The following is a 144,179-nucleotide window of genomic DNA, read 5'->3' as shown; positions in this document are numbered from 1 at the left end:
ACCCTAACCAATACCTAAACTGTGTAATGACATTTAACAATGTGCTTCAGAATTGCAGAGAAAATAGTGTGGGTTTCTCTGCAGATTAATTTGCTGGTGCCAGGGACACTGGGTCTCCGAGAAATACATTCTTTAGTTCCTATCAAGTTAAGGAACCCTCCCTCATCCATTCCTTTAAAACAGAACACTCTCTTATGCATTCTTGGTCTGCCACATTCCTTGGATTCCAACTCCTGCTTAATACCCTCCCTGAGCTTCTGCTGCTTTTAACCCAAAGAATCAAAACTTTTTTCTAAACTTTTTACTGATTGTGCTCTCAGCATCGTTCCTAGTGTGGCTTCCTTTAAGTAACTTCAGCCATTTATTTGAGCACAAATGGTAAAGCAGATTGATTGGCAAAATGGAGGAGAAACATAAACGGAAAAGTTATTCGCAAATTTACCTAACTTGTACACAGATCATTCTGTAATGCTGGGTTTCCTTCCTCAGAATCTGGAGGGTTTCGGGAAAGGGACAGGAGACAGTAGGAATCCATTCAATTGCAGGAGGGTGCAACACACTCTGAAGTGTTGGGAAAGCGCAGAGGTCCTGCTGAAACCATCTCTGCATAATACCTGTACATTTTCAATAGTTACACTCTCTGCTTCTTCAGTTTAGTCATTCATGTAGGTTGCACGATATTGCTATTCAATTTGATACCGTTTCACTAATTAATTCAAGGGCATTATGAATCACTCGTGAATCATCTAGTCCTGTGGAACCAGATCCAATGAGTACACTATTCACCTTCACCCATGTAGTATGCTGCCATGTTTGAAGCGGAGATGTACTGCAAATCTGAATTTGATATACCAGCATTTGGTAACTAAGGGTCAGACTGAGTGAGACACCAATCAAACACTTAGCAACTGCATAATTGGCTTTTTAATGGGCGTGGGGGAATCCAAATGAGGATTGTGGCATCTGGCATTGTCCTAGTTTGGACTGGGCCCCATGCACCTTTAGCTTGCATTGGGGGTGGGGGTTCCCATTTGCTCCAATGGCAGAATCCCCCCTTATGCAAATAACCAGTATAGAACGCATAATCTGCATCAGGACCACAGTAGAGTGGCAAAATGTGTGCAGACTCCTTTTGTAAGTTGATCCCTTGTTTATTTGTACTGAGATGAAAAGAGAGGCCTTTTTTATTCTTGCGGAGGTGGAATCAATATAGAAGGTTGGAATCACATGCGTTTGTAGGTAGACTTCTATCTGGAGAGGTCAGGGTCTCTAAAGCAGAGCTGTGATCTGCTTACAGCTCCATGCCATTTCAGTACAGACAATAAATACTGACCACATAATGAACTGGTAGAAGGAGAAGAACAATTTATTAAACACACACAAGCCACACTAAGAACCTGTGCACATTTTCCTATGAACGAAGGACGGTTAGTGTCTCTGAACAAAGGAGAAAGGTAACTAACTTCAACTCTTAATCCCAGGGTGATGGGTTTGAGTTGGGCAAAAAGATTATTGCATCTCAGGGGATTAGACTAGATGCCCCTCAGAGTCCCTTCCAACTCTACAATTATGTGATTATATGGATGGCTGTTTTGCACAATGCAACTTCTGTTCCAAGCTTCCAAATTCAGCAGGATGCTTGTCAATTGAATCTTCAGATGCCTTTTCCTGCCCCCAGCTCATTCACTTACCATGTTTCAGCAAAAATCAGTTCTCTAGTTGCTTGCTTGTCAAACAGTTTAAAGGTAAAGGGACCCCTGACCATTAGGTCCAGTCGTGACCGACTCTGGGGTTGCGGCGCTCATCTCGCTCTATACGCTGAGGGAGCCGGCGTTTGTCCGCAGACAGCTTCCGGGTCATGTGGCCAGCATGACCAAGCCACTTCTGGCAAACCAGAGCAGCACACGGAAACGCCATTTACCTTCCTGCCGGAGCGGTACCTATTTATTTACTTGCACTTTGACATGCTTTCAAACTGCTAGGTTGGCAGGAGCAGGGACCGAGCAACGGGAGCTCACCCTGTTGCAGGTATTCGAACCGCCGACCTTCTGATCAGCAAGTCCTAGGCTATGTGGTTTAACCCATAGCGCCACCCGCGTCCCTTGTCAAACAGTTTAAGCTGCTATTGTTGAATAGTAGTGCTTTAGCTATGGGATTCCTTCCCGATTCTGTCTTTGCTTGAAGTCCTGGAACTGGAAGTGACCATACACACCCTCCACGCTCATCTACCGCAATTTCATTGGCATCTGCTATTTGACTATGTTGAATTTGCTGGTGTGTACCTTGCAGGTGACAGCATTCTGAATTTTCAGAAGACCACCTAATGCAGTGATGGTTGCAACTGCTAGATAACACGCTGCTGCAAATCTACCCCGCATGTCCGCCATTAAAGTGGTTTGTGACTAGGCATATGCTTACTGCATGTATAGAGGCTGAGTCTTTTTTCAAAAATTGTTTGGGATTTTTAGCTTTGGGAAATGCATCACACCTCATTCTGAACAACTTTTTCCAGTTGCCAAATTCCCCAAAGTGCTGATAGTTTGTTTGTTTTTCAAGCAAGCTGCTGCTGCACAGATGGGGCAAAATTCAGTATTTGCACAAGTAACATTTTACCATTGCTGCATCAACAACAGAGAACTGTCTGATCACTTAACAGTTTGAAAATGTTGCCAGTGCCCGGCAACGAGGGATAAAGATAGCAGCTTCATTTGGATTCCTTGGGGTTGGCAGCAGATGCTACCTTTCGCTTGCCCAGGAAAAGAAAGGAATTTTTGTGATTCGTTTTCCTTGGGGACTTGTCTTCTCCACGGCGATCACATCCACAATGTTCCCACTCTCATGCTTGGTGGGTCCAGGCCTTGTTTGACTATGAGATCACATTAGGACCTAATTCCATTTGGTGTGTTACTCTGTCTTGTTCTGGATTCACACTGTGCAATTTTAACTGTGGCTTCAAAACTGTACGAGGATGTGCCAATGTCTCTTAACAATAATAGGGCAGACTGTGTAATCTAACAGCTCCTGCTGAGGCCAAGAATGACGGCAGGGATCGGCCATGACCTATAAACCCTTTTACCTTGAGGTTGTTCCTTGGCCCAAGGCATTAGTGAGGAAGGACTTATCTGCATGGGGGACGCAACCTAGATTTACAGGCATGAGAGGCCACGCAGCGGGGTAGATTCACACAGGCAGCAGGCTACCATCCTCAACTGTAGGCAGGCAGTCAAAACTGCTGCAGGCAACATTCTGTACTACTTCTTTGTATTTGGTTTCCCATATCTTCCCAAACTGAACTTCCATTTAGTAACCTGCCAGGACGATGAGTGCCACCAGTCCACAAGTGCTCAAAAGCATGTCATGAGCTCTGTGGAGAGTTCTTGGCAGGTCTGGTCTGGTCAGAGTGGGAGGAGAATTGGGATGAGAGTGTGGATCAGAGGAGAGGCTTCTGGGGGTGCAGAGGGACTGGGATGAAAGAGAGGGGAATATGGAGTTTGAAGAAAACTGCAGTATCTGGGATTGGAGGATAGGGCAGGAAAGGAAAGGAAAATTCTACTCATTGAGATCTAGCAACTTGGCATATCAACTTGGAATTGTCATCGACAGGTAAATCTAGACCTATACAGTGCATTTTATCATTATTTTAGGGGAGGGAATCTCTCCCAGAAGCTGGGCGCTCATGCACGTTTATGTAGTACTAAGCCCTATTGAACTTTTTGCTAAACATGCCTTTAAGATGAAACGGCTTCACACACATTTTAAGCAGGCAGACATGCTAAAACCATTAGAATCTCTGAGGGAGACAGAGCTATGCTTGGAAAGAAGCATATGTAGATGTTAAAGTCAGATAAATGCATCCAGGAGCCAGAGATTGGGCTCCATATGTGCACACTAAGGAACTCACAATGATATTGGATAAACTGATAGATTGGAAGAGACGGAGGCAAATGTGGGCTGCTGTTTTTTCCGTTTTCCAATCAAAAAGCTTTTTCACGCATCAGCAAAGCTTCCCCAAAATCCTAGGAAAGCAGCAGACACTTAGGCACTTACAGGAAGTGGGATTAGTGGGCTAATAGCACAGATGGTGCGTTTAGTGGAGGCGCTTTGAAGACATTCCTTGCACTGGCATCTCAACACAGCACAAAGGGAAGGTGGCTACTTTCTGTGCCTGTACATTTCATTTGTCGGAGTTATAATTTTTTAATGCATCTGTCTTGCTATCTTCCTCTTTTGTGTCCTGCTGTGGGGAAGAAATGCATTAATAAACTATATTTCAAAGCTGCTGGTGCAAATTTATTTCCTTTGGTGCATATGGCTTTTTGGAATTGAGCTGGGAACCTTTCAGTCACGGTCTTTCAAACTGCTGAATATTGTTCGGCTGTTTTCATTTGTAGCTCTGTCACCTTTAGGCTTCTAAAGGTTTTCTCTTCTTGAAAGAACACTTTCCTTTGCATTGCTAATGTGGTATTTAAAAAGTTGCTAGCCTGGCAAATATTTTTGTGTTTATCCTTTTCCTCCTAACCCAAAATCACGTGACTCATAAATCACAGATGTATTTGAAAGGGAGTATACTGATATAGGGTGTATACTGAGGTCACTATTCCAGCATCCTCTTGATCTGAGGCGTAGAACTGTCCTCATAAGAACATAAGAAGAGACTGCTGGATCAGGCCAATAGCCCATCTAGTCCAGCATCCTGTTCTCACAGTTGCCAACAAGATACCAGCAGGAAGCTCACAAGCAGGGCCTGAACACAACGCCGCTCTCCCCTCCTGTGGTTTTTAGCAACTGACATTCAGAAACATGCTGCCTCCAACTGTGGACATTGATCATAGCCATCTTGTCTATTGATAGCCTAATCCATGAATTTTTCCAACCTCCTTTGAAAGCCATCCAAGTTGGTGGGCGATGCTATGGAGTGATTTCCATAGTTTTAACACTATGTTGTGTGAAGAAGTACAGTGGTACCTCGGGTTACATATGCTTCAGGTTACATACGCTTCAGGTTACAGACTCCGCTAACCCAGAAATAGTGCTTCAGGTTAAGAACTTTGCTTCAGGATGAGAACAGAAATCGTGCTCCGGTGGCACAGCAGCAGGAGGAGGCCCCATTAGCTAAAGTGGTGCTTCAGGTTAAGAACAGTTTCAGGTTAAGTACGGACCTCTGGAATGAATTAAGTACTTAACCTGAGGTACCACTGTACTTTCTTTTTGTCTGCCTGGAATCTTCCAACATTCAGCTTCATTGGTTGTACATGTGAGTTTTTTTTGGGGGGTGGGCGAGGGGAGATTGAGAGGTCAAGGCTGTGTGGGCACAGCAGCAAAATGAATGCCCAAGCAGCCCTACCACTGAGGTGATGCCACTGTTGGGAGAGCAGCTATGCAGCACCACCCCACTGCACCCATTTAAACTCAGGATGAATCTTTTGCATTTCACTATGCTAGGCCAGCCACAATGTCAGGTTTTACTTGTATTGGTGTTGGCAATGTTCAAAGCAGACACACATGCCTGACCAATTGCACAAAGGGTGGCAAAAGATCTGTGGCTTGGGCTTGGGCGACATATTAAGCCAAAGCATGGCTTAAATCACCGCAGTGCAGTAACAGTAGTACCAATGGAGCAACATAGCTACAATTTCTTCTCCAGGCAGAGCCGTCTTTGCCATTGGGCTTAGTGGTGCATTGTGCCAGGGCACAGGAATCTCAGGGGCACCCCAGTGAGTGGGGGAGCTGTGCGGCTTTGCCAGCGGCCTCCCCTTTCTCTGCACCCGCCAGCTGTGCCTCGCCAACCATATGGCTGGCGGGTGTGCAGCTTCCTTCCCAAGCCTCCGCAGGAGGAGAGCAATCCCTGCAGGGGCTTGGGAAAAGGTTGACAACTCTGGGAAATGGGGGGGGGCCACCGGAGGGATCTTTGCACCACGGCACCAGATATGCTTAAGACAACCCTGTCTCCAGGAACCCCTGTATCTGAGCTAAGCTATTATTTGGCTTAGTGTGTCACCTGACCCATGTTTGGCAGCTCAAGCGACAAAAACACCAGTTATTTTCCAGGGTTCTAAAACACGTGAGGAGTTTCCACAAGAGCAGAAGGCTCCCTGATACAGTCACCCTCCAGCTTGTGGAGAACACTGAAAACAAGGATTGAGCATAGCTTTAGCATGCTCATCGCTGCTGCATCTCCCCACTTTGTGTCTTTAGTTAATATGAGATATGAACACCCGAAGAGGGTGATGCACACCCACATACATCCAAAAAACGGTGGACACTCAGATGGTTCTATGGTAGAATTAACATAACTTGCATATGTGACTCCCTGGAGCTGTTTCAGTTCTCAGTTACAGTCCTTCAAACTTCTACCGCAGGGGATGCCAACCTTTGTGGGCCTTTGGGCACATTTGCAAATTGGAGAAATTGTCATAGTGGCCACAGCACACTGCAACCAAGCACACACTGACTGCAACCTACTCTCTTAGCTACTGTAGGACGCTTGTTTCAACTCTAGTATTAGTGGAGGCAAAGGATAGTCAAATTACTCTGACTGCCATCTTGCACAAGGTTCTGGTGAGGAATGGAAAACTGACCCCCAAATTTGTGACTAATAAAGAAACACCAACTGAAATGCATTTCCTCTACTCAAGCGATGTTAAATAAGTGAGTTACAGATAGGTAGCCGTGTTGGTCTGCCATAGTCAAAACAAAAAATTCCTTCCAGTAGCACCTTAAAGACCAACTAAGTTAGTTCTAGGAAAGCTCATACCTAGAACTAACTTAGTTGGTCTTTAAGGTGCTACTGGAAGGAATTTTTTGTTTTAAATAAGTGAATGAGAGTTCATCAATGGTTAGTATCTTATACACTGTATGATCTTATTCTGTTATTCTTTTACGACAACTACAAGCAAGGAAAAAGAAAGTTCAAAATGGGAAAGTCTAGCATATTACTTCCAGGTTTGTAAAACAGATTGCTGGGAGTTTTGTGTCAGTCAGTGTGCAGGAGGGAGGGAGAAAGTGCCCAGGACACTTGACCTGTACAAATCAATTTAGGGGATGTTGTCCCAAAATAGCACAAGCAGAGTCCTACTGGAACAGATCAGTAGCTATTCCAACATCCCGTTCTCACAGATGCCTGTGGGAAGCCCTCAAGAACAATGGCCCTTTCCAGCTGATGAACCCCGGCAAAAGATATCCAGCTGATTATGGGTCCCAAAAGAACAGTAATACTGAATCCAGGAATGATTGAAATCTCAAATAAAACAAGCATACTGCTCCACCTTGTTTCTATCACTATGCTTCCACTTTTGTTTTTTTGAAGTGATGAATCACTTTTCTTTTTCGTACTATTTGCCATTTCCTTTGGGGCACTGAATTGAAAGCCAATAAGTCATTTTAAAAGGTCTGTCAACCAATTAAGAGAACATTTACTTGATTAATCATGTGGGATTTTTCACACTGATTAATTAATCAAATATAAATAAATTTGGATGCTTCCAATGATTCAGAAAGGTGTCCTTAGTCAATCTCTCTTCCCAGGGAAAATGGGAATTATAGCTCTGTGAGGAGAATAGGGGTCTCCTAACAACTCTTGGTACCCAGTACAACAAACTACAGTTCCCAGGATTCTTTGGGGGAAGCCATGACTGTTTAAAGTGGTGTGATACTGTTTAAAATGTATAGTGCAGATGGGTACCTCAGGAAAGATGTTTGCTTTGATGAAAAACCTGCCTGAAAGAATCATCCCTTTAAAATTCCTTCTCTGTGGAGAACAGAAAGTTCTAAAATAGAAGTGAGATCCCATGTGACAGATGACATGCATATAGTCTATATGCAGCCTGAATCATACAGTTTTGTAATCAATCCATAGTTGGTATTACTGCTGGGCTTATAATGTGCAAATGGAGACTCAAGGTCTCATTCCATGGTTGCTAACAGGTGTTAACAACTCAACACTTACTCAAAAGTAGCCTGGAAACATATGTTCACAGAAAAAAAGAAGACTATTCAGTTCTTTTGTGAGAAATTAGGTACCTGACAGGCAAATATCCACAGCCCTGAAGTGAATGGAAAAACTGGAGGAACACAAACCAGACTAGTTTACCCAAGAGAGAGAGAGAGAGAGAGAGAGAGAGAGAGAGAGAGATAGAGGAGGTTTTCTGCTTTTAACAAGATTTTGGGTGAAAACTATAGCTGAGGTATGTACTTTTTCAATTCCTGGAAATTATTCTAAAGCCAAACCAGGAGCACATTATACATTTTTATGCTTTCAGTAAATGGCACGGAAGGAGAAGTATAGACACCCGAAAGGTCAAGCCTACTAGAATCGTTAAACAATCTCAATATTTTTGCAAATTGCATTGCCGCATTAGAACTCTTAAATGGATTTTTCTGTCCTGAACTTTTTTTTGCATGCTATATTCTTTCCTGAGGAAGAGCAAATCTGAGAAATCTGACAGTTGTGATTTGGGCGAGGGCTTTCCATTAAAGGCGTTAATGTGGCTTTTCAAGTGTCTGTCAGCAGGTGACAAAAGATGTTATCTAATGACTGACAGCTTTCACACTGGCTTGTGATGCACAGCTGATCTGCAGAATGTAAGGAAAGAAGGAAAAAATTACTGGCAGCCTGGAAGCATATGGAAGGGTGAAATTGAATGCTGTAGATTGTACCTCCGGAGAATTTAAGCACATATCTTTGTATTATTAACAGCACCTTTCATGATTGAAGACTGACATGTGTATTTTATTATTATTTTTACACCACCGTGCTATGTAGTCCACTAGCTTTCTGTTTGCCCTGCATCCATCATGGACAAGGAACATAACAAGGTACTTTGTGGCTTCCCATAGCAGTAAAATGTTATGAGGACAATGCTACAGGGTTTTGTTTCCTTTGGATGAGAACACTGGAGGCTGACGTTGGCTTTGTAATATTTGCTTTCTTGTTTTTTATGTACATTGAAGTGCAGGATAGTGGAGGCAAGCATACACACACACCCCAAAGCAGATTGCACAAGACTAGTTTCTGCACTCCCTGGAAGAGACCCTGATGTTGGGAAAGATGGAGGGCACAAGGAGAAGGGGACGACAGAGGATGAGATGGTTGGACAGTGTTCTCGAAGCTACAAACATGAGCCTGACCAAACTGCGGGAGGCAGTGGAAGACAGGAGTGCCTGGCGTGCTCTGGTCCATGGGGTCACGAAGAGTCGGACACGACTAAACGACTAAACAACAACAACAACAAGTTTCTGCACCTGGAGAAGGAGCTGGCTCTAAAGGACTGTAGTTCAGCTACGCAACAACTTCATTGCATACAGAAGGCCATTCCCCAGCTTCACCAACTAGGGGTGGGAGTGAACCCTGTTTGAAATCTCAGAGTTGCTACCTTTCAGTGTAGACACCACTGAGCTAATGGTCTGACTTGGTATAATAAAGATTACTATACTATACTATACTATACTATACTATACTATACTATACTATACTATACTATACTATACTATACTATATTGTTGTTTTGTTGTTTAGTTGTGTCCGACTCTTGTCTTCCACTGCCTCCTGCAACTTGGTCAAACTCATGTTGGTAGTTTCGAGAACACTGTCCAACCATCTCGTCCTCTGTCATCCCCTTCTCCTTATGCTCTCCATCTTTCCCAACATCAGGGTCTTTTCCAGGGAGTCTTCTCTTCTCATGAGGTGGCCAAAGTACTGGAGCCTCAGCTTCAGGATCTGTTCTTCCAGTGAGCACTCAGGGCTGATTTCCTTCAGAATGGATAGGTTTGATCTTCTTGCAGTCCATGGGACTCTCAAGAGTCTCCTCCAGCACCATAATTCAAAAGCCTCAATTCTTCAGTGATCAGCCTTCTTTATGGTCCAGCTGTCATTTCCATACATCACTACTGTGAAAACCATAGCTTTAAATATACAGACCTTTGTTGGCAAGGTGATGTCTCTGCTTTTTAAGATGCTGTCTAGGTTTGTCATTGCTTTTCTCCCAAGAAGCAGGAGACTTTTAATTTCGTGACTGCTGTCACCATCTGCAGTGATCAGGGAGCCCAAGAAAGTAAAATCTCTCACTGCCTCCATTTCTTCCCCTTCTATTTGCCAGGAGGTGATGGGATCTTAATTCTGGCTTGGGATTCATCTAGTCTAGCCTTTCGCATGATGAATTCTGCATATAAGTTAAATAAACAGGGAAACAATATACAGCCTTGTCGTACTCCTTTCCCAATTTTAAACCATATCTATATCTAGTTCTAACTGTAGCTTCTTGTCCCACATAGAGATTTCTTAGGAGACAGATGAGGTGATCAGGCACTCCCAATTCTTTAAGAACTTGCCATAGTTTGCTGTGGTTGACACAGTCAAAGGCTTTTGCATAGTCAATGAAGCAGAAGTAGATTTTTTTGGGGAACTCTCTAGCTTTCTCCATTATCCGGCGCATGTTTGCAATTTGGTCTCTGGTTCCTCTGCCCCTTCAAAATCCAGCTTGCACTTCTGGGAGTTCTCAGTCCACATACTGCTTAAGCCTGCCTTATAGAATTTTGAGCATAACCTTGCTAGCGTGTGAAATGAGTGCAATTGTGCAGTAGTTGGAGCATTCTTTGGCACTTCCCTTCTTTGGGATTGGGATGTAGACTGATCTTCTTCAATCCTCTGACCACTGCTGAGTTTTCCAAACTTGCTGGCATACTGAGTGTAGCACCTTAACAGCATCATCTTTTAAACTTTTAAATAGTTCAGCTGGAATACCATCACTTCCACTGGCCTTGTTATTTGCAGTGCTTTCTAAGGCCCATTTGACTTCACTCTCCAGTATGTCTGGCTCAAGGTCAGCAACCACACTACCTGGGGTGTACAAGCCATCCATATCTTTCTGGTATAATTCCTCTGTGTATTCTTGCCACCTCTTCTTGATGTCTTCTGCTTCTGTTAGGTCCTTACCACTTTTGTCCTTTATTATGGTAATCTTTGTATGAAATGTTCCTTTCATATCTCCAATTTTCTTGAACAGATCTCTGGTTCTTCCCATTCTGTTGTTTTCCTCTATTTCTTTGCATTGCACGTTTAAGAAGGCCTTCTTGTCTCTCCTTGCTATTTTTTGGAAATCTGCATTCAATTTCCTGTATCTTTCACTATCTCCCTCGCATTTTGCTTGCCTTCTCTCCCCTGCTATTTGTAAGGCCTCGTTGGACAGCCACTTTGCTTTCTTGCATTTCTTTTTCATTGGGATGGTTTTCGTTGCTGCCTCCTGTATAATGTTGCGAGCCTCCACCCATAGTTCTTCAGGCACTCTGTCCAGCAAATCTAAACCCTTAAACCTGTTCCTCACTTCCACTGTGTATTCATAAGGGATTTGATTCAGATTGTATCTTACCGGCCCAGTGGTTTTTCCTACTTTCTTCAGTTTAAGCTTGAGTTTTGCTATAAGAAGCTGATGATCTGAGCCACAGTCAGCTCCAGGTCTTGTTTTTGCTGACTGTATAGAGCTTCTTCATCTTTGGCTGCAGAGAATATAATCAATCTGATTTCGATGCTGCCCATCTGGTGATGTCCATGTGTAGAGTCGTCTCTTGTGTTGTTGGAAAAGCGTGATGGTGATGACCAGCTTGTTCTCTTGACAGAACTCTATTAGCCTTTGCCCTGCTTCGTTTTGATCTCCAAGGCCAAACTTGCCAGTTGTTCCTTTTATCTCTTGACTCCCTACTTTAGCATTCCAATCCTCTATAATGAGAAGAACATCCTTCTTTGGCGTCATTTCTATAAGGTGTTGTAAGTCTTCATAGAACTGGTCAATTTCAGTTTCTTCAGCACCAATGGTTGGTGCATAAACTTGGATTACTGTGATGTTAAAAGGTCTGCCTTGGATTTGTATCGAGATCATTCTATCATTTTTGAGATTGCATCCCAGTACAGCTTTTGCCACTCTTTTGTTGACTATGAGGGCCACTCCATTTCTTTTATGGGATTCTTGCCCACAGTAGTAGATACAGTGGTACCTCGGGTTAAGTACTTAATTTGCTCCGGAGGTCCATTCTTAACCTGAAACTGTTCTTAACCTGAAGCACCACTTTAGCTAAGGGGGTCTCCTGCTGCCGCTGTGCCACCGGGGCCTGATTTCTGTTCTTATCCTGAAGCAAAGTTCTTAACCTGAAGCACTATTTCTGGGTTAGCGGAGTCTGTAACCTGAAACGTATGTAACCTGAAGCGTATGTAACCCAAGGTACCACTGTATGATGGTCATCCGAGCTGAATTTCCCCATTCCCATCCATTTTAGTTCACTGATGCCCAGGATGTCAAAAATTATTCTTGCCATCTCATTTTTGACCACACCCAGCTTACCAAAGTTCATGGTTCTTACATTCCAGGTTTCTATGCAATATTTTTTCTTTACAGCATTGGACTTTCCTTTCGCTTCCAGGCATATCCGCAACTGAGCGACCTTTCAGCTTTGGCCCAGCCGTTTCATCAGCTCTGAATCTACCGGTACTTGTACTAGTCCTCCGCTCTTCCTCAGTAGCATGTTGGATGCCTTCCGACCTGAGGGGCTCATCTTCCAGCATCATAACTTTTATATGCCTGTTGTCTTTGTCCATGGAGTTTTCTTGTCAGGGATACTGGAGTGGCTTGCCGGTTCCTGCTCCAGGTGGATCACATTTGGTTAAAACTCTCCACTATGACCTGTCCGTCTTGGGTGGCCCTGCACAGCATAGCTCATAGCTTCTCTGAGTTATTCAAGCCCCTTCACCATGACAAGGCAGTGATCCATGAAGGAGATACTATACTATACTGTACATTAAATTCACAGCTTGTCCTCTCTCCAACTCCAGAACTGCTGTTTCTTCAGGGGCTGACTTTGGTATTTTAGATTTCAGCAGAACCCTGCGGCATCCCTACCGATGCCCAGTGTGGGGGAACAAGCCATGCTGCCCTAAATCTGGCTCTGATTTCTTTCCCTGTAACACAGATCAGAACATCCAGTCCTATATGTGAATTACCTATTCCAGAGACCATCCACAGCTATTCACGTCGTAGGGACCATGTGATCTTCCAGCTGTTCTGGTATGACAATTGCAAATGCAATACAAATGTGACTTTTGTTACACATATTAGTGTGTGATGTTAAGCTGAGCCCCCAGTATGGAACTGCTTAATATGTCCAGTTCCACCATCAGCTCCTTTGTCTCCTTCACTACCACACCCAGTGCTTTCTCTGTGGCTAAAAGTACACTTCTAGAAGTATACCTGATGCTCCAGAAACCTTTCTGAAACACCATTTATGGTGATATATTGAGAAAGTGAGAGAAACCATTTTATGATCCATGTGCACATAAGTGTTTGCTTCACTGTTATTTTCCAGAGTACTGGCATTTTAATAGTGATCGTAAGTTTCTTTTCAGTTAACGGCAAGTATCAATATGTTCCTTATCATTTGCAGAATTTATTTTCAGTGCGGGAAGGAATTTGCTCACTGATCACAACAGAAAGCAGATCAGAAAGTTCATCAACATTTAATTGTTTCCGTTAGGACAATACGAGAACAAATACACATTTCCCAATGGATCCCTCTATTCCTTTAGCTGTGACAATATCTACTAATCTTTTCACATTTTCTACATTCACAAATTTTATTGGATTTATTCACATCATCCTGTAAAAGGATGGGGAAATAGACTATAGATAATAATGGTTATTAACGCTAACCCATGCCTTGGATTTCAGGAGTGAATTAATAATAAAAAAGTGATTTCCGCTTAGATAGTAGCACACCTTTTATCCACCGATCTCAAAGGACTTTGAAGAAACTGAACAAAAGTTTGACAGAAGTCCTTCGAAGAAGAAAATTAATGTGCTAATGAAAACAGGAGGCATAGATAATTTATCCCTGTATCAGCTCAAGGAAGCTGATGTTTTTCCTTTGCCCTCTGGAGTTTGTTCTGCACAGCTCAACCTGTGTTGCGGAGGGTTGTGGTGGAGTGCGCAAATTACATGTTGTTCAAGCTAAGCTAATCAGGGGTGACATGCACAATAATTTCAGCCTGTGGTTTGCCACTGAAAAACCACTGCCTGTTCTGATTCTCAGCCATTCCAACCCATAATGTGATGAGTGTGTACATCCGCTGCCATGTGCAAGGCCAGGCCCAGTTGTGCTGGAAATACTCAAAAAGCAACCTTTGCCGTGATTTGGCAGGGCAGGCACACTTCCAGATTTCCAAAGGCTGAAGTGGCCAGGGAGATAGTTGCAAAAAGCAAGAAGCAACTACTGGCAGGAGGAAGGGGGTGGAAGGACAATATTAAGAGGGGAAATGACAACCTGATTGCTACAAGGAGGGCAGTTCTGTGCTTTGCTGCTCGCTTAACGGAAATGAGAAACCAGCCTGGCCAGATTAGCATTTGTCAACCCTGCGTGGCTCAGGGCAACATATTGCTGGGATGGGGGAAGGGGTTTGTTCCACGGTTGTTGTTGTTGCTACTGCTGCTAAGCAGATGGAATGGCTTTCACTTCCTCAGCACTGCCATGGTGCATCACGCTTTTGTTACTAGCAGAAAGCAACCTGAAAAGAGAGAGCCTGGTGCTATCGGTAGATAAGCGGCAGGAGAGGAAACCCAGAAAATGTTAGGGTAGTCCAAGAAAAGTGTCTGATGTAGGATTTAGGTTGGTGAACAGCAGCAGCAGCAGCCCATCAGAACCCATAAATGACCTTCACTTTCCTTCCTGATATCAAAAGGGAAAGGAGTGTTGACTTAAGTGCCACTTCTGAGTAAATGTGTATAAGACGGCTTGTGCCATTGAAACCAATTGCTTTCAATGGAATTAGTCACAGTTAATTTAAGTTCCCTTGCTCTACTGTAACTGAGCCTGTAACTAAACAACCACCTGTTTCTTTCCTGTTCCACCCCCCGCCCCAGCTCCATTGATCTCACCTTCCTTTGTTTCCCCTGCATCGAATATTAAATTGTAAGCTTTTCAGGACAGAGACCTGTCCCCTTGGACTCTGAAAGCACAGGCACACTGGTGGTGCTAAATGAATAAATTTAGCTGCATCAAGCTGCCAATCAATCTATGGGCAGATTTCCCCTTGTGTGGGGGGAATTCCTTTTATGGACAATAAAATCACACACACATTTTACATGAAATTAGCATTTTGAAGATTAGAGGTTTTGCATGTATAGCCTTGCACTGTAAGGCATTATCAGTATGGGAGAATGAAGAAAGATTGGGACTTTCAAAGATATACATGATTTCATATCTAGCATTGCCAACACTTTCCCACGCAATGCTTTTTCTTTTGGTTTGGTCTCCAACACAATGAGGTTATAGAATTTTCGCTAATCAGGATGCCTACCAGTTTGCAAAAGTGCAAATTGCAAATTGCTATTAAAAGGACATAGCAGTATGAAATTAGCCATGTTACTGTTCATATAACACACATTTATGATATTCCCTTAATTTAACTGCAGTAATATGCAGAACTTTAAGATGGCAATTTTGAAAAGAAAATCTTTTATTGGGGCATAAATTTCAGGAAATTAAGAAATTACAAGACAGCAAGACTTTACTCTGGAAGCAGTAAGGCTTCTTGTTTGAAGCTAATCTGCCCCAGCTTTAGCACATAGACTCTATCATTTCACTATCTGTAGCTTAGGAGTTAACTGAGCTCTTGCCAAACTGTGGCTAAATTCACTGGGGCTTGTTTCCATGATAGTTGAATGATGGACAAGTATATGTAGGACCTGAATACACCTTTCAAGATGGCAGGGTAAGTGTCCTTAGAAGCGCACACAGATGTAACTGGACACCAATCCTTTAGTACTGGGAAACTAGAAAACAGTTGGACCTGGTTCTTGCTCATGTGAAGAGACCAATACTGACGTAACAATGCTTGGTACTTACGTAACAGCTTTCCCAAAATATTTAAAGCACTTTGAATACATTCTTTCAGTCATCTTATGGACCACCCCTATTATATACTTAGTCAGGGCCGGCCCACCCATGAGACCAGGTAAGATGGCAGGATCCACCGGGCAGGCAGATGCCAATGTAGATCTTTCTAACCCCTTTGTTCCTGATGTAGATCTTCCATCACCCCTTTTTTCCTGGCAGGGAAGGAGGCGCCATTTTGGAATCCACCTCAGGTGCTAAAATGTATTGGGCCGGCCCTGTACTTGTGGTCATTAAGATCTTTGGTCAGTCACTGTCACTTAGCCTATTTCCAGGGTTGTTGTGGCAATAAAGGTAATGATGAAAAATAAATAAATATGATGACCTATATATTGCAGGTGGGGTAAGGGAGTAAGACAACGAAAGTGACTTGCCTACAACTACAGGCTTTCATAGACAAATTCTCATTAGCGTAACCCTACCAACTATACTATACTGACTTCATATCATCTGGTTAGACACCTAGTACAGCGTACTGCAGAAGCAGGACTCTCTAGATTTGGAAATGATTCTGACAGATTCATATTTATTTATTTTTATTGATTAAATTTGTCTCCTGCCCTTCCTCCCAAAGGATCCCAGGGCAGAAAACACATCTATTGGGGGGGGGACACACACCATATTTAAAACATTCCAAAAAGGTTATGAAATATATTTAAAACGTTTAAAAACTGTTATAACACCTAAAAAACAACATCATCTAAAACATACTCTACAATTGTAATTTACTCTTTTCCAAGCACTTTATGGAAAGAGATCCTACAGCTTCAAATGACATTTTGGGGGAAAAACCAAACCAAAACCAGTCAACTTTTATTACACTACAAAGCATATTTACTAGATAATAAGTCTCATTGAAGCCAGAGGGACTAAATTCTCAATAACGATACTTAGGATGTAACTGTAGAGCCACAGTCCTAGCCACCCTTCCCTTTGAGCATAGGAAACTGACCCATACAGAGTCAAACCATTGGTGCATCTACTGTAGCTCAGGATTGTCCGGCTGGCAGCAATCTCCCAGGGCTTCAATCAGAACTCTCCTAATCCTGCCTAGAGATGTTGGACATGGAAGGTAGAACATTTTGCCTATGAACTGTGGAGTGTAGAACCACTGAGCTGTGGTTCTTCCTGGGATGCATGTTTTATAGAATTAAGAGGGACTCTCTCATTCCTGTCATTTGTGACCTGGTGAACATCTGTTATGTACTGTATTTTAAGAATTATATGCTTCAGATGGTGGTGGTATCATGGGAAGTCTCCAGGCAATAACTTCAAATTCCTGAGTTCGATGATCTTCCTGCTAAGGTCATACCACCCCCACCCCCTTTGCTTTCTAAAAAAGAGTCTATTTACTTGTTTTGTTTGTGGGTATAACACTATATCTGGAGTTAAGCTGCTCTTAATGAAAGCTTCAGTAGTCATCAACATTCATATGCTTCTCACAGAGCAGGTTTGTTCTATCAATACTCATTGGGTGACTGCTGTTAAAAATTCTGCATGACATCTCACCTCAGGGCAATCCATTCTCCCCCTCCTCCTTCGTCAGCTTCCCTCTCTCCAGCACTCCTGGAATCTGAAGTCGTTTCACATTCAGTATTTTGTTTTCCTTTGCTCTGAGTAAAATGGCATGCAAAATAAGTGGGACTATGGCAGCAAAAAAAAAGCAGAGACATCACCTTGCCAACAAAAGTCCGTATAGTAAAAGCTATGGTTTTCCCAGTAGTGATGTATGGAAGTGAGAGCTGGACCATAAAGAAGGCTGATCTCCGTAGAATTGATGCTTTTGAATTATGGTGCTGGAGGAGACTCTTGAGAGTCCCATGGACTGCAAGAAGATCAAACCTATCCATTCTGAAGGAAATCAGCCCTGAGTGCTCACCGGAAGGACCGATCGTGAAGCTGAGGCTCCAGTACTTTGGCCACCTCATGAGAAGAGAAGACTCCCTGGAAAAGACCCTGATGTTGGGAAAGATGGAGAGCATAAGGAGAAGGGGATGACAGAGGACGAGATGGTTGGACAGTGTTCTCGAAGCTACAAACATGAGTTTGACCAAACTGCGGGACCCAGTGGAAGACAGGAGTGCCTGGCGTGCTCTGGTCCATGGGGTCACGAAGAGTCGGACATGACTAAACAACAACAACATGGCAGCAGCAGCAACCACCTGCCTGCCACAAATTTATCAATGCCCTTTGCACAGGTAACTTTTAGCCTTGAGCTTGCAAGCCACATTTGGCCTAGCAAGTTGGTTCAGGAGGCTGTTTTCCCTGGACCAAACCTACATACCCTCCAACATTTTCCCGATGAAAATAGAGATGTCCCATTCCATAATGATAATTTTTACTATTTATACCCCATACATCTTACTGGGCTGTCCCAGCCACTCTGGACGGCTTCCAGCATATAAAAAAAACATAATAAAATATCAAACATTAAAAAACTTCCCTATATAGGATTGCTTTTAGACATCTCCGGGGTAGGATAACTCCAAACCCTCCAACATTTCTCCAATGAAAATAGGGACATCCTAAGGAAAAGTGAGACATTCCGGGATCAAATCAGAAACCAGGATGGCTTCTCTAAATCAGGGATGTCCCTGGAAAATAGGGACACTTGGAGGGTCTGCAAGTACTTGCACCTCACCTGACATCTTATGTGACATCAGATATGAGGCAAGCAGAAATGTGGCTAGGTAACTTGGCCACATAGCTGTTCCTTACAGGAAGCAGTTTTGCCAGGCCTGTGCTCAGTGCTTTACCAAACACAGGGTTGGCAAATCCCCTTGCACCAGACAATCAGCTCATTGCCAAGCACTTGGGAAACACTGCACAAAGTATTTTGAGAAGTGAGCACCTGCCAATCATCTGACATTCCTCTAAACCAGGGTTTCCCAAACTTGGGTCTCCAGCTGCTTTTGGACCACAGTTCTCATCATCCCTGACCACTGGTCCTGCTAGCCAGGGGTGATGGGAGTCGTACTCGAAAAACAAAGTTGGGGAAATGTTGCTCCAAAGGCAAATACAGTGGTACCTTGGTTTTCAAATGTAATCCATTCTGGAAGACCATTCGACTTCTGAAATGTTCAAAAACCGAGGCACAAAGGGTGGTCAGCAAATTCAAGAGAAAATGGGGGGGGGGGACTCAGTGAAGCCATTTGACTTCCGAGGCAAGTTCAAAAATGGAAGCATTTACTTCTGTGTTTTCGGCATTTGAAAAACAAAACATTCAACTTCCAAGACGCTCGAAAACCAAGCTACCACTGTAGCAGTAAAACCACTTCTAAGTCCAGTACAGTGGTGCCCCGCAAGACGAATGCCTCGCTAAACGAAAAACCCGCAAGACGAAAGGGTTTTCCGATTTTTAGCGGCTTCGCAAGACGAATTTCCCTATGGGCTTGCTTCGCAAGACGAAAGCCCATAGGGAAATCTCCGGGGACAGCGGGGAAGCACAGCGCGCCTTCTCCTCTGTTCCCGGACCTGTCCTGAAGGCTTGCGGTGGGAGGTCCGGGAACAGAGGAGAAGGCGCGCAGCGCTTCTCCTCTGTTCCCGGGGCTTGCGGTGGGAGGAGGGTTTTTCCTCCGCACCGCCAACATTCAGAACAGCATTCTGAATGTTGGCGGTGGGGAGGAAAGCCCTCCTCCCACCGCAAGCCTTCAGGACAGGTCCGGGAACAGAGGGGAAGGCGGCAGCGCTTCTCCTCTGTTCCCGGACCTGTCTTGAAGACTTGCGGTTGGAGGAAGGTTTTCCTCCCCACCGCCAACATTCAGAAGGCTGTTCTGAAGGCTGGCGGTGGGAAGAAAAGCCCTTCTCCCCCGCCAGCCTTCAGAAGAGTTCCCCGCAGAAGAGTTCTCCAAGCTGCGGATAGCAGCCTGCTGCCCCTATCCGCAGCTTGGAGAGCCCTGTGGGGAAGTCCTGCAGGGCTCCCCAAGCTGCGAATGTCTGCCCCGCGCGAGGGGCGCTCTGCTTCAGAGCGCCCCTCGCGCCGGGCAGCAGGCTGCTATCCGCAGCCTAGGCAGCCCTGCAGGAACTCTTCTGAAGGCTGGCAGTGGGAGAAGGGCTTTTCTTCCCACCGCCAGCCTTCAGAAGGCTGTTCTGAAGGCTGGCGGTGGGGAGAAAAGTCCTTCTCCCCCCGCCAGCCCTCAGAAGAGGTCCGGGGACAGACTGTCCCCGGACCTGGTCTGAAGGCGGTCTCCCTAGGAACGCATTAATTGATTTTCAATGCATTCCTATGGGAAACCGTGCTTCGCAAGACGAAAAACTCGCAAGAAGAAAAAACTTGCGGAACGAATTAATTTCGTCTTGCGAGGCACCACTGTATTTTATTTTATTTTATAAAATGCAGGATAAAAATGAGTAAATAAGTAAAACAAAACAGCAAAACAATAATCTCCGCTTCCCACAGACACATTTAAAAGGCTGTAGAATATTAATCAGCCCAAGGCCTGGTTGAAAAGGAACGTTTTTGCCTGGTGCCTAAAAAAATATAATGAAGGCACCAGGTGAACCTCATTGGGCAGAGCATTCCACAAATGGGTAACCACTACATAAAAATCCCATTCTTGTGTTGCCACCATCCAGACCTACTTGGAGGAGGCATATGAAGCAGGACCTCAGATGATGAACGCAGAGTCGGGGATGGTTTATAAACTAAAGAGCATGGCGTTTGATCCTTGATTAGGATCTCTTATGCTTTGCTCTCCTTTGCCATTTAATCCTGCTAGGCAGTGCTTTTTTCTGGGGAGCGCAGGGGTACCCATATCCCTAAACATTTTGTGAATCTTTGTACTTTTACTGTATTTATTTTTCCTGATTTGAACTATAAAATGGTGGTTTTCTTGAGTCAAAATGAGAGTACCCCTAAACGTTTTTTTAAAGGAAAAAAAGCACTGCTGCTAGAGCTCCTCAAGTACACATGAGCAGCTTGAACACCCAACACTGCCCCTTTCATGATTCATGGTGACTTTACTGTGAGCCTTTGTGGTGATGAAAGCATTATGCCAACTAATTTATGGGCTGAGGGGGCCACTTAATGTACAGAAAGTTGGCAGAACAGTTGTGTGAAAGTCAAAAGCTGCGAGTGCCAGTTCTCCTTGCTTCTGCGTCAACAGCTTTGTTGTTGTGAGTCTCATTTCTCATAAAGAGCAGCCCCCCCAAACCTGTTAGTTTTATCTCTTTCAGAGAACCCTCTGTAGACCATTTACTACATTATGCATGGTGTTCAATCCCTGTGATAACATACTGCTGTCCATGTGAAGGATTGGTGTCACCTTCACAGACATTTGATCCTTGGCTGGGCCCTCTAAAGTTCACAGGCTGATTGAAAATTCTCCTCAGTTCTTTGAGTGTATCACACAAGCAAATGCTTTGAGGCTTTGAAGGCGGAGAGGGCAGCATTGATTATCTCAACAAAAAGGCTTTCCTGTCATTTGCAAACGGACAGTGATGGCCTCAGACATCTTGGTGCCTGAGGCAATAAAATAAAATAAAATCCAAATGGTGGCCAAAACACAATGTATTAAAACGATTCATGTATTGGTTTGACAAATGTTTGTCAAAAATTGTCGACAATTTGCTCACCTATGATACTATCCCAAAATCTGTCACCACCTCACACTATCCAATAGGTAAGGGTGGGCCTAAAGCTGACAGCATTCAAGTTTACAAGAAGACATTATGGAGGCACATGTTTTTGATGCTCTGACAGAGAGGTATTACAGTACTAAGTTACATTTCACTAGGTCTGAATGACATTTTCCCATCAATGAAAAATGTCAAAAGGGGGTGTGGAATCATATTTTCCCTTTGTGAATCTTCTACTGATAGGTACTTACACTTTGTTTCTGACATTTTAGTTTCCATCAAAACGCTGTTAATGATCTTTAAGGGCTTTTTTCAGAGGATCACTTTGCAGAGGAACAAGTGCACAGGTGGTAGTCATTTGCTATGTGAGATGCATATGACTTCCCCCAAGAAAGTGCTTCAGCTTTGAGATTATTGCTTTCCCCCAGAGTTTAAAATCCACAATATATTCTGAGGGAAAAAAATGTATCTCTTCTACCAGCTAATGGGATATCCAATTTGGAGTGCTGCTGCGTATTGTGGAGTTGTGCGAACGTGCACCTGCTGAATATTATGTAGGGCTAGAGATGGGGAAGTGGCTAGAACTGTGCACCATGTGGTCTACTCCACAGCACCTAAGTCACCTTGCTTCCAGTCTAGTCACACACAAAACATGCAAACATCCATCCATGTGAAAAGAAATCTCCACAAGCAGCAGAACAGATAAAAGTCATTAATGTTTTCCACCTGCATTCCCACATACACATCGCTACACGTGGTGGCAGTGGGATATATTATGGATGAATTGGCCAAGATTTATCATAAGACAAGAGCCCATATAGCATATAATGCAAAGTAGTCCCATTAAGAACCATGAGTAATGAAATACGAGAAGTGTGTTTGTGTGCACACGTAATTTATCTAAGTGTCAGAGTGTACTGAATATTAACACACTTGCTGAATCAGCCTTGGACAAATTATACAATATGTCTGCCCCAGTTTCTCCATCTGTAAACTGGGTTAATGATATTTATCTAAAGGGTATAAGCAGAATTAACTAGGTGATTAAGATGCTGCAAAAAGTCTAAGCATAAGATTACACTGTGTCTTTATTGTCATAAATCTTGGCTATATTGTGTTACTTGCCAGTTCTCATATGTGGAATTTGCTCTTCTCTTTGCAGCTCATGATTATTGCATTACGAGATTAACACAGTGATTTCCAGATGCAAGGCAGATCCCTCTCTGAGGGAGGTACAAGACATCTGGAGGGGATTTTTTTATTTTAATTTTTTTGGCAAGGGAAAGGATCCTGCAAAAGACAGAACCAGAGACACTTTCTTCCCTGGGACGGGAGTTTAACACTGCAGCAATGAAAGCTCCTCTGCTGCTCAGGGAGGCTGCAGAAAGGTTTCTATGGAAGTTTTTGGATGTGACAGATCTTCTCCCTTCTGTCTGCTTCCCTGGCTGGCAACTTTTTAAGGAAGCAGGAGTGAACACACATACAATCTTCCTGTGGCATGTGAAGATGCTATGTGTCAGCTTCCAAAGAGATGGATGCTGGAGGAAAACCCAAACCCATATTTGTAAAATACATCTCAGAACATTCATGAGATTTAGCCAACTTGGGTTGCTGCTGCTTTTTTAAAAGCAACTATCAGAACAGTTCCTAGACCCTAAGTCCTCACAACTAGTACAATTGCTACAACAAGGCCAACAGTGGGCCTTGGCATGAACTCAAAATACCAGCACAGGTCAAAATACCAGGCTCAGAGAAGAAGAAAGTACCTTGGATCCCGAACGCCTTGTGACTCAAACGTTTTGGCTCCTGAACACTGCAAATCCAGAAGTGAGTGTTCCAGTTTGTGAACGTTCTTTGGAACACAAACATCTGACGCAGCTTCCAATTGACTGCAGGAGCTTCCTGCAGCCAATCAGAAGCCGTGTCTTGGTTTCCAAGCCAGTAAGAAGAGGAAGACAAGGGACTCCTGTTCTCACATGCTCCACCCCTATACGCCAAGCCTGGGAATGGTATCATTGCTGAGATGCTCTAGCTCCCTAGCACCTGTCTGAGAGGGTCCAGCAGCCTAGATTTAAGCTGCCATGATGATAAAGCAGGAAGGGCTGGAAAGGGCGAATGGCTCATTTCCTGCTGCAGGATGAGGCCTTCAGCCCCCACAACTCAAAACTATGTTATAACCTCTAAAAGAGGGGTGGAGAACCTCAGGCTCCGGGAGGCCTGTCACAGTCCGGTTCACGGGCGATTGAAGTCCCGGCTGGGGACATCTGGAGCAAGATGGCGGGCAGGAACGGGAGTCCAGAAGCCAGGAGTCAGAAAGCCAAGAGTCTGAGGGTCAGAGAGCTGGGAGTCAAGAAGCCAAAGGTCCAAGGGTGAGGAAGCAAGGAATTACAAAGTCAAGGGTCCAAGGATCAAGAAGCAAGGAGTCAAACGCAGCAAGGCAGGGAAAGTGTTGATGTGGCAAAGAGCTGAAGGGGAAAATGCTGACCTTATATCCCTTCCCGGCTCTTGCCACCAGGTGCTGTGAGTTACCAATCAGCCTCACCTGTGGGCCGCACCTTGCCTCTTCAGAACAAACTTAGGAAGGCCCCAGTTCTGCAGAGTCCTATTGGCCACAGGGCCTGGCTCCTGCACGCACACCTAACAAGGCCTCTCTGTCTGGCTCTTGGGCCTCTCTCCAGGCCAGGCCTCTCCCCAGCCTTGCTTCATAATCCCTCAAGTGTTTTTGCCTGGCTGGAATGAGCCCTTGAACTTTGATAATTCCTGCTTGCCTAGATGGAGGATAGAGAGCAGTGTGGGAGCATGCATTGAAACCAGCCTCATATTGGAAGCTAAAATTTATATATATGGCTCTGCCCACTTTTTTGCCTCTAGCCATGCCTACCACTGGTATGTGGCCCCCAGAAGGTTTCCCAGAAAGGAATGTAAGAAGAAGAGGAGTTTGGATTTGTAACCCTCAGGTTGAAAAAATTCCCCACCCCAGAAGTTCATTGAAAGGAACTACTAAACTATCTGTAACAAATGTACCATTGACAAACACATACCTGCATTTAAAACCAACAAATCATAGTTTTATCATGTTCCAGTGTTGTTTTCACGTGGTTTCTTAGATGTGTTTTTGTAGCTGAAGCAAAAATACAGTTGAACAGTATGAGTTTTCTCTCAAAATTATATTGGACTGAGGGTTTCTGAAGAGCAGCAAAAAAATCAAACCCACCTCAGCAGGCTTTCACTGAAATGGGTTCATTTCATTTCAGATTATCGTTTCCCACTGGTTGCATGATTATTGCTTGCTCCTGAATGCTACTGCTAGAAACGGTAGTTTCCCACTGAAGTTAAATGAATTATTAGGGAATGGATGAAAATCTCAGCTTGGGGGATCAAAGGAAGTCAATAATTTGCAGACTTGGGTGGATAGAATTCTTATATCAAAGCCAAAGGGACACAGAGCAAGACTGAACAAATTAACTTCTTACTGCAAAGAATAGCTTTTCCACACCTGAAGTAAAGGAAGTCTGAGGGTCACTGCTGAAAGAAGGTCTATAGCAGTGCATTAGCACTTGTTTGTTCATAATTCGCTTTTACCTTTAAAAGGAGATAGTCAGATGAAATTGAGGTCAGGATGGCTGAATTTTATTTAACATCAAATGGTTGGGTTCACAAATGTTCTAAAAATTTCACTCATGAAACGGTCCTGTTGTAGATGTAAGCTCATGGATATGAAGTATAGAAAATGCAGGAATTATAGGAGTTTCAAATGTACCTGACAGATTAGAAAGTTTCACCTTAGTTGGATGTCACAATTTCCCAGCTTACATGTTAAGAGTCTTTAGGCAATGCATGCGACTGAAGAAATGACTTCAAAGTGTTCCAAAGAAACATTGAAAGCAGACCTAAGGTTGTGACCGAATGCAATGAGTTGTTAAATAAGCAGTGGTATGGTTTGCGGTACAGAGGAGAGTGCACACTAATTTGGAATAAGTCCCACTGAGGTTGATGGGGCTTACTTCTGAGTAGACATCTTTGGTTCCACAATAGTACCAAGTAGTGTAGTCCCACAACACAAAACAGGAGGATGGGGACAGCATTCTGCCTGGCAAGCTGCAGTGCATGTGCTGATGGAACAATCTCCTCTATGTTGGATTCCTTCCTTAATGTGGAGATAACAGGTCTCCACTGGGATATCAGGTGGGCATAGTTGATCCAAAATGGCCTCACGGGCCAAATTCAGAGGTCTGGTGAGCCTAATCAAGCACACATGGTCTGTTGTGACTGGGCAAACGGTAGATTTCTGTGTTGTTAGCCAGTTGTCCAATGTCCCACATTAACTGAGCAAGTGCTCAAGCAATTGCCCTAGACTCTTCTGCATTGTATCATCCTGACCCCCACAAAGCCAATTTAGGGGGGGGGGAGTAGTGGTAGCAGAAGTCCTTGTGTGGGTTTCTGTTTGTGGGGCCAAATGAACCTGCTTGGGGATTTCAGGGGTTCCTTCGACAGGGGTTCTTCAGAAAATGTTCCATATCTGAAAGTTTGAACATCACCGGCCTAAATGGTAAACCCTGAAAAGGAACCTACCATGCCTTTGCTGAGCATCATCACATTTTTACCAATAATTCCTGGAAAGTATATTTTTATTCTCAGATGTTCACATAATGTGTGTTACAACAAGGGGCAGATGCATTAGAAGGCATGTGACAACAATATATAAGAACAATGTTCCTTTTACGTGAAATCAACTTGGATAAATAGTAAGGATTTCTAAATATGGGTAGATGTCATTGTGTTCTAGTTAGATGATACTGTTTACAATGAAGCAATGTGCAAGAATAATTAGAGAAAATGATGATTAAGGAATAGTTTCATCCCAAATGACAACATAGCTTCAGGAGTTGTTAAATGGCTCTGTCCTTATTCTTTTTTGTCTTTGTGACTGTGCATAAAAGGAGCAATACGGACATGTGAATAAGTCAGCTTAGCCCACAAAATAACTTATTTAGAATATTCTCAGGTAGCAGGATGGAATATTTAGGAGTTAAATCAAACCCTTTCTCTGGCAACTCTGGCAGGTTATGTTCATCCACAGACATGGAACATTAGCGACAGCTGTGACTCTTTCATTCATAACATTTCAGAAATGGATTTATTCAACAAGAGGACATTACATTTTGCTGCCATGCACTCTAATAAGATAAGATATCAGTTAATATGGGAACAGCAGGAAATCAGATAAGGTGATCTTCGGGGACTGCCTGCTAAAATGAAACTGGCCACAAACTCTCACGGCTTGTATTGCATGAAAAAGTTATCTGCTTTACAGTCTCAATATTAAAAATATGATTCCCCACTCCCTTTCTGGAATTTACTCTTTTCATTACTGTGGCAAGGAATGCAAATAGCTTTGTGATTAATCCAACAAACTGGAAATTGTAGTCATTTTTGAATAAAAAGGATAGCTCACTTAACGTACTAAAAGATTCTCTGCAGAAGAGAGTAAGTAAATCTATTTTGTGGAAGCAGGTAAATAGCTTAGTGATGCTATGAGTAAAATTAGCCTACCATTATTTTCAGGGAAAGCATTTAAGTCTATATGCAAAAGCCCAATGAAAATAGTTTCAAAAATTAAAAAACCTGCCACTTCTTCTCCATAATATATCAGTTAAGGGAAATTTTCGGTATCAGAATATTGTCCTAGAACCTATAGCTTATTTCATAATTTCCCCAAAGACATTCAAGTATAGAAACTGCATGGCTGGTTGCTTTTGACGTGCCCAGATTTGGAGTAGGATCATTCCACTGCAGAGAGTCAGGAGGTTGTGAACTCCCCACTCAGAGGTTCTTATGCAGATGTTGGACGTCCATCTGTCATAGATGCTTTAGCTGAGATTCCTGCATTGCAGGGGGTTGGACTAAATCATCCTTGGGGTCCCTTCCAACTCTACACTTCTATGATTCTGTGGTCATACATTTAGAGCACATTTAAAGCACATTTAAAGCACACATGAATCCTGAAACCCCTCACAGAGCTACAATTCGCAGCACCCTTAGCAAGCTACAGTTCCCCGGATCCTTTGTCAGGCATGTGTGCTTAAAATGTATGGTGTGCAATGCATCCTTCTAGCATCACTATTTTATTCATGCATGCTGCTTTGTTACAGCACAGTCGTACCTTGGTTAACAAACGACTTGCAAGTCAAACGTTTTGGCTCCTGAACGCTGCAAACCTGGAAGTAAGTGTTCCGGTTTGCAAACGTTCTTTTGGAACCCGAACGTCTGGCACGGCTTCCGATTGGCCGCAGGAGCTTCCTGCAGCCAGTCGGAAGCCACACCTTGATTTCTGAATGTTTTGGAAGTTGAACGGGTTCGGCTTCCAAGGTACCATTGTATACAAATCAGTGCTCCTGGCTCCCCACCTCCATACCCTGAGAGTACAATTTTAGCCATTTGCACAGTACATGAAAATGTTAGAGATTTCTGCTGCATTCCAGACCCCTCTGTGCTCAATACACAAAACAGGATTTGTACACCAAGATTAAAGTGTTAAGCCAGGACATGGGAGACTCAGATTCGAAATCCCCACTCAGCCATGAAGCTCCCTGGGTGCCCTTGGACCACTCCCTGACTCTCAGTCTAAACTACATCACAGAATTGTGGTGAAGATAAAATGAGGACCACCTTAAGCTCCTAGAAGAAAAAGTGAGATGCAGGTAAAAAAAAAACCTAGTACCTGTACCCAGCTCTACTATTTTTATTTTTATTTAGTCTTACAATTATACATTACATTGTGTGTTGATTCTTATTCTGAAGCATTAAATCCTAACCGACTGCAGTATGGTCTACAGGAAGAATAAGTAAAAAAATAGTAAAATGTATCATGTTCTCTTCCTATTTTCTGTCTTGTCTGATGTGTCTACAGTGTACACTATCATTTGTGTTTTGACCAGTGGCAACAGCATGTGTGTTTGCATACTCTGGACTAGGTGTTTAAATGGATGGTGTTTGGGAAATATCAAAATATGCCTACATGTACTGCCATGTATATTCAAAGGTAGTACAGGGAAAAGTTCAACTCCTACTCTTTGATGCATTATTGGGTTCTTCCCTCCCACTGCCTTCTGTCGCATGAATATATATTTTAAGAAATGTATATTTTTAAAAGTACAGTTTAAAAAAACTTAAAATGGCTTATGTACCTCTAACAGTTTCACACAGCATTACAAACCACAGTAAAACCAAGTTTTGTTCTGAGCAGCTTGTAAAATCTAAATCTAAAATCTAGATCAAGGATTACTAAGGTAGCATCCATGTGCAAAATAGCACCCTTGAGGTATTCTCCCAGTGCTCACAAGGCAAACCATGAGCTATAACCCAAAAACAAACCTTGGCTACAGCTCATGGTTTGCCGATTGACAGAAACCAGTGTCTGGGGTTCAAACCAAGGCTTAGCTCCCAGCATGCTCTACAGGAGGCTGCAAGCTCACACTAAGTCATGGTTTGGATTAGCATTATGTACAAACTGGGCCTGTGTGCAATGGTGAAAGGAACATTAAAAAGAGAGGTAAAGTTGCAAACCAATTAAAATGGCTCTCGGCTGTGCCATTAGGTTTTGAGGCAGAAATCTAAGTCTAAATGTAGATGGAGCTGCCATGCAAAAACCCTACTCATTTCTCACAAACAACTGCAAATGCACCACATTTGAAAAGACGCTTGTTATTTTAGAACATCATAGCCTTAGGAAAACACAATGGGCCTCCTGCATTTCAGAACACTGTAGCTCCATTGAGCAAATGCTGCAGCAGTTAATGCCCGTTGCTTTTTCCTTTTTTAGTATTTTCATCTGGCAACCATACCCCGAGAAATCTGTTATCCTCTTTTGTTCACTTCAAAACATGTTATTTCCGGCAATACAGACAACATATTTTAAAACATTTAGGTACCACAAAAACATCTGTCAGCTTAAGAGTTCAAACAGAGGACTCCTCAGGAATGGCAGAGGCCTGCACTAACACCCAAGAGGGGAAGCATCTTGTAAACCTTTTATGAAGGCTCAGTCCCGCAGCGCCTGCAGCGCAGATACGGCTGGGAAGATATTTCTGTGGAGTGTTAGATAATCATGGCAAGAGGGGAAAGGGTATGAAAATGGCCATATGGGGTTCTTTTAGGCTTTATTTTACTTGCAGACTGCTTGTCATGATGAACCATGTTTTCCAAGCTTCCACAGTAGGCAAACAGGGATGAGAGCTGGTGGGCTACTGCAATTTATCATGCAGTCAAGTGGCAACTTAAGTTTGGAGATGAATGGTGCTTCCTTCACCATCACTGGTCCATTGAGACCAGTAGTAGTAACCAGTTGTTAGGGTCTGTACCAGGAAGAAGCAGTATCTTTCTGTGTGCACTTATAGGTGCTTAACCTTACTAAAGGATGGAAGAAGAGAATGGGCTTATTCCACCATGTTTCTCCAAGAGCTTTTATGATGGACCCTTCATAATTACAACTTCCTGTCATCTGTCTCTGTAAAGGATGGAGAACCTGTGATTCTATAGATGTTGATAGACTCCAGTCTGCATTAGCCTCAGCTAGCATTGCCAATGGTGAGGGATGATGGGAAATGCAGACCAAGAACATCTGGAGAACTAGAGATTTCTCATCCTTGGCGTACAATCTGCTATCTACTCATAAGGAGACTATAGCTTTAAAAAGGCCCAATTCATGTGTTCAACTGAGTTGGTAGATACAACTTACAGAAAAAGGCAGGCTTGTTGAAGCAGGCTTGCCGGTCAAGCACAGTACTTGCATGTGCCAAGAAAGTGGGATTCTCAAGTAGATTCAGAGCAGCAGCAACCAGGGCGCATCAAGATGTAGATGGGATGAGAATAGAGGAGCATAGATATGACACCAATGGAGATGGTTAACACATAGGAACCAATACACATGTATCCAAGAAGTACCTAAGGGAAAGAGCCAGAATATCTGGAAAACAAATGGAAAACAATGGCCAACATAAAGATATCGTACCAGGCAACTTTTGACAAGCTGGACACCAGGGTGTATGAAGATGCGAGTCTTGAATGTATAAGAAGGGTCAACTGGTAGACAAGTTAGCAGTAAACTAAAGACAGTATTATCCAGGTGAGAGCTGGATACCTCAAACCAAAGGCCATCAAGACTAACATGTCTTAGTTAACGGAGATAGTATCAGACCTCCCCTTCAATAGGTCCAATCCATTAGCTACCGTGAGAGCGTAAGGCATAACAGGATGATAGAAGGGAGCTTGGTGACAATGCAGACAATTTTTGGGCTTCAAAGAGCCTTGGTTTATGACCTGCCATCCTTAATATATTCTGGGAGAATGTGTTCATATGATAAGGAAGCTGTCTGTAATAGCCAATGGGTAGAACTGCAAAAGCTATTTTTCACAAGCTATGATAGTAATTGTTGAACTGGCCCTTGAGCTATGGAAGATAAAAGGCAGCAATGTATAAAAGATCAAGATAAATACCCACAAAAAGCTTTTAATAGCCCAATTAAAATCACAATGTTCTTCTTCTAGACCAGATCACTAACTAACTCCTTAACTCACACTCAAAAGGATTGGATGTTTATGGATCATTCCTTGGTCCTTAGAAGGGACGCGGGTGGCGCTGTGGGTTAAACCACAGAGCCTAGGACTTGCCGATCAGGTCGGCAGTTCGAATCCCCGCGACGGGGTGAGCTCCCGTTACTCAGTCCCAGCTGCTGCCCACCTAGCAGTTTGAAAGCATGCCAATGCAAGTAGATAAATAGGTACCGCTCTGGCGGTAAACGGCGTTTCCGTGCGCTGCTCTGGTTCACCAGAAGCGGCTTAGTCATGCTGGCCACATGACCCGGAAGCTGTATGCCGGCTCCCTCGGCCAATAAAGCGAGATGAGCGCTGCAACCCCAGAGTCGGTCACAACTGGACCTAATGGTCAGGGGTCCCTTTACCTTTACCTTACCTTGGTCCTTAACACCCAGTCCTCATCTTCAACCAAAATGAATTCTAATAACATCCAAAAACAAAGTTAAATTTGGGTTTTTTTATTTGCTCACATTTATCTTTTGTAATACATTGCTTCTTCTCTTCATTCTGTTTTCTCCCTCTCATCTAGTTACTAGTGCTTCACCTCTGATGTCTAAACTGTGAGCTCTCTTCCCACCATGTTATACTTTAACACAAGTGGTGGGCAACCTCAGGCCCAGGGACCAAATTCAGCCCTCCAAGCCTCTCTTATCTAGCTTTTGGGACTCTCCCCAGCCATATACTCCTCTCCAGGCCACACGTCTCCTTTGTACCCTCCTTGAATGTTTCTGCCTGGCTGGGACATGTCCTTGAGCTCCAGCAATGCCTCTTACTTGTATGGATGGAGGATAAAGAGAGGTGTGTGTGTGTGTGTGTGTGTAGAAACTAGCATACTGTCGAAGGATAAAATTTACAATTATTGTTTGGCTCACTTTTGCCTCTTCCTAAGTCATCACTGGTGTGCAGATTCATGTAAGGCTAACCAGAAGTGAATGCAACCCTTCAGCTGAGAAGAATTCCCCACTCCTGCTGTAAAGGGAATTGCAACAGTAACAATAACCCTAATGCTGAGATTAAGCAGGCAGTCACAACACTTCCCAATGCGACTCCCATTCATTTTTATAACTTACATACTGCTTAATGTAACATTTACCCCTCATTTCCCTCTACAGCTCATGCAGAAACCATTTTCTTGATCCTTGGACCCACTCTTGGTCTCATCCTCTCAATCTGTTGGAGCCTGTCCTTACATGCAGGGGACCACCTGATCTCACTGAGGGTTTGAGACTCATCAACTACCCTCTCCTGGTTTAGCTGGCCAGTTGAAGCCTTTTCCCAGGGTGTGGTTGCTGTCACATGCTGACAGCTTCTACGAGCCACAGGTGAGAGCCGAGTGCAGGGTGGGGACCCAAGGTGGACAAACTACTCCAGAAGGAGCATGAGGTACTACCCTCCCCTAACAACCCCCTGGAAGGAGTATATCCCCCAAAATGCAATGGCTGAAGAGGCACAAACATAGATTTCATAATAAGTGGCAAATTAAACAACTGCCCAAGTATCTTTGATACTTGTGCATTTCCAGCAGGTGCAATTTTGGCACACCTCTGACTGGCAAATCTGCTTCATGACATATGAGGCACTGTGCAGATGCCAAGTTGTTTTTCCTGAGTTTTGTTTGATTTCCTGATGCTATTGGCTCCGCTGTAACATCAGGGCAAGTCACGCACCAGCAATCGCCATGGGATGTTTTCATGTTCAAGTAATCTGAAGCAGAGCAGAGTTGCTGTAGCAATTTTGCAAACTGTTTGGGCGTTTAATTATGAGCCAAACTAAATTCAGTCAGAGCTGAATCCATTTCTGGCTACCATAAACGGAAATGTTATGATCTCAGATCATATAATGCTGGGTTTGCCATTGAAATTAACTTTCTAGCTATAGAGGGGCTGAAAGGTTGAGCAAAACATGAAGTCATGACTGCCATCTCAGATGTCAATGGACATACTATCTGCCCAACTGGCAACACAACTTGCTATAAACTACCTCTTTGAAACACACTTGCTGATTGAGGCAACAAATCTCCAACAATGTAAACATTTAGAGCCCTTATTGATCAATATATATAGCCCATGCAGAAGTATTATCTATTGCAGCCTTTGCAAATCTGACCACCTCCAAATGTTTTGGACCACAACTCCCACCAGCCTCTGCAAGTGCAGCCGGTGATGGGTGTTGTAATCCAGAACTGGTTGGCAATGGCTGATTTACTGAGTTCAGTGGGTACAACTCTCTGGTAACTGGGCAATAGGACTTACACACTAGCCCTTACTCTGCTACTTGGAAGTAACTCACTGAACTCAGTGACAGAAGGAGTTGTGGGAATGGCCAGTTAACCCTTTCCTCCACCTTTTCAGCCACAGTTCATCTCCTTTGTCTTCTGGAACACAGGCTTGGAAACCGGGCTTTGGGGGCCAGGCGGAAACATTCGTGCTATAGTACTAGCTGCAAACTGAGGCTTAAACAAATCTGCATTAAAAAGAAAAGAAAAAGAAAAACTTCCTTATTGGAATGGCAAATCCTAGTTTTCAAAGCACCCTGAAGCCAAGAAAGAGAACCAGCCAATTTGCTTCTTTCCTTTATCTCCTCTTAGTACAATAGTGGGAAAAAGAAAACATTCTCTCGACTTCAAAGAGCTTCTGCTGATTATTGCCAGACCGGTTATTAGGCTGCTTGAGGCTCCGCTCCCAATGAATACGCCTGGCTTTTCAACCGGGTACAGAAACGCGCGCGCATTTCCCTCCTCCTCACCACAAGAGGAAATCTCTTTTTTTCTTTTCTTTTTCTATATAAAAAAAGAGGCCTTAATGAATCCCATATGAGGATATCCCTTTTCAAACCACCGTGGCTTGGCCGCGCTCGCGATGCGCGCCGCGCAGCCCCTCAAGAGCAGAGGAGCAAAAGCATCGCCGCTTTAAGCGACTCAGGAAGTTAAACACGCGCATGCACAAGCACACTCACACGGGCCCTGCGCTCCAGAAGCGAAATTAGCGCACTTGCTACGGAATAAAGCGGGGGGTGGGGCGGAACCTGTTAACAAACCATAAGATAAAAGGGTGCCCTGGGAGGGATTTTGTTTTGGGTGTGTGTGTGTTAGATCTTGGCCCAAAGTTGTTAAGAAACCGGCAGGAAACAAACAAGGACCCGAAAGAAAGGTGGCTTTTGCAAACGAAAGCAAAACAGCAGCGCAGAGCTCCAAGTCTCCAAGCCTGGACAGTTGTCGCGGGAGGTGAGTGAGCTCCGCTTTGCGGCCCGGGCATCCTGCTCTTCCCCGCCCACTTGCTCCCTTCCAGCGCCGGCCAGCGAAGGGCCTTTCCTGCCTGCGGCCAGCGATGGCTTCCGAGAGGAGAGCGAGCGGCGAGGAGTGCCTCCAAGATGGCACCTGCGACGTGTGCGAGCCCGACGAGGCGCAGAGGGCCGTGCAGGCCTGCGAGGACTGCGGCTTCTCCTTCTGCGGGCCTCACGCCCAGGAGCACAGCCGCAAGTACGCTGCCCATCGGACGGCTGGCGTGGCTGCTGCGGAGCCGCCGGGCAGGGAGGCCGCGGAGCCGGAGCGGGTCGTCGGAGAAGGGGAGCGCAAGGCGGAGCGCAGGAAGTGCGAGGAGCACGGCGAAGACCTCAGCTTGTACTGCAAGGAGCACGAGAAGATCATCTGCGTGCTGTGCGCCGTCTCGGGCTCCCACCAGCAGCACGAGATCATCACGCTCAACGACGCCTACGAAGCCGTCCGGGTAAGGAGTGCGTGGTGCCCGAAAGCCAGCGGCGCTCCTTGGGTTTGGATGCAGGCAGCATGGCACCCCGGAAAGCGCACTTGTTAAAGGGCTGTGGGCGGGGACTACTTCGGAAGGCGCGTTCATAAGCGCACTGGGAAGTTTGGGTGCTGGAAAGGTTGATCGGGTGTTCGTTCTTCTGGGTAGCAGAATTCACCCGTCCCACCCCTCTGACTGCGTGCCGTGGCTGGTGCACCCTTCCCCTGCCGCTTCGCAGAGGCACGGGAGCTTTGGTCCAGCTGCAGAGGAAGGACTGGGGCCAGCGGAAAGGGATGTGGCAGAAGCGAGGGCGGGGCAAGGAAGTCTCTGATGGCCCGTTTCTCCTTTTCAGAAATAGGCTCTAAAAGTGCTTTCCCCAGCCGATCAAGCAGGAAGTGCGTTCAGACTCCTTGTTAGCGACTTTCTGTTTACCACAAGGTTGTTGAATGCATATTTTCTGTGGCACTATGGTCAGAAAGAACTACAGTTAATTGGTTCGTTACCTTTCGCTCCCTGCAGTAAGCAGACTTTATGATTGCAATGGTTCTCCTCAACAAGACCATTGATGGCAAAATGGGAGCCCCGAGGATCATGTCCTGCAGGGATTGAGTGATTATTTAATTTCTATACCACTTAATATATGAAAAAAAATATCCAAGCGGTGTACAAAAAACTGAAACAACAATACAGGCCTTGAGTTGAGCACCGTTGAGTTTAATCCTCAGTCATTATAAAGTAGCTCTGAGGAGTTGACCAGAAGTATGTAGTGGTAGTTTGAGGGAATCTCCATGAGTAAGGAATTTGGGTTAACTTTGTTGTAAAGAACCGTGCCTATAAAGCCAGGTGGAAGCAGTCTGCTAAGGTGACCATCCTTCCTGAAAGAGCCTGTCTGCATTTCACATTGCTATAACAGGAAAAATTAAATGGGAGCAGCTCATCCCATAACTGAATTCTATCTCAGGAGAGGTGCACATGTTGATTTCCTGCCCATCAAACAGCTGAGAAAGGCATGTCAGTTTAAGGGGCGGGGAAGGTGGTTTCGGAATTGGCTTTATGCAGCTGTCACCAGTGGAAATCTGGATTAAAATGTATCCCTTGCTGTTGCTTTCACTGTGTTTGGAACTTGCTTGCTGCCTGACAACCATGTATGTTGCTATTGCAATCCCTGCCCCTTGTTTTTGCCAAATACATTTGGTATTTGGGAATAAGAACATAAGAGCCCTGCGGTACATTTATCCTAGTGTCCCATTTCCTGCAGTGATTATCCTGTTGCCTTCAAACAGGGTGTGAAGGCAATAGTTCTCACTAGCTATTGTTATCTTGGCATCTGCTAAGTGTACACCACCATAGGAACCTTGTGCACATGTGCTAGGTGCTCACATTCAGCTCCCTCCTACGAGCAGGGAAACAAATCAAGAACAAATCAAGAAGCTGGACTTAATCATCATTTCCTTTTACATGCAAACTGGGAACTGTAGTCAATGGCTTCTAAGCAAGCCAGGATTTATAAGCCAATTTTAACACATCACTTCCTTATCCTGGCTTGTTGGCAACATCTGACCTATTGTTTACTGCAGTGTTTCCCAACCTTGGGCCTCCAGCTGTTTTTGAACTACAATTCCCATCATCCCTGACCACTGGTCTTGCTAGCTAGGGATGATGGGAGTTGTAGTCCAAAAACAGCTGGAGGCCCAAGGTTGGGAAACACTGGTTTACTGAATAGAAACAGCTTGCTATTGACTGTGTAGTACATGGATAGGCAAACTAAGGCCTGGGTGCCAAATCCGGCCCAATCCCCTTCTAAATCCGGCCCGTGGGCAGTCCGGGAATCAGCGTGTTTTTGCATGAGAAGAATGTGTCCTTTTATTTAAAATGCATCTCTGGGTTATTTGTGGGGCATAGGAATTCGTTCATCCCCCCCCCAAATATAGTCCGGCCCCCCACAAGGTCTGATGGACAGTGGACTGGCCCCCTGCTGAAACAGTTTGCTGACCCCTGATGTAGTATGTAGCTTTCAGGGCTACCCATTCTCTTGCTGAATGTGTCTATTTCCTCTTGTGCAGGCAGGAAACGGAGACTGAGAGGCCAACATTGCCATAGTCTGCTGCTACAGAATATCCCATGCAAACCAAAGAACAGCTGATACGTCTAATTTTAGGCTTTCTCTCAAACATAAGCAGTTTGTTTTTGGGCGATCCCTAGAAAAAAGTAGCTGTTCACAGAACTGTAGGAGGTGTTTCAATGATGGTGTTAACTTTTCCAGCTGCCAAAATAGATTTCGGGGAGGAGGAGGTATTCTGCAGGCTTGCAACTTCCAGTGAGAAACAGACTCCTCTTGTTCTTTGTATGCTTTTAAAAGGACTCAGTGCATATAGATAGGGGTGGGGGATGTGGGACTTATTTTAACTTCCAGCATATTTACTGTGTGCCTACAGAATACTGTGCCTTACAGTTCATTTTTTAAAACAACAACAACAACTTTTGTTTACTTCTGGATGAAATGTTTCATTTCCCTCAAGATATTCAGGAAGACTGTGGAAAAAGTGGGCATCTAGAGGATTGGTCGGACTGATACTTGTATAACACACAAAACTGATGAACAAGTTTTAAGAAGCATTGCCAGTCTGGTGTTTAAGGAAGGTCTCCTGCGATCATTTTTTCAAAGCTTTGCAGCTTTGCCCATTTCTTCTCCTTTTCCTTATGTGGAAACTGAAGGGGAAAGTAATATGCAAACCATTCCTCAGCACCCTTTGTGGCTGATAAATAAGAGGAGGACTTTGTAGTTGACCATGTGGGCAATTGCATTGCACTTCTCACTGTCATGCTGCAAGTAACAATTTGTGCATTGGCAGTGGCCCTCTTTGTACACATAAGAGTAAGCCACAGTTCCACACAAACTATGGGTTACCACAAACAAATTTTCTTGTGTTTGCTTGAAGAGGAGCAAGCCATGAGTGCTGGCTTGCTTGTAATGCAAAGTTAGTTTGGCTGTTTTCCACCTCATTCATGGTCACACCAGTGATCTATGGCTTAGGCCACTGATACGATGATGTTATATGAAAATAGGCTACTGTGTGTAGGAAGTGGATTTAAATGTGACAAGGCATGCATTGGAAATTTTCACAAGAAATGCCCTTTTGCTTCTTCTCTATAAATTGGCTCCTGGAGAGACACTTTGTGCGTAAATTGGAAAGAAGTAGTGGAATGAAATGTACTTATCATTGTATGTAGGGAGATTATGATGATGATGATTTTTAATTCATCAGTGGGTTGGTAAGACATATGCTTTTATGTAGTAAACTATCAAGAAGAATTTTTCTGTGTTTCAACTCAGTTCTCTGCGCTGTATTGATTTCTATTTGGGAGTTATTTTACACATAGGAACATTTTTTTAAAAAATTGTGATTCTCTACCTGTAGTCTGAAGTGTCACAGCTCATTCCACCATCTTATTTCTGTTCTGCTGCCTCTTAAGAGGTGCTTATCATGCAACATTTAGAAGACATGGGCTACCTTCCACAAGTATGAGAGTATCATGTCTGAGTTCTGTATGCAATAAGTTGTGATGTTCAGACAATAATAAACTGGAAGTGGAACATTAGTTCCTCAAGGCTGGCTGGGGACAAGTTTTGCATGTTATTTAGACAAGAGTTTCTTATATTTGCAGACACATGGAAAACCTACTGACATATAACTCTGCCTAATCTGGATATATATGTTGTATGCTCATATGGTCATGTGACATTGCCATAGTCCTCACTCTTAGTATAGCTCAATCTTGAATTTCCCTCCTGATTATGCAAGCAGATTCAGTGTTAAGCAAATAAAGGGTTGGTTAAGGTAGAAAATAATCATAGAATTGGAAGGGACCACAAGAGGCATCTAGTCTAACTCCCTGAAATGCAGTAATCTTTTCCCCAACAAAGTGATCAAACTCACAATTTTGAGATTAAGAGTCTAATGCTCTACTGACTGAGCTAATGAAGTTTCTCTTGTGTAATACTGAGGTCATCACAATCAAGTTCCCTTGCAAGTTTGAACTTCTTATTTCATTAACTTTGTTTCTCCTCCTCCTCCTCCTCCTCCTCCTCCGCCTCCTCCTTATTCCTTGCTGTGGAAGGGAGGCAATGTTTGAAGTGTTTCACAGACATTATTTCAGTAACCCTTATAAAACCCTGTAAGCCAAGTCAATATTGTTCTGGTATGGCAGATGAGGAGCCTATTAAGAAAATATTTATTAGCCTCAGGCTACCATGACTAAGGTAGGTTTTGAACCAAGAATGACTTGGCACATGCACCTAGACTATATCCTAGAGCAGCTCTCATTTAATCCTTACAATTGGTTTTGGTTTGTACAATCTTTCTTTCCAAGGTGCTCTTTTGGGCCAGAAATGATGTAAGATTACTGAATTTAATTTTTCTAAAACACCTGAACATGTAAGCCTGCACAACCAAATGTTTAGACTTGGATCTTTCCAAATGTTGGACATATGGAGCTGATTTCATTTTTACTGGCTACGATTCATGAGTTAGCCATACATAGGAGAATATTTAAGTATTGCCTCACAGTCACAGGCAGCTAGTTTTTCGAAGCCTTCAGGGGACATGGATGTGGGAGTGATTGCCTTCATTGTTGTTGGAAAATGCTGAGGAAGTATATGCAAATTGTGTATAACTACAGAAAGTGTGTTTCATTGGGAGCTGCCCAGTAAAAATAGATCATTGTTTTGGTGACCGTTTGTCTTGGATGAAGTGCTTACCGTGATGTAGTCAAATTGGAAAGCTGCCAGAATTCAAAACTGGTGACTATCTAGGCACCAAAATAACAGTTTGCAAAAGTGTCCTATTCTTACTGTGTTTGGACATCACAAACCATGGTTTCTCTTGAATGGAACAAGCCTATCCTCTTGAATGTCTGCATGCTCCCCTTTACCCCCCTGGTGTAACTGATGAGGAGTTCAAAAGCTTTTGCTTCTGATTTTGGTTAACAGCAGCCTAATGCAGGGGTGGGGACCTCAGGCCTACAAGTCTGAATGTGGTCCTCCAGGCCTCTCTGTCTAGCCTTTGAGACTCTTTTGAAACCACAACCCTTTACCAGCACTCGTCCACACTCTTCGAGAGTGCTTTTGCCTGGCTGGAAGTGCCCTTGGACTGTGATAACACCTCTTGTTTGCCTGGATGGAAGATAAGGGTGTGTGTGTTTGTGTGTGCAGAACCTCTGGCTTTTGTGTGGCTGGAGTCAGTGTTAGAAACTCATATCTATATTTTTTTTTAAGTAATATTTATTAAGAGTTTAAAGATTACAAAAAGAAAGAAAAAGAATTAAACATGACAATATAATAAAATACAAAAACAAAAACAAAAACACTACATGAAACATTAAATTAACAAAACAAAACAAAAACAATTAAAAACACTTCCAATATTTTCAATCTTAACTTTCATTCACTTGTTTCATTGACTTCCTCACGCCTCCCTTTTTGTATTCCACTTCAATTAACTGTTTCAGCAATTCCTTTCCATCTTCATCTGTTTTCTGTCCTGTAATTAACCTTAACATAGTCTAACCTTATTTTTCCCCTTTAATACATTAACAATCTATCTGTACCTAGTTCCTTATAACATTTCTGCCAAAGCCATATAACTTCATTCCACCATTTTTCTATAGCTCATTAATTTTACAATATTTCTGTAAATAATCTTTAAATTTTTTCCAATCTTCTTCCACCAACTCTTCTCCCTGGTCTCGGATTCTGTCAGTCATTTCTGCCAATTCCATATAGTCCATCAACTTCATCTGCCATTCTTCCCGGGTGGGTAAATCTTGTGTCTTCCAATACTTTGCAATGAGTATTCTTGCTGCTGTTGTTGCATACATAAAGAAAGTTCTGTCCTTCTTTGGCACCAATTGGCCGACCATGCCCAGGAGAAAGGCCTCTGGTTTCTTCAGAAAGGTATATTTAAATACCTTTTTCAATTCATTATAAATCATCTCCCAGAATGTCTTAATCCTTGGGCATGTCCACCAAAGGTGAAAGAATGTACCTTCAGTCTCATTACATTTCCAACATTTATTTCCGGGTAAATGGTAAATTTTTGCAAGCTTGACTGGTGTCATGTACCACCTGTAAATCATTTTCATTAAATTCTCTCTTAGAGCATTATATGCTGTAAATTTCATACCTGTGGTCCATAACTGTTCCCAGTCAGCCATCATTATGTTATGTCCAACATCTTGTGCCCATTTAATCATAGCATGGAAACTCAGATCTATAAGCTAGGTGCCGAATGGCTCCTTAAACCAGGGTTACAGTCCCCAAATAGAATATCTAGTTGTCATTTTGGGGCCAGATAGCTCGAAAATCATATTTTTCAATACAACCTTTTGGTTCCTATAATTCATTATGATTGGGCAGATAAAAGATAACAGATAGAATTCTTCAGGATGGGATATATTAGTGTGTGAAAGATTAAATGCCCCCCAGGAATGCACCTCCAGATGGTGGAGCCATCAGGTGCCACCCTGGCGCCCTGGCAACTTCACTTGGTCTCAGGGGGCCAATAGGTGCAAAATGCACCTTGCACCTGGCTAAATTCAGATGCTGGCTGGAGTGTAACCTTCTGCACAAAGTTAAGAGTCACATCCATTGCTCCAGTCTATTTTGCTTCAAGCCCTGCCCACTTTTGCCTCTCAGCCACTAGCACATTGTCTCCAGAATGTTGCATATGAGGGAAAGCAGCCCTTAGGCTTGAAGAGCTTCCTCACCCTTGGTTTACTGTTAGGCCCAAACCCTAAACTCTGATTGATCTAACTGTGCTTAGTGGAAACAAGCCAGCTTTGTAAGTCGTGGTTTGAAGCTGGCTTGTTTCAACAAACCAGCGTTAAAACTAACTGCAGCTTACCAGAGTCAGACAATGCGGCAGGGTGTGACTAATCGAAAATGGAAGTGAAAGCTTCTGAACAGCTCCTCAGCTGTATTGGAGGGGTGAAGAGGAAACGAGGGGAGGCAACCCTAATCTTGTTCCATCATGATAAAACATTGGTTTAGATAGACACTGAAAAGTCCAAAATATCTTTCAGGAGCTAATGCTGGATCTTTAAGTTTTGGTTGACAAATACTGAGGATAAAATTCAAAATCTCTTTTCAGGCAATCAGAAAAAGGCAATCTAAACCATAAGTCATGTTAGGAAGGACAGAAAAATACTAAATAGTCCAAGTGTGCCTCTCTGAATTGCTTGTTTCACCACTGGGGCCTTCCCCATCCCTTAGCTATGAGCTGCAATTTAGTTTTGGAGAGAGGATAGTTCAAGCAAAAGTAACAAATATTCCCGGGATTCTACAAGTGCTTTGTGCTTTGTGCCTTTCTTGAAGTGTGAACTCTTGATTACTTCCTTAATTAGTTCTTTCCGTCTGCTCCGTCTTACAATTGGAAGCACGGAAGTGCAGGATTAAATTATCGGGCGGTCAATACCAATTACAGAAAATAAATGAAACATGGAGCCAGGTCACCATTGCCTAGCATATTCTCAGCACGGCCTTTACGCTGAAGGGTACTGAGTCACCCCTTGCAGATGGCTGCCTTCTTGACTTCGGTGAGAGGTGAAAAATGCTGAGCATCTAACAGGATTTGAGCCTGCTTGAAGCTGAGCCATGTGACACAAGCAATGAATGATTTGGCCTGTGCAATTGCATTTAATTTTCATTCCAATAGTTTTCCCAGTGCTCTTGGCAGAGACATTTCTTCTTCGTGGAGACCTCTGCTTGCTTAACCTCGGTCCCAGAAGAATGAGTGAATGTATTCAGGGGCTCAGAGCAACTTAGCTAATAGAAAGTGCTGAAAGATTGGTGCTCCCCCTCCTTTTCCCCTTGCAAGCTGTCTTGTGGAAATCCTTGTTGCGTTTGTAGAGTTGAAAAGAGTCTCATGACCGTTGCCCTCTTTGTCTTTCAGAACAGAGAACATGTGGACTTGAAGATGGCCATGCTAGATATGGTGGAAAGGTTAAAGTTCAAGTGCGCAGACCCCAAAGTAAGTTAATAAAGTGCCTGCTGCCTTTTTTTTTTTGTCTTTTCATTCTCCTTGAGAAAAATGCTTGCTAACGACTATCTGCACATTACATTAAGATCTAATTAAGCCTGTCAGTCAATTTTTTTTTTGCCAGCTTCGTATGTGCCTAGAGATAAGTAGTCTCTTTCTCTCTCTTGCCCGCCCGCTTTCATTTTATGGCTTGAAATCCACAATCCGTAATTGTCTTCCCTAAACAGCATATAATTATGGTTATGATTTTTTATATTATTTATTTATCTCATCCGCATACAGCCCTTCCTCCAAGAAGATTTGCATAGCATTTGCAGCTCAAGCCTATTGTAACTTAGGACACCTTTTCAGACCCAGTGCCTACCTTTAACCCAAACACAGATTTGGGGACCAGCTGATTAGCGTTTAAAACCCATATATTTTCGTTGTGATAGCATTGCTTTTGTTACCCACATTAGGCTGCAAATCAGTAGTGGGTCTAGGCCCACCAGTTGAAAATCAATGTCGCGCTGAGGTATGATCACAGAATCATAAGAGTTGGAAGGGATCTTGAGGGTCATCTAGTCCAACTCCCTGCAATGCTGGAATCTCAACTAAAGCATCCATGACAGATGGCCATCCAACCTCTGCTTAAAAATCTCCAAGGAGAGAGAGAGAGAGACCACAACCTCCCGAGGGAAACCGTTCCACTGTCAAACAATAATTGGCCTAAGGTCACCCACCAAACTGAATGGCTAAGGGAGGCTTTGAGCCCAGATCCTTAATTCCAGGCCCAACTCTTGGTCTACTGAGGTATACTGGTTTCATTTCCTTAGGGGCCTATCTACTTTTGGAGTGCAGAATTATCAACCAGCCTGCTGGGGGGAGGAGTGATTGTGCACCAAAACAGTAAACACTGTATTAGGGTACCAAAGATGTTCACTTCAATGAGTTGATGAGGCTGTTGGCTTTCTTGTACAGTAGTCCACATAGACATAATCGAGTGCCCTCTGGACCAAATGTTTATATGTTTATGTATTGAATGTGAGAGCGCATTTTGTTTTACTTTAATGAAAAGCACACCTGGGGGCAAAAAACCCAGATTATTTGCTCTGGGCAAATAACAGGTCATGGAAAGCAATGAGGCTTTCGGGGCCACCACTGAAATAAACCAATGATCTCCCCCCCCCTTTTACATAATTTATATCCTGCACCTTCAACATCGATTTATGTTCCTAAAGCAGCTCGCAAAGGAGTAAGGGACAAAAAGTACAACTTAAAATAACATGAGGCATGCAAACCAATACAGAAAATTTAAAACTACAAATTAAACAGCAACAGCTGCCAGGTGGATGTACTCTTCTGTTCACCCTTCCATACCCTGGAGCTGCCTACGCACTGGCTTATGGTTTTTAGCCCCATCTAGCTACAAACAGAAAGTTGGATACCTGTTGGTTGAAAATTTCAGTCAGTAGAATAATATGATATGAGAGTCATATTCAAATATTTGAAGGGCTGTCTTTTTCCAGAGAGTAGGCTCAAAACCAGCATGTCCAAATTACAAGAAAGAGGATTTTGACTAAATGTTAGGGATAACATCTTGATGATGCAGAATGTTTGGTGAACTCTTCTTCGTTAGAGATTTTGATGTAGGGACTGTGTGGCTACTTACTTATTAGCGGATGCATTGCATTGGCAGCAGGGGTGGACTGATGGCCTTTTTCGGACCTTAGCACCCCTTTGACCTGGTTAGCATGTCATGCTAATAAAACATAGCTTAGCACAGGGGGCTTATCTGTTGTTCGCTCATCATGGTTTGTGAAAATAAGTCATGGTTCATTGTTGCCTTACTGACATCTATAGCTTGAAGTTATGTATGAACATGGCTCCTCTTTTAACAGTAGTTTATATCTATGATTTGTTTCATCACCACCCAAATTGTCCATCAAGCAACAGAAATGCTGGACGAGAGCAACTGGAAAGCTATGCTGCTCTCAATGCTCAGCAGCTCACTGGTGCTCTTCTTGAAGCTGACATCACTGCTAACAGCTTGATAACAGGGCCCTCCACCCCAAATCTGCCACACCCTTCTTTGATTCATAGCTGCATAATGCTCTGGAACTGAAAACTTAAAAGGAATTTCTTTGAGCTGTTGCTTTTGCAGACATTTCCGCTGCTGGGTGCTTGGTTGGTTTGGTTGGCAAATGAACAATTTTGGGGAATGTGCCTCCTTTAAATGTGAGCAGCTTTTCAAGTAAACGTACAGGGGAGAAAATAGGGCTACTTCAAAAATTGTGATGGTGGTTTGGGGAATGAAAAATAGAAAGTGATTGTAGAGTGAAGAAGTGGAAGAAAAGGGTTAAACGATAGGCTGCAAAGAAGTGTGGATGTTTTTTCTGGTGGGAATAGAAGGCACCAGTGACTATTGGGTGATGCTTAAGGGTAATCAGGCACAGAGACAGCTGATGGTGGGAAGTAGGTGTGGTAGAAGCAAATCTATATACAGTCATACCTCGGGTTACAGACTCTTCAGGTTGCACGTTTTTGGGTTGCACACCACGCCGAACCCGAAAGTACCAGAATGGGTTTCAGTGCTTGCACATGCACAGAAGCGCTAAATTGTACTTTGCGCATGCGCAGAAGTGCCGAATCATGACCCGCACGTGCGCAGACGTGGCGCTGCAGGTTGTGAACACTGCGGATTGCAAACGTGCCTCCTGCATGGATCACGTTCGCAACCCGAGCATCCACTGTAATGAAGCAAACCATAGTTTCTTTGATGGTCTGCTTAACATCATTTGGCTTAAGCATGGTTTGTTCAAGAAACCATGGTCTAATGTGTGCAGTCTGAGCCTATATCTGCCTTGGTTCTTAAGCCGTTGCTGATTGCCTCCAACAGGGTGGTGAATTCTTGAGAGTTGTGTCCCCATATGGGAAGTATCCAGGGGTCTGCATACCAGTTGTAAGCGAGACCCAAGGCAGAGTGGGGCCCAGGGCAAAAGTGGGCAGAGCAATGGATGTGGCTTTAACCTCTCTACCATAGGTTACACACAAAAGTCTGATGTTTCTGCATGCACACATGCACTAGGGCCAGAGATTCCCCACGCTGGCTTACAAGGTAGCATGTTTATTATGTTTTATAACAAAGTAGATTAATATTTATCTAGTTCTGAATCTATGCATTGGTGTTCTGCAATTCTTTAACCCGCTTCAGAGAGTGAATTGTTTACTCTTTTTGTCAGCTGTCAAGTGCAGAGTATGTACCTCCAAAACTATCCTCCAATCTGAGTTTTTAAGCACCTGCTTTGTGCTCAGTGTTCTTCCAAAGGGGGACTTTTTGAGTGCCAACATGGGAGCTGTGTGGTTTCCGTAGTCTGCACCCTTCCAATATTATGAAGTGGGCTCTTCACTCTGCTTTCGAAGTCAAAGTGAGAAGTGCTGTCATCAGGGTCAAGAGAACGGTAATTGTGTAATACAGTATCGTAGAGTGTAGTGCAAGATTTATGGGTCACACTCTTGAACTAGGTTGGCCATCTGTACAAAATTAATAAATACAAGTTGCTGTACGGGGGGAGGGGTTGGTATTGTGATTTAGGCCTGCCAACTGATTAAATGTTACTTGATTCATCAGTAAAAAGCAAGGCAGTTAATCCATGACTGTAATACTTCTGTTAAGAGATTAATTTCATTAAGACAGGTATATTTAGTGATGCCTGGGGAACTGGTGTTACCCGTCAAAGGGCTTTCTCAATAATATCACCCAGGTTGTGGAAAAAAATCCCTTGGGAGGTTAGGTTGGTGCCAACATACGTACTATTTGAAAACCTGCCCCCGCCCCAGCTGCTGAAGTTGGTGCGATTGACCATTGTATCTTGTGATAATAGATTATTGCTTTCTTTTTCCTATAACTGCTGTTTCAAATTTGGTGTTTACACATGCTGTACTTAGGCTGAAGGTTGGAATAGAGAATAAAATACTAAATAAAATAGGTGATATTTGAGGAATATTAACAAAGAAGAAAGGACAGTTGTAGAAGAAGAAACCCTCTCAAGTTTATTTATGAAATCTGTATCACACAAGCAGTGCTTTTTTTCTAAGAAATGTTTAGGGGTACTCTCATTTTCCTACTCATATAGAAATACTGCCCCTCAGTGTGGCCAAACTTAGATTCACAAAATGTTTAGGCATGTGCGTCCCCCCAGAAAAAAAGCACTTCATGCAAGCAACATGATGCCATTTTTTGTTTGTGGTAGTGTTTCATAACCATCACTGACTCTGCCAAGAGTGCACAAAAGCATGTCAAATGCCCCCCCCCATGATGTATAAACAGTTGACCGTGGCTTAGGCTTCCTTTTTTTATTCCCAGAATGCATTTGGAGTTGGAAGCTTCAGCATTGACCCTTGTTAAAAAAATTGGGGGGGGGGGGTCTGAGCCAGAAATAAGTTGAGCTGTTATCCACCGAGCTCTCAAAAAATGTTTCTGCTTTGACTCCTTAAAGGTGGTCAACAACATTTGCGAGGTCACAGATCCCTTCATCTGTAGTCAACATGGCCAGTAGTCAGGAATGATGAGAGTGGTAGTCCAGTAGTGTCTGGAATGCTATAAGTTAGCCACCTCCTGGACCTAAGTCATGGGAAATGTAAAAGATGCATGATGAAAAATACAAGCACTGCAACTTGTGTTGATGTTTGGGAAGGCTCAGACCAGAATGCCCCCTTTATGTGCTTAAAGAGGGCACTCTTACAGTGTTTAAGAAGCTCTGTCTCTTATAGATAGCTTTTCTGTTCAACATGGAACTCTGAATATCCAGCATTCTGTATAAGTAAATGAGATTATAACTCCAAGGCGTTAACTATGTTCAGATCTTAACAGTCCACCCCGTTCTGTTCCTTTCTTGCACACATCTAATTGGCTATTATGTGTTTGCGTGAAATTGTCTCCTTTTCTGCTGGCTTTAATTGTCTTGGAAGAGCTATTTAAGAAAGAAACAAGCTGCTTCAATCTCTGGATGCTGCCTCATCCTTGACTTGTACAATCTGGCTCCGAAAATCCTCCAGTGCTGTTGTTCCTGTAGCAAATTTCCCGCTAGCATCACAGGACTTGATTAATCCAAATGCTGATGTCCCACAGGCACTGTAGTTATTTTTAGCATTATGGTTGTGCAAAGGGTGGGTGAAGATTTATGGCTTTGTCTAGTAAAAAATCTAGCTGCCTTTCTCTATATAAGGGACCTGGATGCATTCCAGCAGCTGCATCTGAAACAGCATCTCCTTCATAGTTGCCAGCTCTTAAATAGCCCTTTTTGTTTTTTAATTAAAAGTTCTAAGATCCTGAAAATCTTGAATGAAACTAGTTGGAGACATAAGCAAGGATTCTTATTGTACTATCTGGAGAGAGTGTGATATATCTAGTTCAGTCCTTAAACCCATGTAACTCAATTCCAATGGTCTTGCTCTGGAAAAAAGCAGTTTCTGAACAAGTTGATGAGAAGGGGTGTGTGTGAGTGTGCTCTACTACCACTTCCTCCTTCATATAATCCTTCCTAATTTTCTGGAACATCTATTTCTGACTTCATGAAAACATCCTGTTTTCAATTGAAGTATGCCTTGTGGTTTTTACCCATCAGACTTCCATGTATAAAATTGAGTTTTGCTCCTGAGATTTAAGAACCGTGAGAATCTTAAGTCAGTTTTAAGCTTCTAGAATTGATGTGAGTTAAATAAATAAGAAAATAATGCCACTTGCGAAGATGCTGTATGTGTCCTATGTTTTAATCTCAAAATTGTATTGGATTTAGCTCTGTGACATTTATTTTATTCATTTATTTTTTTAATGATGTCTAAACTACCCTTCATCAAAATAGATCCCAAGGCAGTGTGCAATAATAGCAACAATCAAGAAATGCAATAAAATCTCTGTTCCTTGAGCTAACTTTTTCAGGAATGGAGTCTAAAGAACTGAGGCAAATAATTGTGATGAAAGGCGAAGTTCTAGGCCTAATAGACAAAATAAAAGCTGGTGAATTGCCAGGTCAGGGTGCTATTCACCTAAGAGTTCTCAAATAACCCATATGTAAAATTCTTCATCTTCTAACAAAAATATGTAACTTCTCCCTAAGATCATCCTCCACACCTGAGGACTGGAAAGTAGTCAATATAACACCGATTTTGGGGGGAAAAATGGCTCCTCAAAATTCCAGGCAGTTACCATCTGTCCTGGTGGAAAGTATTGTTAAAGATAAAATAACCAAGCACGTTGAAGAACAAACCTTGCTGAAGCAGAACCAACATGGCTTCTGAAAGGATAAGTCCTGTCTCTCTAAACTATTAGAATGACTTGAGAGTATAAAAAGCATACAGATGTGGTGACTGAGCTGACATAATGTCACTTCAGTTTTCAAAAAACCTTTGTCAAGGTACCTCACCAAAGACTCCTGAGTAAATGAAATAAGAGACAAGGCCCTCTTGTAAATCAGGAACTGGTTAAGTAACAGGAAGCAGAGGGTAGGAATACATGGATAGTTCTCACAATGGAGGGATGTAGAAAATGGTGTTCCCCGTGTGGTAGTGGCCCAAAGGGCCACAATAAATGTGATACTGTGTACCCCTGTAAATCCTTGAGTGTGCTTCAAATAGAGAAGTTATGGTAGCCTGCCACTTTATGAAACTGATTATTTTGCAAGTTGCTGCCCCCCATTGGGGCAGAAATAGATAATATGTGAATCACAAAGATACAGCTCAAAGCTAGAACGTTAAGTTGGTACATGGTGCAAATGGCTACAGGTAACACAGGTTCCCAACATGCACACTAATACAATGTAACAGAACATGGTGGGAATCAGAACTTAATGAGCATAAATTGCGAGTGCTTATTGCACATGTGTATTAAACATGAAATGAGGTAATGATGTATATGATTGGTGAAAATTGAAATGCTTTGTTTGAAATTTTATAAATACCACTGCCTGGACCACTGGGCGGGCTTGCAGTTTTGCAGAACGATCCGACTATAACCTATTGCTTTGCAATAAACAACAATGGACTCCTAACTCCTCACATTTCTGAGTTTTATTGCCATAAAAAAAGGTAAAGGAGCCCTGACAGTTAAGTCCAGTTGCGGACGACTCTGGGGTTGCGGCGCTCATCTCGCTTTACTGGCCAAGGAAGCTGGCATTTGTCCACAGTTAGTTTCCTGGTCATGGGGCCAGCATGACTAAGCCGCTTCTGGTGAAACCAGAGCAGCGCACGAAAATGCCGTTTACCTTTCCATTGGTAAACTATTCATCTACTTGCAGTTTGATGTGCTTTTGAACTGCTAGGTTAGCAGGAGCTGGGACTGAACAACGAGAGCTCATCCCATCACGGGGATTCGAACTGCCGACCTTCTGATCGGCAAGCCCAAGAGGCTCAGTGGTTTAGACCACATCGCCACCCACGTCCCTTTTTATTGGCATAAACTCAGGAGATAAACTATTTTTGGCTTACAACACCCCAAGGATTGATATTGGAACCTATGATTTTTAACTTGTTCATAAATGATTTAGAGTTAGGAGTGAAAGGCAAGGTGGCCAAGTTTGCTGATGATACAAAATTATTTACGGTTGTTAAAAGAAAAAAAAGAATTCTAAAGGGACCATACAGAGTGAATGGGTGGTAAAATGGTAAATATGGTGCAATGCAAGCAAGTTCAAAGTGATCCTTTGGAGGCAAAAATCTTAATTTCACATGTACACTCATGGGAACTGAACTAGCAGCAACTGAACAGGACTGAGACCTTGGGGTCATGGCGATATCCCTATGAAGATGACAACCCATTGTGTGGCAGCTGTGTAAAAGGCAAATTCCATGCTAGGGATCATTAGAAAAGAATTTGAAAATAAATGTTTTAGTATCATAATGCCATTACACAAATCTATGGTGTGACTACATTTGGAATGCTGTATGAGGTTCTAGTTGTCTCACCTGAAAAAAAAAATATGGTAGTTGGAACCTTCACTTTACAGCTTTTGGTGTTAACCTGGCCTTTGACACTTGAGACATGTATTTTCAGGGCCAACCCTATTCCTGTAACTAATTTGTCTTAACATCTGCTGGCTAGTTTGCAAATGGTTTATGTGCCTTTTCCTGTAAGCTTGAAATATTTTGATCCCTGAATATGCTGCCATGAATACATGAATATCTATATAGAAAAGTTTTTCTTGCAGACTCTGTCTCCATCACCCATGATACCTGCCCTGTTTTAGCTACCATGATGAGTATATAGCCAGATCGCCTCACCCAGTTACTATTTTTTGAGGAGAGAAGGTGTTGAACCATTATCTTCTTTATTCTTAGTGATGAAACCTTGAGCTAAACACCATCAAGAAATTTTTTTCAGGCGAAATTGCTTTTTCTTACTCATTTTTTTTTTTAAAAAAACAATTCTTATTCATTCCGTGCTATTTCAAGTCTTCGGCAATATTCGCTGCCAAATGGTGATTCATTTGTGCAAACGGATAATTATGAAGCAAATGCCACTTTTGACAAGCAGAGCAAAGCTGTCAGGCTCTTTCCCCTTGAGCAACGCCACTTTTTGTTTCCAGTGCTAGATTGTATTTGACATTTAATTTAAGTGCCCTTGGTACCTACTCACAGGACTTTGCAATGATAATGGAGATAAAGCAACCGAGAGCTGCTTATGACAGAACCTTTATTCTTCCAATTGTCCCCACACTTCAGATTGCACTGAAATGCCTTATTTGCATTGAGGAAAGTGTCTTAAGCTAGAGGCTCGGGGGAAGAGGAAGAGACCCAGAATGATTTAATAATGAAACTCATTTTTTTTTTTACTCGTGACATAACACACTGATCCACTTGCCACAGAGCAACACCCCCCCTCTCTGTGTTTGTATGCACATGCACATGTATGCAGCAAAAGTAAAGGTAATAGACAGGAGAGCTCTCTCGGCAGCAAAGAGCAGAGCAGTCGAGTAATTCAATTTGCAGTCTTCCCAGCACAATTGGTTCTCCATGTGCATACACATTCCATTGATCTGTAGCGGACTTGGCACAGAGAAAATGCCACTGGTAATATTGGCATAGGCTGTTCTCCCATGAATTGGAAAGCAGATTTTCTCCCCACCCCCCAAACCATCTCACCCCAAATGCCTTAACCTTATGGATATTCATGGCACTGCCATCTCCACGACCTTGTCAGATGCTGAAAGCTAAATAGGGGCGACTTCCAAAAAATAAATAAATGCCATGATTTGAAAATAAATGCAGCTATGCTACAGCTCTCTCTAGGGAGTTGGTATCAGTTGGTGTTTAGTAGATAAGGGGAAATGTTAGCAAGCAGTTGGCACAATGCTTATGAAAACCTAAGGCCAAGAGAGAGTTTATACTTTAAATCATGCTAGCGTACCTGCCTCCCTAATCTTCCCTTAAGTTTTGAGAAAAGATGCATTCATATCAACAGGTGTTTTACAAATCCCCTTGGGACCTGGTTTCTTGGGAGTGTTCCTACATGCATTATGTTTATGAGAATACAGTTTGCCAAAATGTTTATGAAAACAAAGAGGACATAGACATGTTTCTATATGAAGAAGTCATAACTGTTCACATATTATGAGTGATGTACAGATAAGTTTCTTGCTTGTGTTTTGATGTAAAGCAGCGGCAGAGAATTGGATTGTGCCAGAGAGCCATATCCTTAGTTCCCCCTGAGGGCCACCTTTGATGGGTGAGACCAGCCAGCTGTCAGTTACCTGACATTACACTGATGCATGTGACCTGTTTTCTTCTACTTGCAAAGCAAACCATGCAGACACAAGACTTTGCAGGCACCATTAACTGGCAGGGCCTGCGGGGAGCTGTATATTTACTTGCCCTGCACCTGATGTCATATATATGGGATCAGGTATAAAACAGGTGGCCATGGCTGGGCTTGAAACACATTAATTAGGAAACATTAATTAGCCGAGTGCGGCTAATTAATCCCATGGATTGAAAGTTCCCCACCTCTTGTCATAAAGAAGCTTAGTAGAATGAGGAGGGTCAACGTTCTGGCAACACACAGTATATGCTAACTTTATTCTGCAAAATTTCATTTCCTCTTTTTTTAAAAAAATATGATTTTTTAAAATTGTAAATTTATTAAAGAAAGAGGGCAGGAAAGAGAAAACAAAAGGGGAAAACAAAAACAAAATAGTCCCTTAACATTCACAATACAATAAACATCAATACATCCATATTAATTTACACGTACAGATGGATATATGCCACTCAAATGCCTGAATGTTATCCAAACAAAGTAGGTGTTTATAGAATAATGTTCAGATGGAGCAAGGGCATTAAAGTCTTCACACCATTACATAATAGATGCTGAGTATTTATCCTTACAGGCTTGAAGTATGTCTCTTAGCGACCATAGGGTTTTCCTGTTGTAAGTCCCCATGCCACTGGTATATATGTAATTTAAAACATCCACATATATCAGAGGTTTCAGCAATACAGTATTAATATGGACATCAACTTCAAACCAAAAAGGATTCCTCAGTGAGACATTCACAGCATTACACCTCCAGCATTTAGTTGCTTTAAACAATGCTTTATTGTAGAGACTTTGTATAGTCCAGTATACCCGAAATACTTTTTTTTGTTGAATTGGTCTCAATTTTAAATCTAAGCATTCTGTGTAGATCCTAGAGCAGTTTCCCTTGGTTTAGGTATGTTCGTAGCAAACATACCTGGGTATGTTCGTAGCAAACATACCTGGGTATGTTTGTAGCAAACATACCTGGGTATGTTTGTAGCAAAAGGAAGAACAAAGAAACAGTGGGGTCACTCAGAGGAGAAGATGGTGAAATGCAAACAGGGGACACAGAAAGGGTTGAAATCCTCAATGCCTTCTTTGCCTCAGTCTTCTCCGATAAAGAAAACAATGCCCGACCTGAAGAATTTGGAGCAAATGATTCAGCAGAGGAAAGACAGCCCAGAATAACTAAGGAGATAGTACAAGAATACTTGGCTAGTTTAGATGTATTCAAGTCTCCAGGGCCAGATGAACTGCATCCAAGAGTATTAAAAGAACTGGCAGATGTGATCTCAGAACCACTGGCAGTCATCTTTGAGAATTCCTGGAGAACAGGCAAAGTCCCGGCAGACTGGAGGAGGGCAAATGTTGTCCCTATTTTCAAAAAGGGGGAAAGAGAGGACCCAAATAATTACCGTCCAGTCAGTCTGACATCAATACCAGGGAAGATTCTGGAGCAGATCATTAAGCAAACAGTCTGTGAGCACCTAGAAAGGAATACTGTGATCACCAATAGTCAGCATGGATTTCTGAAAAATAAGTCATGTCAGACTAACCTGATCTCGTTTTTTGACAGAATTACAAGCCTGGTAGATGAAGGGAACGCAGTGGATGTAGCCTACCTTGATTTCAGCAAGGCATTTGACAAGGTGCCCCATGATATTCTTGTAAAGAAGCTGGTAAAATGCGGACTTGACTATGCTACCACTCAGTGGATTTGTAACTGGCTGACTGACCGAACCCAAAGGGTGCTCATCAATGGTTCCTCTTCATCCTGGAGAAGAGTGACTAGTGGGGTGCCACAGGGTTCTGTCTTGGGCCCGGTCTTATTCAACATCTTTATCAACGACTTGGATAATGGACTCAAGGGCATCCTGATCAAATTTGCAGATGACACCAAACTGGGAGGGGTGGCTAACACCCCAGAGGACAGGATCACACTTGAAAATGACCTTGACAGATTAGAGAACTGGGCCAAAACAAACAAGATGAATTTTAACAGGGAGAAATGTAAAGTATTGCACTTGGGCAAAAAAAAAAACGAGAGGCACAAATACAAGATGGGTGACACCTGGCTTGAGAGCAGTACATGTGAAAAGGATCTAGGAGTCTTGGTGGACCACAAACTTGACATGAGCCAACAGTGTGACGCGGCAGCTAAAAAAGCCAATGCAATTCTGGGCTGCATCAATAGGAGTATAGCATCTAGATCAAGGGAAGTAATAGTGCCACTGTATTCTGCTCTGCTCAGACCTCACCTGGAGTACTGTGTCCAGTTCTGGGCACCACAGTTCAAGAGGGACACTGACAAACTGGAACGTGTCCAGAGGAGGGCAACCAAAATGGTCAAAGGCCTGGAAACCATGCCTTATGAGGAACGGCTAAGGGAGCTGGGCATGTTTAGCCTGGAGAAGAGGAGGTTAAGGGGTGATATGATAGCCATGTTCAAATATATAAAAGGATGTCACATAGAGGAGGGAGAAAGGTTGTTTTCTGCTGCTCCAGAGAAGCGGACACGGAGCAATGGTTCCAAACTACAAGAAAGAAGATTCCACCTAAACATTAGGAAGAACTTCCTGACAGTAAGAGCTGTTCGACAGTGGAATTTGCTGCCAAGGAGTGTGGTGGAGTCTCCTTCTTTGGAGGTCTTTAAGCAGAGGCTTGACAACCATATGTCAGGAGTGCTCTGATGGTGTTTCCTGCTTGGCAGGGGGTTGGACTTGATGGCCCTTGTGGTCTCTTCCAACTCTATGATTCTATGATTCTAGGTTGTATATAGCATGCAGCAAAACTGCCTCTCTCTGGATGACTTGTGGTGTGGCTACAGAAAATGCAAAAAAGCTGTTGCTGTTGGTGGGGTGGCATAGTTCATGAAGTCAGATGTGACAGCATCTGCAATGCAATACGATGCCTATTCCTCATGTAGCTTTAGTGTTACCTGGAGGCCCTTCTCATGCATGAAGGGAACATATTCACTGAATAAAATTAGTTCTCTGAGACTTCATGCGTGGGGGCTGAGTTATTTTGAAAGCGGAACTGGAAAACGGCAGCACCTGTTCCAGCCTTCAGAACAAGTGGGCACATTCTGGAGCTGTTGGCAGTTCTGTATACCCAGATGTGGCACCTTTATTTTTATTTTTTTCAAAGAACCCTTTTGATGAATCCGTTGTAGTACGTTAACCACATCCATATCTCTGCAAGTTGTCCGGATGCCGCTGATGAGTACCATCAAAAGGCAAATGCACAGCGCACTAATGAGCTTGCTGAGCAGTTGTCAGAAACATCACTCCTAATGGAACAAAATTGCTTTATAAACAGACGGGCCAGGAGGCCGGTGAATGACTAATCTGAAATTCTTTGAATTGGCTTGATTCATGAGCGGAGAATCTAGTTTTAATTGGAGCAGAGGCCTGGCTATGTTTCAAGAGACCAGTGTGGTGGTGCGCTTTCCACCCTGTTGCTGTTTTCCCTCTGTGTTTTGTACCGAAGTTTCAATGAACGTCTTGTGGAGAGAGCGAGAGTGACATATATTGATGGCTGCACCGCTCTGCATCAAGGAAACCCTATCTTCAGAGCCGTTAATGCAAATCACTGTTCCAAAGAATCATTCATAAAATAGTCATTTCCCCTGTGCTCCTTGGCTGAGCTTCTTTCCCCACCCCAACATCCTTCACTTTCCCACCAGCTACCTGCTGTGCTATCCAAGGACACATTGCAGCCATCTGTATAGTAGCAAGAATCAAGTAGCAAGAATCACCACCTGGCGCTGCTTTAAAACCTGGGTATATGGACTCAGTCTTGATTTTGTGCATGTCTGTCCCACACTTTTGCCTTGAACGGTTTAATGAGCCTTTTAAAACAAAAGGAGGGTCAAGTGTATTTTGGGAGGGAGAGTGGGTTACAAACTGCGGGGTGGGGGGTAGGGACAATTTTCTTGGGCACAAGTTCATGTTTAAGAGTGGGTTAAAGGTAAAGGTACCCCTGCCCATACGGGCCAGTCATGTCCGACTCTGGGGTTGTGCGCTCATCTCACTCTAGTGGCCGGGTGCCAGCGCTGTCCGCAGACACTTCCGGGTCACATGGCCAGCGTGACAAGCTGCATCTGGCGAGCCAGTGCAGCACACGGAAACGCCGTTTACCTTCCCGCTAGTAAGCGGTCCCTATTTATCTACTTGCACCCTGGGGTGCTTTCAAACTGCTAGGTTGGCAGGCGCTGGGACCGAACGACGGGAGCGCACCCCGCCGCGGGGATTCGAACCGCCGACCTGACGATCGGCAAGTCCTAGGCGCTGAGGTTTTACCCACAGTGCCACCTGCGTGGGTTGGGGGTAGTTAAATGCTTGCAAGCTTAAAATGGTTCCTCCTTATATGCAATGGGTTGCGTAGGCTTTCAGAATTAGCATGCTGTTTGTTTACAACTTGATGCTTCAGTTTCACAGAATTTGGATGTCTCAAGGTGGGGTGGGGGTGCGGTTTAGGCTAAGCATTATGGAGGTAAAAGGAGGGTTAATGATATGTAACAGGTAATATTAACAGAACTTATAGGGTACCCTATTAGCAAGTTCTCAGGGTGGTTCACAACCATAGGTTTATTGTGAGTTGAGAGAGCCCCATCTTACATTGAAGAACCCCATCTTTCCTTGACACTTTTTTCATTCTGGCTTCCATTCTGGCTTCTCTTAGATAGGAGAGACACTGACCCATATTCCTGTAACTTTCAGGATTGGTTTTTGCAATGTGTTCTATATGACAGTATAGTGGTATCTAGGTTACATACGCTTCAGGTTACATACACTTCAGGTTACAGACTCTGCTAACCCAGAAATAGTGCTTCAGGTTAAGAACTTTGCTTCAGGATGAGAACAGAAATCATGCTCTGGTGGCGCAGCGGCAGCAGGAGGCCCCATTAGCTAAAGTGGTGCTTCAGGTTAAGAACAGTTTCAGGTTAAGAACGGACCTCCGGAACGAATTAAGTACCGGTACTTAACCCGAGGTACCACTGTATGCTCAAAGATGACCTGGAAGCTTTGGTACTAATGGACCATCACCTATTCCCATGGTTCAGCACTGGCTACCACTCTGCTTTTGAGCATAAATCAATGAGGGTTGCTGTTTTTATCATTGCTTAAAACCCACAGCTGCCTTTTGTATGAGCCCTTCTGCCAGTCATGGCCTAGTCATCCGGCACTGCTCTCTAGCCAGTCCTTCTGGGGGACAATGGCTGCAAGAAGCAGGAACCTTATGATCATGGCCCCAATGCCCTGAAATCTCCTTCTGAAAAAGTTAGGAAGTCTGCCTCCCTTTTAGGGTTTTAAAAAAGTTGGACTGCTTTCATTTTTTTAATAGTGATTTAGCCCTTCCAACTAGTAGACTTTTTAAAAATGCTGTAAACTGCTTTAGACTGTTTCTGAGAAAGCGCTTCTCAACAGTTGTAAATAAATAAAGGTACATTCACATGAGTATCCCTAACGATGCTTTTGCTTTGATTTGTGGTTTTAGAACTGTCCTTGAAATTGCACCGTCACTTCAATGCCTCATTGAGAAGCTGAAATGCTGGCTGGCTTTTTACCTGGCAGGATATCTGGCTAATAGGATGAATGTGTCTGAAGCAAGCGAGCTGTTTCAGCATTCTCTTTTTGCTGCTTCCTACCCTTGACCTGTGCATCTCCCCCAGAATGCCTCATGAGCAATTTCCAGGACAACTCCAGCACAATGCCTTGTTTTTCGTCATCATTCAGTGGTGCTAATTTAATAGAGAATGTGGCTTATGCTCCTTGCTGACACCAGAGTCGCTGGAAAAATCCGGTGCTAACTATTGCCATTTTTCAAAAGAAGGCATCTTCTGCCAGTACCTGTAGGTTTTTAAAAAAAATATTACTGTTTTATGTTGCTTTCCCCCCCCCCCCTCACCTACAATTAAAGTGCTGCAAAAATAATGTGGTTGCTCTGCAGGGTCCACACACACACACACACACACACACACAGCCTGCACAATTGCTCCTGTGTTTCAAACAATGCCCACCTGTGATTTGCAGCTTCAGTTTTTATAGGTTACTCGCAGCCAGTTTGCATTCGCATACTTGGCTGCGGGAGTCATACAGGCGTTGGGATAGAACTGGAGGGAATCTTTTGGTTGGTTCAGTGGGAGAACCTTCACTTCTAACACATTCTTAAAACGGGGCTGGTTGTTCTTTGGCAGGTATTCCTGGTGTGCAGGAAACAGACACTCAGCTTCCCTGTTACTAGCATCCCCGGGAGTGTTTGTTTTCTAGCCTACTTGTCCTAGTGAAGTGCACCGTTAAGGCTGCAGTTCTGTACGTATTCACCTGGGAGTAAGTCCATTAAATTTGGTGGAACTTGCATCAGAGTGCACAAGCATTGGGTTGTTGCTGCTTTCTTATGAGTTCCTCATGTGCAGTGGTTTTGACAAATACTTCCAGATGAGCAGGCTATGGTGAAGCCAATGGACACTTGCTACTCAGTCCTATATTATGCATTCAACAGCATGAAATGGTACAGTCCTGAAGTGGTGAAGCGGATTTATCAGTTTAAATGCTTTCCAATTTTGTTGTACAAAAAGTCATTGCTGGAAGACAATTACCTTACGTAGTAGTGCATTCTGCACTCACGTGCTGATCTTACCTCATTCAGCCACCCTCAAGATGCAACATCTGATGTGCAGGTTTTACATTTGCTAAGTCTTTTAAATCACAATAGTATGGCACTTTTTTTTAGGCCAATGGACATGCAGTGAGGAATGTGATTATGAAAGTGCCATGAGACCTTTTTGACGGTGCCTGCGACCTCCACTCGTATCATTTTCTGACTAGTTTAGAAATTGAATATTTTATCTGTACATGTGGGAGATTGAGTATTCTGCAGCATGCCATCTGAGTATTGCACTTTTTAAAAAAGGTGGAAGAAGTAAGTATAGTTATCCTAGTTTATGGTTGAAATTCTGTGACATTGGAGAAAACTTTGCCTTGCATTTATTTCATTAGACCTTTCCAGGCCATACCACCCATTTTTATTTTTATGCTGCTGTGAATATGGTGCCATCTATTTACAAAGAACAGATTTGACTGGTCCCTACCCCAGGGGGGTTATCTAAAATGAATTGTAGAATCATAGAATTGTGGAGTTGGAAGGAATCCCAAGGGTCATCTGGTCTACCCCCTGCACTGCAGGAATGTCAACTTGATCATACATGACAGATTGTCATCCAACCTCTGCTTAAAAACCTCCAAGGAAGGTGAGGCCAGTAGCTTTCATGGGAGTCTGTTCCACTGTCAAACAGCTCTTACTGGTGGACATTTCTTCCTGATGTTTAGTTGGAATCTCCCTTCATGTAATGCAGGATGTACTTTTTGTTGTTGTTAAGTAGAGGTCTTGCTGCCCTGCCTCAGTTGTCATTTGTAGCTGTACACATGGATTTCATGCTGTGTTTTATGTGAAGATTTATTGTGTTGCAGTGTTTCCTACACAGAAAGTATGTCAGATCTGTACAGTGGATGCTCGGGTTGCGAACGTGATCCATGCGGGAAGCACGTTCAGAACCCACAGTGTTCGCAACCTGCAGCGCCACATCTGCGCATGTGCGTGTCGCGATTTGGCACTACTGCGTGTGTGCAAGCGCCAAAACCCGGAAGTAACCCGTTCCGGTACTTCTGGGTTCGGTGCGGTGCACAAGCCAAAATCGCGCAACCCAAAGCGTCTGTAACCCGAGGTATGACTGTACTTCTTCTAAGAATGGGTCTATACGTTCCATTTCTCTCACTTCTACATAACAGGAATCAAAAAGATGAGCCATGAGGCATCTCATTCCTCCATAAAGTATTAGAGGTGTGGTGTGGGAAGAACTTAATTTCCAGAAATTCTCCAGCTTTGCCCCACTGCAGATTGCCGAAGTGCCATTACAGCTGCAATCAGCCTTTCTTGCCTTCACTGTTGCAGTTCTTCTCTCTCTTGCTGCCATGAAACTTCAGGTCTTATGTGTCAATAGATTACAACATTTGGTTCACCCTGTGGAAAGATGACCTGTATTTTTGTACATGCACTACTAGAAGACAAAACGTTTTTTCTCCTCCTCAAGATAGAAGTTGGGAGTGAGGGTGTAAAAAGGATAATTTGAGCGAAGCTCAACTGTTCAGAAATCTAGGACATTTTCTTAATTCTTTAAATAAGCTATCCAATTTAAGAAGCGTGAGTTTGTGGCTCTCGCTTGGAGGAAATCAGATATTCTTCAGGATTAGCAGAAATTTCTCGGGGAGGCGCTAACATTGACTGCTGGCACAGTGGCTGCATTGCTGCTGTCTTCTGGTTTAAGGCTCGTTTTCTCATCTTGAGATGTCTCTTTAAACATTTATTTATTTATTACTTACAAGTTCTTGCGTTGAACCAGACCCTTTACAAGGTGATAATGAGCCATATTCTGCCTTAATTTTTATTTTATTTTAAAATTTTATTGTTCATTTAAGACACAATTTGGACTGTGTAATACTAATACTTAATATTTTCACAACATTTAAAGATGTACTTAAAAACCCCTTACTGTTCATTTAAGACAAGATTCATTTAAGAAATAATACTTGATGTTCTACTGTTTCTAAAAACATATTCTGCCTTAATTCAGATTTGAATTGAGATGAGATTTGCTTGGCAGACTCTACTTCAGAAGTTCACCCTTCAGGGAACTCCCATTCTTCTCTTTGTTGAGAGCAGGGATTTGAAACCTCTGAGCCTCCAGCTGTTGTGGGACTCCAGCTCCCATAAGTCCCAGCCTGCTGACCCAGTGGTCAGTGATGATGGGATTTGTAGTCAAACAATGGCTGGATGGCCAAAGGTTCTTCACCCCAGTTTCAGATAATCCGTTTAAGTCTATGATGGCTGCGGAAGTGGGCAAGGTAGGTATTTGTCCCAGGGGTTTGGATAATAGTGCATGGACTCATTGAACCCCTTCCCTCTCATGAACACTAGGAACGCAGGTGGTGCTGTGGTCTAAACCATTGAGCCTCTTGGGCTTGCCAATCAGAAGATCAACGGTTCAGATCCCCACAATGGGGGGAGCTCCTGTTGCTCTGTCCCAGATCCTGCCAACCTAGCAGTTTGAAAGCATGCCAGTGAAAGTAGATAAATAGGTACTGCTGTGGCAGGAAGATAAACTGTGTTTCCGTGCACTCTGGCTTCTGTCACGATGTTCCATTGTGCCAGAAGCGGTTTAGTCATGCAGGCCACATGACCCGGAAAGCTGTCTGTGGACAAACGCCAGATCCCTCAGCCAGAAATTGAGATGAGTGGTGCAACCCCATAGTCGCCTTTGACTGGTCCCTTAACCTTTTTTTTAACCATGAACACATTTTAGCTCTCCAACAGCTACTCTGCAAAGTCCTGGAAGAATATTAATCCTTGGGTTGTTTATTTAAATGATTCTGCAGCAGCCTATTTATTTATTCAAAGAATTTATAAACTACCCACTGTTTCTGGAAGAAAGACAAGTCCTTTGTTTGCTTGTTTATTCAAATAATTTTGCACCCACGTTTTCATTTATTTATTTATTTTTCAAAAAAAAATCTGCCCATCATTCAAAGATATTGTGGCAGTGTACGAGAGAGAGAGAGAGAGAGAGATTAAAACAAAGCACCAAGTTAAAAACAACAAGAATACCTTATATTCATCTGAAAAACAAGCAAAAACAATGTTCAGCAATCCGGACTTGAAGAAGCTTGGTTGAAGAGGCACCTCAAAGAGCAAATTGTTGGTGGCATCGTAATCTCCATGGTGAGGATATTCCAAAGTGTGGGTGCTGCCCCACAAGAAGTTGTTCCTTGGATGACTTGTTTAAATGAGCATCTGGGATGTATAATATCCACAAGAGAGGCCCACAGTTTACCCGTGCTTAGAATCATAGACTAGTGCCCACCTGATCCTTCAACATTACCAATCAAGTTCTAATACCATTTTAAAACTAGTGAGTTTTAACTAGGTTTTTTTTCAACCTACTGTTTCACTGAAAAGTCCTGAGTGGCACTTCTGATTTTCCCTGATTCAGAAAGTAATACACCTTATATCAGCAAATACAGGCCCTGAAGGCAGGGGGGGGGGTGTCTTGCTGTGCCATCAGTGACTATAGTGTGGTGATGTGGGATTTGGCCTTCCCTATAGTGGCACCCTTTCCCAGGAGGTGTGATGGGATTCTATCACCATATGAAAACATATTTGTTCTACCAGGCTTTTGAAGGGATCTGTTTAGGGTTCCCCCCTGAGTTTGGGATGATTCCACATCGTAATACTATTCCTGCTTAAAAGTGAAGTAAATTAAATGGTCAGAAATTCTCTTTTAAAAAGCCCATTATTCTCTTATACTTCAGGTGACACAGAGTGCCATGAAGCTGTGCATTCAGCAAGAGTTTGACAAAGTACGGTGCCTGGTTTGTGAAGAGGAACACAGAGCTCTCCACTTGGTGGATCTCCAAGAAGCACTGGCCACTGCTCACACGACAGAAGTTCTGGCAGAAATTGATGTTCGCATGGAAAAATTGATGACTGAAATGGCAGAGCTCACAAGGCAGCTGAACACCTTTAATGAGCTAGCCATGCTCAAGCCTGAGGTAAATAAAGTACATGCGAAGCAGTTAACAGCAGAGGGCCGTAAAGCTTTATGATGGATGCAGAGGTTTAGTCTACTTTATTGCTTGTCAGCATTTAAAGATGGCCACAAATCCACTAAACTTCCAAGGGGATATGCAGAGTTGTAAGTAATAACGCATTATGAGTTGTGTGTGGTTATGTTGATACCCAATTGACTGAGGTGGTTTGAAAGGGCAGAAAGCCAACTGCTTCCATCCATTTCAAAGCAAGGCTGCAGTGCTTTGCTGCATGATGTTTGTATCTCAGGACTCATACAGAGTATTTTTCACATTTCTGTTACTCCTTTCAATTCTGCTTTCTATCAAAGTGGAAAGAACGCAGTAGAATGTTGCACTTTGGTTATATTCGATGGCTTCCCTTTCTTCCTTTAAAGGAGGAGCATACTGTGCTTTTTTGTGCTTGAATAGGTCTGTGTTTTTATTACAGCTTTCGGGTTGGCATGAATTTTATATGACAGCTGTTTTAGCCACTTTGGTTTTTTTTTAAATATATATTTTATTAAAGTTTTTAAACATAAATGCAAAGATAGAAAACAGTATAACATATATCATAACATACTTTCGTAACTTCTTTGGACTCCCTCACATCTCCCGCTCCCATTTGCATCATTGTCAATTCTTGCCTGCAATTTATCATCTTGTTTACAATCTTGTGTCACATTCATTTAACTCTAATCTGTTAATTCTCCAATAGGTTTATAATTTTTCCTCAGCTTACTTGTCATCTTAATTCCATCTAGTTTAGTGGTGCACAATTATTTATGATCTAGCATCCTTTCTTAACATTCAACCAAATTACAATGTTTTTTTAAATAAATCTTAAATTTCTTCTAGTCTTCTTCAACCCTCTCCTCTCCCAGGTCTCGGATTCTGCCAGTCATCTCGGCCAATTCCATATAGTCCATGTTTTAGCCACTTTGGGTATACAGTAACTATCTCCCGTATGCCACAATGATGGTCTTATATTTTCAGTTTGGGGTTCAGCAAACCACTCATATAATCCAAATACCTAGCTGTAAAAGTAAGCATGGATTATCTTAGGCATAGGCAAACTCGGCCCTCCAGATGTTTTGGGACTACAACTCCCATCATTCCTGACCGCTGGTCCTGTTAGCTAGGGATGATGGGAGTTGTAGTCCCAAAACATCTGGAGGGCCGAGTTTGCCTATGCCTGGATTATCTCATCCAGCCCCTTGGCCTGAATCACTTTAATAATATAATAGGCCTAAAGCAGACCTACACCATTTGAGATACACTAAGCTTAATTTATTATTATTATTATTATCATCACCACCACCACCATCACCATTATTATTAGATTTATATATCACCCTTCTTCAAAAGATCTCAGGGTGGTTCACAATAATGTTGTAATTAACAAAAAATACCTTCCATCCAATATTTCCCCCCAGTGAATACCAGAAATTAGTTACTCTGATTGGAGACATTTCCACTGAAATGCTTGGATCTACTCTGTGACTTTTCTATTGGTGAATTTTACACCAAATCACCAATAGAGAAATGGTGGTCCCACTTACTCTAGCAGAGATACATCCAAAGTCAGTTAACCAATATCTAGGTGGTACAAAATATATTGTTTCTTTATTGATCCTTGTAGGGCTCAAACTCATGTCCTGTTCTCAGACAGGACAAAGGCTTGCTAGAAGATTCTACTTAATTAAGCACGCTAGAGAACTTAATAATAATGAAGGATCCTCATTTACTGGCACAGAAGGGTTCCTGAATCTTAAACAAGTTTGAATCCCAGTTCAGTGATATCTTTCCATGTGCGTTCCATGGGCATCACTTTGAGCTTGCGCTAAATATCATTTACCATTTTGTTGACCTTAATGCTGTTGGAGAGATCTGTTTGGAGCTCTTAACTGACTGCTTTGGTTTTCACCATCCGGAATCATTTTGTGGCGCTTGCAAACTTGAATGATGGTTTGCTTTGAGCCCGCATTGTTTAAGAATAACATAAACAGGAGATCTATGATAGACCCTGGTACTTTTGTTGTTGTTAGTTGTTTAGTCATGTCCGACTCTTTGTGACCCCATGGACCAGAGCACGCCAGGCACTCGTGTCTTCCACTGCCTCCTGCAGTTTGGTCAAACTCATGCTGGTAGCTTCGAGAACACTGTCCAACCATCTCATCCTCTGTCATCCCCTTCTCCTTGTGCCCTCCATCTTTCCCAACATCAGGGTCTTTTCCAGGGAGTCTTCTCTTCTCATGAGGTGGCCAAAGTATTGGTGCCTCAGCTTTACGATCTGTCCTTCCAGTGAGCACTCAGGGCTGATTTCCTTAAGAATGGAGAGGTTTGATCTTGCAGTCCATGGGACTCTCAAGAGTCTCCTCCAGCACCATAATTCAAAAGCATCAATTCTTTGGCGATCAGCCTTCTTTATGATCCAGCTCTCACTTATTATGTAACCATGTGGTTAAGTACTCATAATACTAGACAAATTAATAAGAAATAAGTTCTTGAATCTTGTACTATTTTATTATATCTTGATTTGTGGCCTGCACATTCATGGCACATGCTTACAGTTAAGATTGTCTTTACTCCCCATCTAAGACTTTATTCCAACTTCTTGAATAAAAATACAAATGTAACCTTGGTGAAACTTTAATTACCGTATTTTTTTGCTCTATAAGACTCACTTTTTCCCTCCTAAAAAGTAAGGGGAAATTTGTGTGCGTCTTATGGAGCGAATGCAGGTTGCGCAGCTATCCCAGAAGCCAGAACAGCAAGAGGGATTGCTGCTTTCACTGTGCAGTGATCCCTCTTGCTGAACTGGCTTCTGAGATTCAGAATATTTTTTTTCTTGTTTTCCTCCTCCAAAAACTAGGTGCGTCTTGTGGTCTGGTGCGTTTTATAGAGCGAAAAATACGGTACTTCCTAGAAGTTGTATCACTGATTTTAAGAAACTAAGTTAAGAAAGAACTTGCACTGATTTTTTTAAAAAAATTGTTATAAGCACAGATTGAGCCTATTCCACACCCTTTGATTCACCTGTCTTAGGAAAGGAACCATAGTTGGGTGGAAAGGTTGTTGATCTCTATAGATCACAGAAATATTTTTACTGTTAGTACCTTGGTATCTTTTGTTCACTTTCTGTTCTGCAGCTTTCCCCCCTCGAGAAGGAAGGGTCTCTGTAGCAGTCATTGAGTAAAGGGATTTTCTCTTCCTTTAGTCTTGTGAGGAACAGGGTTTGTTCACCCACGTCTTTAAAAATTAAATGCCAAGCCCTGTTAGTCAGTGATTTTTCCACATCAACTTTCTTTGTCTTGTCTCTGTTTCTTGCAAACTGTATACCGTGAGCTAGAGGTAAAGGGACCCCTGACCGTTAGGTCCAGTCGTGGACCACTCTGGGGTTGCAGTGCTCATATTGCTTTATTGGCCGAGGGAACCAGTGTACAGCTTCCAGGTCATGTGGCCAGCATGATTAAGCCGCTTCTGACGAACCAGAGCAGCACATGGAAACGCCGTTTACCTTCCCACCGGAGCAGTACCTATTTATCTACTTGCACTTTGACATGCTTTTGAACTGCTAGGTTGGCAGGAGCTGGGACCGAGCAATGGGAGCTTGTCCCTTCGTGGGGATTCAAACCACTGGCCTTCTGATCAGCAAGCCCTAGGCTCTGTGGTTTAGACCACAGTGCCACTCGCATCCCTAGTGGTCCCTAGAGGTGCTCATATGCTAATTATGCCTTGTGTGGGACAATATTTCTCTTTGTCTAAATAGTTATTATACAACTTTTTCTCCTCCCTGCCCTTTAAAAAATAGAAAATACAAAGAAACAGTGAACCTAGAAATAGAACACTTCTGCTGTAGGCTCGGTGCTAGAATAAACATTAGTTTAAACAGCGCTATAATTCAAGAAAGGACTGGATCTGGAAGATGACTGATGAATTCGTAAATGTAGTTTTAAACACGCACTATATCTAAAAACAGTAAATTCTTCATTAGTCTGGATCTGTTAGGTTAATACACGAAAACTGAAATAACATAATAGCCCCATTTTTGTTCTGACTAATTAGCTTTCATGAGAGGAAGGGAGCAGAAAGAGAAATAGGACTGTTCCACCACTACATTCTGAGGCAAAAGTGGGGAATCTGTGTCCTTCTCGGCATTGCTGAATTCCAGCTCCCATCAGCCCCAGCCAGCATAGCCAGGAATGAGGGGAGTTGTAGGCCAGAAACATCTGGAGGGCCAAAGGTTCCCACTCCTGTTCTGAAGACCATGTCTTTGCCAATCTCATGTTGTAGGGGTGGGATATGGAAAGATGCTGGCTTATGTGCTACACACCATATCTTATGAACACAGGAAGTTTCCATGTTCAGAATCATCTCATTAGGGTGCCTAAGCCATTGCTGGCTACGCTGAGTGGCAGTTGCTCTTCAAGGTCTTGGTCTAAGTTTTTTTTTAACTGGAGATGTTTGGAATGGAACTTGGGACATTCAGTATGCAAAGCCTGGCTCTCTGTTTTCCATCTGCTACTAGGCTGCTGATGTAATGTTTGCCCAAGCCTGCCTTTAAAAGCACCAGTTGCTTACCAAATAATTTAAGAAAGCATGGATGAGTTATATGCATTTCTTTAATGTCATGGATATGCTCGCTTGTCTCTTTAAACTAATGTCTATTAAATTTCTCTATTAACTGGAAGTTTATATTTTGCATCTCCTCCTTATCGGACCCTCAAAGTGAGCAGATATCAAAGCTTATTTAATGTTGCCCTTTTCTCAGCAGAAGAGAAAATGTTGCTTGTGTAACTCCACAGTGGTATTTACATAGAACAGATTATTGCAATGCCCTTTCCTCTCTCAGAATGTGATATAAAATGTCCTTAATGCGTCACACTTTAATGAGCATCGAGCCAGCTTCTTTCTTTGCCTCTGCGTATGTGTTGCCTTTAGTTCACACGCCTATGTGAAGGCAAGAAGGAGCCAGCCCAATTTCTATGGGATTGTAGGTACCGTATTTTTCGCTCCATAGGGCGCACCGGACCATAGCGCGCACCTAGTTTTGGGAGGAGGAAAACAAGAAAAAAATATTCTGAATCCCAGAAGCCAGAACAGCAAGAGGGATCTGGCTTCCGGGATACCATGTGGCTGTTCTGGCTTCTGGGATAACAGCGCCAAGCCTCTTCAGGGCAGCAGGATGAATGCTCCCCCTGCCCGAAGAGGCTGCACAGGGCTAAGGCAGAAGCCAGGACAGTCGCGTCACTGAAGGGGCGCTGCCCCTTAAGCGAAGATGGAGAAGGAACAGAAGGAGACCCTTCTGTCCCTCCTCTGGCTTCGCATGGCAGGCGTGTCGCTCAAGGGGCGCTGCGCAGTTCTCTCTCTCTGCGCAGGAGAGGCGCTATGCAGAGAGGGAGAAGGCTCAGTGCCCCTTCAGTGAAGCTGGAGAAGGAACAGAAGGAGACCCTTCTGTTCCTCCTCCGGCTTCCAAGTCAGGCGCGTCGCTGCGAAGCCAAGGAGCCTGCAATTCGCTCCATAGGACGCACACATATTTCTCCTTCATTTTCAGAGGGGAAAATGTGCGTCCTATAGAGAGAAAAATACGGTATTTATCATTTAAGCACCAGGGCATATGGGGGGACCCCATAATGTGAAATGTTAGGTACCATTAGGGCCTTGTGCAATCGTGTGCCATCTGCCATCCCAAGCACTGCATAAGTGTTATCAACTATAATTCGTAGCAGGATGAGGTGGTGTCTTCAGCAATTTTCATCCAGAACTGTTCTCAGCTGGCCAGGATGACCTGAGAATCCAGAGTGAAGGGCTCAAGCGTGCTTAATGGGTGAATGGGGAGATGATCGCTGTTGTTACTGCCGCAGGCCCAGTGTAATAAATGAGCTTTTCTGTGTGCCCTCCTGGTTGCATGTAGCCTGCACCTTGCAATGTAATGATAATGACCTCCATTAGCTGAGTGGAACTTCTCTTTTTATCATTGGACACTAAGCCTTGCATCTGACTGTCATACATGACTTACTCACACTAGTCTAAACATGAAAATCAGTGTTTGCGGGGCTGCTCTCAAGGTTGTTTTATTTTTGTTTGTTTGTGTGTTTTCCTGCAGAGCACAGATGAAGAAAACAGGTGAGTACACTGACTTCTTTCTTTCCAAGTTTATACATTTCACTAGTTTTATACTTTTCACTAATTTTACAATCATTTTAACATTTCAAAACTTGACTTCCCTCTCTTTCTGGAGTTCCTTAAATTTATTTTTAATAACATTTGCATATCCAAATTAACTTAATTTGCGCATTTATTCATCTACTTTAAATATATACTCTTATAAAACTGCAGGTTATTACAATAATCATGCCAATGATTTTATCTGTTTACAATTTATCTGTAAATATTCAATAACCCATTTCCATTCTCTTATAAAAACCTGTTATCTTGATTTCTTATTCTTTCAGTAAGTTTCGCCATTTCTGCATATTCCATAACTTTTTGTATCCATTCTTCTTTTGCTGGGACTTCTGCGTCTTTCCATTTTGTGGCAAGTAACATTCTTGCCACTGTAGTAGCATACATGAATAAGTTTCTATACATTTTAGGTAGTTCTGTCCCTATAATTCCCCAAAGAAAAGCTTCTAGTTTGTTAAACAAAGGTTATTTTAAACATCCTTTTCATTTCATTATCTATCATTTCCCAGTTAGCTTTAACCTTACTACAAGACCACCACATATGATAAAAAGAACCTTCTCTTGCTTTCTCCTTTCTTCCTTCCTTCTACCTAATAAGCATGCAAAATTCCATTGGGGATGAGATAAACATTTTAAAAATGCACTGGAACCGTGTTTGTTTTATGGGAGGGAGTTGTAGAAGTTTGGGTTTTCAACCAAGGCTATAGCTAGTAACACATTGAATCACTTATGTGAAAACTAGACCTGTAAGCAAGGGTTTTGTTGTTCATTTCAGTCTGAACGTATAATTCATTTTGGTAATTGCTACCATGGATCCTCCAGGGTACACCTGTTATCTCCAGTGGTTAGGGGAATCTCTGTGTGGTTCCTGAAAGTCAAGGCATGAAACACTGGGGACAAAGATAAGCAGTCAGCTGTGTTGTGTGATGGTTGATGCTTTGAACTGTAGTCAGGAAGAGAAGCAATAAGCTTTTCTTCCCTGTTGGTATTTTCTGGTAATCCCATGTGTGTGTTTGGGATTGCATTCCTTTTTTACAGCTCCAGATCTGACTTAAGGTTCTGTTCTGTCTTTTGTTTGGGAGGGGGTGAGGCACATTTTTAACACTCTTCCCATCAGCTTTACACAAAGGGATCTAAAAGTGTTTGCCCAATTGCAAGGAAGCATGTACATTAAATAGAGAAAGCAAAATAAAAAAATCCAACTAGTTTGTAAATTTGTTCAAGCAAGCAACACCGAGAGCTGCTAGTATGGCATGAAATGAAATATTTCTCGTCCAACCGCTGATACTAGTTTGAATTCTTTACATTGCATATTTAGCTAACAAAATGCTACCTAATAAGGTGCAGGGATTAACTCACAATGACTTACCATGGCCTAATTGTGCCCCCTCTGGACAATTAATGAGCTGCTGTTATGGTCTAAAGGCATATGAGTTGCAATATTGGTCTATATATAATCTTGTGACAGTGGTTATTGCCAAGTATGGAAACTGAAATCAAACTAATTTCACATGTTATTGTACCCAAAAGTAAGATGTCTTAGATTCCTCCCCCACTTTTTTCTTTTTTAAAAACAGTGTTAATTATTTAGATTTTTAGTGGCCTTATAAATATCACCTCCAAGTTATAAAAATCACCTCCTAGTTATGCACAATATAAAGACAACATCATTACAAAATCACATGTAAAATTCAGAGATTAAAGCACACATACAAAATCTGTTCCAGTGTTTTTACTTGAGAAAAGAAAAGTTTTTGCCTGGTGCTAGAATGATGGCAATGTTGGTGCCAGGTGGGCTGTTTTGGGAAGAGCATTCCATAGAAGGCCCTCCCTCTTGTTGCCCCCCTCCAGAGCGAGGACTTAGAGGAGGGCCTCAGATGATGCCCTTAAAAGACTGGGTAGGTTTGTCTCACGGTAGGGGAAAAAGATAGTTTTCAAAGAGAAACTGGTTTGGAAATTACTAAAAAGGTAAAATATCTGGGGGTGAACTTAACATCTAAGAATGTGAATTTATTTAAAGATAATTATGAGAAATGCTGGGCTGAAGTGAAGAAAGATTTCGATATATGGTCAAGACTGAGACTTTCCTTGTTAGGCCGAATTGCTGTAATTAAGATGAATGTATTGCCGAGATTGTTGTTTTTGTTCCAGACATTGCAAATTTTAGATAAGATGGACTGTTTCAAGAAGTGGCAGAAAGATATATCTAAATTTGTCTGGCAGGGCAAAAAACCCAGAATTAAATTTAAGATTTTGACTGATGCAAAGGATAGAGGGGGCTTTGCCCTGCCGGACTTAAAACTTTATTATGAAGCAGCAGCTTTTTGCTGGCTGAAACCATGGCTACTTCTTGAGAATACAGACATTCTGGACTTGGAAGGTTATGATAATAGTTTTGGTTGGCATGCATATTTATGGTATGACAAGGTAAAGGTACATAGAAATTTTAAAAATCATATTATTAGGAAAGCATTGTATAATGTATGGAATCGATATAAAGATTTGTTTGAAAGTAAAACCCCCAGGTGGCTGTCACCAATGGAAGCTAAGGCGGTAAAAAGATTGAACATGGATACAGACTGGCCAAAATATTGTGAAATTGTAGAATATGATGGTGAAAAGCTGAAACTACAGAGTTTTGAGAAATTGAAACCTAAAGTCCGAGACTGGTTACATTATTACCAGATTAATGAAACTTTTAAGCAGGACAGAAAACTAGGATTTCAGAAGGAGAGGTCAAAGTTAGAAACAGAATTGCTAGAACCCAATACTAAGAATTTGTCTAGAATGTATAATCTGCTGCTAAAATGGAACACACAAGATGAAACGGTTAAATCAGCCATGATTAAGTGGGCACAAGATATTGGTCATGATATTATGTTTGCTGACTGGGAGCAGTTATGGACCACAGGTATTAAATTTACGGCATGTAGTGCCCTGAAAGAGAACATAATGAAAATGATCTATAGGTGGTACATGACCCCAGTCAAGCTTGCAAAGATATATCATTTGCCCAATAACAATTGCTGGAAGTGTAATGAATGTGAAGGAACTTTTTATCACCTTTGGTGGACCTGCCCAAAGATTAAGGCCTACTGGGAAATGATCTATAATGAAATTAAGAAAATCCTTAAGTGGACATTTGTAAAGAAACCGGAGGCTTTTCTCTTGGGCATGGTCGGCCAATTGGTACCAAAGAAAGATAGGACCTTTTTTATGTACGCAACAACAGCAGCAAGAATCCTTTTGGCGAAGTATTGGAAGACTAAAGAACTACCTACTCTGGAAGAATGGCAGACCAAGGTGACTGAATTTATGGGACTGGCAGAGATGACCGGCAGAATCCGTGACCAGAAGAAAGAGACAGTGGAGGAGGACTGGAAAAAATTTAAAATCTATCTTAAAAACTGTTGTAAAATTTCGGAATGTTAAGATGTCAGGGGATTGGACACTAAGAATTACAGCTATAAATCGAAATTTATAAAGCAGAAACTCTTTTTAAAGAGAATTAAATATAAAAATGGGATGAAGAATTGCTAAAAATTTTGAAATTTGGATGCAGTGAAGGGGAGGTTTGGGGAAGTCGCATTATGTTTGTTTTGTTTTTTCTTTATGTTGTAAAATCAATAAAAATTATTATAAAAAAAAAAAAAAAAAAAGACTGGGTAGGTTTGTAGGGGAGAAGATGTTCTTTGGGTGTTGCTGTTCTGAGCCACTGTGAGTTAAAAACAACACTTTGTCCTGGTTTATGAATTTTTTACCTCTTGCTGTGCCCAGTTCTTTGCTCTTTATCTGTTTTATGTGTTTATAGATACACAATCATTTGACTGTTTTTTCTCTCCTCTGTGAATCCCTCTAATCCCTATTTGTGGGAAGGTTGATCCAATATATATTGGGCTTCATCACATTTATTTTCTGTTGCATTTTAAAACACACACACACAACTGCCTGCAGTACCACAGCAGGGAAAGGGGAATTCATTCGGACAATGCCCGCTGCAATCTTTATGAAGTCTATCAATGTGACTTCCACTATTTTGACATTGAGTTTGGTGCAGGCTGACAGGCTGAATAGATTGCTTCTTCCTCTCTTCCCTGTGGGCCTTATTTTTCATAGCCATATACTTTCCTCAGTAGGAGGGGAGACGTGCTCTAATAATACAAGGCAAGCTTGGCATTCCTGATACACATTCCAGATTGCCAGCCAAATGAATGCTCAGGTGAGTACTGCGCATGCCCATCATTTCCAATAAGCATAGGCTGTTCTGCATTGTACTCTGGGAACAATTTTGACTTTGTGGGAGTTGGGAAGTGTCCATTCACAAAGAGAGAAAAGGGAAATGGATTAAGTCAACAAGATGACGACGTGCAGAGCTAGAACACAATTTTTTGTGCCTTTCTGTTGACTGCAGACATGTTGACGCTGTTTTAACACTGATATTAAGAGTACTCAAGGCAATTGGTATGGAATTTTCCAGGCTGAGTTGTTCAACTGAATTTATTGGTGTCTAAGTAGCTTGTTTTATGTTGTTCTTCCATCTCACTACAGACCTTGCAATTTTAATGTATCTATGTTGAGTAGTTCATGGTGCTTTGAAATGGCACATCCGAAAGAAATATCAATAGTAAGACAGCTTCTTTTAAAAGTAAGGAGAAAGGTGACATTGCATCATGTAATTTTCTGGTTCTTGCAGTATGGAGTGGGCTAGAGTTGGCTGCAGAACTGGCAAAAAGCCTTTGTGTATGATATTTTCCCTAATCAGCAAAGGGTGGGTTTGGTGTGAAATGAATAGAGTTCTCCACTATGTGCATTTTTCTTGAAGCTGTCGAGCAGTGAAAATCATATCCACTGTCCCCTTAGAAGGTCAAAAACCATTTTGGGATTCAGGAAAGGTAGCCTCGGATATAGTTAGGAGATGGTTTGCTAAGATCCTTGCAAGAATTTTGCGGGTGGCAGCTAATAAAGAGATGCCTCGATAATTTCTGCAATCTGTTCTATCACCTTTTAAAAAAGATATTGATAATTTTGGCATCCCCAAAGTCTGCTGGGATCTCCTCTCCCAGATTTTTTCAATGAGCCTGTGAAGTTGTTGTGCAAGTTCGGTTCTGCCCACTTTGAAGACTTTGGCGGGTATCCCATCAGGTCCACTGGTTTTGTTGTTTTTCATTTGGTTAATCACAACTCTCCCAGATTTGGAGATACTACAAGCTCATCTCTAGTTTGTTTTTGCAGAATTTGTGAGAGGAACTCAGCAGCTACAGGGGAGTTGCGGTTAAGAAGATGCTGGTAATGTTCTTCCCAATGCAATGCAATAGCTTTTTTATCTTTTAGAAGTGTGGTACCCTCTGTTAAGCATAGGGGGCATATGCCATTATTTATTGGCTGATAGGTGGTTTTTGTGGCTTTAAAGAAATGTTGTGCATCATGAGTGTCGGCTAAGTGCTAGATCTCTTGAGCTTTTTTTAGCCACCAGGTGTTCTTTAGTTCTCTGGTTCTTCTTGAACCTCAGCATTAGCTGAGGTGTTTTTCTTAGTGGCGCAGTTTCTGTCTCTTCGCCAGATCTGAAAGGCTTTCATTTTCTTCTCAATAATGCATTCAATCTCACTGTCATTCTCATCAAACCAGTCCTGGTGTTTCTTGGTTTGGTATCCAATAGTTTGTTCGCAGGCTGCAATAATGAATACACAAAGAAGAAGAAGAAGAAGAAGAAGAAGAAGAAGAAGAAGAAGAGGAAGAGGAAGAGGAAGAGGAGTTTGGATTTGATATCCCGCTTTATCACTACCTGAAGGTGTTTCAAAACAGCTAACATTTTCCTATCCTTTCCTCCCCCACAACAAACACTCTGTGAGGTGAGTGGGGCTGAGAGACTTCAGAGAAGTGTGACTGGCCCAAGGTCACCCAGCAGCTGCATGTGGAGGAGCGGAGACGTGAACCCAGTTCACCAGAGTCTACCACTCTTAACCACTACTCCACACTAGCTCTCCTATATGCAAAGATTTTCCTCTGAGGCTCTCGTCTGGATACCCAGAATGGGGTACAGTGGTACCTCTGGTTACGTACTTAAATCGTTCCGGAGGTCCGTTGTTAACCTGAAACTGTTCTTAACCTGAAACACCACTTTAGCTAATGGGGCCTCATGCTGCAGCCGCACCGCCACCACACGATTTCTGTTCTCATCCTGAAGCAAAGTTCTCAACCCAAGGTACTATTTCTGGGTTAGCGGAGTCTGTAACCTGAAGCATATATAACCTGAAGTGTATGTAACCCGAGGTACCACTGTAGTTGTGGTGACTCCTTTGTGGGATTATTGCCTCATGGAGACTTGCCTGGCACCTAAGATAATATCTTCATTTTCTGAGGCTTTCACCCTCTATCTTCCCAATATCCCACCCCAGTGTGGTTGCTTATTATAGGACTGCTGTTTGCAGTCTTCTTGTTTGTTATTGTAAGCTGACTGGGACATTTTGAATTGAAGAATGTTTTTAAACAAAAACTGTCTTGTATCCACTGCTGTTGCTCTGGGAAGTCTCTGCAGCAAGTCTATTTTCATTGATGGCAGCTTTTCGAGAGCTCTCCCTAATAAGAGTAGCCTGGATTATATTTTCACGCTTGCATTTGTACTGTATTGGAAAAATAACTTCCTTATGTATGCCATATTTTCTTTCTGATGTCATTTCTGTTCCAAAGGATCAAACTTTCTCTCAGTTTAGATGTCAATGGACCATTTGTCCCACATGACAACTCCACTCCATTAGCATATCAAGGTATATAACAGTAGCTGTTCTATTACAAAGGAATTTCAGAAATAGACTGGAAAGAGAAGCTGCTGAATTGCAACTTATCACCAAACTTAAAACTATGGAGAGACCTGGTTTGAATAAAGACATTGGATTCTTATCTCATTATACATGACAAAGCCATTTTTCACCTTCTCACCCCTTGCTTTTTCCTGTTAGACCTATTGCAGTCGTTAAGAGTCGTCAACAGGCTCATCGCAGCTATCTGCCAATCACCCATTCCCACCACCCTTCTGAGTAATACCCCTCCCCACCTTCTCACTATATAGAAAGGTCCGGTGACTTCTGTTTCAGTGTATCTGAAGAAGTGTGCATGCACACGAAAGCTCATACCTAGAACTAACTCAGTTGGTCTTTAAGGTGCTACTGGAAGGAATTTTTTTATTTTGTTTTAACCATGGCAGACCAACACGGCTACCTATCTGTAACTAAATTTCTCAATCTGTATCTGTAACTAAATTTACCAAGAACTGACTTAGTTGGTCTTTAAGGTGCTACTGGAAGGAATTTTTTTGTTTTGACTATGGCAGACCAACACGGCTACCTATCTGTAACTAAATTTCTCACTGTGACAGTAATACATTGTTAACAGGATCCCAGCAGAACCTGAAATTACAAATGGGACCAATCTACTCACCTTACACAGATTGGCTCTGAGTTAATAGCCTGGCTCTCCCACAAGGGAGTAATTGTCCATTGTCTCTCCATCTGTCCTGCCTCTATCTCTATTTGATTAGAACTGGCTGAGGTGAGAGCCATTTGATGTGCATGAAAACTGAGGTTTAACCAGTGCTTAGTCACTCCTTTCTAAAGGCCTTTTTTCCACAGGGAAATTTTTAAACAAGAAAGTTAATTACTCTAGGCAGCCCTTTTCTGTCTTTCCCTTCCTGTTCCTAGATATTTTCCGAAATCCCTTCTGTTTGCTGTTTCCTTTTATTCGTCCCTCTGCGAAGAGCATAAACTAAGCATTCGTAGAAATTTGCCAAGATATAAAATTCTCTTTTCTCATGAAGCAGATGTCATGTATGCCTTTATACATGTGCCAGTCCCCCCCTCCAAAAAAAAGGACATGGAGAAACCACAGTATCCAGAAAGCATATTTTCTGCCTATGTAAAAAGTGACTGCTCTTCTTTAAAAAAGAATAGTTTAACTACTATATGCCAGTAAAGATTGTGATAATGTTTCCTCATGATAGTCACTGTTTCAGGGCAAATGCATACCCAGTACTATGTTCTTAGTGTTCATTAGTGTTCCTTTGCAGCATAACTAGGTGCAGGTCCATTGATGTAGGCACATTAGAAACAACAAGAATAACATCAATCTTCAACCTTTTCAAATCCAGGACCCATCTTCAGCCCAAACATGCATTTGGGCACCCATTACTTAAGGTTTTAACCATACATTTGTATGGTGCTGGAACTGTATGTTGCAACCTACCATATAGCATCCCTCCACCTATGTGGGGGTTATGTTCCAGGTGTCATGTGTCTAAGTGAAAATTGTGTAAGTGGGGAGCACCCTCTGAAAAGCTTCTAGATGCCCATTTCCCCCAACACCACAGCTCTCTCTTATGTCCTTTCTCCACAAAACTCTCTTCAACCAAAGTTGAAGCTCTGTGGCACACTGGGGACAGCGCGGAACAATGGCTGTTGATGCTTCACTGCCACTTGCATCAGCTGCTAGGCAGGGAGGTTGAGCAGCCTAAACAAAGCCCCGCTGTGCCTCTGGTCTCTTTGGGGCTTTCTCCACTCTCACTGAAGTCCTCTTTGGGCTCTGGGGAGAGTCTTCTCATGACCCGCGAGGACTCTCGCAACTCTCTCTTGCCATTTCCTGGTTTGAATCTACTTATTTATTTCCCGGCGCTGCACGTATGCACAGTCGTGCACGAGTCGAAAGCACATAAGTGAGAGATGCCTGTAGTTCATTTGGCAACCCAGTATTGGGTTCCGACCCATCAGTTGCAGACCAGTGATCTATCCTTTCTTGGCAATGCTATATTTCTCCTTTGTGCCACTATAGGTTCATTGCATTTCAGAATTCAGGCGCTAATGGTCTCAAACAACGGGCAAGCAGAACTTTGCGATTAATCATTTAACAACTTGGTGATCCAAAAAAAGGTTTTGTACATTTCAGTATGTTGCCGAGCAAATGCAGTCTAACCTGTAATCACTCCCTCTGTGCTTACTTACATTATATGTTAATTCTGAAAGCCCTCTTCTTCATTGCTTGGGTTTAGAGTACTGCTGCTCTTGACTTTCCTTTCCAATTAAGGATCTTCTAAAAGATTTAAAACAATGAAAGATTGAAGCTGAAAACGGCGAAAGAATGAGCGTGTTCAAATAGTATACTGTTTTACAGTATACTGATTTCCAGAAACAGTATTGCTCTTTTCTCACTGGGAAAAAATGCAAAAAACCTATATTGAGCTTGCATTTAGTTCCACGTGGCATACTCCATCAGTAAATGAAAACTTACATGTTTTTGTTTATCTCATTATGTAGAAATGAACTTCAGCCATACATGTGCCAGATTGAATGAGTAAACAGTGACTGGAGTGAATTAATCCCCACTCCCCTGCAAGAAGAATCAGGATAGTTACAAAGAATGGAGGGAAAGAACACTTCACAGTTACTCAGATGCTTATAATATCTCCACTGCCCCTCTGTAGAAACTGCTTTAGCTTCGGCTGCAGTTGCAATCTGAACTGTATAGCTTTCATGAGATTGTGGTTCCTGTCTACATGGCAGAAGGGGAAACCAGAGGGACTAGTATTGAATCCTCAAACATAACTGCATTACAAAATATAACAAGAACCCTACTGGATCAAGCCAAGAGCCAATTTAATCCATCATACTCTTTCTTTCCTACTTCCCTACAGAAGCCAGTTGCCTTTGGAAAATGCAAGAGCAAGACATGAGCAATGCAGGATTCTGCTGCTGCTCCTCAGACATTGATATTCAAAGCTTGTTCTGCCATCATGACTAGTAGCCAGTGAAATTCTTATCCTTCATGAATTGGTCTAATTCAGCTTGAAAGCCGTTTAAGATGGTGACCATTTGCGGGTCACCATCTGCTAGTGGGATGCCATAGATTTTAAGTAGGCATGGTATGAAGAAGGTGGGTCCTTTTGTCTGTCTTGAGTCTTGACTCTCCCGCCATTCATTGAGTCTAGTATAATGAGAGAGGGAAACAAACTTCTCTCTTTAAATCAAAGCAAGGCACACTTCAGTATGGGCATGTTGGGGCAATAGGTTATATCTAGCTGTGCGTCTCCTCATTGATATAGTAGCAGCTTCTGTGAATGAAAAGGGGAAAAGCTGATTATCACAAATTTGCTTGGACAGCTGGCCACAATTTTTAGAATGTCTGTACTGGGAGGGTTTAGAATTTTATCGTAGCAATGAATGTGACTTTATCTCTCCCTAAAAGGGCTCTGTAAATCCCCTCATGTAACCAGCCCAGTATCTAGGTGATTTGAGAATGGGATTGGTGATCCTTATTATTTCTACAGCACATTTCAGGTGCTCAAATCACTTCCTGTGCATTATCTCAGTAATCCTTGCCACAGCCATCTGAGGCAGGCATCATTATCACCCTCAAATTGCAGACAGAGAAAATATGGATTTGTTGTAATTGAGTATAACATGCAAGTATCTGAAAATAAGAGTTAAAGTGGAAAAGTCCCTGTTTGTTTTAGGACTGAGTATTAAATGGGCTCTTCTATGTGGCCTCATTTTGGTTTCTGAGATGTCTAATTCTGGGCAGTCATTTGTATTGTGTCCCATAGAGCACTGTGCTCAGGAGACTTGAGTAGACACCAGCAGATATCTTTAGAATAGCAACGGAGAAAAAGGTTGTCCTTTGTCAAATTTATCTGTCATCTCAGGGGACACAGCAGCTGGGTGTGCTTGGAATCCACTGAATAGATGGCCTATACTTGCTGTGGAACATAAAGGGACCATGATTCTTAATACATTGCTTCTATCTGAAGCCATGGTAATGCTTTGAAAAGCTTCTTCCGATGTTCATGATGAATCAAAGGACTCATGTTGGTCTTATATATATAGAACAACAACAAATACACAACACGGCTGGTACTACTATGACTGGTAGTAGTAACTGAGTCACTTTGAGAGACAACAGTTGTAAGAAATGTGAAATCAAAATACAGTAAGGTGACAGCAGCTTTAGTATTAATCCAGTACTGTTTAACAATTCAGTTTATGCCCCTGTGAACCCAGGGCAGGTTAAGATAAAAGAACAATAAAACTATCAAATGAAACATATAAAATACAGAATGTAAAAAACAGCAACACCCAAGTATTAACAGCAAGCAATAGCAACTGATATGTGAACTCCATACCTACTCAGGGCATTAACAGCAAGCAATAGCAACTGATATGTGAACTCCATACCTACTCAGGGGCTTGGGCAAAGTGATGTGTCTTCAGCTGCCACCAAAAAGTAAACCATCTCTGCAGCAGACATACTTTGAAGGGGAGCCCATAACTGGAATAGGGTGCCACTACTGAAAAGTCCCTATCCTGTGCCGCTGCCCCAAGTATTTTGCTTGTTATATGAACTAATACAGTCTTACCTTGGTTCTCGAATGCCTTGGTACTCGAACGTTTTTTGGAAGCCAAACGTCGCTTGAGTGCAGGAAGCTCCTGCAGCCAATTGGAAGCTGTGCCTTGGTTTTCAAACATTTTTGGAAGTCGAACGGACTTCCGGAATGGATTCCATTCAAGAACCAAGGTACGGCTGTACTCCAAAGGCTGAAAGTGTGATTTTTTAAATTTTTGAGCTGCACAAATCTGTCTTCAGTTTGGGTATTTACCTGAGCATGTGAAGGTTAAAGGGTCAGGGTGTGCATGCAAGGCCCTCTATCTCCCACATGTCTCAAGCGCTCCTCTTTGGAACTCCTTGTCTTCGGCAAAAAGCTGTGCCAAAGGTTCCTACGTGTGTTGTGATGAACACACTTAGAAATCTCATGTGTTGTCTTATCAGGCTTTTTGATTGCAGGGAGGTTTCTAAGTGTGTTTAGCAGCACTTAGATACCCTCTGCAGACCTTCATGCCAAACAAGCAAAGGTCTAAAGGGCAGCCTGCATTTTCAGGGACGTTTTTATCAATCCCCCTTATTAGCTTTGCATGTTCGGGCAAGGCTATAGATAAATATAGATAAATGCACTTTGTGGGCAGGATTCAGCTAACAAGCAGAAACCTTACACAAGGACTTCTGCACGTGCTATACAGGACTTTCCTCCCTCTCCTCACCCTGAAATGCTTGCGCAGATGAAATGTTTGTCATGGGCTTTTAAAAATACATATTGCTGGACCAACTATTAACTCCTTGCTGGCATGGGGATTCTCAGCAAATCCATGTCCTACTTGGGTAACAAGTTTTTCCAATTTTATCATTCATGGAGATTCTCCAGCAGATCTTTAACTTTGACAAATTTCATATTGGCAGAAGAATTTATACACAGAAATGCTGCTATCGGTAGCTCTCTTTTTAAAAACTAGATATGTATGTAATTTCCACTGTACTCCTTTTGTCACTGGAGCAACTCACAGAACCACAGTTTTGTCCTTGAAGTAACCTGAAGGATTGCTCCTGTAAATAAAACAAGCATTTTGGAGAAGACACAAACAACTGGGTTGTGTTTCTATGGAGCGTGAAAGGGCAGGGAGCAAGGGAAGGGCAGCTATTGCCTCCAGATACATCATCATCACCATCATTATTAACTATGGCTAGGATGAAAGTGGCTGGGAGACCAAGGCCCCAGTTGAGGGAGCGGGGGGGGGGGGGGAGGGAGGTGTTGCACAGGGATGCAAACATGCCTGAAGCACCTGGCACAGGACTGGGAACAGCATCTGCCTCTAGGTCTAAAAGCTCCAGTTTATAACACAGTCACTGTACTTGTAGAAACTCCTCATGCTTGCAGGTAAGCTCAGTTGGACTCTGACGCCTAGTTCATTGGGCAGAAGGTCACTTGTGATGAAGGGAGTGCTGTCTCAGGGTACCCAGAGACTTAAGGTTCCTATCCTAAACTCACTTACTTGGGAGTAAGCCGCACATAAGTTGACGTTACTTTTGAGTGGCTAGGATTGTGCCTTAATATCATACTGGGGGCTTGCCTTCCGAGGAGACACAGTCCCAGCTTTGGTGGGGACGTGTACTCTTGCACCATTGAGCTTCATAGGGCTAGCAGGGAAGCAACAGCATTTGGAAATGAAGGGAAAGACACCACTGCCCCTTGTTAGATTTAAAGTTTACAAACTAAGGCTATTTTATCAGGGCTAGCTCCATGGTGGACCTGAAAGAGGAACACCTGTTCTTCTGAAGTGATGCTTTTACAGCCTACATGACAGCAAGCTTGTCCAGTCCTGCAAAGTGGGGAGGACACCCCCCCCCGCCTTGTCTGACCCTATTCTGCTTATTTCTCACAATATTTTTTTTGAAAACTTATGCAGGATGTACCTTGGGTTTAACCATTGTGTTACAAGGCTGTCTGTGGATCAGAAGGAAAGGAAGAAATTACGTCCCTCCTAAGCTCGGTACAAACTTATTTTTGGGTACGTGTCTTCATTTCACAGTCCCTCGTTTCACTTCCTGTGACTCCTTTTCCTCTCCTGACATTTTACTGCACATGCTTTGCTAATAGGAAGGAAAGTGTTCCCACTGTGGCTATTTCTCTGCCTCCCACCACATACCCTCCCCCACCCCCGCCACCAAAAAAAGTGTCACTGTTCATCTAGCAGCAGGTGCAGGCAAGTTGTTGTTGTCATAGCAACAAGGGAAGAGTGAGAGAAATCGCCTTAATTCCGCAGCTGATCGTTAAGGGGGGACAGGAGAGAGGAGATAATTGCAGGAGAAAGGGGAAGTCAGTAATTATATGAGTGCAGCGCAGATGAAAAGGCAGGGCGCAGATGCTGTTGGTGTGTCATACCCCACGTAGCCATTTAAGTCCCTGCAGTCTGCAAAGTGGTGCGAAATGCAAGATAATGTAGTTTCAAGCAGGGTAAATGAGCTCCTGGGGGGAGGGCTGGGGGGGAGGGATTCACCTTTCGGAAGCGCAGCATGCAAAAAAAATCATTAGAAAAGGGGTAGCGCCTGGAGTGCTGTAGACAACATGGTCCATTTACAAGACAAACACAAAATGCCCCGGTTGGAGGGCACGGAATGCAGATTAGTTGGCACTCTCTCCCCTCCTCTCTCTCACTAACTTACTTACTTGCACACACACACACCTGCCTCACAGTGAGGATGGCACCCCAGTAAATATTTGCACGTACACAGCTGTACAGTGGTACCTTGGTTCTCAATCGCCTTGGTACTCAAACACTTTGGTTCTCAAACGCCAAAAACCTGGAAGTAAGTGTTCCGGTTTTCGAATGTTTTTCGGAAGCCAAACGTCCAATGTGGTTGTTGGCTATTGGTGGCACCTGCCACCAATCAGAAGTTGCGCCTTGGTTTTCGAACATTTCAGAAGTCAAATGGACTTCTGGAATGGATTAAGTTTGCCACTTTTGTTTTTGAGGCTTTTTCGGTTAATTTGGTTTTGTGAGTGTGTGGAACTCAGTTCAGCTACTGATTGCTTGATTGCTTGCTTGCTTGATTGTGTGACTGCAGAAATGGATAAAAGCCCCCCATCCAAACAATGACTATCATCAGTGTGGGCAAGAAAAAGAATTAATTTTAATTTGTATCATCTACAATACATAGTTCAGTACATTGATTATTGCTTTCATTTTATGGATCAACAGTCTCATTAGATAATAAAAATCATGTTAAATTGCTGTTTTAGAGGTTGTTTTTAAAAGTCTGGATCGGATCAATCTGTTTTGCATTACTTTCTATAGGAAAGCGCTCCTTGGTTTTTGAATGCTTTGGTTTTGGAAAGACTTCCAGAATGGATTAAGTTTGAGAACCAAGGTAACACTGTACTTCTGATCTGTCTTAGCAATTGCATATTAAGGCAGGAATATCCAACATGGTGTCCCAACATGGTATTACTCCCTCTGGCCACGGGAGTGGTAGCCTGCATTTGTTGACTAGGAATAAAATTGTAGTGTGCGCTTTTTGGGTATCCTGATGAGGGTTTGATGCTTGCTGCCTTTCTCATAGATACTTGATAAAATAAGTATCCCATATCTTTCAGTGTCCTGGAAATAAACTGAAGCATGGCAATATTTAGTTTGCAGATGGGGAACCTAATTAAGCCCACCAGGTTTCCTCACTTGACCTGAAAGGCGATTTTGGCCAAGCTGCACCCACCCAACATCTGATGCCTTCCTGTCAAACTGGGCATGTGAGAGGTGGGGGAGATAATGATCCACCCTGCCATCTAAACTAGCTCATCTGATTGCTGAAAAGGGGACTAACATAATATAAAAGAATGGAGGAAGGGAGGGATGCTGCTGGTATGGATTGGCATCCATTCTTTGTGTGTTGCTGGCAGGCTTAGGCCAGGAAGACCTGGGGTCAGATTTATGTTTGACCGTGAAGCTCACTGGGGACCTGGAGCAAGGCAGGTGTTTCAGTGAAGGAATCGGACAACCTGTCTACACCTGAACCAGGAAGCCCATCCAGAATCAAGAGCTTGAGAATCAATGAGACCCTAGTCTGCATTGGGTTGAAAGCTGCATCACCACTATCTTGCCACCTGTAGGAGTTTCACTGTAGAAATTTGGACAGTTCTCCGCTTGCAGATTTCTACTGCCAGAACCTTCAGCTTCAGTTCCCAAACTCATCATCACCTCTTAATCTAGCCTCTCTCCCGGCTTTTGTAATGATACAAGGGGATAGACTGTACAAAAGTACTTAAAGCTCCTTGGAGGAACGTTGCAGTGCAAATGAGCTAATCATAACCTTTCAAGTCATCTTGATAGGTGGAATGGCATATAGGCTATTTGCTAAGGTGAGTTTTGTAGCATACTTACCTTCATGAGACACGCATGCGAAAGCCTGTAGAGGTTCCTGAGGAATGGTTTTATGCTGGTAAATGTCGTTTTTGTGAAGGCAGTGACCTAATTCTGCCCAATCTGTTGGTCTGTTTCTTAGACTCCTGCTTCAGACAAAGGGATCTGTGTGACTCAACTAACAAAGCATCACTGTTTGGGACTTCATTTAAAAGTGCAATTAACTTTGCCATAGTCCCTCTATTGCACCCCCTGCTTTTTATTTCCTTGCACCCCCCTCTTCAAAAAAGCCCTTCTTTTTCAGAGGTTTTATTTGCTGCCTGGCAAGCTGTGCTATAATTTGGAGAGAAGCACTGAATGCTGGAATTGAGGTGTTTGAGTGACATAATAATCATACTGGAAAATGTAATTTTCTCTGCGTAGTAGAGATGGGATTATTTCAAGGAGATCTCATTAATGTGCCATTTGCCAACAAAGGGCCTAGTAACCTGTCTCTTAATAAGATTAGCTCAGGGGTCAAAACACAGGAGGCTGTTAGGGTGATGTATTTGTCCTTTTGTTCTAAAGGAATACATTGACTTGGATCCTAATTTTCCTTCCTTGTACAGGACAGAGTTCATTTTTCACACAGCAGAGCTTCCCTGCCTCCTGCTTAACTCTGCAATCCCTTGTCCCCTCACAAAATGCTCTTGGGATGGGAGGACCATGAAAATGGTTTGATATATGGTCGTAGGAGGTGCAGGTGGAGCAGAGATTAGATGGGAATCACCCCTCCCCACCCCTTACGTGAACAGAGGAACAATTTAGGATCCAAGCCATTATCTTCTTACATTCAATTTCACTATTTCATCAGTCAAAAAACCATTTCACATTCTGACCTGTATGAACTATATTTCTGTGTGTCAGGGAATTTAGAGTAGTGGTTATACCTATTGATTAGAAGTAGGTCTTTTTGGATTGTTTTTCTAGGCCAGTTCCTTATTTGCTAAATGACATTGGACATTGGTGTATAAATTGTAAGTATCATTACCCAGATCAGAATTAGCTTTTTCGTTAGAAAGCCTCATCTTCCCAAAGCACATTTTTTGAATAGATTTTGTGGACCATCATCTCTCAGCTCGTCCTGCTGAGTTCTAAGTACCGAAAGGACACAGTAAATGAGCACAAATAGGCTTCAGAAAGCAGAAGAGTGCAAAGAATGACTTTGGTCACTCAACAAAGACAGCCAGGAACAGCCAGGGCTGCTTGCTGCTTGCATTACTCCTCATCATAACCTCAAACACCTAGGCCACCTGTTGGTAAAAATACTTTGTCAAAGAGGCTATTAATAAACATCTTCTGGCACAACTCATTATAAAATAAATCTCACCCCTGGAGGCTCTATGGAAAGCTGGTATAGGCAGCCTGCTGTCAAAGCCTTGGAAATGGGTAGAAACACATTTCTTTTTATGGTGTCTAATCTTATAAAATTAAGATGGAATCATAACCCCTGGTCGGCATCAGAAGGACTTGATGGAACAGCGCAAGCAGTGCCACATTCACAGCCCCAGAACTCATGCTGGCAAGGCCAACAGGTGAATATGGGGCACCACTCCCCGGTTGGTGAAGCATAGAGGCCCAGTTTGGGTGTGTTCTTGTCACATGACAACAGTAGGGTCCTTATCGGATCGAGCACAACCTGCGCCTTCCCAGTCCCACTCCTGAAATGGCCTGTTCAGGGGCTGTTCTGCTGGCTTGCATTGTCGGGGGTGTCCTGAATGGTAGCTTTTGCCTGCCCACCCACCATTTGGGTGGACATAACAGTATGCTCCACACCACTGGGGCTTCCTTGATGATAGCTGAGCTTCCCTGCTGGCAAAGTCTGGCAGAGTTGAGCAGGACTGGGCAGGAAATCACCTCCATTCCACCCCAACCACATCCAGCATGGCAGACTGGTGATTTGGATAGCTCTATCTGTCACTGTTAATCTAAACAAATAGGTATGGTATTTTGAGGCAGAAATTCATTATCCCTCTAGTATCCAAAATAATGTCTCTTATGTTGTATAGAACAGCTGTGCTAGCATAAATAAGGCTGCTTATCTCCACTGAAAGATTTGGATGGATCTGCTGTGAATTGCTTATAAGTATGTAAGCAAAAACAGTATTGAAATTGGTACAAGGTGGAAGCTCACTGTGATCTTTAGATTTGAGAAGACGTTCAGAGTGTGCCAATTTATTTTTTATAAAGGTTTTTTTAAAAAATAAATACTTACCATTTATAATATCAGGGCACCGTAAAACAATAAAACACAAAACATCATTAAAATCAGTACAAAACAATTATAAAATGGTTGTCCAGTCAAAAATGCTTCTAACAGCTACATAGGCCTGTCAGCATAAAAAAAATCTCCAGTAGATGCCTGAAAGTAAAAAGTGAGCATCCCTGCCAGATCTTTGCTGAAAGAGGGTTCCAAATCATGGGACCAGTGGCTCTAAATGCCCAACGTCTAGTTGAGGCCAATTGGGCCTCTGAAACATGGAGGACAACTCTCAGTGTTCTTCCAGATAAATCTCAGTGAACGAGCTGAGATAATAAAGGCTCAGGCAGTTCTTATGGTATCCTGGACTCAAGTTGTTGAGCACATGCAATGTTATTTACTTCCAAACTTAGAACATAGTGCTAATTATCTACGCACATGCCTGCCTCATGTAGAAAAGAACTGCATAATAAATTCTGTCCCATAGCAGCCATTCTTCTTTCTTTTCTTTTCTTTTATGAACAAATAGTATTTCCTGGAAAAGACTATAAAGTGCAAAAACCCCAATCAAAAGAGCCAACTTTTTGTTTTTCTTCTAGTTACCATCAGTCCTCTTTTGCTTCCATTTGGTTTTCAAACTTTGCTTCAGTCTGAAATGCTAACGTTGTGCTATGCCCAGTAAGGCATGCATAAGTGTATGAACCCACCAAGCCAAACACAGTCCATGAGTTAGATATAGCAGCCTACAAGATGCTTTATAGTTCTGGTTTATTGCCGGCCTTGAATTCAGGAATGGAGTGAAAGTCTCAATAGTACATGACTAGGTTTGAGCAATCACAAATTAAGCAGTGAGGTCTAAATGGTGGCCTCACTGTATGCCCTGAAACAGGACTAATTAGAGTGTCTCAGCACCAGACATGTGTAGAAATTGCTCATATACATTGTACAAACTAAAATGCTCTACTTCCTGATGCGTTTCTGTAAAACAAACCAAAATACACACAGAGATAGAAACCAAGTGTGTTCTACTTCAGTGTACTTGCACACTGTCCCCCTTTCTGGTCCTTAATTATTGAAACATTTGTCCTTTTTTATTTCGTGGTGAGTTCATGTGATTGCACACATTTAGCAGAGATGCCTTTGCTAATTTAATTACCCGCTCTGCAGTTAAAAAGAGGGGTGAAGACCGCTGGGCCTCTCAGTTTGTATACTGCAACTAATCTGCACTTGATCCTTCCCTTCTTATTTGTGGCCATTTATTTTTACAGGATATAAACATTTATGTTCAGAGATTCCTGAAACGTCCTTTCATTTATTCGGCATCATGCACAGCCTTCTCTAAACAAATTGATACGTTCCAGACAATATCATCATCTGTTACTCATCCTGATCTTATATTTTTCTTTATGTTATCACACTGGATTCCTGTCTTGCCTTATCATTTTAACACACAGGCACACACGCAATTGTCTAGGCCTCTCACAACCTAGTTTTGTGTTGGTAATTGTCAGCTCCTGTAGGGCAAGAGACCTGTCAACACTGACCTGAGGGCAAGCAGTACTCCAGTTCCCAGTTCTGTCTTCGTACCTTCTAAAACAGGAAATGAGCGGTGGTTCATGCATACAAGCTGATTCCTTTCATTTGCAGCAGCCATATTATTAATGAAATGTAAATATTTTGTCACTGTTGTTTTAGAAGGTTGTTCAATGGTTTCTTGTGCTCCAGAGTGAAGCATACAAAAATATCAAAAAATAAAATAAAAATAAATACTGGGGGTTTTTTTGCAAACACGGGTGCTGCTCATGGGGCACGAAATGCTTCTCTCCCTTGTTTATAGTGGTATTCCATGCTACATGCCACTACGAAGTGCGATAAAAAATGGTAGACTCTTTAGTTATGTGGACCGTAATGTCTTTCCTTATCATACAGTATGGAAAGTGGCTGGTCCTTGAAAGGTTACCTTTTTAAAATCATCATCATCATCACCTACATACATGTGCACCTGGGCAGATAGTTAATGAAGAGAATGATGTCTCTGTCAACTTGTATAGGGAGAGAGACAGAGAGAAAAGCCTGATTCTCAAAAATAGAGAGGGAGAGCTGCGCAGCGCCCCTTCAGCAACGTGCCTGTCCTGGGAAGCCGAAGGAGGAACAGAGAGGCACCTTCTGTTCCTCCTCCCGCTTTGCTAAAGGGGCACTGCGCAGTTCTCCCTCTCAGCGCAGCGCCTTTCCTGCGAAGAAGAGGCGCTGCGCAGAGAGGGAAAGCTGTGCAGTGGCCCTTCAGCGAAGCACCTCTCCTGGGTTCTGCCTGCTCCTGGCTTCTTCGGGCAGGGAAAGCCTTCATCCCGCTACCCGGGAGAGGCTTGGCATGGCTATCCCAGAAGCCAGGACAGCCTCTTCCGGGCTGGGGGAGCCTTCATCCCGCTGCCCTGAAGAGGCTTGGCGCAGCTATCCCAGAAGCCAGAATAGCCAAAGGCTATCCCAGAAGCCAGATCCCTCTTGCTGTTTTGGCTTCTGGGATTCAGAATATTTTTTTTCTTGTTTTCCTCCTCCCAAAACTAGGTGCGCCTTATGGTCTGGTGCGTCTTATGGAGCGAAAAATACGGTAGATCTGAGGGTGGTTCACAACATCAGAATTCAACATAAAACACAAAATGCATAATCAAAACAAGAACAAAACAAATAACCCACTATTAATTAAGCATAGCTACTCATTGATATTGAAAGTAGCCCCAATTAATTGTGATGCCCATCTGTCATTGAGACTGAAATGGAGGGTTGAATTTCATTACTCTAGATCACTCTTACCCCTACCTACCTGCGGGGTGGAAGATAGAGGAGAGGGTGTTGAACTGTCTCTGTAGAATCCAAGCCACTTCAACTGATGAAGGTAACAATAATACCTCAGCTACCTTGTAAGTGGGCAGGGAGCAGCAGGACCTCAGAACCCTCTTATGTGGATTGGGGGAAGCTAGACACATGCTGCATTTCCTATTAATAAAACTTAGTAACCGATAAAGGCACCAGCCAGAAGTTTTGTTCTGTAAGTGCATCTGTAAGTCTTTCATCTCACAAAACTGAACCTCTTTCCTCTAAAATCTCTGCGTTTTAAAGTCAGTGATTGAAAGGGAATGTTTAGGTCCAGTGGCTATAATGCTAGAACAGAGAAGGCCGAGTTTGAAACCTTGGCCAACCATGAATTTCTTGGGTTTGAGTTTAAGACGTCTCTCGTAGAATAAAAATAAGGTGGCATGCCTGTGGAGCTGGGGATCTTCTTCTTCTTCTTTTATACAGAAGTGTAAATATTTATGCAACTTTCCCTGAGCCTTTCTGATAAAACACATTACATATTGAAATAAAGTATGAGCTCTTTGGGACAGGATTTGTTAATGTTGCTGCCTCAAGCAATAGGGCTGAATTTTGATGAGGATTCCTGGATGCCACTGTTATCAGAAATAAAACACCTTGGCTCTTCTTCGCTTATGAAAGTTCGTCATTGCTAAAGAGAGCATTGGGGCCAGTAATGGTAAAAGTTGTGATATCTGGGTGGTTCTGTTTTAAATCACATGGAAAATACTTTTCAACAACAACAAAAATAAACTGCTATATCAAAAACAAACTAACTTCTAAGCAGTTAATAGTTTAAAATACATTTATAAAAATACAGATAGAATCAACAGAATTTAAAAACAAGTATACATGGCAAAACTACATGACTGGGTAGGCTTGCCAAAATGAAGTTTTTAGCAGGTGTCAAAAGCAGTACAATAAAGGGATCTGCCTGACATTAATAGGCAGAGAGTTCTTGAGAATAGGTCCTGCCATCCTAAAAGATTGATTCATTGCAGATGTATCATGAACCATTTTATGGCTCTTGTTAAAGTGCAAATTCCACAGATGAAAGCAGGCATAGGGCATGTATGAGGCAAGATGATCCTTCAAGTAAACTGGTCCCATGGTGCTGAGGGCTTTATATTCTAATGTTGGCCTGGTAACAAATCAGCAGCCAATACAGATCTCTGAGCAGGGTGGAATATGCTAGTAGGTCCTCATGCCTGTCAGCCATCTTGCTGCAGCCTTCTGCATTAACTGCAGCTTCCAAACCAAGTTCAAGGGAAGCTCCACGCAGAGTGCATTCCAGTACTCCAATTTTGAAGTTACCAGTTCCTGGACCACTGCAGTCAAGCTATCCAGGTCCAGGAACCACTTCAGCCGATGTACCAGTTGCAGCTGGTGCAAGGTGCTCTAAGCCACTGAGTTCCACAGTGACAAAATACACAGAGAGAAACCAGACTACACACACAGACTGGATCCAGAAGCACACACAGACTACAGACCTGCTCCTTTAGAGGGAGTATAACTACATCCAGGGCAGGAAGTAAGCACAGGGGAAGGCAAATCATCAAAAATGCATATGTTCCAGGTCTGCTTTTCTAGTTTATAGATTTCTAGAATCATGGTAAAAATACTTACTTACTTACTTACTTACTTAATTCGCCAAACCTTTATTAGGCATTACAAGTATAGGCCACCATAAAACATATATAAAATTTTAAAATATATACAAATAAACAGCCATGTAAAATATATAATAACGGGGATTTTCATTGGGATTTCTTCCCGCTAAATAGTGTCATTCACCACTCTAAGAGATACTATTGACAAAAACTCAGACACCCTTGCAGTTACTTCCGGGTTAATGTCAGACAGATAGAATCTGATATTTTCATTGTGCTGTGATGTTAGACTACCCAAAAAAAGGGGATAGCATGTGTTTGTGTAGCTGGTTGTACAATGGACAGTAGAAGAGAATACATTCTACAGTGTCCAGCGCATGGTAAAAATACTGTGGTTTTCTACTGGATTCAGGATCACTAGGTGAAGGGTTTTTTTGCTGACCTTATGAAGCCCAACTTTAATCAAGGTGAGTTTTGCCAGTAGTAAAATACACTTTGACTCTAGACTGCTCTCAGGAAAATGCATTTTCCCATGCCCTTCTCTCTTGCTGGTGATTTGGTTAATCTCTGACTTTGCATTTGCTATTCCTGAGATGTTTGATCCCGCAAACAAATTAATGTCTTGCTGCTACATGCAGCATTTGGGTTAATCCATGGTACAGCCCAGGCCATCTGTACTGTTTCTCCCTTGTGAAGAAATCCCTCTTGGTTTGCTGTTAATGCACTTGATTTGACCTGAGTAATAAAACAAATCCTTTGTTCTTCAAAAGATATGTCTGTTTTAGCTTCTTAAAATTCTGTCACTTCTTTTATAAGCAGGGCTGAAGCAAAGCTAAGCTGAGTTTTTAGCTCAAATATTGCTTTCTTGGTTCAGCTGGAAACACTTGCATACCATTTTTAATTATCAGCATATTAATTTGTTGTTTTAATATTGTCTATTGAAACTGAGTATTTATTTGAACTGAGTAGTCAGGTAGTGTAATACTAATAATAACAGTTCTTACTGAGGTATAAATGAGTTTTTCTACTGACTGTGGAGTTATTTTGTTCCTGACCCTGTGCACAAATGGCAATATGTCTTTGGAGTAATGTGTCTTTGGAGTGAAAAGTCATATCAGCTTTGATGCACACCAGTTTGGGAATGTCCATTTAGTTGTGTTTTATGCTAGTAGGCAGAAAGGACTCTCAGTGTTCCTGCTTGTTTCCTTTCCTAGTTGCAGTAGTTCCCTCCGCTGCCTCCGCTTCTTCTTTAAAACCTGTAACAAACAATAATTTGAAACTTGAAAGCACAGTAACAGTCCCCCCCAACCATTGCTATGTTTTACTGATAGTAAAGAGTGTGGAAAAATATCTGGACTTCTGGCAGAGCATCCTTGCAGGTGAAGCAAAATGTTGCACACTGCTGAAGCAGAATTCAGGGACCTGGTCCGTATAGCTGAGCTAATGGGACACTAATCAAAAAGAGTGAATAATTCTGATATACACATCAGAGCTACACTTCTTAAATCTCTGCCAAGTATGCCGTGAAGGTTTCTCTTTATAATGAAGGAAGCTATGTGGTTGATTCATGCCTGCTGAAAAATTGCTAACACTTCTGTGTACATGCATGTACAACCCTAAATATGGATATAGCTGGGAAATGAGGTGGTTCTGCACACTGTTGAAGTCCTAATATGGACCGGTCTTTCATGAATGATCTACTCTACTGGATGGAGTGTAAATTAGATACTTTGCTAGTTTGAGCATAGAAATGGACTTGATTGCAAAAGTCATATCCTCCCAACCTTACTGTAGTTCCCATTTACAAAACTGAAATATCTCATTGTGTTGTGTTGTCATGAAGACAAGCAAGGACAAGAGCGCTCTGGCAACCTATGGCTATAGGCTCCAAATGTAATCAATATATAGGAAACTACAAAATCTGGGATCATCAAACTGTACGCATTAGTCTTCTGAGTGCTACAGTCCCTCACCAATTAAAAGGTTTTCAATCAATATTGATAACAGCCGGAAGAGTTCATGTAGCCAGGTTTGTGAGCAAAATCCATTTTTTATGTCAGCATAAACTTCCTGGAGTTCCTCTTAAAAACTTATCAGAAGCCTTCTCCTGAAGGACAAATGGCAGGACAAATTCCTATACCCAGTGCTTCATGGAACTGCTTGTGGTTTGCTGAAAGCTCAATATGAAATCATATACGAAATGTAGCCACCTTTCAATATGTCCAAGTCACTGTAGATAAAGATCTGACTGGAAACATATTGCAGATGAGAGCGCCTTGTTTTCCCAAGGCTCTTGGAAGGTTTGTATTTGGATCTGTCTTCAGACCATTTCCCAAAATACTGTTCTTCCCAAACATTGAAATACAGGCACCTACCAACACAAGGTTGTCTTCATTCAGGCACCTACCAACACATGGTTCCCACAACCATTCAACACACCTTGTGTCCATTATACTCATGAGCATCAGCCTAGCAATCTACTCATAAGCTCCTACATCAGAGACGCCAAATGTAACATTTATTTATTTATTTATTATTGCATTTATGTCTCCCCACCCCACCCCTGGAGCTCAAGGTTCTCCCCATTGAGCTTCATGGCTGATTGGGGATTTGGTTTCCAGGTCCGAGACTGACACACTAGCCAATATAGCACACTGTCTGTTGGTTTGAATCGCTGAAGCTAGAAAACCCAAGCAGCTCACAGTAGAAGAGGAAACAGTAAGGACACATACAGATGGAAGAGTTTGCAAGGATAGGACACCCTGAATCAGTGTCTCTTATTCAAACTGTACCCACCTTCTTTTAGTCAAGGAGGCTCATAAGATTAGCACTTGTGGCACGATCACTTGGAGAGCAGCCAAATCTTTCACTCTCTCCCCTCTTTCCCATGTCTCTCTTCCCCCCAGCTCTATCTTACATTTAATGCTACAGTCCCTGGGGAAGCTGCCTTCCGAAGAAGGCCTAATTCTGTCCTTCCTAAAGAGAAATCAGCATATGAACTCCTCTTCCCACACCTTGAAATGGCACTTTGCCAGTTTGCGAGCCTTTTTCTAATTTATGTAGTACACGAGTTTCCTCATTATCACTTTTATGGACAAGGAATCTGGAAACCCATTACTTTTAAATGTCTTGCTCTTATGGATACATTTGCTATTCGTTGTAACGATGCCAATCATAATGAATTCATTCTGCATTCATGCAGATGTCACTGGCACTTTTGGATTGTTTCACTGTCATTTACATCAGTAAATGGACACTTAAAAGCATTGCCCATGAGCCTGTTGATCCAGCAAGAGAGCAAGGGGCAAAGTGGGATAGCAGAGTTGATCACTTCTTTTTCTCAGCTAGAAAACGCTGCTGCATCTTGGGGGGGGAAATCAGCAATCAATCATTATTGCTTGATGAACTGTTTCCTCCTGACAGCATAATTAAATCACAGCATATCTGACTGATTTGCTCATTTTCACTGTAGATGTTCTGATGTTACTTCAGCGGTTGACATAATTTAACAGATCACTTACCATCTCAAGTACCTATTTTGGATTGTCCAGGTCAAGTTAAAAGGTGGGGGTAGCTTCTTAACTTGTCATCTGTGGAGTAGCCCTTGCATTTTCCAGCCCCCTCCCCCCACCAAAAGGCATCATGAATCCACAGCATTTAAGCTAAGAGAGACAGGCGTTCCACTGACAAGTCTGTTGTCTGCAGATAAACCCTCCTTTGCTCAGTGATGCAGAATCACAGGTCACTGAACCGGGAGAGAAAAATAATTTGATGGCAGATGTTTGGAGTTCAAATAATACATGACCTCTTCAGATTTGATATAACGAGTGTGAGGTGAGTGAGAAGAGAAATGAGTGGCCTAAGACAGATAAAGATTAATGGGAGCTCATAACAAATAGTGAACTATTTTGTCTTCTCGGTGTGTACACATGCACTCCTCAGTCACCGCAAGTCATTCAGCCCTCTTCTCAGTTACTTCATCCTTCTCACGAGTGAAGCAGTCTATGGTAAGGCCTTTCATTCTCCCAGGCTGTGGGTAACATCCTTCAGAAGAAGAGGCAATTTCTGGAGAAGAGAGTACTAGGGTGCCTATGCCATCTTCTCTGGTGCATTCTGCGCGAAAGACATGGGGTGCTTTGATTCAAGGAGGACTACAGTGGGGAGCAGATCTCTGTGGAGATACCTCCTATGTCTAGGTCTGCACTTCTCATTGGCCGATGGTGAAAGGGAACAGATGGCATGACTTGGACACTTCCCCATGGGCATAGATCACAGAGATACTTTGTTCTGCTCACTTCCACCATTGCATCCAAAATCCTGCACTCGTAGTGTAGAGCTGTGGAGGCACCAGACCAAGTCCAGACCCCTCTTACCCTTGTGCCTCACTTGGACAGGTTGGTAGGGCACCCATCACATCTGTCTGATCACCTGACAACACCCTGGTTTCAGATGGCTCAATTTCAAAGGAGAGAATCGGGAGTCTTTCCCCAGTTCTTTGCAGGGATGGTTTGGATTCAAGCTGCATCTGCAAAGGAACATTTTTCCTTTGTTGCCTGGCTTGAGTTCAATTCAAATTCAGCACCAAAGGTAAACTCTTGATTGTGGCAAGCATTGGTTCCACTCAGAAGCTCTGATTGGGAGCTGGTCCAGTAGTTTTACATTTAGCACTACATTTAAAAGGAAGCTGCACTTGCAGAAGAACTTTCAGAGTAAACACTCCTTGCTCCTTTCCAGGCATGGCTTTTCTGGTTCTACACCTGATGGCAGGTGTGATCTCAAGCATGGGCATAGCCTTCTGGGCCAGATTAGGACCTCTCACAAGCCTAACTGGGCTTAAGGGCTAAAAGTTCCCCGTGCCTGGTTTAGAGTACAAAAAGGCACAAAGGTAAGTCTTGCCTCACTTACCTGCACAAAAAAAGATTAGCAGGTAAGGAAGAAAACCAGCCTCAGTCTGCTTGACATATTAGCTTTCCATAAACAAACATTTTGTGATGCCAGGGAACGTCATATGATAGCCTCTCATGTTCTGTTTTGATACATTCCCAAATTGAAATGTGCCACATCTTTCCTTTCTTCTGAATATGTAGAGTACACATTATTTATTTTGTTTGCTCACCAGTCTAGAATGTCATCCAGCGTTGGGTGAAATTCAGTACGTCTTGCTGAGGTGGAATAAGCATGACTTCCAGGTCCTTTCCCACTAACCTTTAGAGTTATATAGTGTCCATAAAAATCTAGAAGTGAAGCCTTTGTTAGGGGGAATGAAGAACACTAATGGAACACCCCAGAAAATGCTAGTGTTGTGAATAAGCACTAAGGAGGGAGCCCCTACCCGTAATGCTGTGTCTCCACCATCATTATGCTGTGTGTATCGTCACTGAATCTAATTTGTAGTATCTGAAAGCTGAATTGTTATTGGGGTCAGTCCCAAGGTGGCTGGAGCTGGGACCGGTAATGACTATTTTTGCTGGGTTTAACTAATTGTTCTGTTTAATGGGAGTGATGTGAGAAACACCCTTTTACTTTAGCTGCAAGCACAGCACTGTTTTTACCGTGCCTGTAATTTTCTCCTCACCTTGCCACTTGTGAGTTGCTCGAAACAGCTGAAGCAGCATAAAGAGATCTGTTTTCAAGCAAACCAGAGGGAGGGGAGGGGATGAGAAGAGCTTTATTCCCTAGATGGGCTAGGCCTTGATTGATGCGCGAACAACTTGAATGAGGATTGGAAGGATTTGGGATCACTCTGCACAATCACACCATAAAGGCCCTTTCAGAGGCAAGGAAGAAATGATGAAGATACGAACAGTGGATTTAAAGTGGTGCCCCCTCTCTCAAGCACATGAGTTGATCAAACTTTGAGAAACCAAACCCTCTTTCTATATACTATATACTATATACTATATACAGAGTCAAATCTGTAGATACCAACACTCTGTATTCCCAGTTCTTAGTTTCTAGACAATTGCTTGGGGTATTTCTAGCCCTGTGACTGCAGTTGTTCCATCATTCCACCATGACTATTTCTCCTAGTTAACTTTAATTATAACTGGTAGAATAATGTCTCAAATTCTAACATTTGAATTTTATTCTTACTAAATGCTTTCATTGAAGACATTCTCCCCCCCCCCCCCCCGTACAGATCTTAGAGTCCAATTCTTGGTATTTCCATTACTTTGGAACTGGGCAAGCAAGGAAAAACAGACTGTCTCAAGAGAATGACCTCTCCCCATTCACTACCTGTTGCGTTTATTAACAAATCATGGGTTCATAAGCCTTGCCATTGGTTAAAGAGACTACCAGGCTAGGGTGGGGTGGGGTTTTGATGCAGTTTATATACATATTTATGAGAAGTGGGCACAGTCAAACCTTGGTTCCCAAACACCTCCATTTTGAAATGTTTTGGCTCCCAAATGTCAGAAACCCAAAAGTAAGTGTTGCGGTTTTCGAACGCTTTTCAGAAGCCAAAAGTCTGACGCAGCTTCCGCTTTAGTGCAGGAAGCTCCTGCAGCCAATCTTAAGCCACACCTTGGTTGTCTACATTCAGTTTGACTGTATTCAGTTCCTATTTATATACAGTGGTACCTCTAGATACGAACGGGATCCGTTCCGGAGCCCCGTTCGCATCTAGAGGTAAACGTAACTAGTGACGGCACGTCTGCACACACTCATGTCGCTTTTCACTACTTCTGCACATGCGCATGACGTCATTTTGAGCGTCTGTGCATGCGGCAAAACCCGGAAGTAACACGCTCCATTACTTCCAGGTTGCCGAGGAGCGCAACTCGAATGCACTCAACTCGAAGCATATTAAACCAAGGTATGACTGTATTTTAAAAAATCATAGAAGCAAGGTGTTCAATATACTTTGTGTGGTTTTGAAAATTGCTTTGAACTACAGTGGAATGGGGGAGGGGGGAAACCCACAAGATTTTGGAAGAATTCAACTGTAGTCTTTCCAGTAGAGAGTTGCTGCAACACAGGTCCTTGTTCAGGCAGAGATCTACAGAGGAACGCTTTCTTCTTCTTCTTCTTCTTCTTCTTCTTCTTCTTCTTTTGCCTGCTTAAACCCTTTAGGATATATGTGTCGGGACTGTGGGTTGGAGACTTCTGAGGCTGCAGTGCAACCTTTTACTTGCACTCTTGCTGTGTTAAGAATGAAAGCAAGTCCATTCTTGAATGGCATAGTTGGATTTCATAACAAACAGTGGCAGATTGTAGTTCAGTGAAGTATATCCTGTTGGTTAATAATTAGTACTTGTTCATACAAGGGTTGGCACATTCCACTGATAACTACCTTTGTCTGTACATCTGGCCCCAGCAACACAGGAGGGTGTTGGCCGTGATTTGAATATCGGTAATTGACACCAGTGATTACCAAGCTTTTCAGTGAAATAACTCCCAACAGCAGGATTTCATTTCCATTGGGTACATATGTTAGTTTAAGACTTACTATGTTTAGTTAATTTTTCATTTATGTGGGTATACAGTATTCTCTTACACATAAGTAAACTTTCCATAGCCAACTTAAATAACAGCTTAACTTGTGCCTTTTTGTTTAGGAACTCAGATGTAAAACACTTAGAATGCAAAATCACCATACAGATACCTCAGTAAATACCAGAATGAGACCTGCTGTCTTAATCTATAAAGCCGTTGGAAGGTCTTATAAATTCTTCAGTGTATCACTTGCATTGAGATCTAAATCTTTTGACCAGTTCTAGCCCTGTGCTCCCATAAGTGCTTTAAATGGCTTTTTTTAATACCGAAAAGAGATTCCCCATTGCAAACTAAATTTGTAATTGTTGGCATTTGCTTTGTCTCTTGCTTCCCGACGTGACCTTTAGAAAAAGAAAACACTGACTCCACTGTAACACATGAAGGCTTTTATAGGACTCCCCCTGCCCTTTTTTGCAGCGATTTAGACAGATGTAGCATAGAAAGAGACTTGACAGTGCAGTGCTGACCCAGATGAGCATACAAGTGTTGGTTCATTCCCATCATTTTTTACCTTTGCCACCTCTCCGCTCATTGCTGCTTCCTTTGGCTGAAGAATGCCAGCAAATGTTCCGTGTTTGGGCACCTAATTCAGCTTTCCTCAGGTAGACATGAGTAGTCAAAAGGCGGCAGCAGCAGCATTCACAAGGAGGGTAACACTGAGAGGCTGGTTTGTTTTCCTTATGGTCTTGTTGCAAAGGTAGACTTGAAATATAGCTATAGAGACCATGTGATGAGCCTCTTGTCCCCACCGTGGAAGGATGTGTGGATCCAGAATTGGCCTCCTCAGTCGCTTACGGACTCACGGTTAAGACCGTGTTCATGGAAGACAATCTTACTCAGCTGTGAGTGATCACCAAAGAAGAAGCGTTCAGCCCCTGGAAAATAAGTGCACAACTATCCTTTAGGTCAGTAGTAGCCAATGTGGTACGCTCCCAGGTGTTTTTGGATTCCAGCTCCCATCATTCTCAGCCATCATAGTCAATAGTCAGGGGAAATGGGAGCGTACCTGTGCTTTAGGTGCAACCAATAAATAAATAGCTATTTGGAGGTAGGGTAGCTTACCTGGTACAAGATAGTGTATCTGCTTCCAAAAACACTTTAATACAGTGGTACCTCGGGTTAAGAACTTAATTCGTTCTGGAGGTCCGTTCTTAACCTGAAACTGTTCTTAACCTGAAGTACAACTTCAGCTAACGGGGCCTGCTGCGCAATTTCTGTTCTCATCCTGAAGCAAAGTTCTTAACCCGAGGTACTATTTTCTGGGTTTGTGAAGTCTGTAACCTGAGGTACCACTGTACAAGATACAGATGAGGCAAAGCATAAAGGCATCTGTTGAGGGAAGAGAAGAGAGGTGAAGCAAAGCCTAGATGCAAATGATACCCAAATTATAGCTTAGACTGATTTGAAAAAAAAATGTATATAAGTTTCTCAAATCAGGATGTGATTGGACAATTAGAGTCAAGTAAGTATAGCTTGGCTCACACAGAATACATTACCATAATATTGTGGTACGCTCTGCTCCTAAGGTAGGTCAGCAAACAGCACTTGAGAGCCAAGGGGTCTAACTTGCCTTGTTAGCCTTTGCTGGGACTTTCAGGAATCTGCTCAAACGGTTGGGTCTCCTGCTTCAACACAGCATGCATCTTTCCAGAGCTCTAGAAAGCTCCTATTCCACCATTTTCTCCATCAGTGTCAATTTCAATTAACATTAACCTTATCTGATTGAAGTTTCTGAGAACACAATTTGTAATGTATACAGTAAGAGGCATTGAGTGCTGGGGGTGTTCAGTGAAGATCTGGTATTGCTGGTATTTGGCAGAATTCTTGCCTGTTAAAAACCACTCCGCCTGAAGGAAATTGGTGAGAATGGTTTCATTTTCTTTCTCACATCCCAGTCCTAAATATTTGCTTCCTTATATCTGAATGCAGCTTTTCTGGACTAAGCTATTGGCTACATCAGGGTAAGATTGTGACTTGTTATGCCATGTCAGCACATCGATCATTGTGCCCCATTCCAAGCATAAAGAAACTGTGGAAGAGCAACAACTATGTTTTTTAGCAGCTTTCTTCCAGGAAGTATCAGTAAGAAACTGAGCACAAGCTAAATAATGACTTCACTTTTTCTGCTGCATCAAAAAAATCTTGGCGTGATAGAATGGTGTTCTGAAGTAAAGCAGTGAGAAGAGCCTGATGCTGTGCATAGGCTTGTATGAATAGCTGCCCTTGAGGAATTATATTGGATTTTTGATTGTAGAGATCCTTGCTTTGTCTCTCGGATTGCCCATTTCCCTGTGTGTGTGTTAAGGCACCAACTGTAATATGTCTTCTTGTCATTTTGAAATTTGTTTCGTTCCAAGAGATATTGCAGAGTATTCGTACTGCTTTGAGGAAAGCATGCCATAACCTTTGAGTTTGGGCCTAAGAAGGCTTATTCACATATTGTTCTTCTAGTCCCTTCCCATGTATGATGCAGGTGGCACTGTGGTCTAAACCACTGAGCCTCTTGGGCTTGCTGACTGGAATTTTGGTGGTTTGAATCCACAGGATGGGGTGAGCTCCCGTTGCTCTGTCCTAGCTCCTGCCAACCTAGGAGTTCAAAACATACCAGTGCAAGTAGATAAATAGGTACAGCTGTAGCGGGAAGGTAAATGTCATTTCCATGTGCTCTGGCTTCCATCATGGTGTTCTGTTGCTCCAGAAGCGGCTTAGTCATGCTGGCCACATGACCCAGAAAGCTGTCTGTGAACAAACGCTGGCTCCCTTGGCCTGAAAGTGAGATGAGCGCCTCAACCCCATAGTCTGTACTTAATCATCCAGGGACTTTTACCTTTACCCATATATGAGTTGATTTGGGGAAATGGAAATCAAATTCTTTGCCCTTGTTGACCTAGCTACTGCGCTCTGGAACCATTTTATAACTCAAGCAGTTGGGAGTGAAACTGGTTCCACAGGAAGCATATTCTGATTCCATTAAGGACATTTGGCACACACATAGTCTGGTAAATAGAAAGAAGGCAAGCAGGAGGAAAAGATAGTTCTGCACATTTGTTGACTGACCACCAAATTGTGTCTTATTTACTGAACATACATTATATTACCATGAGGTAGCACAGTAAGCCAATTTTTTGGACCATGAGAAAAATCTTTGTTGTTAAAGAAATTCAGTTTGAACTTCAGAATATCAGGAACTTATGGCAGAATATAAAACCTTTCTAAGAATAACAGTGCTTAACAACTGGTTATACTGAGCTGAGTGAGTCCATTCCATGTGTCAGCCTCTCCTTTGATTGCAGTGTGGCATGAGCCTGACTCCTTATTGGTAATTTTATGCATTATCAAAACTGTACCAAGTGACTGGATGAGTCACTGCCCTGAACTTTCTCTGGCAATCAAGTGCAGAGGTGGTGGAGCTCCTAACGATCTTCTTCTTCTTCTTTTTAAAAAAACACACACAACCCTTCCACTTGAATCTTCCCAGATACAACACTTATAATTTAGAGCAGTGTATTTTTGAGCTTGCAAGAAATGGAATGCAAGCAGCACAACACAGAGCCGGCTTTCATAAGGGCAATGAAATGGCTGCCTGTGTGTTGCCTTTTGCCAGTCAGTTTTGTCAATGAGCAAGGCTGAATTCAAACTAGCTTGACATTCATGGCATAGTAATAATGTTAACGCTGTGTTGAATGGCAACCGTCAGTGCTGAGGAGACATATTGCAGGAGGGTGTAGCTAAGTTCATTTTAGAGCAGTTACTACCTTACTTTGTTTTTGATTTTTTTGTAGCTTGGTTTAACATAAAGAGATTCACTAAATAGCGTGGGGAAAATAATTATCTTGCAACCTAACCTGCTTCATAGGATTTGGTTGAGGCAACTTGAGATAGACGGTGTAAAATTATTTGCACATGGAGAAATGCTACAGCAGCAGCAGCAACAACAATAATATAGTGTGAAAATTTGAATGCTCAAGAAAAAGGAAGGAACATGCTCCCAGGTTCAATCCCTAACATCTCCAGTTAAAATATGTTTTGGTACAGGACAGAGAAAAGTCCACTTGCTGGAGATCTTGGAGAATTGGAGCTAGTCACAGTAGGCAAGAACAGGCAGGCCAATGTTCTGTCTCTCAGTTTGTGTATTTCTTTGGGATAATAACATTCAGACCAGGTTTCTTAGAAGGCACAGGCAGTTGTCAGGGGAAGTCTGGAGAAAGAGTGGAGTACTGTGTCTACCAAAGCAGTACTATCAGGGACCTGGTCTTCTGCTCAGTGTGTTTTCCTGATGCAGGATTCCCAGAGTACACTCTGCTAGGTGTACAATGTGCTGGACCCTCTTTACTGTGCATAAGTCTGAATCTATAAATGAAGAATCCCTGTGCAGAAATAGACTTCTGTGCACAAATTGTGTGCACTGGATTACGGTGGCTATGCAAATGAAATATTCCAACAGTGCCTGGCAAATGTAGCCAATTTACATCAGTTTTTCCTCAATACAAAATCTTTATTTCTTCTAGTTGTCTGTTGTATAAAGAGAATTCACAGTCTGTCTCTTTCTCGAGCTGCATATTCAGCATGCTTGGGTTTATCATTAGGTTGCATTTAAATTGGCAAGAGCTGGCTAAAAATAGATTTACCTCTATGGGTAGCTTTTAGAAGACGGATCAAGAAGACTGTTCTTTTGCCAAACCAGCATGCCTTTCCCACTCAGAGCAAAATGATGTGGTCCCTCCATTAGTAGCTGATTGATCTCCGATTATTTACCTCTGTGAGCGAGCTCTAGCTTTTCATCTCTCACTGTGATAAACACAACCAGAATAGAGTTTGATCTTGGCATTAGTTGGGAAGAGAAGAGCATATTCCATTAGAGAATTGTACATACAGAATGTCTTCAAAACCCCATCTGTTCCATCCCCAGCAGTGCAATCAAAGGTACACCCACATACCCACACACACCATAGCTGTCAACTTTTCCCTTTTCTTGTGAGGAATCCTATTCGGAATAAGGGAATTTCCCTTTAAAAAATGGAAACATTGACAGCTATCACACACACACACACACAGAGACCTCCCCCCCAAAAACACCCCAAACCACATGAATGCCCCCTGTTTTCAACTTTTGTTTGCCTCCTAACATGAAGAGAGAACAATTTCCAGAGCTAGAAATCCATCTCACCAGCCTATCTGTAAATTGTGAGCTAGGAATCTGGTGGCATATTAAAGGAGAAATTTGTTGATTATTTCTATAGGATCATTAGAATAATCAAAGTAAATCATAATTTGCTCCCTAGAATGCCTTACACAATGCCATTTCCATGTGTATCTTTTTGGCAGACAACTTTCCTTTACTGTGAATCAACAGTTAGCAGCAACAACTTCACCTCAAAGAGTTAGTGTAGACCATGTGCTGCTATTTTTTAAATCCTATGATGCAATTCTGGAAATTTAGGTGTACCTGTACTGAATTCCAATTCTACTGAAATCATGGCAATTAAAGTGCATTTATTCTAGTTGAGGAAAATTCAGGATGCCATGGAGGTGGTGGAAAGAAAAGAGGTGGCAAATAGAGTGGAGAATAAAATTGATGGACTATGCAGAATTAGATAAACTAACAGGAAGGATTCGAAACCTGCGGGATCAGAGATTCTCAGAAGACTGGAGTAAATTTACGGACTATTTGAAAAGTAATTGTGATGGACAGATTATGCTAGTAGGTTTGCAAGAAGTTTTGTAAAGTGGATTATTGGAAATATTGCAAAAAAAGACAATGAGGAGAATTATTAATTAAAGACAATTAAAGGTAATATGAAATTGAGAAATGCATAATAAGTGATAAGAACAGAAAATCATCAGAGGCGTTAATGGAAGTCCAAAAAAATATTCTATAAGATGTGAAGTTCTGTTGTATAAATGTTAATTAATATGTTAAAAACTAATAAAAATGTATTTAAAAAGAAAAGAGGTGGCAAATGGCAGAGCAGACTGGCAAGTTAACTATTTGCAAAGTTGCCTTGCTAAAGGACATGAGAGCATATAAGAACACATAGGTTGGAACCAGCAAGATCAGACTAGTCCAGTATTCTAAGAGTGGACAGCCAAATGCCAAATGCCTGATCACTACACTCTGAAAGCCAGAATTGACTTTCCACCCCCACCCTGCTTAGGTGGCGAGCCGGTTTGGGCTCGCCCGCAGAGGCTGATGGACCCTGATAGATTCCGTCAAGCCTTGCGGGACCTTGCTCCCCCTGGCGACTCATTGACTGAGCTTGTTGAGGGCTGGAATATCCAGCTCCTGGCAGCCATTGATGAGATCGCACCTAAGCGCCCTCTGCGACCCTGCAGAAACCGGGCTCCCTGGTTTACCGAGGAGCTTCGGAAAATGAAGCGGGACCTCAGACGGCTAGAGCGAGCATGGCTGGGTGCCCGTGATGGAGCCTCAAGAACATCTTACAGGGTTTTTATGAAAACCTATGAGATGGCAGTGAAGGCCGCTAAGAAGTCTTACTTCTCGGCCTCCATTGCATCCGCTAGCTTTCACCCGGCGCAATTATTTAGTATAATTAGGTCTTTAACGTCCCTTGAAGGACAGCCAAATTTAAATAACAATCTGACACACAGCTGTGAGGCATTTGCGAGCTTTTTTGCGGAGAAGGTCCTGTTGCTCCGCCATGACCTCCCTGCCAATTTGGATACAATAAAGGAACTGGAGGCCCCTTGACTGTCCTCGGGTCCAGTATTGGATCACTTTGACCGGATATCCCCAGCCGATGTGGACAGACTCCTCCGAGCTGGAAAGCCCACCACCTGTCCTCTTGACCCGTGCCCGTCATGGCTGATTAGAGCGTGTCTAGACGAGGTGCGGGCCCCCCTGGGGGATATCATCAATTTGTCCCTTGGCACCGGGATATTCCCAGGGGAACTGAAGGAGGCAGTGGTGCGCCCGCTCTTAAAGAAAGCATCATTAGATCCCTTAGATCTATCCAATTACCGCCCGGTTTCAAATCTTCCATTCCTGGGTAAGGTGATTGAGAGAGCAGTTGCTGAACAGCTTGGTAGGTTTCTGGATGAAACATCGGCTCTGGATCCATTCCAGTCCAGCTTCCGCACTGGTCATGGAACTGAGACGGCTCTGGTCGCCCTAACAGATGTTCTCCGCAGGCAGCTGGATCGAGGCAGGTCGGGGCTGCTGATTCTTCTAGATCTGTCAGCAGCCTTCAACATGGTCAATCACAAACTCCTGGACCACCGCCTTGCCAACGTGGGGATCCAGGGCACAGTCCTTCAATGGTTGCGCTCGTTTCTCTCTGGTCGGGGACAGAGGGTGGCGCTTGGGGGGGGAATTGTCATCACGCTACTCCTTGGTGTGTGGAGTGCCTCAGGGTGCGATACTCTCCCCAATGCTTTTTAACATCTTTATGCGCCCTCTTGCCCAGCTTGTCCGGAGTTTTGGGCCGGGTTGCCATCAGTATGCTGATGACACCCAACTCTTATCTGTTGATGGATGGCCATACTGACTCGGCCCCAGACACACTGACCAGATGTTTGGAAGCTGTGACTGGATGGTTACATGAGAGCCGGTTGAAGTTAAATCCTTCGAAGACAGAGGTCCTTTGGCTGGGACGGGACGATATGGGATTGAGGGGGCAACTCCCATCTCTTGCAGGGGTGCAATTAGTGCCAGCACCGTCCGTTAAGAGTTTGGGTGTAGTCTTTGATACCTCCCTTTCTATGGAGGCGCAGATTACAGCTATAACAAAGACGGCATTTTTTCATCTCCGCCAAGCTAAGCAGTTGGCCCCTTATCTCTCTCGCCCTGACCTAGCCACTGTGATCCACGCAACGGTCACCTCCAGACTGGATTATTGTAACTCGCTCTACGTGGGGCTGCCCTTGAGACTGACCCAGAAACTCCAGCGGGTGCAGAATGCCGCGGCGAGACTCCTTATGGGGTCTTTGCTGCGAGATCACATACATGCGGTACTATACCAGCTGCACTGGCTCCCGGTGGAGTACAGGATCAGGTTTAAGGTGCTAGTTTTAACCTTTAAAGCCCTATACAGCCTAGGACCCTCGTACCTACAGGACCGCCACTCCTGATATGCCCTAGAGAGGAACCTATAGTCTGCAAATAAAAACATCCTGAAGGTCCCAGGCCACAGAGAGGTTAGGCTGGCCTCAACTAGAGCCAGGGCTTTCTCGGCTGCGGCTCCAATCTGGTGGAACGCTCTGTCACAAGAGACTAGGGCCCTGTGGGACCTGACATCTTTCCGCAGGGCCTGCAAGACAGAGTTGTTCCACCAGGCCTTTGGTCAGGGCACAGCCTGACTCCCTCCTCTGGCAACCTGCACAGAATTTTGCTTAGCGGTTGCCATTAATTTGATTTTAATTAATTTTTATAATGAAATATTTTTAGAATGTTGGATTATTTGATTGTTTGATTATTTGATTGTTGTTAGCCACCCTGAGCCCGGCTTCGGCTGGGGGGGGCGGGATATAAATAAAATTATTATTATTATTAATTATTATTATTATTATTATATTCAAAGTTTAATCAAAACACTAGACTTTTCCTTGTTGTAGGAAACTTTGGAAATACTGATAAGCAGGCCAGCTTGAAGGGCAGAACAACTGTGGATCAAGAGGATGTGTAAAAATCATTCTACAACTGCTTCCCAGTGCTATATAGTTCTTAGGAAGAGGTCAGAGAGAACCCGAGTCCCCTTATTTTATTATTATTATTGTTTGCTTCTATTTATAAGTCTGCCCATCATCCATATCCCAGGGTGGGTTATAACACATATCAAATGTTACAATTTAAACCCTTTTTAAAAAAAAAAAAAAAAAAAAAACAATTCATAGTAATACAGCACAGAGATGATTCACTGACTGTATGCAGTTGTTTTGTCTTTGTTTTAAACAAAAAAGTGGGGGGGGGATATAGTAATACAGCAATTGTGTTACGGTACATAATAGTGGCTGACCACATCACAACCTCCTGCAAACCCCTGGCTTAAAGGATGGGTTTTTAACTAGAGCTTGAGCTTGAAACTCAAGTAAGATGTACTTGAGCTTGAAACTCAAGTAAGACGGACCACCAGGTGAATCCTCAAATGGAAGGCATTTGAGACACCTGAGTGCCACCACTGAGAAGACCCTATGTCATACCACCTCACCGTGCAGTTCCCCTGGCAGTGGAACTAAAACAAAGGCCTGCTGCTGAATGTCTTGTAAGTGGTGGCATAATAGAATCTTTGAGAATACCAGCATATTTGTGGCTTCTGAATTCGCCTCTGTTTACCAACCTGCTGCCTTGCTTTTTCAAATCTCTGGATACAGGGACAAGCAAGCCCTGTCCCAACATGTCTATTCACGTTCCGGCAGTCTGTGGTGACAGACGTCAGCTGCTTGTTCATATGTCCCCAAGAATCCTTTGTGTCTGGTCTCCTGATTTTCAAGGCAGAACTTCAGGCTAATCCCAGTGTCTTCCTTGCTTCCTGCCTTTAATCTGCACTCTGAGGAATGAAGCATGACAGCAAGAGAAGATTCTGCCTGGTCCAAGCACTGCAGTAATATATAAGTATGTAGGAAGGGGGGGGGCGAGATATATTTATAAACCAAGTGCACAGCATATTCTCATCTGTCAGTTGCAGTTGCAAGCAGACACTCCAGTGGGAAAAACTTTTCTGTGTCCTTTTCCTTAGCTCCTCAGTAGCAAATCCTGAAGTTCCAGCAAAAGGACTTGCAAAGTCCTTTCCCCCTTCCTGTTTTAGCACATTTTTCTCTGACATTATTGTTTGTGAGTAGCTACCGTAGAGATGAAAGGGAGGAGACTGAATGCAATAAAATGGAAGTTTGGTCATATGAAGGTGAATTAGATTGGCTATTTGTCATCTCTGCTGCACAAGCTTTTTGCTGTTAGGGACAGATTAATTTTATTCAAGCCACACATCCCATTACCAGCTAATCAGGAGAATTTCCACAAAGGTGAGAGATTTGCTCATCTGTTTGACTTTGGAAAAGACGTACAATCAAACTGATTGATTGTTAATAGGTTGCTGGGAAGGGTACTGGTGGCTATTCAGCTGAAGGTTCACTCTTCCACTCCCTGGAGCGTTGCTGCTGCTAAAGGATGAGCAGAGTGCCGTACTTTAAGATTTTGATTACCAGAGAACAGGGGACGATCTATTTTGCTCTGCTTTTGAACTTTTGAGGAGCATCTAACTGGTTGTTGCTAAGTCCCAGTTCAGATGCATCAATGGCTTCCTGCCATGTGAATGAGGTCTTGGGTTCAGGTGTTCCACTCTGCTCTCTCCGTCTTGGCACCCAAGAGGAACTTGGATGCATCTGCTTCCACTTTCAAAACAAACCACAGTTCCTTGACCTGTCCAGACATTGGGAACTGTAGTTTGATTAAACTGAAGCCAAGATCAAACTGTGGCTTCAAACGTTGGCTTCCTTTAATGAGCTATCAATTAAACAAACCACTTTTGAATGTGAACAGGACTGTTTACATGTGTATGTGAACATATGGTTTACTTTGGAAGTATCTCTTTTGCTTTAACCTCCTCTTATCTTTTGTATACCAGGAGCAGCAGGTATGGGAGGGGTCAGGGATGATGTGCATGGAGGGGTCAGGGATCCATCTAGCAGGAATATAGGCTTTCCCCATTACATCTGAAGCAGGCCTTAGAAGTGCTAGACAACCACTTGGTTCGATCCAACAGAGACAGGTCTTAATCAGCTGCATGTATATCTCTGTTTCACAGACTGTTAACAGCACTGTGGTATGGAATAAAACACCAACACTTCTGTATTCTGCAGAGCAGCAAAGTTAGTTCTGGACATGTGTGCTGCTGACAATTGCAGGCTCTGGGGACAGTATAGTCCTGTGGGTGGTCAACAAGGAGAAGGTGGGTCAGCAGTAAAAGTACTACATACAGGAAACAGGAAGCAACTGTGTCATCTCCTTATTTTGCAAGGCTACCCAAGTACTAAATGTACTGGCCCAATCTGGAGTTTTGACCATACAGAAATCACAACCTAGAAATCATTTTATTCCCCTGAAATATGCTTGTCTATGTTAGCATCACAGTGCATAGAGCAAAAAATAAAATAATATGACATGCAAAAAGACTGAAACCTGCCACATCATTCACCCCTCACAAGAGACAAGCATCTTATGCCTCTTTTCTTCAATTTTTCATTGATATTCATGGGATTCTAAATTAATAAAGAGCATCAGAGGGTTTTGGGAAGCTTCTCTACTAATACTGTCATATTCCCTGATTCCCAGAATCTGATCTCCTTAGCGAGAGTGTCAGTTTTCTGGTAAATAAGTTTTGGAGGCAAAGGGGGAGTGATAAAAGAGGGGCTGGGTGGAAGGAGCACTAATAATAATTCTAGCTCATCACTGCAGATGTTGCTCTTGGTGACATGCTAATGAGTGGCACATGCGCTGCCGTTCCAAAGAAACATTGTTGCATATAATGTACAGAAATTGTTCTGAGAGCTTTCGAGGTGAGAATGCGCCACGCACGGCAGAGTCTGTGAGCTGCTTTTGAAACAGCTGTGTTTTTTGCTGCCTCCATCAGGGCTCCTGTGAAATGTAACCCCATCTACATTTCAAGCTTGTGTTTTTTGAAACAAAGAACCTGGAAGCTGCTTCACACATGTCTAATTTTCTGCATGGATATGCATAGAGAAGTTCACATACACTGTCACACCCACAGGTCACAGCCACAAGAGGGGTGGGAGGGGGGAGATGTTTGCCTGATGCTTTCTTTTGTCAATCAGTATGTAAAACTCAACCACTTTCCCTTCCATGCACATCTAGGGTTCCTGGGTCTGTAGCCTCCAAACGTTTCTCTGGCGTGTCCACTCCACTCTGTTGATGACAATAGCAGAACGCTCATGTCTGAAGATTGTGTGGGACATTTTGCTGCAGCCCCATTTTCTCACTGGCTACCCCTTTAAAGTGAATCTCTCTCTGTGTGATGATTGTGAGCTTACCTGCCCCAGTCAGGATCCCAGAGCCCTAACATCCCCAGCCCAGAGCCAGGTAAGTGAGGCCCATGAACTTTGAGAAGGAGGCGCAAGGCTCTGGCAGGGTCCTAGAGCTCCCCCCACCCGCCTTCCCAAAGCTGGGCAAGCTCTTACAATACTTTGGTAAGGAGGCGTGAGGGCTCTAGGACACTGCCAGAGCCCTCATGGCTTTTTCCCAAAGCCAGGCAAACTCCATCCCTTTCCAGGAGATCCTGGCTTTTTTGTATGTATATGTGTGCTCCCCCTCAACCAAACCTTCACTCAAGATGCGAGTTACCTGCAATGGATTGGCATGCATACATATTACCTTGGTACCAAAAAATGAAATAAGGAACTCCTCTGCCCAAAAAGAATGGTGCTTCATTATACTAGGGCTCTTAGGGATCTGTTTTCAATTACCAGGGCTGGGTCCTTGAATGTGTGAGAGAAAATACCTCTGAGTACGCGAGGAGCACATTATCTTGACTACTGAGCAATTGGAAGTTATTCATGCCCACATGCAAATTTAGAAACGTGCAGGCTCATGGTGTGACAGTTGTTTGGGCTTCAGCCCCAGCACCATTCATTTTAGACATGGACCACTGCCTCCACTCCCAGCATAACACGCCCTTAGAGAGCACAAAAGCCCCTTTTTGGTTTCCTCCCTGTGCCCTTCCTAGTTGCTCTTTCTCGCTTCCAGAACTCTTTCTACTCCCCATCCACACATCTTGTGCCAGGAATCTTCTTCAATACCAGTGGGAAACCCAGAGTGTCCATCCTTGCTTCTCTAAGTGGGATGGGTGGGTTCTCCCACCTCCCTTTTCAGCCACAGCAGCTGAGTTCTTTCCAAAATAAGACAGACTTCTGAGGCAGCATTGGTGGGAGCTTTGGTTGCCTGAGGGAGGCTGGTGGCTCTGCTGGGATTTAGGTGAGACTATAGGATTATAGGTGAGACCACCCACCCACCCATCCATTCTTCAGACCACCCCTGTCCCCACTCAACTAAACAGTTCAAGGACTGTAAGTTTTTCCCCCTTCTCTTCCTCTCCAACTCATGTGCTTCTTTGTGGGAAAGCTCTAGAACGTGAGAAGAACGCAGTATAGTCGTGAGAAGAACGCAGTATAGATATGTGCCGTTTTGCCATATACAGGTGTGAACGGAAAACCCCAACTGACACAGCAGCTATTTTCTACACAGAAGTGCCAATCTGTATAGAAATCTCTACTATATGAAGCAGCTCATAGTAAGAAGAGAGAGTTTTCCTCTTGTGCCTTGAACTGTTTTCCTTTCCTAGAACAGGAAGGCTATTCCTTCGGCTCCTCCCCATCCTATTCTGGAATCCTCTTTAGTCCAACAACTAAGGGAAATGATTTTGCTACCATGAAAATATATAGGAAAGTAAATTGATGGAGTTATTCATGTTGCCCTCACCACCTCTGGCTGTGTAAGCAAAGAACAGGATGAGGTCATTGACTCCATCATCCCATTTCCAGTATATTTGGTTGCGTGGCCATAAATGGCCACTCAGCATATGACATCATTTGCTTCATTTAGGGTCTGAGCACTTTGACCAGGTGCACATCCCTTTCCCGCATCTCAGTGCCTTCAAGTCCCTTTCCCAACAACACCATTAAAATCATTTATAGAAGACCAATATGACTAAAACTAAATGCCAGCTGTCTCCAAGGGAAGGCCATTACATCCAGATCAGTTAATGTATTGGGAGCAGTTGGAATCATATGTAGGTTGAGTCCGGACAATAGCTCCCTATATTTCCTCAGCATTTCCACCTTAAAGGGATATTTTCAAAGTGGGTACCTGCAAACTACCAGGGCTGGGATGGAGAAGGGGGGAATGAAGAAGGACTCCCAATGAACTGTTGAGAAAGGGTAGAAATAGGTGTAACATAGGTGCCCTGTGGATAGCTCAGGCGATAGAGCATGAGACTCTTAACCTCGGGGTTGTGGGTTTAAGGCCCACATTGGGCAAAAGATTCCTACATTGCAGTGGCAAAAGATTCATGCATTGCAGGGGGTTGGGCCAAATGGCCCTCGAGTTCCCTTCCAACACTTATGACTCTATGAAAACAAGGTGTAGACTGTAGACATTAGTACATGGAGACTGTGGGTGCTGAGTGTACACCAGTCCTTCATAATCCTTATTGAGATGCACCTCTAACAAGGACACGGTGATTCATGTTGTTACTGTTGGTGTCACTCAATGAAGAGCATAAGGTTCAAGTTGTCAGATGATGAAATATCTCAAGAGTTACTTATCATCCTTCCCTGTGATGGGTATGGGAACTCTGGTATGCACCTGGAGTTCCCATTTACACTTGCATTTCAATGGGGCTTCACATCTGTGTGATCCTTTCCTTTCTATTAAAATGAACTTATTGAGCCATATGTTCCTTGTGCATTGCAGCACAGTCTTTCTGCCAGGCCAGAGGAATTGCCATTGCGACTCCATTTCCAGTTGTGAGGCTGGAGTGGAAGGCTGGGCTCTGAGCAGCCTTGCATCACTTCTTTTCTAAGTTAGCATGATCCACCATTAAGATTACAACTGGAGAGTCAAGGGAGTATATATGGGGCTGTTGATAGGGCTACAGTTTCATGAAATGCCCTCAGTCTCTGCATACTACAATCTTTATCAAATCTGTAAGTGCCCTTAAAGCAGTTCATTGATTTTTAGCTCCTGAATTTGTCTCCTGCGTCTGCTTCCTGATGCCACGTCCTCCCCTTTGGCTGTTAAATGTTTTCCAATATCCCACCTGTGTTTCCGCCCCCACCAGCATTTCTCCCCTAGCAGTAGCTTTACAGCTATATGTGCTTGAATGATATCTTACATAAACTCATTCTCAAGACACCTTGAAGGGGGGTTGGTTCGTTGGTTGGTTGGTGTGGGTTTTTCTTTCTCATTTTTTGCCTGTTCCAGATGATGGATAGGCAGTAAAATAGACTGTGTGGAAGATGAATACACTGGGGAGCATCTCGCCATGTGTCACAAAACGCTCAAGACTTCCCGGGATCTTCACTGCATTAGCAAGCGTTCTGCTGCCGCTCTGCAGAAATGGATTGCGACAGATTGGACGTGCCACTTGCACCCCTCCTGCCACCTCTCTTTTGCCTGTTGATTTCCCCCCAAACCTTTATGGTTACATGCAGGTATACAAGCAGTGACAGTGACAACAACAAAAAGCTACATAAACTTGACGGCCAGAAAATAGCAATAAAATCATGCTGTATTAAAAGTGAGAGGAGTAGAAGGGGGAATGAAGGCTGTGGTTTCTCAGAGGGAATTATTTTGGTTTGGGCCTTGTTGCTCAAGGGGCAGTCTGCAGTCCCACTGAACCCCCAAGTCTCTGCGTTCCTCTCCCATCACTCTGCACCTATACTGTTGCTCATGTGATATTTCAGTTTCCGTAAGGAACCACGGTGCCTGAGACTTAGCTTTTGCTGTTCTGCTGAGCAAGAGGCAAATGAGAGCAAGAGGCTGGTCTGCACCATAAGTTGAGTAACTTCTGTTTACAGGTTTACACAAAGTGGTTGCCCAATGCTCTAGGGACCATGAGATGGCCAGTGTTCATGCTGGGAGTACAAATGCTCCCTAACTTGGTCTAATTTTCTCGTTTTGCTTTGCTTTGCTTTTTGTTTTGTTATACCTGTCTGCTGCAATTGGTTGCTGCCCTCCTTTCCCTGAGTGTTGGTAGATGTGGATGCATATCTGTTGAAAGCTGTTCATAGCTGCAGCACGGCAGGTCATGCCACAAGCAGATGTCTCATGAGAAAGGCAGATTTTGTATTCACAGATGTGTATAGATTTAACCAGATTCCTTGCATTGGGTGGGAAAGGTGCTCCTCATTTTCCTCTTGCTTATTTCTACAACATGCTTAGATACTGCCTTCTCTCCACATCTGCTTCAGTTTTATTGCCTGCTCTGTTAACTCCCATCTCATCTTCTCATTATCTTCATTGATTCTGTGTATTAGTTTATTCAACCCCAATTCACTTAATTACTGTGAGAGGCTTTTTCTCAGTCTGCACAAACTTTGTCCCCCCTCTCTCCTTAAGGCTAACCTGAAAAAAACAGATGTGTTAATTGGCTGTTCCAGCTGCAAATCCTGACCTACTTGGGTGAGCTGTGTTCCTTCCTTTCCACCCGCAAACACAATTCATTGAACCAAGACACCCGTTTGTGCTCAAGGTATAACATACTGTTAGTCTGCCCAACACACTTTCACAGTGGGGGAAAACAGGTAGATCCTATTTATACTTCAGACTGATATACTTGTTCTGTATACTCTATCACTCCAACAGTTAGGATACTTTGGAGAACAGGCGTGGGTTCCCTGGGAAGAGGGAATGCCTGATACGAGTTTTTCTTTTGGTGTGAAGGGAGTGTAGCTCTAGAGAACACATGCCTTGCCTGTAGAAGATCCAAGATTCGAAACCTTCCTCCTGGGAATAATGTCACCAGAAATCAAAAAAGAAATTAGACCACTTTTTATGTACACAACAGTAGCAGCCAGGATCTTAATTGCAAGAAACTGGAAAAGTGACAAAACACCTACGATAAATGAGTGGCAGGTCCAAATGATAGAATATTTACAGATGGCCATGATGACAGAGAGAATTAGAGGTTATCCAAAACAGAAAGTACAGAAAGAATGGAAAATCTTTAAAGAGTATCTGGAAAAACAGTACAATAACAAATATCTCCTGACAGAAATAGAATGATCCTTGTAAAACAGCAAATATAATGGTTTTTTTATATCTGACGAAAACAGAGAAAGCAATACAATAATTTGGATCTGTGTGTGAAAAAATAGTAGAAATAATAACACAATGAGTCTAATCAGAAGTCAAATGTGTTTATTTTGTTTTGTTTTCCTTTTTTTCTTTCCCCTTTTCTCTCTTTTTTTCTTTATTCTATCCCTCCCTTCTTTTTCCTCTTCTTTTTTCTTTTTTGTGCCTCCTTTCTTGGTCTTTCTCTTTTTGATTTGTTAAGAAAGAGATCAAGACATAAAAGTGTAATATGAAAACTTCAGTAAGTTAAAAGTGATGTTGTGTAATTTTTCTGTTACTATTTATATATTGTTAAAATTGGTTAATTGTAATGAATTGATGTACTGTGGGTTTTTCCTTTGTTATTGTTGAATTCTAAATAAAGTATTTTTTAAAAAAAGAAGATCCAAGGTTCAAACCATGTCATGTCAGGCTAAGAGACTCTGGTGGCATCGTGGCTTTCCTGTGGTGTCTGAACTCAGGAAACTGTGGTTTGCATAAACTATAGTTGTGCAGAAAAGGCCAGGATTTGCAGTCAAGGATTGCTCCTGTTTTGCTTTGAAACCTTAAGCAAACCATTGTTCCATGAGTATGAATATCTTGGCAAACTGTGGTTAGCTGAGGGTTAGAAGGCGTGCTTTGCATACGGAAAGCCCCAGGTTCAGTTCCTGCCGTCTCCACTTTAAAGGATTTAGTAGCAAGTGGTGGGAGAGATCAGTATTGTGTATTCTGATTGGCAGTGGCTTTCTGGGGACTCCAGCCTAGGCCTAAATGAATGAATAGCCTGACGTGGAATGTCTTTAACCATCATTTTCTGTTTGAGCTGAACCTTTTCAAGGTGTTTCATAAAGATTTACCTTGTTTAGGAAGAAGTGTTAAGAAATAAACAGAGAGAGATCAATGGTTTAAGATTAAAAATGAATTGAGGATTTTAAAGAATCCTTTAACTTGATGGAATCCTTAAAACTAGTGGGACTGAGCTATGTGATAATAGCATAAAAAAAACTTTGTGTAATGCACAGCCAAGGCAAGGCACTAGAAGATGAGTGAATCCTTTAATCACTGCAGAACAGCTGCCAGCTCTTGGTCTAACTTGGGAGGCTAGTAGTATTTAAGACAAGGGATGTTTTCTTTTTAGCAATAGCAGTAAGCAGCCGTATTCCTCCCTCACTGAGGCTGTGGAAGTTGTAGAAGAACAGTGAATGCAACTACTGAAAGCACCATCTTTGTTGGGTTGGAATATGGTGCATGTGTGTTCTTGGAGCTAAGCATTGCTTAGCCATTTAATGGCCATCACCTTGCCTTTGATGGGAAGTTCTTGATGTCATTTTGAATATACCTTACATCAGCCTAACTCTATGAACTAGGTATTCATACTTCTGGTGTGAATGTGTGGACACCATAGGCCTTGACATCACATGCAGTAATAATTCCTTTTCCTACTGTAATTCACAGGTTTAAAGGCAAGTCTGAAAACTTCTCTGTTTATTCTCCCCCCCCCCCCATTTAGGCCTGACTCTCTCCCTTCACCAAGTCCTCCCCAAAGGAATAGGCGATACAACGATGACGATCCTTCACCTGCCAATGGACCCTGTTGAATCCGCAAAGGTTGTTGAGCTTCTGAGGACATGTGCAGGTTTTTTTTTTTTTTTAATCTAGCAGCTACAACTTTATAATACAGGCACACAATGTATGGTGCGGTCCTGGTAAGTGTTAGAGATATGGTGTGAGTAGTAGGAGGTCAGAATTCATATCTCTCTGAGCCAAGAAGCTTTCTGTGGGTTGCCTTGAGCAAGTCATTATCTCTCTGCCTAATCTAATCCACAAGATCATTAGGATAAATTGAGACAAGAACATGTTGTGATCTGTCCTGTGGCCAGGAAAACAAGTCTTTAAAAAGTCAAAGTAATGTGTTTGATGCTTCCATAATGTCTTAAGAGATAAAAGATATGAGGCATGCCACTTAAATGTCCCAAATCTTTTGGGTCACATCAGCTGAGAAACAGGAGTACTGACCAATTCACAGGCAACCAAAGAGATGAGAAAATCCCCAAAGTTGTAAAGGTCTTTTATTATGTTTGCTGTTGTAGAGCAACAGAACCAATGTGTTTCACGGTCAAAGAACATTATGGGATCAAATCAGGAAGGTGATGAATTGGATTGAAATTGAGTTAATTGAACTTACTTACCATTGAAATCAATTGGACTAAAGTTGTTTCTAACTTGTCCCATAAGGAATCTACTTTTATATCTTAAAATGTCTAACCAATTAGAGCTGATGCAGTGATAGTCTTTTCAGATCTGTTAGGAAAAAGTACTCCATTTTTATCTACTTGTGATTGAGACATGTTGAGAGTGTTTATTAATAAGTAATAATATTAATAGTTGTTGTTGCTTAGTCATTTAGTCGTGTCCGACTCTTCGTGACCCCATGGACCAGAGCACCCCAGGCACTCCTGTCTTCCACTGCCTCCTGCAGTTTGGTCAAACTCATGTTGGTAGCTTCGAGAACACTGTCCAACCATCTCATCCTCTGTCATCCCCTTCTCCTTGTGCCCTCATATTATCCCTGCCAAGAAAACTCCATGGATAATATTAATAGTAGTAGTAATAATATTTGCATTTTTTTATGCAATGGAGTTGCCTTCTGCTATGACATGTAAGGACGGCTTACCTGCGGCAGACTTTATTTTTTATAACCTCTCCTCCAGTCTCTTGTCTTGAAAGCAGTGAAGCTTGTTAGTTGCTTAGGGCACTTGAGAATCTGACTGACAGGATCTAATCTACTAAGGGAAACTGTCATGTGCGAAGGATCCCAAAATAATGCAAGAATTGGGACCAGAGTCCATCCCTCACTTGAAACCTGAGATTTGGGACATTTAAGTGGCATGCCTCATATCTTTTACCTCTTAAGATTTTGTTCATGCCTGAAATTTTTGCTACACTACTTTCTGGGCAGTTATTTAAAATATCCCTTTTCTGTCCATTTTTAAAACAGCAGAAGCGTATCTTCATGCTGCTGAAAGTATTTGTTTACCCTTTTACCCCTGCGTATATTCACCGACACTGTCTGTGCCTCAATAACACTAATGGCTTTTTGTTTTTCGCAATAAAGTTGATTCATGTCCTGGGGAAAAAGCAGCCAAGCCTAGCCTATCAGTAATATTTTAAAACCTCTTGGGATTTTTCACCCCCACACGCGGCAGTCAAAGTGAAAGGGAACAATAAAGCTTTGCTTTGGGTTTAATTCCAGGGGAGGCTGTGGATGCTGTTCAAACCCTAGGAGGCTTTTTTTTTCCTGCAGAGAAGGCTTCACAAAAGACACTTTGTTCCCTTTCGGGACAGATGCCACCAGCCAGTAGAGCGCATTTCTTAATTATTTCTCCAGGGTCGCACCGTTTCCCGATTGCTCACAAAACACTTTCATATAGATATGCTTGGAATGGCAGAAGGGGTGGAGATCAGCTCAGAAGATTTGCTTTTTATGCATGGTGTGGCTCGCCTTGTCTCGTCTCCACCAACTCGGATCTTGTTTCCTAGAAACCTTTGCTTGGCCTAAATTTATGGGACTGTTTTTATTAGGTTTCTCATCCCTCTCCCTCCCAACATCCACAATCTGCTTTGACTTTCCTGCTGTGCTTCTTTCTGCTTGAGACTAAGACCAAGTGCTCCAAAAACAAAAAAAATAATTATATACTCCCAGCTTTCCAGACTAGGGTTGAAGGTGCTGAGCTTCTGCATTGTGAAGAACACAGTGAGGTGTTTAGTGACGGTCCAATGATATTGAGACAAGACACCTTGGATTAGGGGAAGAAGGGAGAATCCACAATGCAGAGAAGATCTATCTAAGCCTGCCTGCTTTTACTCCAATGTTGTGATGCCTCTGCTTCCGCCACGGAATTAATGATTAAATCTTTATTCAGCAAATCTAGGAATAGATCCTGATCGTCACTAACTAAAATGAAAATTGACTCTTTTCTGCAACAAAAGAGGGTATTATTTTCCTGACTTCAGCAAGCCATCAAAATAAATAATAGCCTTTCAAACTTGCTGCTTAGGTCCTTGCTAGATAGCTCAATACAATGTGGCCATTGCAAAGTAGGAAGTGGGCAAATGCAAAGCTGTAGCAAGGGCTTTTTAGAAGTATGCATTGGGCAGAATCAGATGGAAAGTGGAAATCACATGAAACATCAAGGCATTTGTATAGAAGTCAAAACAATATCCTTTAAATCCCATGGGGTTACGTTGCAGTTGCCGGTTAGCTGGGTTGGTTAGAGCGTGGTGCTTATAACGCCAAGGTCACTGGTTCAATCCCCAAATGGGCTAGTTGCATATTCCTGCATTGCAGAGGGTTGTACAGTCATACCTTGGATCCCGAACACCTTGCAAGTTGAACGTTTTGGCTCCCGAACGCCGCAAACCCAGAAGCCAATCGGAAGCTGCGGCTTGGTTTCTGAATGTTTTGGAAGTTGAATGGACTTCTGGAACGGATTCCGTTCGACTTCCGAGGTACCACTGTATTAGATGATGCTCACAGTCCTTTCCAACCCTACAGTTCTAGTCTAATAATTATGTCCAGCATGCAGATATTGGAGACGTGTAGCAAATTCAGATTGCCAGAAGTTGTGGATAGCTGTGTCTCTGCCTCATAATGATGAGCTGAAGGAATAACCGGTGTTCTTTTGGACCAAAGAAAGAACATTGACCTCTGAGTTATGTCCAAAAATAACGCTTGAATATGTAGGTGTAACTCTTAAGTAAAAAAATCTATCCTAGTTCAGAACTTGCTGGCAGGAGTTGGTATTGGCACACCCTGAATCCAACATCCTTTTAGGAAATGTTACATAGTCCCAGCAGGGAAAGCCCCCAAACCTTCGTTGAGCCATGGGTGGGAAAGACTAATGGGGAGCAGTGTCACAGAAACCTTACATGGTTGTTATCTGTGTTTTTACCTGCTCTGTGAATAGATGGAACGTCTCTGTATCTAGAACTGACAGTCCTGCCCTTGCAGGAAGCAGGAGGCTGACTTAAAATTTAACAAGCTCTTTGTGTCAATCATCTCAGGAGCATCCTTCAGAACACAGAGGTTTTGAAAACCCGTTTTTCATGGAGCTACCCATGGGTTAAAATTTAATCTCTGTCAAAGACATCTGCTGGGCTGAGAATGCTGTCTTCTTTCTTTAAAGGGGTTAGGAAGGATAGAACCACAGTGTAATACGCATTATTTAGCTTGCAGTGGGGACCTGCTAGACCCTAGCATGTTCCAACTGCATGTTCAACTTATTTCTGTTTCTCTTAAGTCATTTTTGGTCCAGGGTTTTGGCTAGTGATCAGACTGAAAGATCTAAGCAAGATAAGATGGTGATGTGTGTGTATTTAAGTCTCAGGGGAGGTAGATTTTATAGGTTGGTTATTGTAAGAGAAGACACTCTTGTCAGGAGTTTTAAATATAGTGTTGAAGAGGCAGAAAGGCAAGATGCTCAGAAGTCAAATCCTCTACTTCGGCACAATTTTTCCTTTAGAGTACGTGAATATACTTGCACACCATTCGCATGGACTCTAATGCACATTTTTGACAGAGGACATAGTGCTGTATCTTTACCCTCTAAGGAAGCTCCAAATAACCAAACCCACTGTCTTTTTTTAAGCAGTGGTTATAACTTACAGTTAATATGGTATGCAGCAAAATATTCCCTTTATCACACACCACAGATGGTGAGTGAATTGTCATAAAGGCAACCAACAAGGCTTGTGTCAAGGATGATGTACTGGTACAGACAGCTACTGTAAATAACAACACCTGTGGAAACAATAAATTTACAAATGGTTTGTAACCCAGTAACATCATAGTAGCCACAAAACACTCGCAGTGGAATATATCCTGGGTCTGTCGGATGATATTTGGTCATCCTCCTCCTCTAGCCCAGCTCCTCTAGCAGAGCAACCACCACAAGTTATGAAATGACTGCTTTTCTGCAGAATTTAATAGTACCGAGTTGCCAAGAAACACATGGTTTGAATTCTGGTTTCTCTCCTGAATCCATAGAACCTACTAAGTCCCATCAGTACCAGCCGGCAGCATGGCTGGTGGCCAGGCATGTTGGGAGTTCTAGTCCAGCATCTGAAGGTTCACCACAGGTTCCCCATCCCTGTCAGAGTACCTAAACTCGCAACTTTCCTAGAATTCACGCCATGCTTTCCTATTTCCCTTTTACTCACAGGAATTTTCCCTTGCAGAGGATGGTCCTACATTGAAAACTCCTGCGGTGAAGAAGTCCTTGGAAGATGATCTGAATCTTTGCCAGAAACAACAGTCGCCTTCTGCTTTTACAGTATGCTTCTCCTGCCTCCGAGACAACCTGTCTCTTCTCCCAGACACATCCTTTGCAAGCACACTTCTTTTCACGCCTAATGATTTATTCAATCATCAATCACCTTATTTCTACGGGTTGACAAACAATCTTCTCAAAGACAAGACTGAAAACGTGGTGCTTACGATGAATATAAAATGCCATCACAGTAAAAAGTGGAAATAACATGCTCATATTTTCATTTTAGTTGCAAGGTCCTCGACTAGGTTTCAGTCATTCAGTGCAGCTAAGATGGGGGGAAATAAAAGTTTGCTTTTTAAAAATTAGGCTTTCAATATATATTTGAGAATAAAATTTTAATTAACTGTAAAAGATGCTTTTGCTATAAATAACCTTTGGAACAGTGTCATTTTATTTTTAGTACATATATGAGCCTAATGCATCAGACACAAGCTACAGACCTTTAGCATCAACTCTCATTATGGGTTTCTGTGAGATTTTGAAAACCTGAAAAACTACAGTGTGGGATGACCAATATATTAAACTTCACAATTCTTTTTAAAGGACTTTTTATTTGCCTTCCTGCTTCTGACCTTGAAGTGTCATCATGTCTGTTTTGATAATTTGTTCCTCAAGCTTTTCTGTATACAATTAATAGTTTTACCTGCTGATGTGTACCTATATATCAACCCAAGTGGTTTGAGCAGTTTTTCTAGTAAACTGGAAAGAACTGTTATTGCTCTAGGCAAGTAGGAATAATTATAATGTATGCTGTAGTACGAATGATGATAATAAAGTGGCAAAACAAGACTCATCTGTGAATGCACACCATATTAGATCTTGAGATGTCCTTCCATTTCAGTCAGGCTGTTTGCTAGAAGCAGACTGCAGTTGCAGACCCTGAGGGTTAGATACAGGGGCGCCTCTAGGTTCTTAAAAGCTTCAAGGGCATAGGCCCATGATGCGAATTTGCATATGCTAATTTAAACAGAGGTCTCTGAGCAAATTAAGATGATTGGCGGCTGGGGTCTCGCTAGCACTGCGCCCTTTGCAACATACACAGCTGTCCTGTAGGTGAAGTAAAATTTCAAAATTTGAAGGTGGTACATCGTGGTGTTTGGAACTGGCACTGATTATGGGAAGGATCATAGCAGAGCACATCCTTCACAAGCTGAAGGTCCCAGCTCCGAATGGCATCTCCAGGTAAGGCTGGCAGAAACCCCTGTCCGAAAACCTTGGACAGCTTCTGCCCGTCAGCATAGACCACGCTAGGTGGACCAGTGCTCTGGCTTCGCATAAGGCAGCTTCCTATGTTGTTTTGATTACAATTTGTTTAAGTCTCCTTGAGTGGACTTTCTACCCTGAAAGGTGGCCTAAAAATATTCTTAAAATTATCATGGAACTTGAGAGCAATAAACTTGTGAGCCTTATGAGGGAAAGGTGGAAGCAAATGTTTTCCCACATAGGAAATGTTTGAGGAAGCTGCATAATTGATTATTTAGAGAAAGGATTTGGGAGTGTTGTGGTATTTTTTTAAGGAACTATCAAGGAAGTGCAAGAATGGTGGTTTCTAATTATAGCAAGTTACACATCTCAAGTTAATGCTTTCGAACTAGAACAGAGGCTCAGTGAAGAAAGATGCCCCCTAGAAAAAGTTCAGATCTTCCTCAGAAGACTACGAAGGTGGACATATCTGAAAGGACTCATTGGCCAGCATCCATGCAGCGGTGGTTGTGGAAAGTGGTGTGCTGGTGTCCTGAGTGCTGCTATCATCGAGTAACAAGGGGAGAGAGGGACTGTTATGCTACAAGTGCTGCAAGCAGATAGCAGAGCTGCAAAGTGGAGAAAGCATCCCATAAAGTCCAGTGTAGACGGATGACATCAGCACACCTTGAACCTCCTCAGGTATTGTTCTGTGAACTTACCTTCACAATGCAGCCTTAGCTCCCCACTGCCCTCCCCCCACTGCCTGTTACAAAAATGCCTTTTTCAGGATCTGTTTTTATTTTTTATTTTTGTTGATATTATACATACTCCCTCTGCCATACTAAAGGCAGGTAAGCTGAAAGCGATATGGAAGCAATGGTTTAAATGTGCATTTCCAGGTAATTAGCCCAATGTCCTTTGCTATGGAAATCACTTGGTGAGATGCCAGTACATTTTGAAATGACCATCCCTGGCCCAAACCAATTACCCCTGCCTTATCAATGAGGCTGACACTTGGAAGTGATAAACTCTGCAAGTCCAGACTCTTTAATGTTTTAAGGAAACACAGCTGGGAAATCTCTTTAGCACAGTAAGTGAAGGCAATTTTTTTTATTTAAAAAATAGTCATGGCCACCTGACTTGCACTGAAGTTAGCATCTTAAATTGGTTCAGTTCCTAGAAGCCAGCTCCCATGGGGCTAAGATATATATCACCTTTTCCTGGGATCTTTTGTGGGTGGGGCAGGAATGGTTTGTTTTTTGTTTTTGTTTTTGCTTATAGATGCTGTCAGAATTCCAAGCAGAAATTTTTGTCCATCTGATTGCTAAAATATGTAATTCAGACTGTCTGTCTGGCATATAACAACCCCATTGTAAGGCTTGTCTATAGAAGTTAGCTTTTTGTTTCTTTTCTACTGTTTCTAGTGTCTTCCATACACACTTGCCTGTGTTATGTTATGATTTGCCTGTATCTCTCCATTATCAATAAAAACAATTTTCCCCATTTGCTGCGTTCTGGATTGAGCTGAACTAGCACATTTCTCAAATCCATGAGCATGCCTAGCTGTTTGGCAACATTTCGGACATAGAATTGTATGGTTGGAAGGGATGTGAGAGGAGTCTGTAAAGGGAGGAAGGACAGTATGATTTTATGCATATGTGTGCTAGGCTACCCTCCTTTCTACTTTGGAGGGCTTTGGGAGGAATCAGAAAATTTCATTAGAAGGCTGGTAGTAACACAGAACTGGGTAGCTCAGGGGCATGAAATGTGGGGACACAAAACATCTTGGGGAAAAGAGTGATTTCCCATGACAGGCATATTCTCTGCTTAGGCCCCACTTGTTAGGGCACAGTTTCCCCCCTTTCTACTACAACCCATCAGTTTGCCTTTCTCCATTTGCTGATAACCCTATGGAATTCTTGGAAAATTTAGAGGAAGTGTCACTGTGCTGTAGATAGAACGGGACAGAGATATACGATAGAGGGAGGCAAATTATACTGAGGGTCTTTCCAGGCAATTATTTTCCCCTCTCACATAAGAAATGTGTAGTTCCAGGTTCCAGGCATACTTTTATCAACATAGTGCTTCTGTTGCAGGGATAATACTGCATCCCCCCCATCCCTTATCACTTAGAAGTTGGTTGTGAGCATTTGGAAGGAATCCAATGAGTAAGAAAAGATAGGCACATCAGTCGCTTTTGAGGTGTTAATCATGCAAAATGGGATCTCTGTGTAGAATTATTATTATTATTATTATTATTATTATTATTATTATTATTATTTATACCCCGCCCATCTGGCTGGGCTTCCCCAGCCACTCTGGGCGGCTTCCCAAAAAATATTAAAATACTATAATACATCAAACATGAAAAGCTTCCCTAAACAGGGCTGCCTTCAGATGTCTTCTAAAAGTGGCAATGTGTCAACATGTTGAGCCTGGGCATCTGAGAAAGGGAAGCCTATGCACAGATCATTCTGGGTTGAGAATTTGTGTGGAATACTCTGCACTTGGGCTTCCTCTTCTCACCCCTCCATTCATCACACATTGGAAAGAGTGGGGTGAAGAAGCCATTGGACACAACATGTCATGGACAGGGGTCAGCTTCGCCTGCTGAACAGCAACCTGAAGGGGGAGAAGGCGGAGCGACTCCACCTGCAGCTGATCAGACTTCAAGGACACAGGAAAAGGCAACAATGAGAACCAGCTGGCTTCAGCCACCTTAAGCAGAGAGCAGTCAGAGGATGGATAAATGCTTGTAGTTCCTGGCCTTTACTTCGAATGCTGACTTTGTCTCCAGGCAGGTACACCTCAGAGTCTCTTCTGGTTGGCCTCCCACTCCACTGAACTCTGCACGTCATTTCTCTGCAATGAGACTACAACACACCATACATTTCAATGCATGAATCGTGTGACTATCACATGATTGGGCAGACCTTTCTTGGCCCAGAAGTGCAGGAGATGAATCTGATGGTTTTTCAAGCCAATAGTTCTCCAGTGGCATCTGAAAAACATCATAAATTTTATATAATGATTGACAACTATATTTGAGATTCTTATTTTCCTCAGACACATAAAAGGATGCAAAAAGTGCTTCGTATGAAAACAGACAATAAGAGATACCAGTAATTCTGAAAAAATAAAATTACAACTTCAAAACAAAACTAAAATATAGGCAAACACCCCCTCTCTGCTGTCTTCCCAAAAGGATTTCAGTGGCTACTAGCCATAAAGACTATGCTCTATGTCTATTGAAGGCAATATGCCTCTGAAAGCCAGCAGGAAGAAATGGCAGGAGGGGAGAGTAACGCTGTGCTTAGCTCCTTCTTTTGGACTTACTATATGCATCTGTTTGGCCACTGTGCAGGATGCTCTTACGTTCCTCTGAAGCCTCCCATTTGTCTCTTGCTTTTTCTCAAAGAGTCTCTCTCTCACAACTTTCCAAGATGTTCATATGGGCCATTCTTCCGACATTCATTCAGTGTTGTACATTGGATGGAAAAGCTGCTCTCCAGCATCTCTTTCAGCACATACCTCTAGGTATGCTAGCTTGTCAGTTGTATAACTGCACAAAGAAGGAAAGTCAGTTGCTTACCTATAACTTTCTAGGCACAGGTAAGCAATTGGTTGTTTTCAGTGGCTTTTGTGGTCACCTGCTGTATCAGTAAAGCGCAGATGTGCTTATTCAGCTCTTTTCACCCAGAGAGAGCAACAAAGACCAAGAATGTTTGCAGAGAAATGGTATTCCCAGGTGAAGTTGTTCGCTGGAATTGGGAGTGGGAGTTTAGAGTATTAAATGAAAATGATGTTAAGCTTTCTGCAACTGGACGTAACAGGCTAGTTGTCATAGCGCTTGCAATGGAAATTACCATACTGAACCATTAATGTCACCCAGCCACTTTCGTCACCTCAGTTATTAGCAATATATATTAGCCACACACTGCTTAATGCCAGCATAGACTTCTAAGTGGTTTCCAAAGTATAAAAACCAGTTAGGCAAACATAAAAATGTAAACATCCATAATTAAAATGCACAATAAATCCGATTTTAAAAATTTAAATATAAACATATATAATTAAAATACGTAATAAAACAATCCCATTAAAACAACACAGCAATTCTACAATTAAATACACGGGGCTCCTAGAATTCTGCCAGTGACCACCTTTCTTACAACACAGAACGTTCCATAAATTGTGGCTTGGCATACAGATTCCTAAAGTCTTGTATGCCCATCATTCAACAATATTTGGGTGTGTATTTTTAGGAGGCAGACAGTGGTATTGCAAAGTCCGCTGCAGCTACATGCTACTACCCTTGGATAGAGAAGAGCAAGGGCAGCATTAAGGAATAAATCCAGGGGTTTTTTAATCATCTGAAAAGGCTTTCTTGTCTATCACAGATACGATGCTGAAGACATGCTCTGAAGGAGGTGATAAAATGTTTATTGGATATAGGAGGCTTTTGGCTACACAAGGGCTTTCCGGGGTAAATTGCCTTTCGTTGAGCCGATGGCTATTCTCAGTAAGAAGCTTCTGTTTGGTCTTGTTGGCATGGCAAACCCCCGCACCGTTTGCCCAGGGTCCTCTTTTAGCACATTATCAGTTTCCTTTCATGCCTGGGCTGAGTGACACCTCTTCCTCATTTTTGGCTCAGTAAAAATGACACGGAATTCAGTTCTGGCTTTCTAAGCAAAGAATCCAGTGGCAGAGCTCCCTAAGCAAAAGGGCAGCTCCAAACCCTCTACAGTGTGTCCAAGCCACTGCCAACACTCCCAGCAGACGCTCCCATTTAAAACGACAGATCAAATAGTGCAAATGCCTTTTGCCCCTGAGATGGGATGCTGTCTGCCTGCATATAAAATATTAAATTCAGTATCAATTATAAGAACGTTGAGCTGCAAAAAAAGAAATGAAATGCATTCTGTAAGTGAAGACTCTAGGCCAGAAAAAAATGATTTAAAATGGGGTGTTGTTGTTTTTTAAAAAAAGAAAGCAGCCTTTTAGTTTGTTTTTAACTGCTCTTAATTATTGAAATAAGATGTTGACAAATAAATCCTTGAGAGATAATGAGGATACTAATGAGAAGTAGCAACATAAATATGTTCATAAAATATATATTGAAAAGTAACAAAGGCAAGGGAATTTGATCCGGAAAATTAGCCTCCTTTCAAAGAGCCAGCTAATTAAGTAAGAGAAAATAAAGCATAGGACTAGATGACACATGGTTCAATATTAATAGCTACTGCTCAAAGCTTCAAACACATCCATGCCAGTCTGAAACTGGTTTCCAGTGAACAGAAATGGGTTGCGTAACTTCTGGTCTGAAACCAGTTCAATATTTTCTTCTAACGTCAGATCCAACAGCAAAGTAAAGCAATTCTAGGCAGTTGTGTGTCACTAGGACACGTGTAAATGGGGAGTTGCCTGTATTCGTTTTGTGAGGGGGTGAGGTGAGAAGAAATATTTCCAGCACTTACAGGAGTAAGAACATAAGCCGGCTGCATCAGGCCAAAGGACCAAAAAGTCCAGCATCCTGTTCTCATTTTTTTTTTTTTTTAAATTTTTATTAAGTTTTGCATAAGTATATTTCACAAACATACAAAAGACAAAAGACAAAAGTAAATAAAACAAACATAAAAAAGAAAAAAGACATACAATGCATACTACCTAAACAACACAACTTAACATTAATTTTACAACAACATTGATCGACTTCCCTTTATCTCGATTTCGGATAATGTTATCTTAGTTGTCTATCTGCTGTATCTATTCCAAAATGACATTTGTAACGTAGTAAGCGTTATCTCATGCCTACTGTGATTTTTTTTTTTTTTTGATACATATATATTTCTGATTAACATTTTGATGTACCCCTTGTCTCTATTTCCATATATGTTTTAAATTTATCCCATTCATTACTAAATTTTGTACGTTTTTGATTTCTTATTTTTTGTGTCAATTTTGCCAATTCTAAATAATCCAATAATTTAAATTGCCACTCCTTTAATGTTGGGATTTTTGGTGTTTTCCAGCACTGTGCTATGAGGGTTCTAGCGGCAGCTGTTGCGTATTGGAAAAAGGTCCTATCTTCTTCTTTGATATCCTTGCCAATTATCCCCAGCAGGAAAGCTTCAGGCTTTTTAACAAACGTATATTTGAGAATTTTTTTTAATTCATTATAAATAGATTCCCAAAATTTCTTGAGAATCTCGCACGTCCACCACATATGGAAGAATTCGCCCTCCTTGTTCTTGCATTTCCAACACAATTTATCACCTGTTCTATACATTTTATGCAATTTTATCGGCGTTATGTACCATCTGTACATCATCTTGTACATGTTTTCTTTGAGTGTCGTGCATGCTGAATAGTTCATATCTTTGCGCCATAAAGCTTCCCATTTATCAAATTCTATGTTATACCCTAGATCTACCGCCCACTTCACCATCACCTCTTTTACTTCCTCGTCCTTGGAGTCCCACTCAAGCAACTGGTTGTACATTTTTGATAGTAATTTTGTTTTACTTTCTATTATTTCAATCTGGAATCTGGATTTTTTCTCACTTATTCCAATCTTTTTGTCTTCCGTCCATATTGAATTTATTTGATGATATTGAATCCAACCAGTCAACTTATTTTTTATTTCTTCATATGGTCTAATCCTCCACCCGGATTCTGTTTTGGTTAGTAGGTCCTCATATGTCCACCGTTCCCCCTCAAGATTTGATTTTTTAATTGTTAAAATATCAATTGGTGATAGCCACCAGGGTGTTTTCTGCTCCAGCAATTTTTTATTCCTTTCCCAGACTTCCAGTAGCGGCCCTCTGAAGATATGGTTGGAAAAACCTTTATGGACCCTTCCCTTGTCTCGCCATAAATAGGCATGCCATCCAAATCTTAAGTTGAACCCCTCTAAGTCTAACAACTCTTTATTTTTAATAACGATCCAATCTTTTACCCAACAAAGGCATGCGGCCTCATAATATAACCTCAGATTTGGAACCGCAAACCCCCCCCTATCTCTTAGATCTGTAAGCAATTTGAATTTAATTCTGGGTCTTTTCCCCCGCCAAATAAATTTGGATAGTAATCTGTGCCATTCTTTAAATATTGCAATTCCCCTAATTATTGGAATGTTCTGGAATAGGAAGAGTAATTTGGGTAGTAAACTCATTTTAATCGCCGCCATTCTGCCCATCCACGAAAGATGTAATCTGTTCCATGTATCTAAGTCCTTCATTATTTCTTTCCATGTTTTCTTATAATTGTTTTCCATCAAATTTATATTTTTCATAGTTATCCAAATTCCAAGGTATTTAACTTTTTTGACTATTTTAATTCCAGTTTGTATCTCAAGCTCATTTTTGGTGTCTTCTTTCATATTTTTAGTCATTATTTTTGTTTTTTCCTTGTTCAGTTTGAATCCCGATAGTTTTCCAAATTCTTCCAGTAATTTTATAACTTTACCGATGCTCTCCTTTGGTTCTTCCAATGACAACATGAGATCGTCTGCATATGTTTTCAATTTGTATTCTTGCACGCCGATTTTTATGCCGCGGATCTCTGGGGTATTCCTTATCTTATTTGTTATTGTCTCTAAAACCATAATAAACAACAGCGGTGATAGAGGACACCCCTGTCGGGTACCTTTTGCTATTTCAAACTGTTCTGTCAAGTTATTATTTATTATTAATCTAGCTCTTTGTTGTGTATATATTGCTCTAACTCCTTCTAGGAATGTGCCCTCTATCCCTGTTTTTTCCAAGCATTTTATTAGGAAACCCCAGGAGACATTGTCGAAAGCCTTCTCGGCATCAACAAACAGTAAAGCAGCAGGAATTTCATTATGAACTTCTAGGTATTCAATGATATCTATTGTGTGTCTGATGTTGTCTTTTATTTGTCTATTAGGAAGAAAGCCGGCCTGATCACAATGAATAAGATTAATTAAACATTTTTTAAGTCTGTGGGCCATTATGTCTGCAAAAATTTTGTAATCATTATTCAATAGAGAAATCGGTCTGTAATTCTTAATGTTAAGTTTATCTGAATCTGGTTTCGGGATCAGCGTAATGTAGGCTTCTTTCCAGGATGTTGGCATTTTTCCTCCTCTTAATATCTCGTTCATAACGTCACATAGCACTGGTGTTATGTATTCCTCTAAGACTTTGTAATATTTAGCTGATAACCCATCTGGACCTGGGGCTTTTCCAATTTTCATTCTTTTAATCGCTTCTCGAATTTCCTCTATTTTTATGGGTCTGTTTAAGGCGGTTCTTTCTCCTTCTGTTATTTTTTTAGGGCTATTTTCTTCTAGATATTTTATAATGTTTGTTAAATCTTCTTCTTCTCTTTTGTATAAGTTCTCATAAAATTTAAAAAAGTTCTTTTTTATTACAATAGGATCTTCCAGAACTTGCTCTTCTACTTTTATTTTGTTTATGATACTACTTTTTCTTCTTTTTCTCAGTTGCCACGCCAAAAGTTTTCCAATTTTATTTGCCGATTCAAAAAACTTTTGTTTCATTAACTTTATTCCCCATTCAACCTCTTGGCTTATTAATGTTGAATATTGTGTTTGAAGCATTTTGTATTGTTGCTTATGGCTGTCATCTTTTGGATTTTTTATCATATTTTTCTCACATTCTTTCAGTTGAAGGATTAAATCTTCTTTCTTCCTTTCCTTAGCCTTCTTTCTTTGAGAATTTTGTTGTATCAGGAGACCTCTTAACACTGCCTTACTAGCGTCCCATACTGTATCTATTCCAATCTCTTTAGTAATATTTAAGGCGAAATAATCTTTTATAGTGGTTTTTGCTTTTTCAATCACTTCTTCTTTTTCGAATAGGTAATCGTTCATTCTCCATCTGTATAAACCTTGAGTCTTCCATTTTAATTGTAGTGTTATTGGGCTGTGATCCGATAAGGTTCTGGGTAAAATTTCACATCTCTCCGTTCTTGTTATTAATTCTCTCGAGATCCATATTTGATCCAGTCTGCTCCAGCTCTGGTGTGGTTCAGAGAAATGAGTAAATTGTTTCGTTGTGGGGTTTCTATATCTCCATATATCTATTAGGTCCAAATTTTCTTCCAGATCATTGAACGATTTTGGTAATTTCCCTTGGTTTAAATTTTTTTCCCTTGTATTTCTATCTAGTTCTGGTGTCGGTACCGCATTTAAATCTCCAAGTAGAACTAATTTGTTGTTATCTAGATCTAATAGAAGTTGTTCCAATTTTTCAAAAAACTCCATTCTATTTGAGTTTGGGGCGTAAACTGTAACCACATTTATTTTCTCTCCCTGGTAATTAATTTGAATCCCTAGGATTCTTCCTTCCTCATCCTTGCATATTTGTTTGGGTTCTAATTTCTCTTTCGCATAGATTACTACTCCTCTCTTTTTATTGGAGTCAGAATTGATAAATTCTATTCCCAGCCTTTTATTTATTAAAATATGCTTGTGTTTTTTGGCAACATGGGTTTCTTGGCAACAAATGACATCAATGTTTTTTTTCTTTATAATCTTTTCAAATTTATTTCTCTTGGACTTGTCGTTAAAGCCGTTCACATTCCATGAAAAAAATTTAAGAGACATTTCGGGTTATTACTGAATTCACTTTATCCTTATTTCTGCTTTATAATCTGGTATTATTCTTTCTTTTAGATTCTCTGCTTTCTCCTTCTTCTTCTTCCTCCGACCCTGAGTCCTCCGTCTCCCCCCCCGACCCCCCGTCCCCAACCCCGTGTCCCCCCGCCCCCCCGCAACCAAATCATCCTGTTCTCATAACAGCCAACCAGACACCTGTGAGAAGCCTGTAAGGTGGGCAGGAGCACAGCAGCACTCTGTGTACCTGTGATTCCCAGCAACTGGAACTGAGAGGCTTCCTGGCTCTGACCATGGAGATAAAGCACAGCCATTGTGGCTATAGCAAAAGACAAGTGTGCATTTATTTCTGTGCCTTCTTCCCCTGTCTCCCCATTTCCTATCTATGGATTAAACAACCCATGCTGAATATTATTTTGGACTTTTCTACTCATGGGTGTATGCATACTGTATATAGCTCCAGGAGTTCAAGTAAGATGGTGAGCACCAGGTGCTTCAACAATAATATTAATATTCAAAACGGTTTCTTAACCAATATTAAGCCTAAATTCCCCTGGGGGAACTGCTTGATAAAAGTCAGGATCTTTGTGCCGAAGGCAGCACATGACAGAATGGGGTGAGGAGGGGCGAGGGGAAGAGAGCCCAGCCCCAATATTCATTCACAACTTCACAAATCACGGTTTATGGCGCCTCAAATGGTTGTCCAAACGAGGCACTCAGTGCAGTCATTAATTTCCACCCCCTTAATTGAAGTTTGCGTCCTTCGTATTACATTATCCAAACTGTAGTGGCTTCATTCTGGAAACATAAAATATTTATACAGGGGGGAAACAGCCTAGCTGCTATTTGTTTTAAGAACTGCAGCGTCCAGGGTGACTTTCAGGGAACCACGCAATACGAATAACTTCTCACGTAGATGCAAAACTCAACCGATGCAGACGGAGAATAGATTGTAACTTGAATCTCCTGAGGAATGCTCTGCGAGGAAGGCAAGTGTGTGCTTGCTTCACCCCCTCTCTCAAGTGTTCAAGCTAAACGACTCCTGTGTCAGTTCCTATGCTACTGTAATGGGTTTCAGATGAGCCCCATGAGCTCTCTCTGTTCTGGAAGTTAATATTACATTACCAACCTATTGCTGAGACACATGGTTGAAATTATTATCAAAGCGCACTCACCATCTCCAATGATGACGGGCTGTTTGCACATTGGCTTTATCACTTAATAACAGCAACATCAATTGATGCCTTGCATATGGGAAAGGGCCATTGCAGAGATAACACACATATGACCTTACATAATGCTTTTTGGTGGCATTCGGTTTATGAACCAAGCCAGGAAGAAGAAGAGTTTGGATTTGATATCCCACTTTATCACCACCCGAAGGAGTCTCAAAGCGGCTAACATTCTCCTTTCCCTTCCTCCCCCAAAACAAACACTCTGTGAGGTGAGTGGGGCTGAGAGACTTCAAAGAAGTGTGACTAGCCCAAGATCACCCAGCAGCTGTGTGTGGAGGAGCAAGGATGCGAACCCGGTTCACCAGATTACGAGTCTATCACTCTTAACCTCTATACCACAACACTACACCACACAGGAGAGACAATGGCCCCCACCATATTTGAGAGATCTACAGGCATTCATTGTTTTTTTTTTTACCCCCCCCCCCAATTTTCTTGAGTCCAGACAATGCTTAATTTTATCCCCCATGTATATCCGATTAGTAAAGCCTCAGGTTTCTGGTGTGCTACATGACAACTCACATTGGGTTTTTGCCCTGTCTGAAAAGTCCCATTGCTTGATATGCAAGATCTGCAAAGAATCCAGCATTGCACAGGTTCCTCCATCAATTCTGGTGCTCTTGCAGAAGGGTAGAGCCAGGAGATGGGATCTTACAGCTCTGGAGGTCCTCCTTGCCCTTTTGGGACCCATGCTGAATGCTTTTGACCAGGGGAAAGAGAAGAAGAGGGCTGAATCACAGAATCATAGAGTTGGAAAGGGAGCCAAGGGTCATGTAGTCCAACCCCCTGCAATACTGAGTGGTTACCATTTTAAAGGTTATAATATGGGCCAAACAGAAGTACTTTTTATTCTGTTGGCTGATGATGGTAACTCTGCAGTTGCAGCCCCATATTTCTGAAACACCATCATGTAACCATCAATGGGTATATTAAAAAGAAGTCAAGATTTTTCTCTCTAAAAGCAAGCAAGCAAGCAAAGGAAATAATGTATTGGGAAATTTAGCTTTGTAATAACGTTCAGCAATTGTGTGGGGACCATCTCAGCTATGCGAGTGCTCAGCTTTTTATTAAATGTCAGTTTCCTGTTCCCTTTAGGAGTTTGCTCTCAGAAGCAACTCAGAGTTGCAAGAGGGACTTTGGGCATATTTCAAATAAAACCATATTTAATCACTGAATTATTCAGATTTTTCTTTTTAAAAAGTTTCACGCCGCTACAAGTTTTCAAGTGAAAACTGCACTTCAAAATTAGAACCCCTACAATAATCTGTAACTGGGGAGATCCCAGGCTGAAAATCATCCTAATGCTTTTGGAATCGTTTCCAGACTCTTCTTCCTGTCTTCTGCTGTCCAGAACACCTGATGAAACTTGGAAAGAGGACATTCATTAAACGCAGCGCAGTGGAAATGTGCGGGGTTTCTGCTTAATGCATTTTTATCAGTCTAAACCCTTCCCTATTCCTCATGATTGCTACAGCAGCTTCTCATAAACTGTTTGAGTACCACATTAGTCCACGAGCGAAAGAATTACATTGTTTCCATTTTGTTCTGAGGCCATGCTGTGCAAGCGCTGATGTATTATTTAGATTGGGCTGAATTATGTTTTGATTTGACAGGGACTGCGCTGCTCAGAGGAATCCTGAAGAGGCCTTTATCAGGAAAGCAGAAAACAGCCTCCCTTGTAATGATTCATAGCTTAATAAAAAAAAGGGGGGGAGGCTGTTGCTACATAGACTACAAAGATAGGAGTTTATGTAGTATGTGGTGGGGCTTACAAGGGAATTGAGGGGCACTCTTCAGATCCTGGGATAACAATATGGCTTGGTCCAGCTCTGCTTGCTTGCCCTCCTTTGTGCACTGGTTTTCTTCCCAAAAGAGGAGATGTTGCCATCAAATGAGAGAAGCTCCTCTGAAGTGTTGCTGGTTTGAAAAAGTGGACCAGCAAGCTGCCTGTAGTAGCATGACAGATGTTCTCAGGGCTCACACCAAGGAGTAAAGGAGAGCCATAGTAAGCAGAGCCCTTTGCAGACAGCCTGGAGAGATACTCGGATTTGTTGCTTTGGTTAATGGCAGTAGGGAAGAGGCAGCAGCTTAAAGCCTACTCATCAGTCAAAACAAAATAAAAAAATTCCTTCCAGTAGCACCTTAAAGACCAACTGAGTTAGTTCTAGGTATGAGTCTTGTCAGTTGGTCTTTAAGGTGCTACTGGAAGGAATTTTTTTATTTTGTTTTGACCATGGCAGACCAACACGGCTACTCATCAGTGTAAGCCTGAGGGCAGTTTTCAATGTGGACACGGGCCCCATCAACTATTCCAGGGGTTCAGAGACTCAGAAAAGGTAAAAGAATGAAGCAAGGATATGAAACTTGATGCTATTTAAGGTACCACCCAATCACTGCTTCACCACAGAAATGAGAGCCCATCGTTTGGCACAAGAGCCTTGGCAGAGAGTTTTGGAGATGATGTAGCAACTGTCAGGGAACCACGTGAACACTGCCTTGGGCTCAATGGTTTCTCTAAAAATGGGATATAAATGTAAGTAAATAAATAAGAGTTTTCCCTTTTAAAGTAGAGATGGCGATCAATATCTGAGATCTGAGCAAAGACTAAATGACTGGGATAACTTAGTCGGTAAAACACCAGACTCTTAATCTCAGGGTTGTGAGTCTGAGCCCCGTTGGGCAAAAGATTCCTACATTGCAGGGGGCTGGACTATGGTGCCTTCCAACTCTACAACTCTGTGATCCTTGATAGAAAACATAAGAACCACAGTACTGCCTTATACTTCTCTTGCTTCAGCAAAATGTTCTTACATGTTCTTATGTGAATGTTTTTTAAGTCTCAGGAGTGTCGGCAGGAAGATAGGCACACGCAGCTCAGTTACTGACCATTTATCTTTTTTAACATCCCGGAAAGCAAGGTATTTCTGCAAATCTTTTTGTTCCAGTTTTTGGCAAGCCTACCCCTGTTCTTGAGTTCTAGTGTTTCAGGAAGGATGAAGATATGAACTCCCAATGAATCTACAAAAGCCACAAATCAAACCGTAACAAATCACAGCAGAGCAGAGTGATATATTCTCATTACTCACCTTGGGGTGACGTGAAGAGTCAAACACTTTGAAAGGTCAGAAGCTTCATTTGTAGCCATGAGATCTGTTCACTAGTTGTGTGCCTTTCGTTCTTCAACCTGTCAACTCTGAAACTGTGGTGCATGATTGGAGCAAGGAAAAAAAAATATGCCCTTCTCCTCTAGCAGGGATTTATATACTACCTCTGTGAACTTTTGGGTCTGTAGCACAACATCCTGCAGGGAGCATGTTCTTTTGCAACCGTGCAGAAAGCCACTCCTAAGAAAAAAAGCAACTCTATTGTTAGCTTCTTCCCAGAAAGCTGAGGATACGTGATGCTTTTAATTCTGCATAACTTAAGTTTTTGTGACAGGGTTTCAGTGCGACCTGGCCTGCATCCACTGACAAAAATCAGTGACAGAACTGGCACACTCTTAACAGCCATATTAAATATTTTTATATATCTGCAGAAATTCACCCCATACCTCTGCCAAAGGACTATACTGAATCACTTTGGCTCGTTGAAAATGATGTGATGGAAGGCAAGCATCTCTGCTTCCTGCAGCCTTAGAATCAATTCTAGCAGCCAGCTTTGGGAAGAGTGATTTGACAATATGAAGCCAAGGATGCACTGTACACATAGCACCTCTTTTATTCCATCAGTAGACTTGGATTTGGGCTGGAGAAACCATTGAAACACAGACATTTGCATGAGCATCCCTATCCATTGCTTTGTCAGCAGGCTGGACTAGGAAAGTCCCATCCCCTGCCAACACATAAGCTTTAATGATACATAAATAGCCAGATGCTAGAGGTGGTCATCACTGCAGTTTGGCCAAATATCTAATGGGATGCTACAGCAGGGTGGGAAATTTGTGGACCTCCAGATGTTATTAGGCTCCTGTCATCCCTGAACCTCAGCTATGTTGGCTGCGGCCGATGTGAACTGGAATCCAGGATCATTTGGAGTCCCACAAGTTAGTCATCCCTACTTTCAAAGATTTGTGCCTGTGGAACAGCTGCCAAGAACAATGGATAAAGATGAAAAATGAATCTGCACATGAGAGAGAGTTTTCTGGTGATATGAAAATACTCAGTTGCTAACTGCTATTAGTAGAACATTAGGTAACCCAGATGGTAAATACGTTGCATGGAATTCAGTGACAAACTGATACAATCATTCTATTAGCACCATTTTTTCTGCTTTCCAGATGGAATTATCTCCCCTTTCCTTCCATCCATGCACTGTTCAAGGTGGGCAGGTGGGTGTTTTCAGACCCTCCAGAGTGAATTTTGGGGAGGTGGAGGCATGCAGGAGGAGGAGTGGGCATAAGTCCTGTTGTGCTAGTAGGAGTCCTTGCTGGCTTCTCCCAGCGCACCAGGTGAGTTGAATCTGGCCCATCATTATTAAATAAAAGCAAATGAGAATTTAACCATTCCTTATGGATTCTGGTGAACTATCTCTTTGCAAATGGCACATGAGCCACCTCATCTGTTCTTAGCAGAAAATTCCCCATCAATGATGGGATTGAAAAACAACAACTGCTATTAAAGAGCACTATCAGTGTTGTTAGCGGTTTGGGGACTAAGCTGTTAGGGGACTAAGCTGTTAATCAGAAATTCACCTCTACCACAAACTGACTAGGTGACTAGCACTCTTCCTCCAAGACAATATATGTGAACTATTTTAACATTATACCATATGCTAGTATACTTGTGTGCACACAACATGGGGAGTAGCCCAAAATGACAATGAAGAAAGAGAGGAAATATATGCTGGGAGCAGAAGGAGGTTATAGGAAAGGCAACAAGAGCACCATACTGCCTCAACTTAGAATCAGATAATTGTAGGGTTGGAAGGGACCCAGTGGATCATCTAATCCAACCCTCACAATGCAGGAACCACAGCTCTTGTTTGTAAGAACTTTGAGCAGCACCATTAGTCAAATTGGAACTTCTAGTGCTGTTTCAGCCAAGTCCAAGGAATAATGGGAATGTTGTACAACAGGGATGTGGAGTTAGAAACTGAGATATGAAAGCTAGGAGCTAAGTGGCACCTTAAACATAAGTTATGGGTGCAACAATGGAATGCCTAGGTGCACTTTTTTAATAACAAGAATACAAAGCTGAAAATGAATGAACTGCAGCTAAAATATTATGTTCATTTTTCACATGGTCTAGTCTTTCCCCTGCCCACTCCCCTAAATATTCTTATGAGGGTCTCTTCTCCAGTCTTCAGAATAGCTGGAAGTGGGGAGGCAGAAAAAGGCCCTCCTTTCCTTCCACTCTGCAGTTTTAATCTGAAATCTTAATCGCAGTACTGCACCTAGACCTCAGAAACTGCTCGTGCTAATGAAATCCCCTGTCACAAAACGCGCCTAGAACAATGGGAGTTTCAAACACGGCAGGGATGGGGATGTTGTACAGCTGGGAGGACCATTGGCCATGCTGGCTGGAACTGATGGGAGTTGGAATCATGAAGAAGAAGAAGAAGAAGAAGAAGAAGAAGAAGAAGAAGAAGAAGAAGAAGAGTAGTTTGGATTTGATATCCCGCCTTTCACTCCCCTTCAGGAGTCTCAAAGCGGCTAACATTCTCCTTTCCCTTCCTCCCCCACAACAAACACTCTGTGAGGTGAGTGGGGCTGAGAGACTTCAAAGAAGTGTGACTAGCCCAAGGTCACCCAGCAGCTGCATGTGGAGGAGCGGAGACGCGAACCCGGTTCCCCAGATTACAGGGCTACCGCTCTTAACCACTACACCACACTGGCTCTATTAAACAGCTGGAGGGCCATAGGTGGTTATTGTATTAATAATCCTCTATGCAATCATCTCAAGACTGACCAACCTGAGTTAGAATGTTGAACTAAAGACTGGGGTACTAAGCTTTGAAGCCTCTCTCAGCCACAAAGCTCACTGAATGCCTTGGGCCATTCACTGTCTCTCACCCCAACTTATCTCATGGGGTCAGGCCCATCCCAACCATGAGATGGGGTGAAGCAGCCATCTCAGGCGGCAGAAGCCCCCGAGGTGGTGCTGTCACAGGTGCCCTGCCCACCCTGCTACCTCCACCGCCAGCAAAGAATCAGCACTGGTGGAGAAACTTGTTTCTGGCAAGATCTCACAAGATCTCACGGAGTGCACAAAATCTCACCAGAAACCAGTGCCAATGTTGGTGTCGCTTCTCTGCCAGAGATGGAGGCAGGAGGACAGGGGGGCGGTAGCTGGGTGGAGTGGCACTTCCTGTTTTATCCCAAGTGGTAAAACAGGATGTGCTGCCCCTGTGTAGGGTTGTTGTACTGAAGATGGGATGAGGGGACGATGACCTTGTAAGCCACCCTGGACCCCTTAGTGGAAAAGTGGGGTAGAAATGTAATAAATAAAGCTGAATAAGCATATGCTTAAGTTTTCTCAGTTGAACTCACTGAGACTCACTAACATGGTCAGCTGCTGTCTATTGTCCCAGTAATGTCTTAGTCCTGGGAAACCACATAACAAGTGGCTCATAAACTACCCATCCAAACTCGACAGTCTCCTCTCTACTGAAAGGTAAGATGTGATGCTGGATCAGGGGAAAGCATAAATCCTTCTGTGGAAATGAGCAGTGCACTGCTACTCTAGCTGGGAGGAATATTTCTTCCCAGCGCCAGCTGGTGATCAGTTTATTCCCTCAAATCATGTGGATTGATGGACCTTGTCATCTTATCCTAGTCTCTGGAACTGCAAATGCAATCCTGGTTCATATGAAAGGACAGGCCTTGTTTAAAACTTCCTGAGTCTTTTGCCTCCTGCAGGACTTGATGCATGTAAATTCCAGAGGCTCTAGAAATCAACCCCAAGTGGTGGTGATGGTTTGGGGTGGTGGTGGTTTGGGGTGGGGGGAGCCTGTCTTAGGATCCTCATTTGGGGATAAACTAGGTAAGATGCTGGAGACCTGGGATCAGGTTCTCCCTACTTTAGATATGTATGGAACTAATTAGCAGGCCCTACATGGCTACTTTGAAGATCAGGGATGTGGTGCTTGGGAAAGAAGCTACACTCTCCTCAGTTAAACCTCTCCTCTTGAAACTGCTTTTAACCCTGCAGTGGGGAAAACACTGAGGTGTGTGTGTGGTACCTGAATGTTTTCTCTGTGAAGCTAATAGCATCTTTCAGGTGGCTGTTGTAACAATCTAGATTAAGGAAGTCACCACAAGCTACAAAATCAAGTGGGTGTGAGTCAAAAGTGTGGCCTTGCAACCCCATTGTATTATTAGCTTTCCATCTGAGTTTGAAGAGGACTCCAGTCATGTAACACCTTTTTGCATTTTGTCTGCATATATGTGTATATTTAAAATAAAGTCAGTTGCATAGATAAGGGGGAAGTGATACTTAGTGGATTGACCATCTTGGTAGCCCCCACAACATAACTGAGTTCTGCAACAAATTTCAGCAGGAGGTAGGGAATGCCATCTGCGAGGCTCTGAGCTAAAACAGTCAAGAATTCAGCTTCTCTGCTTGCAGGTTATAACCAGTCTTACTGAAGCCAGTTTTCGTACAGTGGTACCTCAGGTTAAGAACTTAATTTGTTCTGGAGGTCCGTTCTTAACCTGAAACTGTTCTTAACCTGAGGCATCACTTTAGCTAATGGGGCCTCCTGCTGCCGCCACGCCGCCAAAGCATGATTTCTGTTCTCATCTCAGCCGCCAAAGCATGATTTCTGTTCTCATCTCAGCAAAGTTCTTAACCTGAGGTACTATTTCTGGGTTAGCGGAGTCTGTAACCTGAAGCGTCTGTAACCTGAAGCGTCTGTAACCTGAGGTACCACTGTACTTATTTTGCTCTCTTTTTTTCCTGTGGGTCATCAAGGGGGGTGGTGATGCTGTTAGGAGCTGTGGGAGAAGCATTCAAACTTTCCCTCCCGCCCCTTCTGATAACTGTAAATCCTACTAAGTTTTCACTCTGTCTGCCAAGAGTTTTATCAGGCATTTGCCACATACTTTTGCACACTCTATCTAGCCATGGAAACAAGAAACTGAATGTGTGTGTGCAGTGCTTTTTTTCTGGGGGGATGCAGGGGGGCGCATACCCGTAAACATTTTGTGAATCTAAGTTTGGCCTCATTGAGGGGCAGTATTTCAATATGAGTAGGAAAATGAGAGAACAACTAAACATAATTTTTTTGGGGGGGAAAGCACTGTGTGTGTGTTTAAATGGAATCTAAAATGTTCTGTTTTATGAACTCTGAGCTCGGTACTATATTCCGTGGCCGTGCAGAAATGGATAATGTGTGCAACCTTGCCACAGAAAGAAGACAGAAAAGAAGTGACCAAGTAGCATGAGGGAGGGATGGAGAAAACTCCGTTCAGGCCTCAAAACATGGCATGTGGTGCCAGCTGAACATGAGCTCTCTCTAGGACAGGGTTGTTTGACTCGAACTTCCATCAGTCCCAGCAGAATGGCCAGTGGCCAGGGATGATGGGAGCCAAAGTCCAACAACATCGGAAAGATAATAGGTTAGCCCCCCCCCCCACCCCCTGCACTAGGCAGGGAGTGAGGGTTGCTGCGGGCAACTGCTTAGAAACCAGAGGAAGTTAATAAGTGCTGTGTGATCACTTGGCAAGCTGCTGAACTGCGTCATCCTGCCAAGTGGTAAAGACAATAGCCTTGTGCAGGCATTACCAACAGGGAAGCAAACACACTGGGTATGTGGAGGGGAGGAAGTGGGGACAAATGCACGAGCTCCATCCCTCTTTCTGTCACCTTCCAGCTTGTGGGAAGTGCCCGTGTGAAGCAAGGAGCCATTTTGTATAGGAAAGTGCCTTATACTGTGTCCCCCTAGCTCAGCGTAGTCTACACTGACTGGCAGCTACTCCTTGGAGGCTTCAAACATGGGGCCCCCCTGCTTTCCTGGCCCTGCCTGGAGTTGCCATTGATTGAGCCAGGGACCTTCTGCATGCAAAGCAGCTGTTCTACCCCTGAGCTGCAGCCCTTCCCCAACCATGGATCCTCCCCAGGTATTTTAGAGTTCTAGAAGGTGCGAGATGCAGCCCCTGCTACAAAAACGTTCCTTGCTTCATACAGCCATGCACCACTAACTGGAAGGCAACCAAAACAGTGACAGAGCAAGGGCTCTCATCCCACTGCCCGCCTCTTATAGGAATCTAAGGAACTTGGAGACTTGCATGATTTTCCTCACTGCTCAGCAAGACAAGGGGCTCGTCCACACTTCTGCTTGTCCCATACATAGAAACCATGGGTTTGAGCAGCTTTCTGCTTGCTCTGCGCTTTCTGTCCAAGCAGTGTTGCCTTTACCCGGCCACTTTCCCCCAGGAGATGCACTCTTTAGTGCTAAATTGGAACAAATGGCAATCTGTGGCAAACCTGACTGCTGTTTGTTCCAATTCAGCAGGAGACGATGCATTTTCCCTGGGGGAAAGTGGCAGGCCTAAACAGAGTTTGGAATAGGCCCAAGGTGACCAACTGGGTTACTTGGAAATGGTGGTAAAGTGCCCCATTGTCTCCATTCACCTTCACAGAAGCCTATAAACCTCTTTGCTTAACAAATTTATTTCCTTATATGAAGCCAGTGATGCCTTGAAGAAG

The 144,179-nt window shown here is 42.6% G+C and overlaps 1 protein-coding gene and 1 long non-coding RNA gene across 3 annotated transcripts; one reads left to right on the top strand and one right to left on the bottom strand.

The window, feature by feature from the left end:
- Positions 1–26,117: 26,117 nt before the first annotated feature.
- LOC309327491 lies at positions 26,118–31,564 on the bottom strand. Its single transcript, XR_014150552.1, has 2 exons — positions 31,478–31,564; positions 26,118–31,115 (listed from the first exon to the last, which is right to left on the bottom strand). It is a non-coding gene; the product is annotated as an uncharacterized lncRNA (long non-coding RNA).
- A 2,509-nt stretch (positions 31,565–34,073) lies between these two features.
- On the top strand, positions 34,074–117,838 carry TRIM44 (tripartite motif containing 44). Of its 2 annotated transcripts, none has more exons than XM_081836208.1 (5): positions 34,074–34,826; positions 42,794–42,871; positions 63,020–63,259; positions 69,384–69,403; positions 115,463–115,599. In XM_081836208.1, exons 1-5 carry the CDS (start codon positions 34,428–34,430, stop codon positions 115,470–115,472), a joined length of 747 nt encoding a protein of 248 aa, XP_081692334.1. In that variant the 5' UTR covers positions 34,074–34,427; the 3' UTR covers positions 115,473–115,599. The 2 variants fall into 2 exon arrangements, with proteins under 2 accessions (XP_081692334.1, XP_081692333.1); XM_081836207.1 differs by lacking the exon at positions 115,463–115,599 and adding an exon at positions 117,687–117,838 and having other exon boundaries at positions 34,131–34,826.
- The last annotated feature ends 26,341 nt before the right edge of the window (positions 117,839–144,179 follow it).

Source organism: Podarcis erhardii (genome assembly GCF_964252035.2).
Source record: "Podarcis erhardii genome assembly, chromosome: 1".
Lineage (NCBI taxonomy): Eukaryota > Metazoa > Chordata > Lepidosauria > Squamata > Lacertidae > Podarcis > Podarcis erhardii.
The sequence above is the reverse complement of the archived record's forward strand: the minus strand, read 5'-3'. Positions and strand labels throughout refer to the sequence as shown.

What these genes read in the sequence shown, in the direction of transcription:
- TRIM44 (XM_081836207.1), top strand. Translation starts at nt 34,428, where the DNA reads ATGGCTTCCGAGAGGAGAGCGAGCGGCGAGGAGTGCCTCCAAGATGGC. An exon ending in ACGCCTACGAAGCCGTCCGG is followed by an intron (nt 34,827 to 42,793) that starts GTAAGGAGTGCG and finishes TTTGTCTTTCAG; the next exon opens with AACAGAGAACATGTGGACTT. An exon ending in TAGCCATGCTCAAGCCTGAG is followed by an intron (nt 63,260 to 69,383) that starts GTAAATAAAGTA and finishes GTTTTCCTGCAG; the next exon opens with AGCACAGATGAAGAAAACAG.